Source organism: Melozone crissalis, unplaced genomic scaffold (genome assembly GCF_028551555.1).
Source record: "Melozone crissalis strain CALT ecotype California unplaced genomic scaffold, PUWL_Pcris_2 ptg000036l_1, whole genome shotgun sequence".
Taxonomy (NCBI): Eukaryota; Metazoa; Chordata; class Aves; order Passeriformes; family Passerellidae; genus Melozone; species Melozone crissalis.
The window spans coordinates 11547628-11691806 of NW_026535814.1; the positions used below are offsets into that span (position 1 = coordinate 11547628).

A 144179-nucleotide genomic window follows, 5' to 3' on the forward strand; every position below is an offset into this window, starting at 1 on the left:
CCAGTACTCATGCACTCAGTGGTGAGAGGGAAAGGAATTTGCTACAAAAATGCTGCCCATGCTGTTTGGACTGACCATGCAGGAGGCCAGAAACAGATGTGGATGTTTCAGAGTAGCAGCTTAGGCAGATGCACCCACAGGACCAGACTCTGCATGTCAGCTTGCCCACCTTCAAAGGGAACCCAGTGCTGCGCAGCTTGCAGAAATTCGCTACAAGAGGCTAAAGAGCCCTGGGATGAGATCACAAGAGATGCAATTCCTTCAGGCAAGATCAGTCACTGATAGAACAGTTTCTCAAATAAAACTGAGAAGAGATGATAAAAGGCAGTGGGGCTGACTGTGTAACTAAGTTTAAAAAGCAGACATACCCGTATGCACATACACTTAGATATATTCCCATTGTAGTTCTGTGTGTGAAGTGCCAAGTGACAGAGAACCACCAGTTTTGAAGAGCTGTGGGACATCACTGATGAATGCGACAGCTCTAAGGTATTTTAAACTTTGCTGGAATAAATCCAGTGGCAAATGGGAAACCTGTATTACCTCTAGCAGGATGTCCATGTGAGAAATGGCTACAAACTTATCCATGAGATAGAAGGCATTATCTGCAAAACTCACTGCGTTTGGGTTTGGACTGGATTTATTTCACATAACAGATCAAGATAGTGAATAGGGAAGATTCAGTTTCAGGGAGGAAAACCTGGCTCTTGTATCATCCATTTAAACAGGAGGTATAGAACACATCTGTACTATGTTAGAACAGTGCAGTGAGATTTCCATCAATACAAAAAGTAAATGAAGACAAAAATGAAAAAAAAAGGAAATAGTTTATTTGCTGCATGAGGAAACTTCTTGTAAATTACATATAAAGAAACTTGTTATGCTGTAGTATATAATTTCCAATATTCCACAAAGATAATTGTAATAAATATACAAACCAAACCAAAGTAGAAGACTAAATCCATCAAGCAACCTACAAAATGGTTCATCAAGTTTTATACTTGCAGCATTAGCATGCTTAAAATTTTGTTCTTTTTGAAGTAATGCAGCAAAATTTTTTTCACATTTCTTTGGAGCATTTTCAAAGCTGTCTAACTATAAAATACTGTTCAAAATTAAATGGCATTAGTTAAACCACTCAAGAAAAGTAACACCAAGGTCTAACTGATGCAAAGGTGGTGGTTTTCTTTTTGTTTTTAAAATCCATTTAGCTTTACCAGAGTTAGGAATTATCTGATATAAGTGCATTATGAGTTCAGTCAGCCTGAGGCACTGCTGACTCCTGTCATATTATGACTCTATATAAACTTCATAGATTATATAGCTCTGAAAGATTTCTCTATTAATAGAGACATATCCCCATAGAATAAAAAAAACCACAATATCATATTGAAGCCGCAAGCTTGTTAAAATGGTTGTACCCTCAAGTGCAGTGTGTGCTTAAAACATTTTTCCATAGTTTCATTCTATTCCACATCAGGCATTTTTATTTGACTTTAAATGTAGAAGTGCTGATAAAGGCTTTATTGATGCCCGTAGCCTCTAGAAACAACATACAGAATTTTTTGACACCTCCTGCTGTTGTCTACCTATAATTCCTAAATTTTTTTGGAACAGCAGGCTGAATTTTACATGTAACTGCTCTGGACCACACTGACAGACAGGTCTATTAATCCATACAAATTTCTTACAAACTGAAAACACTTCACTATGCTTCACTATTACTGAGTACTTGGGGGTATAAAAAGAAACTCTCTAAGACACAATTACCTAAAAATATTTGTTAATAAGCTTAATGCAAATATTATGTAGAAAAAATGGTTTCGTTACAAAAAAATTCATTAGAGGGCCAGTAAAAATATACCGCAGAGAAGATCTTTACAAAAGTGAGGTTAGGAAGTATGAGGCATTGACATTCACTGTAAACATCCTGTGTTCACTAGAATCCCTTGTCTAAAAGTTTATGACCTGGTTTTGTTCCTGAGCTTCATGGCCAACGCTTGCATAGACAGCTAAACCTATCACAAAGGGCTGTTTGTATGTGACTTCAATAAACTAATGCTTTTAACCTTTTGAAATAGTTTCATTCCATTACCAGGTAGTTAAGGAAACTATGAAGCATGGTATGGGTTTTGTGTACTCAGTGCATTGGGTGAACTGGGGCAGCCACGTTTTAGTGTGTTCATCTTAAATAACATTGCACCAGGAAGTGTAGTTGTTCGAGGTTCTGGCTCAGCATAAATATCTACTCCTGCTCGCTGCTGCAAGGTTCACTTCTGCTCTGCCAAAGGCTGCATGTGGCAAAATGTCAGCAACCTGAGTGCTGCAGCACCAAACACACTCAGTAACGAGATGCAGCTTATAATCAGTGCAGAAGACCTCACAGAGAATTTCACCTTTACCCAGGCAACACCAGTGCTTTCCTCCAGGTTAGCCTGCTGCTGGTGGAGGAAGCTGGAAAAGTACTCACAGGGTAAACACGACATGGAGTGGCCTATGTAAAAAGTATGAAGAACATACTTGCGTTTTGGGTATAAAAAGCAGGCATGTGTTTAGCTACTGAACATGGAAATGCACATGGAAGTGGTACAGACAGACAAATATATCCCCCTCACAAATAGCACAGTAACACAAAAGCAGCAAATTGCCAATTTGAAATCTTATGTTAAGGCAAATCTAGATAAAAGAACCATAACAGGGTTAATAAAAATAGGGAGTTTTCCTTGGCTTTTTTGTTTACTTTTTCTGTGATTGGCTTTTACACATTGATAAAATTTGTTTAAGCACTTTCTGGACATCTTCATCCATTTGACCCTAGACAAAGGGAGAGAGAAAAAAAGATGATTGAATGAATGCAGCTCCAGTCTTTAAGAAGATTGACAAACTATTTTTCAGGTATATTAATTAGATCAATTTCCCAAGTGGAAGCAGTGTTAAAATTGCTCTTGAACTGTCATACCTTATGGGAGGGATGTTTTCTAAGTGAAAACATGCAAAATTCTTACTAGATCTGCAGAAGAAACATTTTCAGTTAATACACTAACACTGAGTGACTGAGAACGTGCAACCGTACCTGCACAGCATAGAGAAGGTGCATCCTGTAAACTGAGACAATTTCCTGGTGTTGTTTCTTTGTTTCCTAAAAAACAGTTAAGCAGAAAGGCATACAGCATTCAGAACTATTGAACTCAGAACTCCCCAAGTAGATTCTGACTGGGGACAATTCAAGCCATAGTGTTATTAATGCATTGAAAACCAGTTCCGACAGTGTTGTGTCACCAGGCACTCAAAATTTGCTTGGAAGCATGTCCAGGAAAATGCTGTAGTTCTATCTATCCCAGTAAGAGAGCTGGTGATATCGTGAGTTTTAACAAGTACTGAGCTGTAAAGGTGTGGAATGAGTACATACTGTATTTCCAAGTTTATCAGAAACCAGAATTGAGGAAAGACAACAGCACTCTGACAAATCAATTCTGAACCGCAACTCAGCTCTTCCCTGAAAGCAGTGGCCCTGATGCCTTAGGATTTTAGCTTTTATATTTTTCAAATCCTGTACTGCTTTAGGGTATAACTCTACAAGTCCATAGCCTGTCAGCTACTGTTCTCCCATTTCATTCAGACAAAACAATTCCTCTCTAGGCTGGTAGCTAGAGAGGAATTGTTTGGATATATTACATGTATTTGGAAAGATTTGTATTTGTACATATATATATATATGTATATATGTATATATGTATATATATATATATATATATATATATATATATATATATATATGAGGACACCCTACTGCCCCAGGCCCCAGAAAGTATAAACAGAAGTGAACTGGGGGGAGAGGCAAACTGGGGGTGATTTCATTATCTGAAGTTGTAATTGGAGTATTAATGCCTGATACATAAATAGACCAAACTTAGAATTGTCTGAAAACCTTGTGACTATCTTCCATCTTGGATATAGCCCCTGTAGGGAGGCTTTGTCTACCCTTAATGTACCTGAAGGCCCTTCATTAAATATATCTGCTTTTATTCTCTTAATTCTGTCTGGCCTCTGTTTCTAGGTGAGCCTGAAAAAAGCATCAACCCCTCTGTTGTAGCTGATGCCTTCCCAGGTGAAAGGAGGTGATTACCCTGCAGGGCCCTGACCTAATGAATGCCACCCAATCCTTTTCAATAACCACAGACTGCCACAACAGAGAAGCCACCTTTCCAAAGATACATTAAGCTGTTAGGAAAGCTAACCTATAGGAAGGAAAGAGTGTTTCTGTCCTGTTTTAAATGTTGCCTGCTTTCCCAATATGCTGTATACCTTTGCACTTTTACACTACACTGCTGATCCTAATTAGTGGGAGATGAAGGGTCCTTTCACACATGGAGGACTGGAACAAGAAAGTCTGGCCCTTCACACTGACAGCATGCTCTGCCTACTATTTCTCTTGCCTGCAAGGGAGCTCTTCTGGCATACTGAGCCCTCTTTTTTTCTGCTGGGAAAGGTAGGAAGCAGACACCACTGAGCATGTCAGTCTGGGAATTCTCCTCTCAGAGGCACTCCAGAGCCCTCAACAAAGGCCTCCAGTGGACAATACCTTCATTTCATCCTCAACAGTGGATAAAGTACTCTCCTCTGGGCAGGCAAGCTCTAGGAAATATCAATTATGACTCAACCCAGCTTAGAAGACTGGACCTTTCACACACAAACAACAAAATTTAAAAAAAAAATCTCCAAGGCATTCAGAATTTCAGAGAATGAACTGTGCTCCCCATAAAAAGATGCATTTGCTTGACATGAAACCTCATATTTTCTTCCAAAAAGCTTAAAACCCCAAAACAACTTCAGCTGATGAATGTTCTTGAAAACCTTCTGCAAACTGATCATACTTTTCCACAAATTAAGGTCTGAGCAGCAAGTTTGGTCACTCCATTTTACTAAAAAAAATCTGTTTCTCAACTGGTCTGAGAAAAGTACGTGGAAAACCAACTTTCTTTAGTTATGCTCTTTCTAAAGTGCTATTCATGACTTGCAAATTCTTACAAGTTTCAGAGAAACAGAAATTACAGATTTTTTGGATGAAGATTCTTTTCCATGTACTCACTGACTGTCCTCTATTTTAAATAAGGCAGAGTGAAGAACAGTACAGGTTTCTTTGGAGAACTGGGACTAATGTTAGGTTTTCAAACTGTCACACTTACAGTCAGTTGGTTTTGCAACTGCTTCACTTGTTGCTGTAACACCTCCAGCTGCTGGCTTTGTCTTTTGGGGGCACTGGTTGAGTAGGAGAGCTGAGAAAGGCTGTTCAATGCTTCTTTTAATTTGCTAATTTCCTTGGACATTTCATTGATCTAGGGAGGCAAAACAGAGGTTTTCATTAAAAGATGCCATGCATACTGTATTCCTGTGTGTCTTATCTTTGAGTTATTTGTGACTTAAATCTAAGAAGTGGGGAAAGCCAAATGGTAAATAAACTCTATGGACAAACAGAGATGTCATGGAAGCAAAGGGTTACAATGCTCCTCGATTGCCCATCCTAGTCCAGTCTATTCAAATTGCACTCCTTGTTCTGAACATCAGCAATATTTAACAAGAAGGGCTGCATTTACCACCTTTGCAAATTCTGCTGCTGAACCAAACACAGGCCAGCTATTCACAGCTACCAAAATGCACAGCTCTGGATAAAGGAATTTGTAGTGATGGATATGGTAGCTGCAGAGGAAAATTAGTCAAATCATGCCGTGGTTGAGATAATGTAGTAACATGTAGTAACACTGAATTTTTGCTCCTTCCTGATACTTTGTTTTCTTGTCTCCTCTGGAATATCTTCCTGCCCTAAATCTCACTTTGACTTCAGCTGCCTGAATAGTGCAAACCCAACCTAAGCAGAACTTAAAAGAGGTAAATTGAAAGATTGTGTCTGTCTCTACAGGGGAGGGAAACCAACTGCAAAACCAAACATAGAGAAAACCCTTTTGCCTGCAATACCTGGATTTTCAGAGGGGGAAATGCACTCAGAAGGTACCTGAACCAACATTGTTGGGGCACTCATGCACCAGTAAACACGCTTTGCACTCTGAACTCACGCTACCTCTCCACTGTACTGAATCACTGACCTTTTTGTCTTTATCTTCTTCTAGTTTTGATGAGTTTTTCATTTCAGTAAGAGCTTCTTGAACTTGGTGGTACTTGTGCTGAAGATCAGTCACCTCCCGTTCCTTTGCTTCAAGCAGAGTATGCATACCTTCTTTTGCTTCTTTCAAGTGCAAAATTTCATTTCTCAGTTTCATGGCATCTAAGGATATATTTTCCTTCTCTCGGATTACATCCTTCAGTTTGGATGACAAAACACTAACTTCACCCTCTAGTGAGGACTGGAGCTTTTCAAATGTGGCCTTGGGTACCATGGCTTCATTAATTGCAGCTTTTTCTTCCAGTAACTCCTTTTCCAAGTTTCTTAATTCGCTTTCCTTGTTGCTAAGTAGTCGTTTCAGCTCATTTATTTCTTCCTCCATCTCCTTTATGGTATTTCTGAGTGCATTGATTACCTGACGGTGTTCAGTAATTGGCAAAGAGTTTTGCTTCTGAATGTCTAACAGTTGCTTGAGTTCTTCTGATTCATCTAATACTTTTGTGTACTGGGATTTCATTTCTGATAACTCATTTTCTGCTTTGTATCTCAAAGAATTTGTTACCTCCATCAGTTTCTCATGTTCATCTTTAGGAATGTAGTCTGAAGCTATATCATCTAGAGTTTTTTTCTTCCTATAGTCCTCAAGCTCTGTTTGTGCTTCCTTGTACAACTGAGACAATTCACTAAGTTGCCTGTTGAGATCATCTATCGTTCTGAGCATCACATCTTTCCTTTCTCCAGCTTCAGCACTAGATTCCAACTGCATCTGATTTGTCAGCTTGTCCTGTAGCCTTTTAATTTCCTCTTGCCCTTCCTTGTACCTCTCAATCAGCAATGCTTTCTCTTGATTAATGTTATCAATAACTGAACAATATGAATTCTTCATTTCCTCACACTCTTCCACAGACAATTTGCCTGCCACCTTCTGCTCTCTCTCTTCAAACTTCTTCTGTAGCTCTCTCACTTTTTCTTTTTGTCTTTCGCTTTCCTCCAATGCTTTCTTCAATTCTTGCTTAAGTGCTTCAACTTCTCCATATGTAACCTTCAACATACTCAGATCAGAACTGGTTTCTTCACTTTCAGAGGAAACAAGACCTGTCTTCTTTTGCCTTTGTGTATTCAAAATCTCTTTCACAGCTTCCTCATGCCTGTTTTGAGTTTCTTCGAACTTCAAATTAAGATCAGAACCATTTTCTGAAATGTCTGGGCTATTTAAATGATCTGCTTCTGGGACTCTATACTGGACTTGAGTTTCCACATGTTTTCTTTTGGCTTCAGAATTCTCTAATTTTCTCTGTACATCCTTTAAGTCTTCCTGGAGGTACTTTATTTTTACTTCTCTGGGGCTTGTCAACTTTTCTTGGATTTGAGTGGCATTTAATGTAGGCTTCAGCTCCTGCACCAAGAACTCATTTTGTCTCTCTGCTGTTTGCTGAAACTGTGTTTGGGATGAATAAGATTCTACAGTTGAATCCCCTTCTTTAGGTGTTCTTTCCTGTCCAAAAAAACCCACCAACAATTGCACAATGAAACCAAGTACATGATTCTAATTGTTTTAGAATAGAGTAAGCAAGGAAGTATTGCCACATCCTACAGAGACAGATGATGAAAGAGCCATGGAAGAAACTTCTAGAAAAGTTCAAAACTCAGCTGCTCCCACTTAGTCATCTACAGCGAGAGAAGGCAGTAAGTGCCAAGCTCCTCTGAAAGTCTGGGCTGAGCTCCATAAGCTAATAATCAAAGCTATGCAAATTAAAATTCTTCTAGCACAACTGTTGACAACATATTTTAGAATGTAGTTATCATAATAAACAAAGTTATTCAGTAATTTATGGGAAAAGTGAGAAGATCAAAACACTGATTTAATCCTTTGGGGCAGAGTGCTTCCATGATCTTACCAACAAGCTCATTAAAAGATCTTTACAGTACAACTCTTTAAAACAGTAAGCAGCTCTTTGTTCTGCCTAGCAGATTAAGAGAACATCAGAACAGCACAAAAATATGACACCTGTAATTTGTCTTGCAGCTCCTTATTGTGCAATGTTAAAGAGGCAATTTTTGCTTGCATCAACAAAAGTAGATCTTGTTGGTCAGCTTCAGAACTCACATCCAATAAACTATCAGCACCTTCAGAAGGAAAAAAAAAGATTCAAAAGGTTTAAAAAAGCTGAAATGCTATTTAGTTAGCTATTCCAACATTTAAACAGCTTGTTCCCATGACCCCTAAATTCAATGAGCAAGCAAACCATTCCTACAAACTCCCCAAGAGCGTGTTAGGTTAATGCAATAGAAGCAGGATGTTTGGTGGGGAGCTGCTTGTGGAATTACAAAACATCACTCTCAATACTTAGTGTGTCTCATGTTCTAAGTAGAAAGATACAGAGGTTTTCAGCATTTCGTGCCACCTGAAATACCTAATGAGATAAAGATTAATTATATACCTGTTGTGCTATCACTCAGTCTGTCTTTATTATCCTTGTGAAAGGAGCTGAATTCCTCCTGCTAAGACATCAAAAGAAAACATTTTCACAGAAAGCAGATGTAAAGCTGGACAATTCAGCAAAAAGAATTATAGACAGTATAGATTCTGCTGGATAAAGCCTGTCCAAGTGGATGTATTTTATTTCTGAGGTCTTGTTTAACTGTAGCATGTGTCCAGTATTTTAAGGTGTGCTAAAAGTTCCATTTAAGTTCCATTGCGCAATTCCCATTAAATACTAATGAAACACTTGTTAAGTATTTTATTTTATCTTGTAAATAGTTTGGAAGACTACAAACCTTGTGATAAGCAACAGCAACATACTGACATGTGCTTAAAGAAATCTTCATCAACACAAGGTAAAGATCAGATAGAACACACTCAACTTTTCCACTGACTTCTTTTGGTAAAATGGTCTCTTTTCGCACTGCCCAATTTAATGCACTTTGCTGATATTAGAAATTGAATTCTTGGAACATTAATGCCTTCATAACCATACTTCTAAACACTAACTCACCTATGACTATTTATGTGTACATATTTTTCACACATTAAAGTAATCTTTAGGCTTGTTTTATGAATTGCATTTAAATAGATTTGGATTCGCTTTTGTTCCTAAAATTCAGCTAATTAAGTCACAGGAGACTCTGCAGTCATCAAAATAGAACATCAAGCAAAACAGATCCTGTACTTTCCTTCCCATAGCTCATAAGAATGGAACACTGATACCTTGCACACTTGATCAGCAAAGAAAGCCTGTCCTTTTCCAGTCATGGGAGTTGAAGTTGATGAGAGTGGAGAGGATAAATCATTAACCTGTAAAAAATTTTATATAAATAGGTATGTATACATACATTCACCTACAGGTACCTCCCTAACATGTGCCCATATATATATATTTATCTATATATGTGTATATCTATATATATATATACACACACACATGTATACCTGTATCTCTGTATATATATATATATATATACACACACATACATACATACACATGCATTAAAGAGTACTTTTACCTGCACTAATATAAGTCACAATCCTAGATTACTTTCAGAGTACAGACCTAATTATTTAGTGCCCTTCTGAATCATTATTACATAAGAAGTATAGCTGTTACACAGGTTACATTCTGGTTTAAGACTAACCCTAGCTATTAAATAGACTTATATAGTACCAAAATGCAGTTAAGTATTTTATTTGGATATGCTTATATGCCCATAATAATATATATCCATATATATGTATAACTAAATTATAAAGAATTCATCATCTACTTATTGAAATCAGCAAAAGAACAACAACTTTATTTGGAAGAAGCAATTGTAAAGTAAAATTTGTACAGTTGTATCTTGGACCATGCTGTGTTTTAAGCAATTTTGCTTAGTTAATCTAAGCAACATCAGTTTTCATGGTGTCATCCTAATGTAAGGAAAAGCACTCATGGTAAGACAGGCACATAAAATAACAGTGACAGAGAAAATCCTGCCCACATAACTCTAATAATGTTCAAAATGCTTTATATCCCCTAAAAACATCTCAAAATTGGTCTTTTTTTTACCTGAATAGGACTGATAGGAGGAGGTGGGGCTTTGCGTTTTTTTGGAGTTCCACTTCTTTCTGAACTTAATTTAGAGCCTTGATCATGCTGAAAGTTTCACCAGCCAGAAAAGGTAGTTTTGTTAGTTTGGTTAGTAAAGTCTGAGCAAGTTGTTTAATAAAAAAAATATAAAAAATAAATCCCACATTAATATCAACTTTAGCAGCTCATGCAGTGCCTTTTTTCCCCTGGGTAAAGACCACATCTCTACTAACACAAAGATATTAAACATGCCTGACAATAAGAAGCTGCTCCCTTGTAAACCATGCTTCAGTGAAAACAAACAAGATTTAGTGAAAAAGCAGAAGCTGACAATAGGTTTAGCACCAGTGACCTTAAAACACCCATTCACACACAGCCCAGTCATGCCATTCTTCACATCTACCACCTTTCCTCTCCACCAGCTTCTGCCTGAGCCCCCCAAAAAACCCACCTCTGCACTCAGAGAAGGAATGACCAATGCATTGCACCCTTGTCTACTTCCCAGCCACCAGCAGGTCTACAAGGTCTACTTGCACTCCAAGATATGACACTGAATGAAAAATGTAAGAAACTAATTTAATGGTCTAAATCTGCTGTGATTGTCACAGGAAGGAGTCTCCAGCAAAACCAGGGATAACCTTTAATTTTATGTTTTAGAAAGAGAGAATTTCTCTCGGTCTCTTTTCTGTAATTCAAAGAGCCTGCCCTACACATGAGGAAAGCAGGAATCATCCCAGCACACATGCACATACACACTGCTCCTCCTTTCCTCCCGTCACCAAGGGTCCTGGCTGCTGTTACACAGAGAAGCCAAGTCTAAAAGTAGTGTTCCTGAAACACATTTCTTACCTAAGCAAGAAAAACCTTTTCCATTACATGGTAGTCATGGCAACCCATCTCACAATGACACTTACTAGTGCTTTTTGTTACTGTTTTTTGTTATGTTACAAGTCTAGAGAGTCAGAGGATTTTCAAAACCAAAAGGACAAATACCTGCTTCACTTTTGTTGGAGACTTTGCCTCTGTGGAGCAGAAAAGAAGTGGAATAAAGAGAAGTTATTAAAGGAAGAATTACTTTCTACTTTTGACCCACCTCTCTGCTCTGCTTCCTATACCATAGATAAATGGTTTGGTTTTTGAATTCCTGTCTGACACCTGAAAAGTACAATTTGCAAATTCCATTTCAATCACATTCTTTCTCTGCTACTGTCTGGTTTTAATTTGAGACAAAATCTGAAGAATCATGACAATTCTTATTCTGTTCTTGCACCTTCCTTATGCATGAAATTTCCTACTTCAGAAATCCATTGTAGTTTGACCATAAAATGCTCTGCCTGCTTTAGCTCCTTCTCCAACCCCTCTACTGAGGGGTTCTATGTACAAAAGAGAATCCATTCCAAATTGTATGCAAAATTTCACGATGTTGCTACATCAACTTGTCTTTCTCCAAAACACCTCTTTTTGGCCTGTTCAGGGTTTTATCCCATGCTGAATGTTACCACCAACAGCAAAGAGTTTTTGGGAAGTCTCAGCCAGATAGCCCAATAACTTTTGCAGCATTTCAGGCTACACTTTTAAGTAAATTTGCTCAGTGCTAAAGCAAGAAGTGACAAAGGGCAGGTCAGCCTCTCTCACATACCCACGTCCTGCGATATCTTTGACGACAGGAGATTCTGGATCCCTGTATTCTCAGAGAGCTTGGCGTAATGCAGAGCATTCTGTCCAAAGACATCCACTAAACTGACATCTGCACCTCTCCTAAGGAAAGCTTCCACCATGTTAAGGCTACTAGCTTCACAAGCCATCATCAAAGCAGTTCTGAACAAGAGAAGAAAAAAAACAAAACACAAACAGCAAGTGTCAAGGCACTCTCTTTAGCAGCTCATTTCTTCAGGGAAAAAAAATATTGTGACTGTTATTGTGCAATAAAGTCCAAAATTCCATCAGCATGTTTATTGGTACATAAATGTGGCTTCTCTTTCTCCTTGCCAACTCTTCCTCCTCTTCCTCATACACTCCAGCTGCAAATACAGGTCTGCAAACATTGCTAAATATGGCTTCCTGAGGCTGAGAGGAGAGTCATAGATAGAAATGGCTGCAGGGTAAAGTCAGACAAACAAACCTCATTGCTACACTCTGATTGCAGTGGTGGTACAACAAGAAAACCTTTATTTCTTTCCATGTGTTGTCTTCTCCTCCACACGTTGTGTTCGAGACAAAGCAGACAAATAGATTTCAATCAAAAAAAAAAAGTAAATATAAAAGATCTTCAGTGAGTCCAATAGATGAGTTTGACCTCAAATCCTGTGCTACTGTCAGTCTAAAAAAAAGAAAGGATTTCATGACAGCACAAACAATTCCCTTTCCTACACAGGGCAGCTGCACAGAGATAGCTTCTGGAGTAAGCATAGCACACAGAAGGAATCTTTTCCTAACATGTATCTGCTTTTCTCAATTTTTTGAAGGGGTCATAAGAGACATACAGAATAATTACAAACACACAGAAAGCCTCACCTTTCAAGCATGCTTTAATACTGCCTTCCTGCTCAGGCACAGTTCTCCTTTCTCAGCATGAAAACATGTCTAATAGGTTGGCCAAGTTTACTGCCAAATACATTCCTCAGTGCAGATACAATGCTGAAAAGTTACTACAGTGATAATATTTGCTAACTATTAAGAAAACAGTTTCACTAATGAATTAAACACACTCCCTCTAATGGGTGAGTCACTTGGAAAAGTGATGGTGTTGCAGTACTGTGCTAAAAGTAGTGGTGAGTGATAACTTGGATAACACCTCCAGAGTCACAGGGATGGTTTTAGATTACCAAAATAATTCACTTAGTCTGGACATGACAGGAATCTGGAGGTGCCGTTTTCCAAGGTTATCCCCCTCTTCTCCCAGTGAGGTTTCTCCTGTTTCAGTAAAATCTTAACTACTTCTGTGAACATGAGGGGCAGGACTAGTCACTACCCTCATTACAATTAAAGCAAGAAGTAAACCAGCACATTCCATGTTAAAACGTATGCTTCTACATACAGTGCTATCTTAAAAAAAAATACAAAAATGGGAGTCCTATCTGTGACAGAAACTCCTTCCTCCAATTAAAGCCAAAAGCCTTAACACTGTCTGCTGATTAAACACTAGGAGAGCAAGGGGAAGGCAGAGGCCCCAGAGTGTGCAGCACCTCAGGTTCAAAGCACCAATGAGGCCATGAAAACTGACAGAAAACAAAGGGGTTTTCTTCAGACACCTGGAAATTAAGAGTGCTCTAATGAACTTTGGACTGATAAAAAACAAGTTAGGGCCCAGTCTTATATTCACAGGTGCCACCAGAGAACAGAATCAGCATTGTGTCACACAGAATAATCAAAATTGCTATGAAGTGTAAGTGCCAAGTCTTGTCAGTATCCTGCCTTACCTCCACAATTTAACCAGCTGTTTATAAAACAGTCCATAATTTTCTAAGACTCTTGATCTTTGTCAGTATCATCAGAACAAGTGCATTTTTCACTACAAGGATGTTGCTTTTTAATAAGTTGTCTGATATTTGCACTATCTCTTCATGCAGAAAAATCTCAAATTGGCACCTTCTTTAAAAACAGCATCTCCACCATAGAGATTTACTGTATTATTTTTTTTCTTGCTGCTGTGGCTGCATTATGGCAGAAAAAGCAATCCTCACAGATTTTGCTCACAACTAGCAGTTTTAAGGATTTAAGTTGGAGGTATTAACTCATTCCAAGAAGACAGCAGCATTTTATCTAGGATACTTAGAAAGTGATGTGTGGGTGAGTGCTGTCAATCATATTTGTACAGGAATAATTTAAATGCTCTGGTATCCCAAGGGAACACAGGCAGATTAGTTTTATAGCCACACAGTTTCTGCTTCATCTTTTACTTCAGTCAGAATTCTGTAAGCATTCTCAGCAATCTGGATATGCTGTCTAGTACAGAAAGCATTATTTCACCTAACATCAACTATTTTGGGAAGGACTTGAGAAGAAATCTTCATTTGACAGTCAGCTTTGGTGAAGAATCAACATGTTGATGTGCTGTACCTTCCATTTTTATCCCTGGTGTTGATGTCTGCTCCATGATCAAGAAGGTATTTGCAGACTTCTGTATGACCATTTTGTACTGCAAGCAGCAGAGGTATATTCCCATCCTAGAAATGCATATAAAGAAACTATGAAGTATTCCATCCACTTATAAAAACACATTGAGATCTAAAGTCAGCTGCAAATTTTACCTTTACATAGCAAAACTGAGGTGGTAATAGCACATTTTTCATGTGTACCATAAACATAGCTGCATGTGTTATAATTCCTTTCTAGTCTGTTTGGGATGATGCAAAACACAGGGAGCAGGAACTTGCTTTGTACTCCCTTTGCTGTTTGCTCAATGCTATTACACAATTATTTTGAAACTACAAAATATCTTTCTGTAGCTCCATAACAAAAAATGGTAATTTTAACTTCAAGTTTCAGCACATTGCTCAGAGACTTGTCCCATCACATTTTAAGCATCTCCAAAGGTTAAGACACAGCTCTAAGTACAAGTTCCAGTGTTTGACCACCTTCAACGTGAGGCTATTTTTTTACTAGTAGCTAACTGGAATTTCCCAGTTAGGTCCACTACCCAAATTCTGATCATTCCTTATCATTTTGTCATGCACCTCTGAAGCTGGTCTCTCTCTTTCCTATACCTGGGCATGATGTAGCTCAGGACATTTTTAAGATACTCCTACAGCCTTAAGACTGAACAAACCTTTTATGCCTTTAAAATGCATCTGCTGAAATCTTAGATCAGATGTTCATGTCTGCGACATATTTGTTTTCGCTAGAAAGACCAGATATATACCAAAGTCAAAGCCAAAACCAAACAAGTTTGAGTACCTTTATCACTTTCTGCCTGGCCTGTGCTTTACAGATCCCTTCCTTTTGTCATTCTATCAGGCATCATTCCCAAAGCCAGACCTGGTTGGTTGTAGACATTTCACAGCAGTGTTTCTGAGCCTTTGGAACATATGAGGTATATTTGTTCCCCTCAGGTATGTCATGCTCTGACTGGGCTTTGTGAGCATTTTGCAGCCCTTGGCCACATACTGGGCCACTTCCAAAGCCTCCTGGGGACACTTTTAATTATCTTTTGAAGGTGTAAGAATTGATTGTAGCTACCTGTGCCAATGTCTCAACAATCAGCAAACCCTGCCGCTGTGGTATCAGATTGTGAAGTGCTTCCACAGCTCTGCAATGGCAAGCTGCAAAAGGAACTTCCTCCAGCAGAGAAAGCCTGAAGGTGTGGGCAGAGCATTGCTTACAACTACTGCACCCGAGATGGAGCATGGTAACATATGGCATGAGGGTGATAAAAGTTCTGAAGTGTCTGCAGTACACACAGGAGAGGAGGTACATACCAAATCTTTGATGTTAATGGGACATTTGTGCTCACACAGGAGTTGAACTGCCTGAAGACACCCACATGCAGCTAAAACAAAATGAAATTAAATTAAAAAAACAAGACAACTGTGAAAGTCCATTAAACCCCAATTTCAAAATTTGTGTCCCACACTTCCACTTGCAATACTGCAGCATTGCAGTGGGGTACAGAAAGAAATTTTGGCTGATAAGCTAGGAATATCAAGCATAACAAAACAGTACAAACTTTCATCAAAGAAGTTACCTGCATAATGTAAAGCTGTTTTCCCAGAATTGTCAGTGGTGTCGGCTGGGCATTTACTCTGCACAATAAGGAAAAGGAGAAAAAGCAATTAGAGAAATACAAAGAAAATAAAGCATATGTTTTATAGACAGAGTGTTTAACATCTTTGTAAAAATAATTATGTGCTGCTTCAGAGAAGAACACTGAAGGAAGGTACAGCTTCTCTCTCCACCAATCTGGCATTTCCTGTCGTCACACCAACTTATATTGAAGCCACAGGAAATCTTCATGGTTAAGAGAACTGTCCCTAAAAACTGTTATGGTTTCAGAATAATTTAAGTTAGTAAATAAAAAAGTAAATAAATACATAAATAAATAAAGTAATAAATAAATCAGTAAATAAAATCTCTTTTGCCTCAGATTTTTTTTCTTTTTAACATTAGAATAAATGTTAAAGCAACCATGTCCTAAGGCAATTTGTCCTGCATTTCATAGAACCATGCCGAGGTTTGGATTAGAAAAGACCTTAAAGATCATCTTGTTCTAACTCCCTGCCATGGGCAGGGACATGTTCCACTAGACCAGGTTGCTCAACACCCCATCCAACGTGGCCTTGAACACTGCCAGGGATGGGGCATCCAGAGCTTCTCTGCTCAACCTGTGCCTCACAGTAAAGAATTTCTTCCTAACACTGAATCTAAACCTACCCTCCTGTAGTTAGAGCCCTTGCCACTTGTCCTATCATGACATACCCAAGCAAAAACTCCCTCTTTGGTTTTCTTGTGTGGCCCCTTTAGATACTGAAAAGCACTCTAAGGTCTCCTGGGACCCTTCTCTTCTCCAGGCTAAACAGCATAGTCGCAGCCTTTCCTCACAGCAGATGTGCTCCATCCTTCTTGATGACTTAAGTTTTAGCTTTCATATTATCCAGATTCTGTACTGCATTAGTTCATAAGTCTGAACTCCATATAAAGCGTTAGCAAGTTCTCTTCACAGTTTAGTTAGACAAAACAATCCTATTTCAAGGATTTCCAAGATGTCCAAGGACACCATTGCAGCTTCAGGCCCAAAAAAGTACAAACAACAGCAAATTGAGGAGAGCAATCTGGGAGGATGGGACTTCATAGCCTGAAGCTGTGATGGGACAATTAATCCTAATATTGAATGGACCAAAACTTATAAAAATGAAAACTTGTGACCCATTGTCCATCTTGGGTGTAGCCTTGGCCAGGTTCTTGTGCTGCCCAAGGTGTATCCTTGAAGGCCTTTCTAATAAATACCTACTTTATTCCTTTAACACTGTCCACTCTTTGTTCTAGGTAAACTCCCAAGGCATCCCTCTGATCACCTTCATTTCTCTGCTTTGTGCTGGCTCCAGCAGGTGCCTGTCCCTGCTGTGCTGGGAGCCCAGGGCTGGATGCAGTGCTCCAGGGGGGTCTCAGCAGAGCAGAGCAGAGGGGCAGAATCCCCTCCCTGCCCTGCTGCCCACGGGGCTCTGGGTGCAGCCCAGGACACGTTTGGCTCTCCCAGGTGCAGCACCAGCACTTGGTCTTGTTTAAGTTCATGAGATTCCCATGGGCCCACTGTCAAATGCCATAAGGATCCATTAGCATTTTAAAAATAAGCACCAACAATCCAGTTATATCTTGTTGCATTACAATTATCAGATGCTACTGATCAATCTAGACTTCAAAGCAATAAATAGTAATGAAAAAAAAATTCAAATCCTTATCAAGGCTCATTTTGGTACAGAAGATTTTGTTTTAGTTACAGCAAAGAGAGAGCATTATAGAAACCTAGGTTCATTGGAAATAGCCATCATGATCATCAAATCCAGCTATCAACCCAGTACTGCCAAGTTAATCACTGAGACATGTCTCACATCTACACAGCTGTTAAATCCCTCCAGGTGAAGAAATTTTCCGATTATCCAACTTAAAGCTCCCTGGGTGCAACTTGGGGCCATTTCCTCTTTTCTCATTGTGATATGGTCTACCCTACGCCTCCTTTTCTCCAGACTAAACACCACCAGCTCCCTCAGCTGCTCCTCACAGGACTGGCTCTCTAAACCCTTCACAAGTTTCAAAGCTTTTTATTGGACAGTTGGTTGCTTTCATTTCCAGAAAACAAACATTGTAACTTTTGACTTTTACATGCAGCACTGTCTCCCACACACCTGTGATTATCTAGGAAAACAGGATCACGTAGACCATTACATTGCGTAACAAAAATGTCATGATTCCGCCTGTGTAAAATAATTATTCAGCCTGTTTTAGCTAAACACCAGTCAGACATTCCTTGCGCACACACTTTGATCCACAGAAGATAACCCTAAGAGCATGAATTACTGGAGGATATCACCAACAGGTCTGCACTTAGGAATGTATTCATAAACCTGCATATTGAAATGAAAGCAGGAAAACATCAACAAAAGCAGGTCCTTGGCGTTAAGCACGGCTGGTTCTGAGCCGCCTGCGATGCCAGCAGCCACGGCCTGATGGCGACGTGGATCGGGCTGAGGATAACCCTGGGCAGACCGCCTGCAATGGGGGGTGGAGGTGGGAATCAGTGAAACTGGACCCTGCCTTGTCAGACACTGACAGAGGTCAGTCCCGGACAGCTGGAGAGCCCTGAGGCAACCAGGGAAGAACAATCTGGAGGCTGGGATAGAGGATCTATTCTTTATCTGCACCATCGTGTTCCAGCAGGGCTGTTAATCATTATTTCATCCGTATTCTCAGTCTGTATTCATTATTTTATCTGAGATCTGATAACTCCAAACTTCAAAAAATCTGTTCTGTTTCTCTGATCACCACCATGAAAACTTACCTGTATTTCTGAAATGAAACGGAGATGGACAATGTCTTTGCTTACTAACACTCACCTTCAACACAATGAGACTTTTCTGTTCATCTTCACTTTTGTTTTTCTTATTTTCTCTCCCCATTCTTTCAACTCCCTTTCTAACCACTCACTGTCCTTTACCTCATTTCACTGAAGATTCTATTATTTCCATATGATTTTTGGATCTAAACTACTTTGTTTTCATCTCTTTTTTACTTTAAACTTGAAAATGTTTCTATGGTGAACAGACAGAACGCATTCCAGTGGAACATTATCAGAATCCCCCCAGAAGTGAAAAACCTTCTCCCCTGTAACTCTTAATCCATCCTAATTCCAAGTCGTCCAAACACACAGAAAAACACAGGAAGTTAAACTGAAGCTACAACTACTTGAAACACAACCAAGCTAAGTCAGAGCAGCTGGACAGAGAAAACTGTATTTGCAGACCACTCAGGGAAGATACACTGTTTTCTATCATCCATTCACAGTGCCTACAATGTCCTTAAACTCTTTATGTTTAAACTCTTGATGCACCTCTCTTGATGCTGAGGAGATAGAACAGTATAGAAGTGTAGTGCAGATTATTAGCACAAAATGAGTCTAATGAAAGCAAATGAAAATTTCAAAAATCAAAATTAATTTGATTTTTCTTTTACCTGAAGTAACCTCTTAACGCAATCAGGGTGGCTGTTCTTTGCTGCAAGATGTAAAGCACTGTGCCCTAAAAGAATAAAAGCAAAGCAAATTAATTATTCAATCACACCAAAGCACGGGAATAAAACCTTTCATGTCAAAGGAAAAATCTTGAATTATCTGTCTTGTTCCTATCACAACACATAAAAAGTAAGGGTAGAGAAAATAAAGTAAAAACCTAAATCAAGCAGAATGTCTTTACTACTTGTTGTTCATGAAAATAACAGAATAATCTTAAAGTCTTAATTCATATAAAGGAGTGACACAAACATTGTGTCAGACTACACCTAGGAAGAAGCAAGTCTAAAATTGTACATTATGTCTTGCTTCTTAGAAAACAATTTTCCGGTATTACACAGCCTCCCTTGCACACAGATGTCTGTCGGTGTCATGATTTTTGGTATTTGGCAATGAAAGCGTGCCCAGCATCAAGAGCAAAACGTGCCAAATTCACAACCTTCAAATATATTAAGTTTGTTTCACCCATGAAGTAGACGTAGAAGACTCAAACACAGGCCTGCTTTGGTTTGCACCTCACAGATTTCCTATTCTCTACCAAATACAGGCCTGCATTGGTTTTCATTTGGCTGAATTCATGATGATTTACTGATTATGGATTTATGATGAAACACTGACGTCTCTCCTCCAGCTTCATCTTACAGAGCATCTGAGAAATCGATGACAAGACAGCAAATGCAGAAATTATCCATGCAACTAAGAAAAGAAGGACTCAGGATTTAGTACTCAATAAAGACAAAGACACTTGTGACAGGAAGCTCTCATTGCAAATGGTGTCACTTTCACATAGAAAGATTTCACTGAAGAGTAGTGGGCTGACACTCTCAGGTGGAAGTAGGCAGGCAACCTTTTACTACCCAAATGACCAATAATTCATCAGGCACGGTGAAGCATGAATTTGGAATTACAGTCTGCATCAGGTACATATATTCCCTTATCATTACATAAAATATGAATGCTTCTTCCACTATCACAGACATTTCTTTATATATAGAGGCAAATGACTCCCACATATGACAGAGATTCCCTCAGGCTGCAGTAAGTGGCAAAACAGAACTCATGAGCCCAGCCATTCTGGAAAGACAGAATGCTGACAGGTCATCCAGGTGGCTGAGCTAGCCAGAGAAAATGCTGGGCACAGATTCTGAAGATGTGTCAACTGAAATCATTAAGAAGAGCTTGTCAGCTTCAAATTCAGCTCCCATCATTCTCCTAGCTGAGACATCATACTTAACAGCTCTCAGCTCTGTTTTGGCCTGTATCAGCTGTTTTCACTGTGTCATAATCCTAAAGAATTGTCTTACTGCAACTCCTGTAAAGTTAATGGGATTAATAGCTTGGATAAACATGAAAGTAAAACTGAAGATCTTGATGCAACCTGTAATAATATGAAGAGGTGGGGAGGATAATTATTTTCTTCTTCTCTTTTTTTTTTCACTTAAAAATAACAATTGAAAAAAATCAAGCATATATTTTATATCCAGAGCCCACTACAAACACTGAAATTTATAGCATTAGGACAAAAGTTTTTAAGGACTTTAGATTCTGAATTCTCTGTGCAGGAAAGCAAATATGCCCAAACCTGCAAGTGTTACAACTGCTTTTCCTACAGGGTGTGTGGGGAAAAGCAAAGTTGTCAAATCTGTGTTTTCACTCTGCACATTAATAACTATATAAGCAAACTGAGTGTATCATGCTACTGGTATAGAGAGACATACCTGCACCATCTTGGGCTGTCACATCTGCACCATGTGTCACCATGATCCTGAGGCACTCTGCATGCCCTTTTGTGGCTGCCAGGTGAAAACTGGAAGAGAGCATTTACATGTCTTTTATTATTACTAAAATATCTTTTCTCTTTCATTCACTAACTTCACACTGGCAAATTCTTTCCTCCCTGTCCTGAGATCTTTTGGTATCCTTCCATTTCCTCCCAGGAGGACAACAGCTCTGGAAGTGAGATGGCACATCAGAAAGACTTTGTAGTCATACTTCCATACTGCAGGTCAGACAATGCGTTCATTTTGGGACCCTCGTTATGAGAAAGATGCTGATGTGCTGGAACTTGTCCAGAGAAGGGTAACGAGGCTGGCAAAGATTTAAGAACAAGTTATATAAGGAGCAGCTGAAGGAGCTGAGGATGTTTAGTCTGGAGAAAAGGAGGCTCAAGAGGGACCTTATGACTCTCTACAGCTGCCTGACAGGAGGGTGTAGCCTGCTGGGGGTTGGTCTCTTCTCCCAGGTAACTCAGGATAAGATGAGAGGAAATGGCCTCAAGCTGCACCAGGGGAGGTTACATTGGGCATGAGGAAAAATTTCTTGACTGAAAGAGTTGTCAAGCACTGGAAAAAGCTGCCCAGGGAGTTGGTGGTGTTACCATCCCTGGAAGGCTCTGGGACATACTTAAGAGACAGGCAGATGTGACACTGGTGGGGGAACGCTGTTTAGTGGTGGATGTGGGTTGCTGGGTTAATGGTTGGACTGAATGATCTTAGAGGTCTTTTCCAACCTGAACAACCCCATGATTCTATGATTTTACATGGGCTGGTGTCTCATCAGCTCATATTATATACTTTATGTACATCTAGTCTCACAATTTCTGAACTTATGTCCCTAGTGATATAATACAACCCCAAAGAATGCCTGGGCTTGGGGAATTAATAACGAAAATAGTCATAATAACTGACTTTGTTCTAGATATTTTAGTCAGAGTAGTCAGATTTAGTTAGATTTTCCCCTTCCAGGGGACAAAATTTAGTTCCTCTAAAACATGATTCTGCATTTCCTTAATTAAACAACCTATGAAAATGAGCTTCATAAAGGACAGTGTATTTCTGCACTGTCCTTTATGAAGCTCATCTTTCCTTCATGTATGGGTGGGGGAAAACACTTTACTCTGAGTATCATCTGGAGAAATCAAAGCTACTGAATATTTGGGAGATTGTGCCAGAGATGTATTTTTCCACTTGTGGTTTTGCTGTTCACCCCAAGCACTTGCTTGCTTAAACAGTGTGAAACTGCAGACGTTACCAACCACACCATGGCAGGACGCACTTCCAAGCATCAATTACCTAAGATGCAATTACAGAACAAACCAAAGAAATTACACTGAATGCAAGCCTTTTTACAGCTGAGATTTTATGTTTGACATCCTCAGGCTGGGCACATCAACATTCACAGAAGCAGTGCTACAGAGAAGCTGCAGACTTCATTTTGCCCTGAAGCAGAAATGAAGGGAAAGCTCCTGAAAACAGAGAAGTTTATGTCCTCCTGATGCATAACATATCAGTGTTGTCAAGTTTTAAGATATGGGCAGACATCCTGCTACTCATGTTGAGTCCTACCAACATCAGTGTGATGTGCACAGAGCAGTTTTTCAGTGGGAGTAACGTAAAACAAAAATTAAAGACAAAACACTTCTAACTACTATTTCTTTGTGTGTGGAAAGTTAGAACCATCCTCAAACATGCACCAAACTGAAAAAGCCAGTATTCCTGGGATGATTTCTAATATCTTTTGAAGGAGGTAATAATTTTTAAATTATGCACCCCTGCGTAAAAGGGATTTTCCCCTGGAATGTAAAAGAAACATCATAAATCACGGAGCCACATCAACTAATATATTTAGGAGTTTATATTTTGAACAACTGCTTCCTTTAAGTGTTAAAGTTAACACCGAAAGTTCAGCCTAACCAGGGAAACTTGGAACAACAGGCAGGAATGAAATAGGTATTTCAGACACAGAGTCTCTGAACGACAACACCGTGTTTCTCTAAGCCATAGATTTCTTGAAAACTCAGCAGAGAAAGAGATCTACAGACAACATCTTGCAAAGAGAGGAGAATTAATCAAAACAGGAGAAGTCCTGGACAGAATTGCCTACCAAGTACAGCAGACACCTCACTTCCTAGGAGGAGTCCTTCCTTCTACACCAGCTGCTGCTGATTGTAAATGGCAGACAGGCAGCACTTAAGCCTGGAACCTTTCTCTGCAAATATAAAAGCATTCTGTGTGTTCATCCTGTGAATTCTACTGCCATAATCAAACTGAAGAGTTAACACGTCCAAGAGCACAAGCAGTGCTGCTGCTGTCTGTTCTCCAGTCATTCAAAATCAAACCTTCATGTACTTGGTGACCAATGCAAAGTTGTGTAAACATTCTTTGGAAGAAGTGGTTTCTCAGGCTCTGGGAAAATGACTGGGGGAGGGACACAAGAGGAGTCTGACAAATTCCAACACCTCTAATTTAGCCAACACAACATACCAGCAAAATACCAAAACATGTTCTGATACATTTGTGTAAACACAAAATACAATCAAATTCTATTATGTATTAGGAAGACTGTGAAGCATACACTTGGCTAAGTTACATTTGACAATATTCATAGTAATAATAAATACCTGAATAATAATAACTTGGCTAAATCTGGGGCACTGAGATTTTATGGATAGACTTTATAGTACGGTGCCAAATGCAACATGAACATGCAAGTGCTAAAGAAGTTTTATTTAGGTAAAATCTGACTGCAAAAAAAATCACAGAAAATTAAAAATAACTCTTTTCAGGCTATGCTCCTATGAACACATGAATCCCACCAACAAAAACAATTCCCATGGCAGTTCTCAATAAGTCATCACACGCGCAGATGTTTTATTTCACAAAGAATGGCTTGCTGTGTGTCTCCTCTCTGCATCCTTGTTCTGGTACTATCTCTAACATAAACCTGTAGTGAGATATTTTTTTCTTAACAGTCTCAAAGCAATTGGAAGGGAATGGGGGATATGGTTACTTAACTGCAGATTTAGAAAACAGAGTCCTGCTCTATAGAGAGAACAACTCCAGAATGGAACGAACCTATTACAGCCATATTTAAGCTAAACTATTAGTGTTGGACAAACCCTCCCCCTTAAGAAGCAATTCTGATTTTAAAGTTAATAGTGCCTGCTTTGGTTTGGGGTTTTTTTGGTGTGGGTTTTTTTTTTTATTTGTTTTTTTTAAGGTGTTTTGAAGTTTAAAAAAACCAAACAAACAAAATAGCAGACTCAAAACAAACAAAGAAAAACTCCAAACCCAAACACTTGAGTAGTAAATACTGAAGAATCCTATATAGCAAGGCAGGCTCTTGAAACAAAGAAGACTGTAGACAGTCATTTCAGAATAATTCCTAACAAGCTACATAATTTCCTAAAATACTTGAGGCAAAAACTGCAGGTTTCCAAGTACTGGTGTTCTCACCATCTGGATGCCTTAAGGAGTGGCGCATTTTACTTGCATCTCCTATGAATAAACTTTCCTTGATATGAAAGCAAACAACTTTTCCTCCCATTTCCTGGTTGTGCAATGACTTAAGTAAACAAAAACAAACATGTAAGACTTCATTTGGACCAAGGGCCACACTGGGGGTTGGATTCTCATTCAGCTGAAAATCCCATTACAACATAGTTCATTTTCCCTTCACAATAGGTAAGCTGTTACTGCCACTTAGAGCCACATCTTGATAGCCCAGCCTGAACTGTTTTGAGATAGATTACTTTTATTGCTGTAAATACTTTTATTGCTGTAAATTTCTGTTCTTCCTGAGGAGCAGGATGGTCTCTTTTTATTGTATCCAGACGTTTCAGTGAGCAGAGGAGCAGCTACCATTCCCAGTGATTCAAGACCCACCTCTGCGGCAGATGGAAGATCAGTAGGTTGACACTGCTTTTTCCTACTGGGAGTATACAGGTCTCATATTTACTCAGTACTTAACAAGAAAAGGTGAAAATTATGTTAGTTGTGAAGGATGCAAAGCCCAGTTGGAGTAAACAGACTTTTAGAGTGAGAGTGAACTCATTTCATGAGGTTCAGGTTCAGCTGAAGGCTATCACCTCAAAATCTTGTCAGGACCTCAAATTTCTTGACCTGAAATGTTACTCAAATAAATACCCCATGTTGACAGAGGCATTTTATGATGCTTGCTGCCTGAACAGAGGACACAGTTGTGTATGACATCCCTAAACTACTCTGTAGCAGCAGATTTTTTGCAGATATGTCACCAGGTGAAGCACTTACATCTGTCCTAAACAGCCCATGCCTTATTCAAGGCAAATGACCTTTTCCCCATTTTGGTCACAATATTAAACCAGCAAGGGAACGAAGACTTCTTTAACCAGCATCTGACAGACAAAGCACAAGAGTTCAGATAGAGCCAGTCTTTGACAAAAGACCAAGAATGAGTGTTTCCAAAAATTATTTAAATGTCAGTCTAACTCAAATGAAAAAGGACTGTAATTTTTACCACTCAGCTCACATAAAACTTTTCTTTACAAATCATTACACTGTAAGTAGAAAGAAATAATCCACATTTAGGGGTTAGACTTGTAAAACTGTAGCTGATGGCAATTGCTAAGGTGGTATTAGCTGTAAGGCATGGCTCTGCTATATTCAGGTTCTCTTAACCATTTGCAGAGCTGCTTCCTGCAAATCCTCTTACTGAATGGTATTTTGACAGCTGGCTTAAAACAACTGGGTGGTCCATATATCTAGGGGAAGTGCTGTAAAAGTAAAGAGAAACGTGATAAAATCGGAAAAAAATAAATATTAAGTCTTAATTTAAGACAATAACCTTCTAACAAAGAAATTATGATTTGCAAAAAGAAAAATGAGGGGGGAAAGCAGAATTACATCCAATCAGAAGGTTCAATCTCTGTTTGGCAAGGTCATGCTCCAGAGTTTTTTCTGGGCAGAATTAGCATTCTCTGTAACAGATTTTCTCCAAGGCCTGAAAGCACTTCAACACACTACTTACCAAAATCCAAAGCCAATAAGGAATTTGGCTGAACTGTGGATGCTAAGTGAATATTGTATTTGCTATTTCCTATTATGACAAACATGGAAACGAGTCAAACTTATATGCAAGCGTATAATACTATTGTTCTCTGCAATTTCAATCTGAGTGCTCTGAAAATATTTTAAGTGCAATAATGTTTGAAAAACACTATGAACTCATATACACTCATTGTCAAGGTTTATTTTGAGTAAAAACATCCCTCCCCAAGGCAGATCATTCTTCTTAATTTTCTAATGGATGTCAACCCTTTGTTGAATTTTAAAAAGTCTAACTTGCCTCCCAACAATTTGATGATTTATAGTTTCCCCACCAACGAACACCTTCACACAAACAAACAAGAATGATAAAGATACAAAGCTGCATAGAGACCATGTATTGCTGATTAAATAAAAGAAAAAATAGAAATTGAATACATTTAAGCTTTGCTACTACCAGATCAGACAGGCAAGCAATTCACCAGCTATCTCAGTCACAAAGTGACTTACTGATAACCTGGCTGACTTTCTGAACTAACTAGAGCTTTTATATATTTTAGAAGCAGCACCTAGCTTACAGTGCTATCCCTCAAGGCCTCGACTCCTCCTTCAGTAACAACAGCTAAAATAAACACAGTAGATGATATCCAGCTTTTGGTTGCTTTGCACCACAGGCTGAGTGGCAGAAGCAGCAAGACCTGACCTGAAGGAGAAAGGGCCATGAGTTACCACTAGAGCAGCACATTCTGTGCACGAAGAGAATAGCTGGTGTCACACAGGAGGAAGTCCAGTGTGGCCTCCTCTCACATGTAGCACCATGACTAGTCACTGTAGAAGAACATGGTTTACTGATCGGTGAAGGGCTTGAGATTTTATCAGCATTAAAACAATTTTGAAAGTAAGCCCTTTTTGACACACCCCAAACCTAATAATAGAGAAATTACCATCCTCAGATTAAGTGATTGGGAAAGCTCCATAACAGTTCTGAAGTGGGAGGTGTCTTCTGCCTTTCTCAGCAAGCCCTCTCTGGGTTGTGCTTCCTCCTTGCACCAGCACAGGCAGGCAGGTAACTGTGTGGCTGGTGAGCTGGCACAGGAAACAAAATCAGATGGAAACCAGAGCTGCCTTCCACTGCTTCATCACACAGCACAGAGGCAATCTGCCCATGAAGAATAAGGAGCAGCATGTAGAATTCACCTTAAACCTAAAATGAAAATTCCTGACTGCATAACCAAGATACTGTCACTCATCTTAGACAATATATATTGTAGGTAGAACGAGTAATTTAGTTATGGAGGAGCCATACTGATGTCTGGCAGATCAGACTGTCTTAAAAGAAAATCAGACAGGTACAGGTAATCACTATCAATACTTAGCAGTTCCTTGGGGATTTTTATTATTTTCTTTAAACAAATAAAAATTACAGCTTCACACTGCACCCATTTTACCTACTCCCAAGAGCAACTGTAAAAAAATGTGGCTTTTCAATAATGGTGGCATTCCATATCATTATCTTGTCACTTGCATCCATGCAGCCAAAAGAGTTCAAAAATTATCTTAGGAGGAAGAAAGGAAATACTTTTTGTTTTCAAATCAGAGCTGGCACCAGTACAAGCTGAGAAAATTATGTTTTCAGAGTTTTAAAACATTCAGTCAATGTGTTGCTGCAAACAACTTCTAGAGTGCGGTGCAAGATTTTAAGAAGTTGACAGAGGCAGGTATGGATTTACCAAGAGCTGTATGAGATTATTTTCCCCTCTCTCCCCTTTAGCACCAGCCACAGTAAAGTGAAGTGCTGCACAGCCTGTATCCTTCTATTTTAATATGAGATGGCATCTGCCCGGCCCCAGTACACACAGAAGCCTCTGGCAAAAATCCTGCATGCCCCTTTTGTGTTAGCATGTATTTTGGGACAGCTGTCAAAAAGCCAACAAAACCAAAAAACCAGCCACTGAAACCAAAACTATGCAGTTTTCCTATAAAGTTTCCATCTTTACATCATAGCATGAAAAGTCTTGTTTCAATCATACACACCTCAAGCTACAGGACATTAATAAAAGGCAAGCCTCTTTAATAGCTGTTTTCTTATAGAAAAGAAGCAATTGCATCATGCAACAGAGGAGCTGGCAAGCTACAGACTCCTGATTTTAGCCTTCAAACTGAGCAAAATATCCACCCAGCTGCTCTTCAGAGAGATTTCTGGGATCCCCAGCAGCTTTATGCTTTTCATTCTCAGGTTGTGCGCTAGCAGTTCCATTTTCACATACGGTTTTCTTTGGCAAACTCTATTACCACATTAACACAAACTCCCACTTCAAGTCTGAAATGCATGGACTTTCCTTCCATGTACCATTAATTGTAAACACAAGTGCTCACAATTTAGATTTACCACATAAAGTTTCTTGAACAGTGTCTATTTTAAAATTCCTCAGGAACTAATGTCAGTGAAATGCAACAGAGATTCTGCAAGCAGAAGCTTCAAGGCATTCCTAGATGTTGACAGAAAGTCTGAAATTTAGACATACTTTTTAATTTTTGCAGTAGTAAAAAGTAGTACTTTTTGAAGCAGTGGTTTTTAAAAGTAAAAAAAAAAAAAATAGAGTTGTAGGGTAGAAAAATTAGCAAAATATGACAAACAATGAAGTCTCAGAAAGCGTAAAGAGCCCAGAAATCTGTGCAGCATGGCCTGAGCCTCCAAAGCCAAGGAAGCCAGACAAGTAGGGAAGATTACTCCTGACAGTTTCTTTAAGACCACATTCCATGTATAAGGTCCAAACAGGTGCTCAGTTACCTTCTCAGTACTCATGCCCAATGGCACATAATCTTTTTAGCATAGGGTGAAATCCCTGAGGATGTGCCCAGGTAAAGATGACTTTCTTCCAGAAGCTGGGTAAAACCAGCTAGCCATCTTCAGCCCTTTCAAGGCCCAACAGAGTTCAAAGTTAAAATTAAGCCAAAAGATGAGAGCAACAATTACATCCTCCAACACAACTCACTTGGTGTTGCTGCCTGTGGGTCAGCAATTGCTGATAATCACCTTTGTATATGGAAAGTCATGAACATTAGAGTAATTTAATCCCAAACCATGTTGGCATAACAAAAGGCCAGGAAAAGGCTCAAAAGAGTAAGAGCAATTGAGTAAGGATAAATCTAAACCAAATATTTTTGTAGCATGAAAATCCAGCAAGACTTAAGAACTGCATCTAGTTCTCCAAGAACAGATGAGCAGAAATATCCTTGTGAACCTGAGGGATACTGACAAGTGATAGCTCAGGATATGTTGTCCTTGATATTTCTGTACCTTTGAGGCTCATAATACTTCCCATCTCTTCAGATTTGAAGCAACTGTTTGGATGTACTTATTTTTTTATTAAGCTGTACAACGTGAACTTCTCTTACCTCATGGGATATTTGCAAACCAAGTGCAATAACATGTACTCATTGTAATCACTCTACTTGTAACACATTCAAAGACCACTGGTCAATATGACCACTTCATAATTTTTTAGAAGAAGCTTTTTGGATTATTATGGCAATATACATTTTATTCTGTATTTCAGAATAACTATACTACTTAAGATTCCATATTTTGAAAGACAACCAGGGGCTGGGCCACAGGCATGTGCAACTTCAGAGCTCTTCTGAATTTTTCAGTTACTTTCCAGCTACCTTTCAGTAGTTTCCTAACACAGGCTCTGTAAAGAATGTAGCAGAAAACAGAGTAAAACATAAGTCCAGTAAATAAGCAGCCACCAGCACAGTCTACTGCCTGAGACCTCAGTTTGAAGTTAAAAAAAAAAACTTAAGTAAATTCCGCATTTGCACATTGCTCTGTTTCAGCTGTCTGCTCCCCTTCCTAGATTAGAGTACATTTTTAAGCCAGTAACAGCCAGTGGGTATAATTAAAATCTACACATACAGCTCATTTGGTTGCATAAGTCTTTGAAAAACATGTAAAACAACTGCAGCCCATTATGTAGATATAAATCTGAAAAACAACTGCAGCCTTAACCCTGTCCCCTCCAGCCTTGAAGAGGTTGATTCTGGCCCAACCCAGCAGAGGCACGCTTCCCTCACGGCTCTCCTGCCAGCTCAGATGGGACAAGTGCAGGGAGCAGGCACAGCATTCCCCACGGGAAACTGGGGCGCTGGGTTTTGCCTCCACGTGAGCCAAACTGCAGCTGTTTCAACCCAGGCATACAAAAACTCCCAATCACCCAGGCTCTCCTCTGATCCAAGCAACTGACAAACTTGTTGAAAGCCAGCCAGGTCTGGCAAAATCTGGGCATTTGGCAACTCTGCAAATGGAGCTGCATCAACAGGGAATTCCAGTGGCTGCCTGATGCTGCAGCACAGGTTTGGCCAATCCTGCCTGTGGGCAGGAGGCTCACAGGCTGCCCAAACACGAGTACAAGGGCCCTTCAGAAGAGGATTTGGTTCCCTCTGAGATGACAGTCCCACTAAAAGACAATGAAATACAACAGCTCTTAAGAACAGCCATCAGCTGTGTGAAAAAGCAAACTTAGAACAGAAGACACAAGCTGGCTCAAGAAATTGCAGACTGGTTGTTTTGTCTTTGAACTTTAGATATCATCTGCATGAAGCCCCATGCATGTAAGATGCAAAATCCATTGGGATTCTTAATGCTCAGAGAACTTTATATGGATTAGGGAGTTTGTTTTTTAAATACATGGAATTTGTTTGATTTATAACATAGGAAATCACTAAAGAGATAAAGTAAAAAGCTTAGGATCTTTGTAACTGAAATACAACTAAAGATGATTAATTTCTGTCTCTTCAGAAGATGGCCTCTTTTTTTTTTTCCCACTAATAACATAAAGGTACAAAAATGCCAAAATATCCTGTAAAAATTACTTTAAAAATGATAGAGCCTGGATGCTGTTGATTTCAAATTCTATCAAAAGTGTAGGCAAGAACTAAAAACTGGATCATGAAATTTTCCAACTCTAGTTGGAAGGGTCAAAACCATCAGAAATGGTCTACACAGTTTCAGTCAAGAGCCAGGAACAAACCACTGTCATGAATTCCCCTGCATGGATCTCATTTAAAAGCCTGCATGATTGTCAATGGTGTTTGTAGGCAGTGTGGATTTTTTCATGTACTGCCATGATTTGATTATGAAATCAAAGTGAAGTATTGCTCCACTGTTGTGGAGATAAAAGCATTCCCTCTCACCATACATTAACAATCAGCTCATACTGAACATAATAGAAAGTTAATTAGCCCAATTTAGTAACCTGGCAGTGGACACATTCATCCGACCATGGCCTAGCATTTCTGAGCATTTGTCTAAAGTTGAAAGCAATTTTTCAGGAAACTTAATATCAACATCTTAATTAAATTATATCCCTAGCAATGCTGCAGTGCAGGGGAGGGGACAAAAACCGAACAATCATGATTTAAACCTAAAAAGAACTACAAAAAATATTTAGAAAGACAAAAGCTTTTACACCCAGATCTCCCATGGAAATAAACTTCACAAGACATTTTGGAATAAAAACCAGATTTCAGCGGTCTGTTGGATAGAGATAAAACAAAGGTTGAGATCCCTGTGGTCTTTCTTTCTTTGTCCATGTTCAGAAACCTAGACATTATTGCGACCATCTGGACCATCAGAAATTAAATACTGTGATAAAAGTAATTTTTTTTTTTTATCAGAGATCAAATCGATGTACAGCTCTTCAGCAGCCTGATCCTTGCATTTGTGTGCATCTACATGATGCACTTTTACAGCCAATTTCTCTACCTGGGCAGCGATTTCTTGCCACATTTCAGAAACCCAGATGGTTTTCCCTCTGCACTACCAATTGCTCCTTTTCTGTCGGTCCAGACACAACCACAGAGTGTTTGCCAACATACACAAGTCAGTGCAGAGGTAGGGCACTGTTCATTTCTCTCATTCAGCAATACATAAAGCCAGCAGGCTTTATATATAAAGCTCTGCAACCGGTGCTTCAGTGCCCACCACCTCTGAGGCAGCTCGAACCCCTTCATAAACTCCCAGAATCTCCTCAGCTGGGTTGTAGCCGGCCTCAAATTCTCTGTATCCCAGACTCCAGAAGCCAAGAGGTCATCCTCGAGTCTCTCCAGGTCCCTTCTGCCCTAGGCTCAAGCACCATTCTCCCTGGCTGCAGTGTACAGCACATTCCTCACATCCTGCCCCGTTCTGACTGGCCCGAGGGTCTCTGCACAGGCAATCTCCTGCTTAACTTGTTCAAAAACTTCTTGTTGGTCAGGGCCCCATTTGAGATCATTCTTCTTCCATGTCACTTGACAGAGAGGGCTGACAGTCTGACTGTGCTCTGGAATATGCGTTCTCCAAACCCCACAGTGCCTAGGAAAGTTTGTCCCTCCTTCAATCTCGCTGGCAGGGACACAGTTGCTACTTTGCTGGCCACACCTACTGGAATCTAACAACTTCTATCCTCCCTTTTTACTCGTAAAACAGAATTTCCTGAGCAGGTGCCTTGACCTTACTTTGCTCTATGGTCTGCAGGGGAAGCTGTGTGAGCAGCTGAGACTGACACCTCATTGCAGCCACAACACGCTCACAAGTGAGAGCAAACTGGGGCCAGGCACTGATCTCTGCTCTGTGGTGACAGTGACAGGAGCTGAGGGAATGGCCTGAAGCTGTGTCAGGGGAGGTTTAGGTTGGGTATCAGCAAAAGGTTCTTCCCCAGAGGGTGGCTGGGCACTGGAACAGGCTCCCCAGGGCAGTGGTCACATCACCAGCCTGACAGAATTCAAAATGTCTGCACGATGTTCTCAGGCACATGGTCTGACTCTTGGGGTGTCTGGTGCAGGGACAGGACTCGGACTTTGATGATCTTCGTGGGTCCCATACGACTCAAATTGTTCTATCATTCCATGTATTCTTCCAATAGCTTCTTTTAAGGTAAATATTATTACATAGAAGGAAACATTCTCTCTCAAAGGTAATTAAAACATTATCTACTTTTCAAAAAGTGATGTTTTTCATGCAACTTGTCCCCACCACCTTATTCAGTAAGATACAAAAGGAATAAAACAAAAATGAATACTATGTACATAATAAATATCAAGTATTTGCAGTTGGAATATGCTCCAAAATTTATTTTTAGTTCAGCCTCCAAGGCATTAAGAGTCTCTTTCAAATGAAAATATATCTTTTCTATTAACTGCTATTGGCAGTAGTTTTGTGAAAGAGTCCTTAAAGCACAAATTTGCAGAGGTTTCTAAAGCTTTTTTGTACTATCGTTAGGGTAATTTTATTGAACAACAACTGATTCAATTGCAAATTAAAAAAATGTACAGAGATCTATTGTTTCCCTTAATAGCCAAAAGCATTTAATTCTAGTTTAGTACCTTGCAGAAACATACAAACATGGCAGTAATGGACTGGCACACTGACAAAATAACTTCAGGATAAGGAAGTGCTACCATTTATACACTGCAAATCCTTTCCAAAATCATTCCCCCACCCCCATCCCTCCACTTCCCCTCAATAATGGCAGTAGCTTCTTAAAATAACAGCCCATTTGAACACTTGATCTTGTAGAAAGTGCAGCACATGAATGAATCCAATCCTATCATCCCTGAAAGGGATCTTTTTGAAAACCCCTTTTTTGTTAGTTTAAGTGCATTTAAACGATCAAATTCCAAGCTGGAAAGCCACATATTTTTGTTTAAGGAAGCTGGACCAAAAGAAAAAACAACCAACCTATCTGGCAAAGTAAGACTACAATGACAGAGTCAGATTTCCAGATAGGTTCTATTACAACTATGCTTGGCAATAGTCTGTGCTATGTAAGTGGGAGCAACAATGGGACTGTGTCAACTTATGCCAAAGGTGGACTTGCTCCATGGTCTTAAAAGTGATTTATTGTTTATAGAAAGAACTTAGTCAAAGGCAGGGTGACGGTGTGGAAAGTCAACCAAGTCTTAAAAAACTATAAATTCATTACTCTGACAAGGTCTTTGTTAAGTACCTTTTTTAAAGAGATACTGCTGAGGAGTTAAACCTCCTAATGAAAATTTGTAAATATTGTCTCTAAGAAATATCTACCTTAATAGTAGATACCTTAAATTAATGAGGTACTTAGACCTCATTATTTTAAACACCTCCATTTTATTGCATGTCCACAAGTCACAAAATCAAGGACCTAAATGATAGTGATTAAAAAGGACACAAAGAGGAAATTTAGGAGGTAATGTCCAAAACTGAGCCAAAGCACATCATGGCAGGACTCAGTGGGATGACACATACTGTACACAACAGGACCAAAAAGAATTCCCTCAGAGCTGGTCTCTGGTTCCTCTGTCCTCTGTTCCAGAGCTGGTCTCTGTTCCTGGCCTCTGTTCCTCAGCTCAAGCATTTTATAATAGGAAGCCTCTAAGCATGAAAAATTATCCTCTCCACATTCTGTTTAAAATAATAAACTATATTACTATATCTCAAAAATCTGGACAGCATTGTAAATTTTGTTTGTAGGGTTGTTAACAAAAAGACTGAGAAAGAAAAGTCCTAAAAGAAACACATCACACCTTAAGGGTACAGACAATAATGGAGCTAACAAACCTGTATTGCAATGTGTAATTGTTTCTCCTTTTTGCTTTCAAGCACATTCCAAAGTCTTTAATCACATTATGCAGTGTGTTACATAATTGAATCCACCAGGTTCTTCTGGTTAGTCAGCTTCATCCTAACTAAGTAAACAAACTCATCAATATGTACTCACAGGGATCAATAGAACACTCATCCAAAGACCTCCCTTCCCACATGGCACTGCAGATAACTTTCTAAAACGTAACCAGCAAAACCACCTGAGCCTTGTAAGGTTCAACAAGGCCAAGTGATGGTCCTGCACCTGGGTCAGGGCAAACCCAAGCACAAACACAGGCTGGGCATGAACAGACCCAGAACAGCCCTGCCCAGAAGGACTTGGGGGCTCTGCTGGAAAAGGGGCTGGACATGTCAGCTCACAGAAATCACACCCTGCTCTGCATCCAAATAATTCTGTGGGCAGCAGGTCAAGGAAGGTGATTCTGCCTCTCTACTCTGCCCTCATGAGAGGGAGCACTGGTCCATCCCATGTCTCTCCAGGTTGTAGACAGGAGTGCTGTGCAGGACAGTGTCAAGTGCTCTGCACAAGTCCAGGCAGATGGTGTTGTTGCTCTTCCCTCATGCACCACAGCTGGGACCCCACTGCAGAAGGCCAACAAATTTGTCAGCCATTATTTGCCTTTATTGAAGCCATGGTGTCTGTCACCAAACACTGCCTTGTTTTCCACGTGCAAGGCTCATGAGAGGAAGCTTTGGGGAGACCTTGGAGCACCTAAGACAGAACCTACAATAAAGCTGGAGAGAAGGGCATAAAGAGATAGGACAAAGTGAATGGCTTCAAACTGAAAAAGGATGGATTTAAATGATGTAATAAGAAATCTTTTACTGTGAAAGAGGTGAGGCACTGTAAGAGGTTGAGCAGAGAGGTTGTGGAAGAACCATGCCTGAAGTGTTCAAGGCTAGATTGGACTGGGCTTTGAGCAACATGGCCATATGTGGGTGTCCCTGCCCATGGCAGGAGGCTTGGAATGAGATGATTAATATTTCTTCTAATCCAAACCATTCTGTGATTTTGTGAAATCTGAGCACAAGGGTGGACAGCTCCCCCAAAAAGCCCTGTGCAGATCACAATTTCCCAGCACGTGAGTTGCTGATGTTAAGGTGGGGTAGCCAACAAACCAGCCCCATGCTCTTGCAGCGCACCAACAGACCTCAGTGCTGGGCTGCAGAAGGGTCTCTAAGCAGAGCTTCTGAGGCATGGCAAAAACAGCTGTGTCAGGCATCTAGGCACATGGCAGAATGAAGCACTGGCACCATACTGCAAACACAGGAGATGCTGCAGAAATGATGGCTGAACTCCATTTTGTACACACCAGAAAAATACTCTGGAGTGATAAAAACACAAACAAGACACAGCCCAATAGCAACAAGACATGCTGGAGAACATTTCTGCACCACCTTTGGTAGCTATGTCTCTCCAGGTTAGTGTCATTGCTCCCACACCTGTCAGTCTCTATCTTTCAAAATGTAGACAGAAATAACCTGAGCAGGTCTGCTAAATTTCCCAAAGCACTGGAAGCAGAATGAGACTTGACATGCTGTACTTCTGCATCACAGCAACACTGCCTTTCTTTCTTCTCTCTCAAGCTGCCTTTTAAACCACAATACAGAAAAAATTTTAAAAGTAAATGACAGTCAAATGAGCACACAGAACAAGAAGCAGCAGAGATCTTTATAGCACTAACTCATATGTGTTCCAAGCAACCAAAAGAAGTATTTGCAACTGCATTATTAGTAACACCATCATTCATATAAATATATGCCCACCGACTTCTTAGTAGCTGCAGTCAAAGAATGAAAATGGGCATTTTTTTATTGTAACCATGCAAAGCTCAAAAACTGTTGCACCAATACCTAGCTACATTCTTAGAGTTAAGAGATACAGATAAATTCAGTCTTGGGTGGTTCCCTAGGAAAATCCATAGTATCAATTTATACATGAAACTTGCAAAGTAGGTGTTACACTGGATACAGTGTATACAGAGTGCAGTTTAAGAAGATCCTAAGAACTGAGGTCTGAAGTTATGTTGATCGCAAAAAACATGAAATGTTAATTCAGCTGTAATTCTGAAGATTCAATGGCCAAAAGAAAAACATATGTGTGCAACTTTTAAAAATTAAAAACCTATTAAAGTATGGAGGAGAAAGCCGGCTTGACGTAATTGATGACTTGGACTTCTGCAGTAAGAAATTGCAGGTTATTATGAGTCAATCCATCACTCAGTTCCCTCAGATGCAGAGCAGAAACAGAGCAGATGTAGGAAATTGAACCAGACCAAGAAAGAAGCAGAGTATGACTCAATATATATAATCCAGAGGTAATTTATCAGAACTTCGAGTTTGGTATAAACTGCTTTGTGCTGCCCTTCCAAGTCCTTCTTTTCCCCATATCTGTCCAGAATTTTATCAAGGTTTTTGTTCTGTCATGGGATACCTATTTCTCACTTATCCACCAAATCACCTTTCTGTGCCATACTGAGAAGAGTGCAAGGATAACAATCTTTTGGCTGTACTTTTAGTGAAATCTTTTATCTTTCACAATTCAGAATGTTTGTGGGAGAACAAGAAGAAGAACAGAAGATATATATGACATATATATCAAAAGGAATCTCATTTACACAAAACTCTTATTAGCACACTTCAATCAAAACAAGGAACCTTTAGCAAATCCTTAGCATCTGCAGGATTTTAAAACTCACCATAGTTTCAGTTCAGTCAAACCCATTAGCATGAAAATACATCTTAGTTTCTGTCCTATTAATGTCCATGGGAAAAAAATATCCCTGAAGATTAATGCCTTTTGGAGTGTGTAATCCACAGTGTGCCATGAAATTTGAAAATACCCTGTCTGAAAAGAATCCCACTCTACCCAGTAGTTTATTAACCTTCAAGTTATCTCAATGGGTTTATGATTTTGAAATGGTATTTTAAAGGTAGAATTAAAAATCAAGACTTGCAGAATGTATTGTTCTTTAGAAGAAAAAGAAATCTTCATTTTCAGGATAGTATCTGGTTTTTAAATCACAGAAGTGGCAAACTTCTAGGGCTGGGGTTTTCCACTAACTAAATCACAAGTTTTGGTTGGACTTACGCAGTTTTGCCCTCACTGTCTTGTTTGGTGGCACTGGCTCCCTTTTTACCCAGCAGTGAAGCCACTTTCTCAGGGTCTCCATTCTCCACTGCCTGCAGCAGCCGATCATCATTCTTATTCCACTCGTTGGTCTGAGCAAAAGGAAAAGAAAGAAGAAATATTATCAGCACCAGCTTCATCAACAGGCTCTCCTGAATGATCCTGCATGCATTTATCAGCACTTAAACAAAAGCCCAACCCAAAGAAATGGCACAGACAAAGCCGCATAAAAGTAATCTGGAAGCTGTGCAGCAGAGGTTCCCAAGGATTTGATGGCTTAAGCCAGGGCCTAAGCGATGACTGAAGATGAACTGTAACTTGGAAACTGTAGATGAGAAGTGCAGCGAAAAAAACCCCGTATTTTCTTACTGCATTTTCAAACATTCTTCTCTATTTTTCCAGTCCTGGTTTCCATTTCAGAGCTGTACCGGCCCCATTGGACCTTCACTACATACATCACATGGATAAGCAATGAGGTGCCTCATCTTATCCAGACCCCACCCTAACAACCCAAACCATCCAAAACTTTCCATATTAAAGGCTTTTCCCAGCTCACATTTTGTAGATGCTAATGGTTAATAGACTGCCCTTTGCAGACTGTAGCTAGCTTTATTGAGTTTTTTATCCTGTGTTGGTCTTTAAAATAAACAAACAAACCCCTCACACAGTGCTACTGAAAGAAAATAAAACCATCCTACTTTCAGATCTTTCCAAACCTAATCCACTAAATCTTTTTAAACACTCTCAGCAGCTGAATCAAGAACAGGACATGACTTCCCAACTTGATGACTGTCTCTCCTCCTCTGAATGGTCTGAATAGGACAATGGCCTATTTCCTCTAAAAGACTTCCAAGTAGAATCACAAGATCCTAAGAAAACAGAGGACAGTTAACCTTCTGTATTCCATGTGATCACAGCAAAATGAGCTCTGGAAATGAGTTGGAAGTTGCACACAACTGGACTAACAACAGTGTTCAGTCTCCAAGAAAAACAATCTGGTGCAGTTAAAAGCTGTGTTTGAAGCAGTGTTAGCACCCAACTACACTCAGGAGAGTTAACTTCAACAGCTGTTGCTTTCTCTTTGACATCAGTCAGCTCATCTCCAGCATGATGGCCTGTTCATGAGCACTTGATTTGTACACATCCTCTGGAATTATTGAATTCATGTTACTACCTTGAGAAATACTTAATAAAAACCAATAACAACACACACACACACCCAACACCTTGTCATGATGCTCTATACAGACATTCTTCCGTTTCTCTGTCTAGGCTTGAGAGGAAAAGTGTATGATGTGCACACTTATCTGAACTAACCCCACAGGCTGCTCACACCCTGAAAAACAGGAGGAACAGGAGGAAAATGTTCCAGGTTCAAAGTCATTGAAAAAACAAATTAAAAGAACCATGAGGGAGAGTATGGGCAGGAGAGCAGACAAGCTGGGAGAACACCACCTGGAACCAGGAGTATGAATGGCAGCTCCGACAAAGGAAGTGGCATGCAGACAGAGCAACTGCACTCTGTTATGGCACTGAATGACTGGTGGGTCAGTGCACCCAGCAGGTTATAGTCTTTATTCCTATGGCCCTGCAATAAATTTCTATAGACTCTGGAGCACTAATTACACCAGCAAAAAAAATTGTTTCTCTAAGTAATATTTAGACTCCATGACAATGAGTGGCCTGCCAAGCAGCAGGCTCCACCCAGAATGAGACTCATTGCCTATTCTGCATTTGGGGAATTTCATGCTTTAAAGGCAGCCTGTTATTAAAAGCAGATGTTTAAAAAAATGTATCTCACTTGTAAATAAAAAACTTTAAAGTTAACACTCTTTATTTGACAGTATGTCTTTTGTTTTGTAGTTTCTGAGCTTTTTTACTATTCAGTCACGTAAGGTATTTAAATACAGGCTATTTGATGAATCAACCTTCATCTACACACACATCCAATGCAATACTACCTGAAATCACCAATTTACTTTTGAAACATGAAATTGAATAAACTACAGGAAAATGTTAAGATCAAGGCCAGCTGAAAATCCTTGGCAGAACAGCTTTCAGGAGAACATTCAGCTTTAGAGCACAAAATGGCCACATCTTCAAGAAACAGTTTCATGAATACTCCTTCAATAGCCAGCTATTAAATTGAAACATTATTGACATACAATCCAATATTCAGTGTTTTGGTACAAGCAAGTAAGCATACAAATACTGACTCCTGTATTTAAGAAATAACTGAAATAAAGTGTCAATTTCCCCTTTGAGAAGCTTCTGTGGTAACTGTATTCATCTATAATTATACCATCATTAAAATCGCAGACCAAATAGGAATGAACACAGCTGTGTCCCAAATTACCCCTCAGTATTTATGTAGTGAGGAAGCTGCACCGAGGAGATACTCAGATATTGAATAGAGAACCCTGGAGTATTTTGAAAGTGATTCTGATGATGCAAAGCAATGTTCACGCTAACAGTAAACCATTTCATTACATATGGAATCACTCTTTTACAAGACCAGATTCTTTAACTCGTCTTTACTGCAGTATTCAACCATTTCCTTATCCTAAAATGAGCACTCACACACAAACACAATTAAGGAAAGACTTAATGAGGCCTCAACTAAAAACTAAAAACTGTTGCCTACTAATCTGTACAGCTAGATCTAGTATTTGGCAGTCATTTTAGATTCCTGTTTTCAATTCTATATCTAATTAGTGTTTCGTCTTTCAAGCATTGTGACTCAAGAGACGTTAAAGGAAGGAGTAATTTTAGATATTGCCACATACCTAAATCCACTTATATTTGTTATAGCAATTGCATGTTTAACATCCATTACACTACTGTACCTGAAACTTAGTTTTGCTCTGGAAAACAAAAGAATGCACACAGTTTCTCTTTATCATCGCGCAGCAGAGTTATGCTTATTTATAAACTAAAATATCTGTGTCCTACCCAAGACGTTTAAAAGCCATCACACTCTATCGCTCACACAAAGTTATTGAAGCAATAAAGATTCCACTCTAAGACATCAGTAAAGTGCCATCATTGTAATTGTAGATGAAATGTCAATTTTATGCAAGCTACAAAAAACTATTTACACATCTTGTTTTATTTTTGAAATTAAATTATACACAAATCTGTTCACAGTAAAGAAACAAGTATGCAGGCATCAACTGTTGTTCAAATATTCCTCCGATAGGATCAAACTGGATTTTTTCTTCCCCATTGTGCTCAAAGACCAGCTATGCATTTCAAAAGTTAAAGGTACAGCTAATAAAATAAATGGCATAGAATGGACTCTCAAAAACTCATTTCAATATGGAATCATAGCCCTACTGTCCATTTTTTCAGGGGTAGAAAAATCTCAAAGGACACAGAATACATAGGACACCCAGAAAGACACTGTACCCAGGATTTGGCAAGGAAGTATGAGATATTTAAGTCAGTAGTGGTCTTAAAGTGCCTCATGCAATCAAATATTGCACAGGCACTGCTGTCCATAGCAGATCAGAAAACCCAGATTTCTGAACAGAGGCAGTAACTGCTGCATTACATTACATTTCTGGAATCTCCTGTAATATTAGCCTGGTTTTGACCCCACAAGTCACACGTCATCAAGCATACACCAAAGACTTGGGAGGTAACTTCTGCTGAGATGATGCAAAACACGGGTACTCCCTGTTACTGTTCACTGCAGAAGCCACCTTGAACTGACACCCATCATGCAGCACCAGCATTTGTCTCTCCTGGAAAACAGGCACATGGGAGATGCTCTCTTCTGCCAGGAGCACAGGACGGCCAGCTTCATAAACCCACGGTGTTTCCTCCACTGCAGTCCCCAAACCTTCCCATTTCTGCTGCCCCTTCTTCAGCTGTGCACCACGTACTGCCCCCTCTATCTAAAGATTCCTCACGTGCCTTGCTTTCAGATCCCATCCAAATAGCACGGCACCAGCCACCACACAGCCCTTGGGGACTTCAGTTCTGATACACCACTCACTCAGGTAACATAAAAGAGTTTTCTTTTACATCAGAGAGGTCTCCACATTCTGAGCCAACCTACACAGACACTTCAAACTCAAGGCTAGCACAAAACAGCAGCACAGTCTTCAGGAATATATTGACTATAGCACAAGAGCAACAAAACCAATAGCTAAGCAGGTACTTTTCATCACCAATAAAGCTGGCGATTCTTTTGTTTTATTTGGAGATGGTTTTTGCTTGTTTTATGGTAAGACTGCTGTAAATACACAAGTTAGTCAACTGAGAATGTAGCATTCTAGTAAAAAAACCCCAAACCTGAGCATCTCAGCTTAAAGATAAACACATATGTGTAATGAATTTGGAAGACTCTTATCCCAGAAAAGACTCCACATGAGAGTTCTCTTCACCTCCACCCCCACCCTACACACACCCATCCCACTCCTGTAGGCCACAAGCCAAACTGTTATCAACAGCCTTCCTTCAAACAATTAACATTTTGCAATAACAATGGCTTGTGAACACATGCAAAATTGATGAAACACATATTTCAGCTTCACAGACCACAGCCATTGCTCCACTCAGTACTTCTTCAGGTTTGGGGGAGGGGGAAGAGTTAGTCTGTTGTTTGGGTTTTTTAAAATGTCTATCATGTTCAGTATAGGCAGCAATAATGAGTATTACATATGCAGAGACAAAGTAATCTGATCAAAGCTCAAGACGTGCAAGTTTTTGGATAAAATAGGTGTTTTTCCTAGTAATGTGCAGGAGATCAGATAATCTGTCATTCCTAATAAATGCTAAGATACAACACTGACAGCTGAAAGGATGGCATGCTAAAATTCAAGCATCTGGTGGCATTGAACATCCCTCTCAAGCATGTCTTTTATTCTTGATTTTCAGCTTTCAGATGGAAAGGTGTGCTGTAGGGCCTCACTCAGAAGCACCTCCCTGGTAACAGCTCAGTGTTTTTCATACTGATACGCTCATGAACCCAAGAAAGGAGCTGGCAGCACAGAGGTAGCCACGCTTAGGATGCAAAGCCATTCCTGTGTAAGGCTCTGTGTGGTCAGTGTTAATGAAGTGAGGCTGAGAGCTTGATTGACTTGATCTACACCACCAGTTTATGACCAGTGGTTAAAAAAGGCAATGCTCAAGCCAAAGCAGAGTGCTCACAGCACCTCCAGTGATCACCATCAGCATGACCTCTCAAAACCATGGCCCTATCACAAGCTTTGGCAGCAGTTACCAACAGCAACTGCACCGGCAGCTGTCGAGTCTCCTGTAAGCCCTCTCTGTGCACAATCTATTTCCAATTTTATCATTGCAAGATACTAATAAAGTACTTATCATAGCTGTGGGACTGAAACCATCCAGTAAAAATCCTTCATATTTAGGATCACACATAGCATGTTGGCAAGTTGACAGATTTTGAGTCCAAAGAGAAACCTTAATATCGAAGCCTATTTTCTTATAAAGCTTGTACTAGCTGTTTTACACATTGTTTTCTCTGTCACAAAGTGAACAATTTCCTTTCCAGAAGAGAAGCTGAGGAATCAAAACATGTCCAAAAAAGGTAGCTATTCATTTTTCATCACCACCATATCAGCATATTAAGCCTCAATTGTCTAAGATTACCAGCAATATCATGCAAGAAATAATGTATAACAAGAGGTGATAGTTCTACTTAGCACTTGTACAACATTTTCCATGAGCAAATACCTGAGCAAACATTAACTGGCAACAACTTAGTTTCTTTATCTTTGGCATGCAGCCTACAGGAGATGATTTAAGTGACCTTGCATTGTTGCAAACCTACTGGAGACAGAGTTATGTTATCTCCACTGAAATCAGAACTGCAGGGAAGCTGAGTAGCAAATTGAAATTCCTGATAATTTCAAACTCAGCAACTCAGTGTCTGAAAAGGAAAGGAATACTTAAAGACTGGCGTCACAAACAAATGCATGGCAAAGACACTGAACACCACTGCATCACAAGGTCATCCACAGAAGTCCACGTGTGCAGGACTTCCCGAGAGAGTTTTAAAAACAAGAACAATCTTATTGTACTGAATGCATTCACTAAACAAAACATCCCTTGAAGTTAAAACAACAGATGACAGTTTTTCTCGAAAGAATGGCTTATCTGTAAACTATAACCTAGGAGGCAGTGGTATGTAGGTAAGGAGCTTACACCTTTCCTGGCCTTCCCATCTGCAATTTAGAGATTGTATTTGCCAGCAGCAAGCTTGGGTGGTGGGAGTGGAAATCTCACTTGCAGAAGGGCAGGATGTTGTTGACCTTATCAGCAACAGCTTATTCCAGTCTGCAGCAGCTTCTCCCAGGACATCCAGAGCTCAGCAGATGCCTGCAGCTGCTGCCTCCCGGGCTCCTCTCAATTGCTGCCGCTCCCAAAGCCCGCCCCGGGCGAAGGCACAGCTCTGTGGCACTGCAGGCTGACCTCTACTACACCGCACCGACCAGGCAGCGCCCTGAAAGGCTGTGCCAAAAGATGCTGTGCTCATTAACTTCACCACAAGCAAGGTCTAGACCTCTAATTAAGTTGTCAGAAAAGCAAAGCGTGACAATGGCTTTCAAAGTATTTATAGTGATACTATCTAAATGTCACTAATTGCTACGACCCAGTCTTCTTAAGCTTCACTTGACCGTCCATGTTGCCTGTTGCCACCAGTCACCTGATGGCTAATGATGGCTAATAATACTAATTATATTTACATAGGAAGATGAAACATTTGCAGCTCACAAGATCACACATGCCATTCTTTAAAGGTGGAAATGGCAGCAATGAAGTAACCTGTGCACATTTTACAACCAGAATTGTCAGTTCATTGCCCTCCTCTTGCTTCTTGCTATGGCACCTAGCTGGGGTAACTGGCCATGCGAATTGCATGAGGTCTGTTTGATACTGGAGGATGTACTTGTGTCAGACCACGAATTCCATTTGAATCAGAGATAAAAACACGACAGGGAAGGCAGGAAGCAGTTGGAGTGAATGGACAAGGAATGCTAACAAAAGACTAACGGGCAGATTGTCAGTAAACCTTGATAATTACCCATTCACTGGGTAGCTTCTGCAGATAAAGAAGTGATTATTATCCAAGCAAACCATTTTTTCATGCTGAACCCCAGAATAATGCAACTGAACAGCAAGTCACTCAGCAGGGCACTTCTATCAGCCAGCGAGGCTGCCCGGAAACTTTCCTGGCAGAAGGGGACCACAGGCTGTGAAAAGAAAGGGTCTTTCACCAAGAAAGAAGGGGGAAGATGACCTGACTAAAATGGTCATCCGAGACTGCAAGTCTGGGCACGGGGAGCGTGGGGGGAGGGAAGTTGTAGAAAAAAGTTGGTGTGGTCTTTGCAATGCTCCAAGAACACTCAATGAAAGTCAAAATAAGTTTGAAATGAAAGTGGAAATAAGTTTGCTGTTTTGCTGAGATATTTGTATTTCTTGCATGCAAGTTTCTTGGGTATTTTTTGTCTGTTTTGGTGGTGGTTTGGTTGAGTTTTGTGAGTGGGCTTTTTTGTTTGCTTTGTTGTTTGTTTGGGTTATTCTAAAAAACCCCTGTGGTTAGTTTCACAGTTTCAGTCAGGCTTTGAACGCAGAGTAGCCATAAGGTCAGGAAAAGAACATGCACAGTTAAATCAGAAAAAAGCAGCCACTTTTTAACTCAACTGCAGGACTTCATTTCTGTAAGAGCATGAGAGCGAAGAGCCTGAGAGCAAAAGTCAGCAAGGGGGGCCAAGGAAGCGTGACACAGTTCACTCAGACCAAGGAATACAGCTGGCCCACACCAGCGAGTTTAGAGGCACACGGTGGAATTTTGTGTGGGTTGGGAGACACACAGCTCACACATGCTGCTTTTTTCACTTCATACTAAAGGCCACAATGGTTTTTTCCGTCCAGATACTACTTTTCAGCCATTTTTAAAGAGATAAATCAATCTTTGCATTTGAGGAACAGTGGCATTTCCTACTAACACTACCTCTAGGTACATCAGGTATTCTCTTTTCTTTTAAACAATTACTGATGTTTTCAAGTAAGCCATTTCATACCACTGAGTATAAAGGAAAAGTGATGAGCAAAACGCTCATAACATGCAAGGCATTGGAACAAAACAAGAAAAAGTACATCTAAATCATTAGTAACATACAGCCAGAGCACTGGCAGTAAGTCCAGCTACTGTCCATTGTTTATCATCTCACACATCATCAGTACAGCAACTGAAGATTTATCTTTATTTTCAGATAGCAAAGGACATAGCAGTAAGCACACCACATGCAAACAATCACTCTCAGTAAGACAGAAGAAAGTAAAGCCAAGAATTAATTGTGTATATTTGTATAAATGAAACAATGTTTATCTTAGCACAGGAAAAAACACAGGGGACTTTCTAAAAATAAAGACGTTAAATCTATTCTGTTTGAAGTGACCATCTCCCATTGTTCTGTCTTTTCTCAAAGTTCTAAAGATCTCAGCTACAGAGGGTTCAGATGACTGTTCCCATCTTGAAATTACTGAATAACTGTACTAAAACTAAAATACATCTAACAAACTGCTGATTACTGCTGGACACATGGGAGCTCTTCCTTTCAAAAAAATCCATGGGGTGTCAAAACACAGTCTTAAAAATGACCACACTTCTCAAATGGTTATCCAGAGATCCTCAAGTTTTCCTTACCCTTAAATATAAAACTATATACAAACAAGAAACTGATAATCAGCATGACACATATGAAAAAGACCACTTCTAAAGATGTTTTAAGACTGAAAAACTACTTAATCAACAGACTTTAGTTACTTAAAAAGGTCAAATAGCAATTCACATAAAGCCTTTCTTGTTTTAGGACTTCTGCTGCACAACTGTCTCACGGTCACTTGGGAAAAAGGGGAAATCAAGAGGTTCAAAGTAAAATTGCCTGGATAATCTAACATGACCTTTTATCTGGTAAGTATGTTTCAGTGGTAAGTAGGCTGTAAAATACAGAGGGAATGCTAACTCTGCAAGCAAAGTTTGTTTATTCAGCTATTGTGTTGATCTTGACGATCCTCTACACTGTGTTAGACACAGTTGTCTGTGAAGCCCAGAGCTCAAGGACCAAGGTACACATCTGAACTCCTTGGTTCTAGGTAGGGATAGGTACAGCCCCTTAGATTTCAACATTTAAAGCCACAGACATACGACTTCCTTAGCGGAAGGTTTGTAAATTCTGCACATTAAGCCATCAGTGAGCATCCAAAGGAGGTGAAGGGTCTGGAGGAGAAGCTGTGTGAGGAGTGGCTGAGGTCTCTTGGTCTGTACAGTCAGGACAAGAGGAGACTGAGGGGAGACCTCACTGCAGCTACAACTCCCACATGAGGGAAGAGGAGGGGCAGGCGCTGATCTCTGCCCTGGGGTGACAGTGACAGGACCCGAGGGGAATGGCCTGAAGTTGTGCCAGGGGAGGTTTAGAATATCAGGAAAATTTTCCTCATCCAGATGGTGGCTGGGCACTGGAACAGGGTCCTCAGGGCAGTGCTCACAGCACCAGCCTGACAGAGTTCAAAAAGCCTTTGGACAATGCTCTCAGGCCCATGGTGTGACTCTTGGGGTGTCCTGGACTCAACGATCCTGATGGGTCCATTCCAAATCAGCACATTCCATGATTCTACAACTTGGTTTGGGTATCTGAACTGACTATGTCTATCTAGCTTTTTAGTAGCATGCTCCAGTTTCTGTTGACTAGTGAACTTAGAGAATACAGGTACTTGATGAATCCTTTATATTTCTGATGGCCAAATGGACACCCATCATGTACTGGCACTTTAGACCTATGGCGCCATATTTCCCCCCGTCTGTTGCTAAACTTCTCAAAATACTGCTTATCTTGCCACTTCTGCCCAGTAAGCTGATTTTCATGGTATTTAGAGCTGCTACCTGTTTTTCCTCCTCATTATTCTGTAAAGGGGAATACAGACACAAAGGCTGCAGATAAGAAAAAAAAATTAAAATTAAACACCAAACAGAACTGCACATTGTTCTGAACTGATGTAAGATGTACTGTGCTAAGCTGTGTTCATAAGGTACAAGCCACCCTGTAGCCAAGCCACTTTGTGTTTGTATTACAAATGCCTACATGAAATTTCAGCTCATAATGAAAGTTGCTACCTTTTTCCCTCTATTAGCAAGACAAAGTTCATTGCTTGACTAAACTTCACCATCTTAATGTTCTTCATAAGTGCCAGAAGAGATCTTGGATGTTTTTAAAAACATTTAGAAATATTTTTATACCTACTAGAATGCCATTGTAGGAAGCAATACAATTTCCAAATTCATAACAAAATATGTATTAACATTTCAAAACTATTCGGAGTAGAAAAACAGTCTATTTATAGTTGAATTCATCATTCTTGTAAAGGACAAAACCACTGTTAGGGGATTATAGCCTTCTATTCTGAAACCCATGACAAAGCCAAACAAAACACAGGGCAAGCATAGAGACAAATCCCTATTCCAAGAAATTATTTTGTTTGGAGTCTTCAAGGACTCAACTCAATCTCCAAAAGTACTTCATGACTACATAAGAAGGCAAAAAAGTTTCACTATGTGTCTGATCTTCCTGAGGCCACAAACAGATGTTAGTGCTGTGAATTGACCTCTAGACCTAATACTAGTCAGTTTCCAAAATCAAATATTAAAGAAGCAAGCTAAGCTTAGCTGCTTTTACTTCCATGACTGCAATGAGGGATAAATCCAAGAGTCGTGAGGAAAAGAAAGCAATTGTTTTGCATGAAAATAAAATCCACTTCAGCTGCCAGTGAAGAACATGTGAGATTTTACACCACCACATCTTCCCACGTTGTTTATCCTCCACATCACATGCACTGAGAATCAGACAAGTCTTTTATGCGTCAGACTCTGTATGCAGAGCATCAACTGCCCACACATGCCAGGCCTGAAGCAAAAGGAGGGAGAGAACAAGCAGGCACTCACCCTGGTTCTGTCCTTAGGCCTTATCTGAAGAAGGAGCTCCATTTCTCTACAGGCACGAATAATGACATGCACAAGTCTTCTGTTCAGCAGGCATGGATGGCCTTGCCTTTCATCTGATCGGAGCCACAGCTTGCGCACCTTCCTCCAGGCAGCTCCTGGAAACTCAGTTTTGGCAGCCCCAAGCCAGTGCTGGGGGTTTAACTCTTGCCAATTTGATCAGTGATTGAACTAAAAACCTGGCACAACCACCACGGCTCCGCATTGACGGACAGATCTGCACATCAATAACCTGTCCTCATTTGTATATTCTTATCAACAATATGTGATTTACTGGAACACTCAGTCCTTTCACCACAGTGCTTTTGCTATTTCAATACCCTGCAACTCACCAAAAGCCCTAGAATGGCTCACACAAGACAAGAGCTACAAACAACCCTCTGCTCTTTTGTTTTAATTAAAGATTCACTTGGCTCCTACTAATTAGTCCTAGACTGGACTATATTTGCATGTCACAATCATCAAGATACTCTCTTGTTATCAAGATAAGTGCTGCCAGTGGTTTGTCTGTCCTTCCCCTCTAAGGAATACTGTTGCTGCTGTATCAAGGCACCCTACTGCAGGTTGTCTAGTTCATATTCTGATTTCTTCACAAGACCTGCCCATGTTTGCTGTAACAGAGCTCAGAAGCTCAACAACATATAGATTTTCAGCTTCCCCAGTACAAAGCTACTGAAAATTAAAAACCTATAATAAAATGGTGACCAAAGCACAAAATGCTGAAGAGCAGTCCACTCCCCAGAGTCCTTCTGTAGAAAGAGCACACAACTCCAGGAAAAGTGAGTGGGCTGACTGTGCTACCAGCCCGTTTTCCATCATCAAAAACATCCCTGCTACAGCTATAACCATTTCATCACAGTTCTTGCAGGGGCTGACACGAGAGAGAAATATCCCTAGTAGCATCATAAATCTTATAAAACATTTTCCCCTTGATGCTTACAAGCAAGACTGACCCGACCAATATCCCTAGCCATGCTCCCCATCAGGATCAGTTTACTCTAAACACATTTCAAAGCCTGAGACTGCACACCAGGGCTATGCTGGATTCCGTGGAGTGCATCTAACAGAACAAGTTTGAGTAACTGCCGAATTCAGACATGTTCCCAGGAGCAAATGGCCAGTCAGTGGCAAAGTAATTCTCATCTTTTTTCAAAACATGCTTTTCAATAATTCACGTGAAAGGGTGGAGGAGCAGAGGGAGAGCAAGGATTTGTAACAGGTTTTAAGTCTTCATGGAAGGAGAGATAACACCTAAGAGTTTTATGAGTCATGAAAAAATGCAAAGAATGCGCATTTGTTGATTTTTTGGTTTCTTTTAAGAATCCACATCACACATCTTAGGGGTTCCCCTTCCATCTCATGAGGTAGAAAACCCAGAATAAAATACAAACATCCTTTTTTCATCCCATAACAGCATCTTTAACAGATTCAGTTAATAACTACAAAGGATTACATAAATAAGCTGAAAATTAGTTAGTTTTCATTGCCAGAGACAGCACAAAGTTTCCAAATTTTATGGGTTAAAAAGGACAATAAATTTAACAGTCTTTTGAAGATGCTAGTATAATCCTTCCAAAACTGAAGAGAACAGATGACTCAACCATATGGCTAAGTTCCACCAAAATTCTGTCTTGTAATCATAAAATATGATGTAATGCATCTTGGTCCCAGGAGAAGGAAAGGCATTAGACATATGTGACATGCACAAGCGTTGCCTGGATCCATCTGGCTAGCTGTTTTAAAAGGTACTATACAAATGAGCAGGGGTTTCTAGAAGACTCCAAGATAAATATTCTTAAGCCTTCTCCTGGAAAAGAAATGGATATTGCTCTTAAAAGCTACATTAATGCACCAGCCATTTTCGTTACAAACTAAATAGGTATAATGAACAAGTTGTTACACCTTTCTGCAGCCATGCAGCTTTAAAAAATTTACCTTTATAAACTTTGAAAGCAACCTGTGGTTAATACTATTTCGCACTTAATAGCATGAATCTTCTTGGAAAAAAGAATTTGAAGGACTATTTGGAAACCAAGAGATTACCTTTTAAAATATCTGGGAAAGAGAAAAGAATGCACTGAATGAATTCAGAATACATCTCAGTAAGTGGCAAAGGATATAATTTTCTACATTATGTAAACGCTGAATGAAAAAAAGGTGCTGGAAATCAGAGTAATCAACTGTAAGACATAAAGTACTCTTCAGTTCACTACTGAAATACGTGCAACAGAAGCCATCAATATCTCAGTTACTCAAATATTTAATATAGTCCCTTGGAATTAATGGCAACCATTCAGCACATTATCACTTTGATCCTCGTTGTATTCAGGGTGCCATTTAAGAAGGTATGCAGAGATGCCTTAATTAAGCATGTAATGTCTAAGTGTCATATAAAAAAAAATCCTTCCACTTTATATTGTAAGTGGTTCAAGCCTGGCTCCCAGAAAAATAAACTGATTCTTGCATGAAAACTAAAGAAAAATGACAAGCAGGAATAGTTTTGCTTTTCATCGTGACAGAATCAGCAAGGAACAATTACTGGGGACTGACTGGGGTGTAACTATTCCAAAGTCTTTCTAAAAAGCACTGTGTTACCATAACCCCCACAGTATATAATACACAGACCGGAGCCTGTCAGCCCGGGCACACACCGAGTATCCTTCCCCTCTAATAGTGTGTACACTTAACCACAACAACAAAGAAGTTTAGAAAGAAACTTCGTTTCAGCAGAAACTAAGAAGCCAAGAGACCACACAAGGGAACAAGGAAATGTATCCATGCTTCCCAAGTCCCGGTCCAATTCATATGAAATCAAAGTGTTGGGACCCATCAGGTAAGGCATAAAGAGGGAAACAGAACAATTATGGACTGTATTCACCAACGTGCAGTATTGGGCTCTTTCTTTAAAACTGCATTAGAGCTGCGTTAGAAAGGTTTCAGAAGGGCAAAGATGATCCAAAACAACACTTGTAGGGAGATCAAACGGGCTAAGGTACTTCAGCGTACTTAAACTAAGGGGGACACAAAGGTGAGAAAAACCACTGAAATGGGGGAGGCACACAGGGTTCAACTGTTACAGCACAGATGAGGGACCATCACATGAAGGTGAAACCAGGTCAAAGTAAAGCAACAAACAATACTGGACTTGTGGAAGTCCTTTCCAAGGATGTTCCAGACAATAGGTTTATGTGGGTTCAGGGAGGGACTGATCAAACATTAGGCAGAAAGGTACACTACAAGTTTGGAAAAGTGTTTCCGCATGTGCAGGAAACTGCTTGAGCTGAAACTACTAAGGAAAGTATTAAGGAGAAGTGTCATACACACTTGCTCAGTCCTTTTTCTTCCCTAGGTATACCCCAGCAGGCACTGCTGGAAAAAAAAGACTAGGGATCCTCAAACTGAGTGTTCTGTTCATAAACAGAACAGAAGTTTGTTCAGCTCCATTGGGTTTTTTTCTGTGCCACAGCTCCTATTCCCCTTCCTGCTCTGCAGAAGGAAAACCAACCACATATTGGTGTTTGTACAGCCTGATAGGCACCAGGACCAAGTCAGGCTACAAACAATGCCCTAAACCAGCGGCTAACCACATGTGACAATATTGCTTTCCTTCAGTAGTGACAGGTAGAAAATAGAAACAAAAAAATGCAGAACTGCTACCCCTCATGTGTGCTTCACCTCACCAACAAGCACAGTCCTAAGCAAGGAACCCCTGTGCTGAAGGAACCTCCACAAAATAGGGCTGTATGGATCCCTCCACTCTTTCTTGAGTAGCCCAGGACAATGAAGGAAAACGAGGCAGCAATCTTGAATTCAACACGTCAGCTCTGCATCACGAGACCAACATTTTTTAAAAGACAGCAGAGCACAAATGGTTTAAAGCCACCAGATTTGGCCATGCTGCCTTAACCACACAGGCAAAAAGCTGGAATACTTTTGATTGTATGGTCTTCTCAGGCCCCAGCCACCAATTTCTATAATCTTCTGGCAGGAGATTTTAATGGCAACTTGCGTCAAGGGATGAAGTCTAAACCAAGGAGAGGCTACAGCCACACTGTAATTCATGGCTTGAACAAAAAACCTCAGCATGGATAAAAAAGGTCATTCTGACATGGGCTGAGGACACATCTTTACTATGGAAGGATACAATTTCAGTAGACTACCATCTCTTATGTTAAATATGTTTTATGCTATGCACATCCCATTATTGAATTATTTGTTGAACCAGCCATTTTGAAAGCTAAATAGCTTATTTATTTACCTAAATATGGATTTGAAAAGGAAGCTGTCAAGAACCCTCATATTAGTAAAAGAATATTGTTTGCAACTGTTGAATTATCAGTCACCACTTTTCAGTTTTGTTTAATCCTTCTAAAAATCTTCACTGCACTACAGGAAAAGAAATGAAAAAATCAAGGACTTCTATTTGGAAAGCTCTGCATAGTATTTCACAACAGCCCTGCAATTACTTCTGAGAAATCAAATTTTAAAGATTTTGGCCTGCTATGTTATTTGAATGGGAAGAGGCTGACAAAGCTAAGAAAATGGAATCAACCTCCAGTTACTCCTCCAGGAGTCGCAGTGAAGATACTGCTATTAGCAAAATCTGGGAGTAATATTACCATAGTGACTACAGAAATTACAGTAAAGTGTGAACAGACAATTCATCCATAATCTCACCACAGAACATTGCTATCTGCTTGAGAAGAAAAGGCTCAAAATGCTCTTCAGCATCTCTAAAGATCTCTACAAGACTGAATGATTATGCGCTGGAAAGTGTTTCCTTAGGAATGAGGAAAGTTTTGGCACGCACTCTGCAACGTCACTATAAATTAAACCTCTGTGCTGCAGCTGTCCAAGGCTTTGTACTCGGTCCCTGACACAACACGTTGCCTCAGGCTGCTTGCTGAATGCCTGCCCAGCCACTGAACTGGTTCCATTGTGCTCCCCCTTGTAAAACCGGGCTCGCTACAGCCTGGCCATCTCCAATGCCACTTTCTTTTAGGCAAATGCTCCTGATTGAACAAGACATCAAACCTCAGGCCAAAGCTCTGTGGCTGCTTGATGGTTACCTGCAGCTTCCTTGGCATATTAAAAACAGCTTTTACGCAAGAGCTTTTCACACTTAAATTAAAAGAATCAACATCAGGTATAAATGAAGGAAGGAGGATTCCACCATTCCAAATGTAGTTTTGTTTTGGTATATTGTTTTGGCGTGTTTTTTTTTTTTGTAAAGTTATTTTGGGGGTCTTTTTTTTGTTGATCTTTTGCTTTTTTTTTTTTAATGAAGGCAGCAAACGTTCTGGCAAATGAGAAACATTCTGAGAATATCACATTATTTGGAAATAGAGGTTTTAGATTAATATTCAGCTTCATGGGTAGCTAGCCACTTCCTTAGCTTTGTTTTATTTTAGAATGCGTCATTCTTTTATTTCTATGCCTATGCAAAAAGTTTTCCAAACATTTAATGTCAGACAGGAAAACTGAAGTGGAAAGTGGATGACAGCCAGTCTAACTGAGCTTTATCAACACAGTCCATACATCCTGACACACTATACATGCTCTAAGTTACCTCAAGCACTATAGCCAGTCATGCCACTGCTATTTGAAGAGACGTCACAATTTTGCAAACAGAAACAACGGAATTTCAGTGTAAAGCCCAAAATAATATACCATGTTGTTCATGATCCATATGCTGTTTCATGAGACTGGAAAACAGAATAAAAAAGGCAATAAAAATAATCCTTGTATGTAAGTAGAACTAGAAAAGTTAGGTGCTGCAGTGCACCATTTTTATTACTTTTAAGCCATCAAAAATGATTATGTTTAAGAAATACATTATTAGCCTGCAAAACCCCAGTCTTCATTATGTATTCCTCTGTCTGCACATGCACCTCCCACCAAAGCAAGCCGACACTGCTTTTCAGTTGGCTGAAGGAGCAATCGCTGTGGAGACAAGCACCGAAAATATTTATTCTCAACCAAGAAGTTCACCACGTTTCAAGACATGGTCTCTTCTGACCTTGGCAGCTTGGGAGTGAATTCTGAACACTTTCAGAGATGTGGCAGAGCCTGTCTCACATGTATGATATCTACAGAAAACACTGGACCAAAAACTGAGAGCTAATTACTTGGGCTCAGTAAAAACCTATGTTTCTTGCTACTGCACCAACGCAGCCACTACCAACTCTTATTTTAGATACAGCTACTGAGTTATGTCGGGAAAAGCCTGGTTACCTTGGAGATCACTCCCAGTCAGCTCTGGAAGAATTCGCAGGATGTATTTTACCAAAATTTTTTATTCTTTTGTATACAGTCAGTCAATTTCTATGTACTCGAGCAAAACACAAGGACACCAAACAAAAGAAACATCAAATTAGTGCATACTTCAACTTCTCTCCCAGCATAGATAGAATTTCAACATGAAGTAAAAGAGAAAACAATTGTGTCCAGAACCTACTCTGTAGGTGTGATAGAAGGCTTCTGTATGCACAGAAGGTTTTGTTTGTTAGTTTGCTTTTGTTAGGGATTGTACAGATAACAAGTAGGTAGGATACCAAAATTATTCATTTAAGTATGCTTTCTTCCCACCAAATGTAGAAAATATACCAATGATTTCATTGCTTTAATATAATCTCTGGGATGGAGGATTCGTATTTTGGGACACGTGCTGGAACAGATACTCATGTCTACTTTTAAAATAACAGAACAACAGACTCAACTTGAAATTTCCCCTTCTAAACTGAGCCTAAAATCATTTGTATCTGGGAAATAAACTGTGGAACCCTGCAATAAACACAGTCACACACAGGAGAACTGGAAGGATCTATGAAAACAAGAGCTCAACACATCTGTGATGATGCACAGTATTCAAGAACACTTTTGTTCTTCTTTTGTTTCTGAAGACAGCATAAAAGGGCATATCTTGCACCAACAGCTGAAAAAAAAAAAAAAACAAACCAGGGCAAAGAATCCATTCAAATGCTACAATTGTATCTGATTTGCATGGTTAAGCATTCCAGTTTCCTTAACTGTTTAGGTGGGAGGATGGGGAGCATTATCCAGCAACCTTTTCCACAGTAAGGCAGACTGAGCTGTAGTGCTCTGTATTTACCTGTGTTCCACACAGCTGGGTTAGCTGGTATTCAACATGGCAAAAAGATTAACTCTTTGCAAACTATTCACTTCACAGTCAGTCTGTGAACACAAATCGGAGGGAAAGGGAAAATTTATAACCATTAAATAAAAAAGAAAAAAGCACACATTTCCACATATGTATTTTGAAATTGCCACAGGGAATTTGAGCCCAATTTTCCGCCATTATTAAGGCACATGTACATCTCAGGGATAATTAATAAGCCAGAGTAACAAGGTCAACAAAAGCTACAGGCTGGTTGGTCACAACAAGGAAAATATCATATGTTTAGAATTCATAGCATTGATTTTACAATTTCCTCCTATTTTAGCATTTCTTCAGAACAGACATACGTACCCATATTTAAGTTTCTGACTTTTCTTACTGCATCTGTGCAGCTCACCTACTTACATCAAAATATATGTGATGCTTGCACTTTTAAATTTTTTTTAAAAGGCATGTTTATCACCAAATTGTCAGAAGTGAATTCCTGCATAAATCAGGCTCTAGGAAAACAGACAGTTCCACTGTCTCACTTTAGTTCTGCACACAGTGTTGTCAAGCAGGACTTCTAGATCCTTTCAGCAGAGACATGTTCTCTATTATGTTAGCACTTGTAACACCCTCCTGCTCCCTAAGACTGCCTGAGGAGCTACGGGTGATCCAGGCTGTCTCTGCTGCCCTGGTGACACAAAGCATTCAGGCAGTGGATATGTTTTTGCAAAAAAACTGAGTGGACATTCCTCTTCTTTTGGGAAGTCAAGCAGTTATTTCCAGAACTGTACGAAAGTCAATCCATCACCACAGCTTAAGCCCTTTAGTTACTTGGTCCCAGTTTCATTCTTCAACTCTCAACCCCTGTGTTTTACCAGAAGTACAGCAGAATTGATACCTTACTTAATTCTGCAGCTACCTCTCATGTTGCTTAGTCCCTGAGCTACAAAAATCTGCAACCACATCATACCAAAAAAAAGTTATCTTCCACTAGAGAAATGCTTCTCTTCTGCCAGAGAAGAGCCAGGGGAGCAGTGAGCAACAGATACTTCAGGAGCCAAAGTTAACCAACACAACTTGCAGACAACACGCTTTACAAGGTGTGAAGAATGTCAAGTGTTTACAAAGGAGAACACTGCCTGCAGAAGGTTTCCCTTCCCATAGGCCCAACTATGAAGGCTGAGCAAGACTAAGGCTAAGTTACCTTTGCATATTATGCATAATTACAGAACAATTTCTAAACTTGAAAGGTGTATTTTCCCCCCACCATCTAAACTGTGTACAACTGTGAAGTCATACACAAAAACAAGATGGCTTTTTATTCTTGACTCACATTCCAAACCTCAAACAGGCATCATGTTCTTCTCAAGATAAAAATCGTTTTAAAATTCTTTCTGGTTTTAATTTCTTCTGGTGAGAATGCTCTAAAGAACAGAGGGTTGGGAATGGAACATATTTCTGTTCATATTTTCTGAGTTAGCCTTCCCCCCACACCCTGAACTTTCACCTCCTTGCAGACATTCATGCCTGTTGAAAATTAAAATGTCTGCATTGCAGGATGGGCCATTATAATTCAACACATGCTGTTTTGGAGTAGAAAAAGCACGGTTTTGAAATAGCTCTGTTACAGGTCAGGAATGTAAAGCAGAGTTCATATTTCAGATGACAATGGGAACCAGAGCTTTTTCTTACAAACCCAACCCAGCTTACAAGCAATGAAGGAAAAAGAAATCTGTGCGGTCAGGTCTTTGCAGGCTGCTTGTGTTTTACAAAGGGCAGCACTGCAAAGCCCCTCTTTTACCATGGAATACAAGTTTTCAAGATTTGCCTTCTGAACATACTTTCCTGCTGCAGTCTTTGCACTGCCACAGATGATTCAATGGGCAATCACTTGCTCTATATCCTTCCAGAGAGCATCCCAGGCTCACAAAACAACTGCACTACTGAAACACCCCAAGCAGAAACAGCACAGCTCAAATGAGATGGTATCAGAGCTATGTATTATACTCCTCACAGCTATGAAGACTGTGGTTTGATGCATTTTGCTACAAGTCCCAACAATGTCCCACAGAAGAGGGCAAAATCTCATTGTCTTGATAAACTAAGCCCACTGTTTTGGTTCATCTACTCCAAACAATCCTTTTTTGCACTTAGATTCACTTGTGTGCTTAAGAAAGATTATGAAAGTCATCAGATCTGTGTGATATCAATACCCTACAGTGGGGCTTGCTGGTCTCAGAAGAAAGAGGGGATGCCAAGCAAAGTCAAATAAGACCACAAAGACCTCATTCTCACAGAAAGAGCATCTGTGGAGCAGCCTCCAAGCTCCACAGAACCTGTGCTGCAGGATTTGTCCAACCCTCACTTGCATTTTGTCTGAGATACAAGAACCTGTCAGACAGATTTGCTATGACAGTAACACATTTTCACTGTTCACTAGGCTACAGCACCCTGCCCAGGTAACAGGCTCATGGCAAGAGCTCCTGAGAAAGCTGTATGTATCTCCCATACAGAAAATGCAGATTTTGCGTGGAAATTATTTAATGACTGCCAGTTTTTAGGCACCATCTCCTGAAACAAGGCATCACAGTAGCCTCCTCCCCTAAAACCTCTGCTACCCTGACAGGATGGAGGAGGCAGCAACATGGACAGAGCAGGCACCAGGCAGACAGCATTCCTGCATATGCATTCTCAGACATGTGAGACTCAATAACCTCTGAAAGTGAAGCTAGAAAATTTGTATCGTACAACAAAACACAATTATGATAAAGACAAAATACCTTATTCTCTATAATTTCTTGTCCGAATAAACAGTATAAAAGTAGCAAGAAACAGGACGCAAGTTCTATCACTGACATTCTCAAAACAGTGAGAGCGACAAAGTATGACTCTTCTTTGACAAGAGGTTACACCTATCAGCATAACATACATGACATCAGGTATGAAAAAATTATTGTAATGTTGCAAAAGGCAGAGGTCTACTTCTTTTATTAGAAACAGCGCAGGCAGATGAGTGTCAGAGTTCAGTTTATCCTAACATTTCCGTCAGGGTTGAAAGTGCCATTGCACAAGGCACTAGAGAAAAAAACCTCTAAACTTAATTATTCTCAAATTGCAAGGACAGCCAGATGCTTGACAAAAGAAAGACAGTCTCCAGAACAGTCACATTAGGTAGCTTTAATTAAAAAAAAATTCAGTGCAACATTACTTTCATAATTCCAACTATTTTACAGAGTCGAATCTGATCTCCTAACAAGTTTATTTAGCACAGGAAGAAATCACATCCCTGTACTTGAATATAAATTGTCAGCTTTAGAAACAGGTCCCAGCTGGTAGCTTTCTGTTAGCACTACTTTATGACCAAAAGAAATATTCATCCTTTGATAAAGCTGGTTTTAGCAAACTCAGCAATACAGGTTTGAGGGTCCTATTCTTGTTCCAGAATTGCTCCTCTAGAAATAAAATTTAATTTGGTACCATTTCCTCCCCCTCCCCAGCCCCCTAAAGATTTATGCAATCATTCTATACCAGTATACCTACTCCAAGATTACCAAAAGCTAGAAAGCAGTCTCCAAGATAAATATTCATGCAAGTTTCATGAAAAACTGATTATATTGACAAGAATAATACTGTGCTTCCACTGAAGGCTGTAGCATGAACTTAGCTGTTGTGTTTGACCTGTGAAAAGCCAAAGAGCTACCTGCACTACCTGCTTCAGTAACGTGGAACAGCCCCAGCAGACACTGTGTGATGCCTGGCAGGGACATGGGGGACCCAGGAGAGAATGATGGGAGAGAGCTGCCTCTGCACAGAGGTCAGAAAAAGAGCAGAAAAGGCAGACACTGAAGACCAGAGTGAAAAAACACAGGTACTGTGATCATGTGGAGAACTACAAAACAACCACACAGGGAAGCCACACTTCACTAGTTCTGCTTCTCACAAAGGACCTTGTGAAATCTAAGGTATCTAAGACTGATTCGGCCCAATCCCAAGAAAAACTGCAAATGCTCCTAAGATGCCTTTACTTTCTTACAACTTCTGCAGGGAACCCGGTCATATTTGCAACATCAATCAGGGAGACTTGCTTTGCTCAGAAAGGAAGTTTAAATTAGGGGATCAAGAAGGAAGGTGAGAGAGATGACAAATAGAATGTGTTTGGTACTTTTTAACACCAATGGCAGTAACTCCAACCCTTACTTTGCACACAAAAGAAATTAGTTGATTAACTCCCTTAAAAGCACTCTCTATACTGAGCCATTGAGGAGGGAAAATAGCATGAACACAACACTGCTTTCTACTACTGGAAATGAGATTCTCTGTCATTCTCATCAGCTGAAGTTACATTCTTCCCAAAAAATTGCTGTGCATGGCAGCCCTGACAAGCTTACATGCTAAAAGACTGATTAAGTAAGAGAACACAAATTAACGTCAACTGCTGATTTTCCCCACCACTGCTTTCTTGTAACAAAGACTAAAGGCATTGTAATTAACTTTCCTCATGAAATGCTATGTTCTAAAGTTGGGCCTAATTAGATGCAATATAATTCTTGCCAGAAACAGATAATGTGTGTCTTTCATCGACTTGGGTGATTGGAATTTATTAATGTTCGCCATGTCTGCGTAGCACAAATCACATTTTACCCGCTGCTCCACAAACAAGCACAGTGTCTCTTTTAAGGTATGATCATCTGCATTTGGTACTTTATAAGTGGGAAATGCTTCTTTCATTTTAGAACAAAACCTCATAAAAGAAGAACCCCTCAAACTGGAAAGGCAAGAAGGGAAGATAAAAATAACAGCACTAAGCATAGCAAGATCCTGGCCCAGTACGAGGTTTCTGTGGTACAGACACACACACACACAATAAGCTTGCAGGGAAGAGCAAAGGGATATGGAAAGAGGGAAGAAGGCACAGCTTAGCAGCAATGCTTTTCATTATAGCAGCAACAACAACTAAGATCTGTTGGTAAGCACAATGCCTCAAGGGCAGTGTGAAAAACCCACATGAAGAAACGCCAAAAAGATCCTCAAAGCTGCAGGAGGACAATGGAGGCCCAGGCCGATGGTAATGCAATCCAAAGTTGGTGTCTTCTGAAGTTAGTTTAGCTTGAAATACTTTTGAACCCCACCCACTATCAGCTGAAGAGAAAACAAGGAACAGAACATGGATGATGATGATTCATGTCAGTGCAAGCTTCTATTTTTCTATTTCAAATAAAAGTCAGACTCCATGCCCATAGACATAGTCTCTTTTCCTTTAGTTTTTCTGTTTGTTTTGCTTCCAACCAAGAACTTTTCTCCAGGGCTCAGCAACGGCAGGCAATCTCAAATGCCTTGACCCTTTTCCCAAAAAGAGAGACCAAAGTGACCTCTCCACTCATGCAGGAAGCAAGTAATGGTAAAGATCCAGCAAAGGTCTCAAGGGAACTTTGCCAGAGTACTCCTGAAGTAGAAAGAAAAATTACCATTTGCAGTCCTCTCTGTTGGTGTCTTCCCCTACCAAAAGAGCCCAAGAACAAACAGAAAACTGACCAGAAATGCAGGGTGAGCAAGGGATGTAACACTGGAAGATCTATAATTTTGAGTCTTGCCTTACAAACCCAAGGTGCAACAAATCACACATTTGATAAGGATTAATTGCAGGGAAAAACTAACCAAGTCTAGAATTACAAATGTCAGAAAGACTACAGAAGACCCTCTAATTACATTTTAAGGTCTTGTCCCCATGTTTAATAAGCTACAGTATTCAACAACCATGGTTTTGATCTCGCGCAGCAGGCACTCAGTCCCAGTTGTAGATTCTTGGCATACTACTTGCCTTCTACACAACCATTAGTGTTAATTATTGTTATGGGTGATGGATTTTATAACCACAACTCCTAGTCCTTTTTAATAATTACTGTTGTGCAAATATTTCTGACTTCTGTAAACACTGTTACAAGAGATCACCGAATCCTGGTGGTGAGCAAAGCTGCTGAACCCTGGGAAGCCAAATCACAGTGTCCAGAAGCTACAACTGCATATTCCTAATAGGACAGGAGCTGGAGATTAGTACGTTTAAACTCCTGGTCATGTACCAACACTATTGGTCAGCTTATCTAGTTTTGTCATACTTTAGACATCCAGGGTTGATATCCAAGCTTGAAAAAGCCCGGGATAATGTCTAATGTGACTATTTAAGGACATTTTAAGATCAGCAGTAGGTTAGTTTTGAAACTTACACTTAATGTGCATGTGTTTGAAATGACTTGTGAAGAGTCAAGACTATAAAAAATCCACATCACACACATTCTGTGAAGGAATTTCGAACATTTCTGGTCCAGTCGTGCATGTTCATTGTGGCAGCATTCTGGTAAACATCGTGAATGTTTTCAAGCTTTGCCCTATTAACCAACCACTAAATGCACTCCTAGAATCAAACAGGTCAGGTATGAAAACATCTGTGAGCTTTCAGATCAGAAAACAGGTGTTAGGAGAGCCTTCACTGCTTCTGTTCAAAGCCTCAGAAAGCAGTGACTTACTCTAGAGCAAGTAACCTTCCCCACAGAGGAAGGGACTTGCCTCACCTATGAACAGCAGGAAGCCCAAGCTCATGCTGTGTGCAGATCACCCCACAAAACAAGCTACATCCCTCACAGCTCTTTGAAACACCTACTTCCAAAATTTATTTTCTACAAGGTGTTCCTTCATGTTACTTAACTGGATATTCTAGGTGACAAGCAAAACCAGCGAAGAGACAAATGGTCTTTAAATATTTCAGTTAGTGTATGATACAGAAACACTTAAATCTGGATTTGGGTTTTTTATGTGTTTTTTTTTTTTTTTTTTGCTTTGGTTTGGGTTTTGGGTTTTTTGGGCACAGGTTGTTGATAGTTTGTAAGAGCATGGATTTGGCAATATGGAAGCTTCTTTCAAATTTCTAAACTCAGACTTGATGACAAAAAGAAAAGGCTGCTTTGAAGAAAACCTATCTAGAAACAGAAGAATAAGAATTCAAGAAATAAAGTCAATAAATGGGGATCGTACTGCATAAATTCATATGCAAATTCCTGAGGACAGCAGTAATAATTGGAAATTGTGATGAATATTCTTTTAACATTAACAGTGTCAATAAGACAGCACACCTACCATTTCTAACAGATCAGAAATGCACAAAGCAAGATCTCTGTTTCACCACATTTAGTCTGTATAGTTGTATTTAGAATCCAGACAGTTTTCTTCTTTAAAATGCAGGCAAAGGAACTTGGGTGATGTAACTTAAGAGCACACTGAAACCTGCCCCTATACTCAACCCAGAAAAGCTCACAGCAGCTGAAGCATGCAATGTGAAATAAAGCTGGTTAAGAAAAAACAAGGGAATTGGTTAGGGAATAGGGGCTTCTTGGCATTCCTTTAAACCATTTCCTGTTCACCCTTGAGGAGTGTAATATAACCCTAAGAAAATATATCTGACCTCACTCCTTTCAGCTGCATTAAAAAGGTTTTAAAAGCAATTTAAATATCAGATTGCACATTCATAAACAACAGAAAAGAAAGAGGTTATACATATTATTGCCTTCATCTTCTACTAAGACAAGTTGGGGGAGTTTTTCTTGGTTTTGTTATTTTTTTTTTTTAATTTAATGAGAACTTTTGATTTTCCCTGGGAGACGAGGTCAACAGACTAGGGCACTTCCTGTCTGCAGCAATGTCGTGTGCTTATGCAGACATGAGTCTTCTGACAAACAACTGATTTATTGCAAAGAGGGGTCATTACAATCGTGGCATATAGCGAGATCACATTCTTTCCTACTTGTTTCGCTTAATCACTATGGATTACTCAAACATACTTGAAAAGAAGATGCATTTCAGCTGTGTGTGAAAACTGACAATTCATCCAAAATCACACACACACTGAAGGCAGGAGGGAACATGGTCTAAGTCAGAGCATGATCATGCATTGACAAAACTGTGAGTAATCATACAACTGAACTACTAAAATGTAAAAGATGTGATCCTACTGAGTCCTCAGCACCTTGTCACCATAAACACAGGTCTCAGCTTCTCAGAAAGAGGAGACTATCATCGGGGACTATTAAAGGAGACTATCATCAAGGACATTTACAGCTTCTATATTTAAAGTCACCCCTCTGAATCTTACTGATGGAACCCTCATGCAGTCCTATTACACACATTTGGGACAAACTCAAGTGCCCTGCAAAGCAGGTCTGATCTCCAGCAGTGTGCAACACTAAATACCAACAGATTTTAAACAGGAGGCAGAGTTTAGTTTTTCTTGGTCATGATAGCTAGCTGACATACCAAAGTCAGAAGAGTCTGATGAGACCCAAGCTATGCAGAGCTCTGAAAGTTGTTCGTCTGGGTGTGGTAGAAGCTGCTTGTCTCTCCTTAAAGGGAATTTACACAGTCCAAATGTTTCCACAGTATTTGAGCACTGCGGAACTACTATTCTATCCACAACAATTACACCATTGAAATATTTTTCCACAGCTCTCCCTTATTTTTAAGGTGTGAAAGTGGCATAATAAGCTCCTGCACAAGGCTGCAAAAAATTGCATTGAAAGATGAGGGGTTGAGCCTTTTTTCCAGTCTCCTGACCTTTCCGTCCTTTACTGCACTGCATTGGCAGTTTTCATGATTTTCAACTAGCAGCTTAAATAAATTCCAATGGCAAGATTTACAATGTCCATTCCCCCCATCCCCATGAGATTACACTAAGTTTGTTTACAGACACCTTCAGTACATGTACCACGTACAAGGTTGTTTTTCTTATGTCACAGGATGAAATTTTCTAATTGTGTTTGCCTTGTGTACAGAGCTGAAACAATCCTACTTTCAAAAAACTGAAGATGCTGAGCGCTGCTAAAGTAATTTACAGGCCAGTGGAGAGTGGGAGGAAGTGAACCAAATATCAGAAAAACAAACAATGTCAAAAACAGAAACATAAGTTTAAGAAAATTAAAATTCTGCCCCAGCCACAGTTATTAAACCTATGGGAGTTACCCAGGAGACAGGAGAGGAAAATGAGTGGAAGAATTGCTATTGCCAGAGAGCAGGAAGATATTTGTCATTAAGTAGTATTTAGGCACACTTTCTAGATAGCAGGCTTTTTTCTTGTGAGCTTAAAGGACATAATCACAGTCACCACTGCAGCAAACAGGTAACTTAGCATTTCAAGAATAAATCATAAAGTGACTTGATCTTCATCTAAAAGTATCATGATACTTTGGGATTGGAAGTGGGAGGAAGCAGATTATAAATCTAAATTCCAGGCATGGAAACTCCCTTGTATGGAGTTCCAGGGCATAATAATTACATTCCTATGCTAGCAGAAGAAACACACTGAAAATGACAAGTACATTTCAGCTAGAAGTTAATTTGCTAAACTTGCCTTCCTGGTCTCTGAAGAACCCTTACTTCATGTTCTTCCATTTTGCATCAGAAATTCTCAAATTGGACTGGGTCCCCTCCCTTCAACACTGCATGGCTAAATGACACAGATACTGTGTGTTTTACAGGGTGAAACAGCACTCATAGCTGCTCATTTGCCCAAAACTATGCAAAGACACAGTGAATGAGAAGAGTCTGGACACAAGCTTCTATGGCTAGAGGAGTGTCCCTGCTCCCCCAGCTAGCCTAAATTAAAAGAAGAAAAGAATAAAGAAACTTTGGTATTTACCACCTCATGTGTAATGACTGAGCAAGCATCACACATAAAAATGAGAAAAAAACATACCATGTATTATTATTATGTATTATGCCAAAATCCCAAGCATTTCAACAGAAACCAGTGGCCACCCTTCAACAGAAGAAACTTAGCTATAGCCATTTTCCCCACACACTGCTCATGCTTGTCCCATCCCATTCACTATATCACAGTTTAAAAAACAATATAAATTAACATAAATTACATTTCTTTCCTTAAATGACCCTCTAAGGAAAGCAAAATTACTCACAAACATAAAAAACCAACAGCCTACATCTGATCTTATGCATCTTACCATCATCTGAGCAAACAGAGATAGCTGCAGTGCATCACCGCTGGAAACTCTCAAGACCTTTTTGCTGTGACATACATTAATCTGAGCTAATGCTCCTCACAAACACATGGAAACACAACCTTCCTCTCGAGTGCACAACATGGTAAATAACCAGCATAGCAATCCAGCTGAAGCGAGACCTGGCTTGCACACAAGGAACCTACACTACAAGAAACAAAACCAAAACACACTGAGCAGCTCCAAGTTTACAAGCAAACAACATATGCATTAAGAAGTGGTATTCACTACTGGAAAAAAAAAACCTGCTGCCCAACACGAAGCCTAGGGCAGCTTCTTGCTGTGCAGCACTTCACATGCACAGCCCTATTTGCAACACCAGGGCTGCAGGGATGCACACCTGCTGCCTGCTGCATTTATCGCACTTTGACGCAGGACTGGAGACAGCTGTGAGACAAATCCAGCAAAATTAGACAGCAACAGGCTGTTTGTACCAAGTGGGACAGGAATACAACTGGGTGGTCAAAACAAAATCCACAAGAATTCCATCCTTAAGTATGCTGTTACTGCGCCAGTAACACACTCCAAGACAGTTTGAACTTGTAGTCTTTCTCAACAATGTAAGGCATAAGCCCACAGTATACTACTCAGGTTCCCTTAGCCACAGTGAAGGAAGTAAAGAAAAGGGTCCTGCTTCTTCCCCTGATAAGCACACAGAAATAATCAATAATTATTTGGTTATTATATACATAAATATTTATACAATGTATAAATATTGTAATTGCACATGGCCTCTCCCGAAGTCCTGCTCGCTCAGCTGGATACATATGGACTGTCTGGTGGACAATGAACTGGCTGGATGGCCACATCCAGGAAGCAGTCACCAATGTCTGAATGTCCAGATGGGGATCAGTGATGAGTGGTGTCCCTCAGAGGTCTATGCTGGGCCTAGTACTGCTCAGTGTCTCCATTTGTGACACAGCCAGTGCGATCCAGTGCACTCTCAGCAAACTTACAGATAACACCATGCCAAGAGATGTGTTTGACTGATGCCATCCAGAGGGTCCTAGACAAGCTCAAGAAGCAGGTCTGTGGGAACTTCATGAGGTTAAGAAGGAAAAGTGCTGGTGTTCCACCAGGGTCAGGACAGCCCCTGGTACCAGCCCAGGCTGGGCATGAGCAGCCCCAGAGCAGCCGTGCCCAGAAGGGCGTGGGGGTGCTGTGGGTGAGAGGCTGCACATGGCCCAGCCATGGCACTCCCAGCCCAGAGAGCCAAACGTGTCCTGGGCTGCACCCAGAGCCCCGTGGGCAGCAGGGCAGGGAGGGGATTCTGCCCCTCTGCTCTGCTCTGCTGAGACCCCCCTGGAGCACTGCATCCAGCCCTGGGCTCCCAGCACAGCAGGGACAGGCACCTGCTGGAGATCAAAGGGGACCCACCTCTCCTTTGAGGACAAGGTAAGGGAGATGGGGTTGCTGAGCCTGGAGAAGAGAAGGCTCCAAAATAGTTTACTGTGGCCTTTTCATACTTTAAGGCAGCTAGTAAATAATGGAGAGGAATTTTTCCTCCAGACTTGGGGCAATAAGATAAAGGATAATGGTTTTAAACTAAAAGAGGGTAGATTGAAACTAGATGTAGTGGGTTGCCATTGCTCCTGTCAAACAGAATTGCATCATGCCATAAGCAACCATCCCCCAAAGAAAAAAAAAAAAGCTGGAGGAAAAGAACAGAAACTCAACCTCCTCTAGACCCCAGAAAGAAGCCACTGTTGGATAACAAGCCCATCTCAGCACTTTCAACACCCTAATGTATTTCAATGCTTCACTGAGGGGAAATCCATCCCTCACTGGAGCTGGCCATGAGCGTCCATGGAACCAGCACTTTGGTTTTCATTCTTGATTCAATGCTCTTTCAAGCAGACTGAAGTCTTTCTTCTGACTTCAAAGGGCCCTATTTCAGGCTCTGGATAACCAGACAGGTTACCCAAGCTGGCAAGATTCCTAAGAAGTTTCCACCACACACAGCAAAGAAGCAAAGATGAAAGAGGAGAGGTATGCACCCATGAACTGAGCCACACAGGTATGTCAGGCACATACATACACATCGGCAACCACATCATTTGCAAAGTTATTAAAATACCTTTGCTTCTATCATTACAATCAAGTCAATGCAAGTGTTCTGGACAGTTAGCTGTGTATTTCATCTGAGACAATCACATTCAGCATATCTAGGGAATGAGAGTCCTCAGACAGCTATAGAAGAGTAAAAATAGCCAGTTTCACATTATGTTTTGCTAATAATACTATGCCCCCTCTCAAAATCCAGACAGTAGAAAGTAGCACTGGTGTCATGTGAAATAAGAGCACTACTTAGAGAGTTTTCTACCTCAAAATACTTCAAGGTAAATATGGAGTCCACATAGCAGCCCAAATACTGGAAAAGATAGTACCTGCAGTAACAATAAACGTGAATATGAACTGTGAGTCTAAGAAATTAAGACATCCTGAAGCTGTAGTTAAAAGATTCATTCCACTGTGATGGCTTTTGTCAGCTCAATGTTAACAGGACTTTTAAAAGCTTTAGGCTGCAGCTTTGCCCAGATCATTCAGGTCTTGAAATAGGCAAAATGGCTCATTAAACAGGTTTTCAGATATCAGAACAACTACACATGTCCAGACTTCCCATTTCCAGGGAAGAATGGCCACTGACACAGTGATTGTACTCTATGCTTTAGCTTCACAGATATTCAGAGCATGTATGAGATGTATATTCAGCACACCTCAATGTGACAATGTGCAAGGAAGCAAAAAAGGGCTTGACATGTCCCTAATCCTGGATATTTTCCTGGACTACACACAATCAGAACAGCTTTTTGAGGAATAGCATTAGAATGCATTGCTGGAATAAGATATTTAATACACCTCTTTCAGTCTGACTCACTCCTTAACATTTGTTGTCTGCTTGTACCATTCACAGTCTACCAAAATATAAGCACAGAATGAAAAGGCTCAAATCTCCACTAAAATAAAGTGTACGGGTGTTATATTCACTAGATGATATTACAGCAGATATTCACAGCAAACTGTCTTCACTAACAACAAAAGACAAGGCAAAAGCCTTCAAACACAAAGACTGGGCCATTCCTTGAAATCCTCTCCTCCACAGACAACTTCATATCAGATCAGGCACGAGCAGTGCCAAAAAGGAAGAGGGGATATAGTGTACCACAGTAAGGACACACAGATTGCTCATTTATAATTATCAAATTTATTTTACTTTACATTTAAATCTTACTAAAGATAAACAAATAAATGAAAAAATTACAAATGCTTTTTTCCCAACTCTTCCAAAGTTGGAAGGCCTTTGAACTTTTGTGCTCTCTTTAAAGAGACACAAAAGAAATATTTCTACACAAAAAGATTCCTTTCTTGTTACCGATAGATTCAAAAATACTAGTTTTCTCCAGTCTGTATATGCCAATTTGCCTTTCTTCTTCCTACTCACTCCCATTTCATAATCCTGTTTAAGGAAATAACCACGTGTTTATTCAAAGTAAACTAAGATTTGTCTACTGTAATTCCAAACACCATAGCACAGTTCTCATTTAACCAATTCCCTCCCCTTTCTGTCTTAAACATTTGGAGATGCTGCAGGTGGTTTACAGAATATCTGCAAGTTATTTAGCCTTAAACACTCCTCATACTTTCCCATCCAGAGACAGATGATCAACAGGCAACCCACAGCAGCCCAGTTGCTGCTTCTCCCAGAACAGTTACCAAAATAGTAACTCTGACCCTTCAACGATCCCTCCTTTCTTCTCCCTTTCAGACTTTCTTGCTTCCCTTCTGTTTTCCCACACCCTTATTTGTCAGTCTTTGCTTGTCTTCTCCATTACATTTTCTTTTCCCCATTAAAAGAGATGCTGCATAACTTCTGGGCTGATATTGGCCCCCTCACAGAGGGCTCCTGCATGCCAGAATTACAGTTCACCTGAATAAAATAATTTTATATGTACTCTGAGGACATTCCTATTGTGAATAATAAACAAAATACATGTTTTACCAACCTCTGATAGCAAGAGGTTCGCCCTGAACTGACTGGAACCAGCAGTTCTTACTCTAATATACTCAGAACAGGTTTAATTTCTTTCCTGGATACAGCAGAGCAAGCTGAGTAGAGCAGAGTGTATGCTCAGAACTGGAGGTATGAAGCCAAATAGCAGAATATGGGGTGGAAGGTAAAACTCTTGACTCCTAACAGGGGGGAGGGACAATCAGGAACCACCGCACTCATTTCAAGAGGGAAAGGAGGTTCAATTTTCCATTCCCATGAAGAACTGGTTGAGGGCAATCTGTGTGTTCCAGAGATCAACCCTCCATCACATGCTGTATAGTGGAATTGAAGATTACCACTGAAGAACAGTAAACCGAGCAAAAGCTATAGTCATGATGATGTGTTTCAGCCTGATTCAATCCAACACACAACAAAAGCAGGATACTGAAGTAAAAGCAAGCTTCAGTAGTTCATTTTCTAAATAATTGTAGACAATGGTCAAGCAACACGGCCGTTTCACTTTTTTTGCCAGAGATAACATGGTATGTGGTGATTTTTTGTCATAATTACCCTGAAAGTACCTATGCACAAAGCAGATACTGCAAATTTGAATCCCATGCTCCCTTTTGGGTTAATTGTAGCTTTCAGTGGACAGAGCAATTTAATAGCTGTTTGCAGGAGATCCTGCTTTATTACTTTTCAAGTTGCCCCACCCAAGTTTTGTTCTCCCACACATTCAGCCCAGAACACACAAGAACACAGATTTTAATTGAATGTAACCCAGCAGTCTTTCCATTCCAAACACCCAAGCAGGTTAGCTTTTTATACTTTTAAAATTGCTAAATGTAAACTCACTACTTCAAACATTTGGCATTAAAAAGAAATGCCAAGATTTAATTAGCATAGTGTTAAGACTAAGATTTTACACTACAACATACCTAACTTCATCATTTTGAGATTTATGGAACAATGACTACAGTAAAGGCCAAAAAGCAGAAATTTTCATTAGAACTACAAACTTCTCAACACCCATGTAATAAATAGTACAACATACAGGCATTTCCAGAAATACCAGAAGTTAAAGCTGCTAATTAGCATTGGGGAATCCCAGCCTGTCTCGGATCTGCTTCTGACATTAACTACATTTCTGGAGAACTGCACAGTCAATTTTCAATGTTAAAGAACACTCTACAATTTTAATTATTATTATTGAGGGTATTTGGAAACAAATCTTCTTGTCCATTCAACAAGATAGCTTTTTAGAAGAAAACTGATTTCTGTCAAATTGCAGTATGTGTTTTTCAGATGATCTTCAATACTCACAGAAAAGGGTCCTAAAGCTTTTCAGCTTTTGCCCACACACTTAAGACAGTGAAAACAATCCAAACCATCAGAGCCTTCACACAATATGCCTTTTCTAGAGTAACCACGAACATGGTTAAAAGCCAGTCTACCTGAATAAACCACTTATGTACTTACATCATCCTAGTATCAAGAGCTAGATACTTAAATATGTGTAGGTGCCTGAAAATGTTGATGAGCACCTTGTCATATTTAAGAAACAGGCAAAACATGTTTAGACAGGCTAAATCTTCACACATATGAAAATCCACTTTTCCACTGTTTAAGGTTCTAGACACTTTTGAAGTCAGGCCACAAACTGACTAGTTACTACAGAAAACACTACAATCTCCAATATTAGAGGCCTAAGAAGACATCAGTAATATTTTAATAGTAATTTTTCAAAATTTGTTTTTCTAAGCAGAAACTATGAAGAACTTCTCTCTTATCGGGCAGAGACATTCATTCTCCACTGTGTGAATAAACTATGGACTCTGTATAAACAAATTCAGGTCTGAAGTGATAGCTCCTGCTATTACTATGGCAACCTTTTCAAGCGTTACATGTGATAGCCTCCAGCAACAATTAAAATGGCCATCCCTTTAGCTTTTATGTGTTTAATGGTAGGTTTTGAGTTTGATAATGAGAAGCAAGAGATGAGGAGAGTAGAGAAAATACAGCTTCTCAGACAGAAGAGACTTGCTGCTTTGTCAAGACATAATTGTGGTTTCTGTTGTCTACACATTCTTTAAGCGTGCACAATCACTGCTTAGCTTCCAGTCTTGGCATTTGCTCCCACCCAGGCACCCTGTTCACAGATTCCCAGTCTACAAGCATCCTCCTGTGACTACACATCATGCTTTGACAATAGTCATTTGTGACAGAGCGATAAATCTCATTCCTTCTCTCCAAACACACGTGTTCACATGGCAACAGTCACCCCCAGGAAGGATTTCACAGCGATTAAGTGTGTCAAGGACAAAGGATTCTCCAGTTAATGGGGCTGGATTCACAAACAGTAAATCAGGTGAAATACAGGGATACAGCAAAAGCATGAAGTGAGGAGTCTCCCTTCATCTATGAGTCATACTGTCATCTCTCAGCTGTGGACTATATCAATCCTGCTAAATATTTAAATTAGCAGCCTTATTTACTTGTGTATTCCTGCAACTCCTCTGCTGGCATGCCCACCCTTGTGCTTTCTGCGCCAGTATTCTCAGGGTGTGACCTGACAATGGAACTAAACCAAGCAACAATTGGAGAAAGGGATGTCCTGCAGTTCCTCCTACTTCCACAATTTCTCCCAAGGCTGATCCTACAGTAACACAGAGCACAGAGTTACTCATCTGACACTCACCCCATAAAGTATTTTCCCATCACTTCTTGTCCTTGACCTAGCTCAATGCAGGGTCAGATACCCTCAAAATGAGAAGAGCAGACATGGAAAAAGAGGGAGCAGGGTCATTTCTTTCACAAGCATCAAGACTGGCATCATTTGAGCACCAAAGCAATGCCTTCTGGCAGGGATACCAAGAAATATACTTGAATATCAGCAGTTATACTCATTTTTAATTCAACCACTGCAGGAAAGACTAGAGAGCTTCAATACATCAGCAAAATTTCCTTTGTGGTCTTCATTCCAGTAGAGAGTTTTATGTTGTCAGCCCTACTGCTGGAGAAGTGTTTGCAATTCCTGTTTCTCATGCACATCTTGAAGACTTACCTCCTACTCATCCCACTCCCTATTTTTTAATGCTAACAATGATATTAAGACAAGGGTACTCTTCCTTACCCTAAGATATCTTCAGTTCTAAAACACAATACATTAAAGATTTCTTTTAGAGAGCAATGAGAAAACTCACTCCCACCCTTCTAACTTTACCCTCATCCCCAATCCAAGAGAAATTACCATATCTTATAAACTGAGACAAAATACAACCAACTACTTCCCATTAAAAAGACATCCTTTTTCTCCCCCTCAAAAACTGTAACTAAGAGCAGCTTCTGGAAACTGAAGAGAATTTTCCTTGCTTATCTTGCACAAAATATAGGACAGCTCCTGTTGGTTGCCTTGAATTATGCCCTTAAGGCTTGGCTTCAAAACAGAGGAAACCAGATTGTCATGGATTTAGACTGTTGTGTTCTTAGAGATGCATATCTAAATTTTAGGTATCTGAAAAATCCTTTGCGGTCAACCTTGTCTCCAGCCAGTAGACAGCAGTAGTATCAAAACAGCAATTACATTCAGACTGCCCTTGATTTTGGGGAGAGGCATACACCAGTTATCAGGGCTAGATAAGTGAGGAATAAGTGAACCAGCGCAATTTATGACAGTGGCTGAACTCCTACAGCAAGGTCTGGTTTCATCACACGTGTCACTTAGCCTTTGCTCTAGAGCAGCAGCCCAGCCAAGCAGCGTTAAAGTGTGGATGAAGTCATCCTAACACATGGGCACACCTAACTTCCAAGTGTGTTCATGTATTAGCCAGCAGACCGCTCTCATGACCCAAGCAGATGCCTATTAAAAGTTTTAGTGGTGTGGGTGAACTCAACACAGCAATTGCTGCTGCTCATTGGAACAGGAGCAAAAAAGTCTGACCACAGAACTCTAGCAGTTCTAAACTGAAAGGCAAGTTCAGTGAGATGGGACACCAGAGATTTGTGATATTATTTTCATTTGTTGTGAAGTGGCACAAGACACTGTGCCACTGGCTGATTCAATCTGGTGACCAGCAAAATCAAATACTGCTTAAGTAGTGAAAAGTGCTTCCCTCTGCACCCAAAATTAAAATATTTCTGGAATATTCTAGATATTCTAGACAGCAAAGGTTCATTTTTGCTTATAGAGGCAGTCTTTTAAGAAATGCCTCTTGCTAAACTGAAGGAGCAAACCATCCACCAGTGCTGCTTAAGGACACCAATTCAGCAGCTGCACCAAATGCTAATCCACAGCCCAAAATTCTTTCTGAGCAGTAGCCAGCACGTCTGCAGGTCGCACCATAACAGCAACTCTACCTTCTTCTGCTACTGATGTGCAATACAGGCTGGCTGAAGACACATTACTCTAATGGTGTGCTGTAAGACCATCTTTACCTCAAAACACACGCTGAGTGCACTGTGTAACTTTACTCAGGAGCACCAAAGCTTCTTAAGACACTCCATTTTCACATGTAAGCATCTTCATCCAACACGGCTGCCCCAGGACCCCAGGCAAATCCAGCAATGACAAACAATACATCACCTCTTTCAAAAGGGCACAAGAAAATTAAGATGAAGAATGAAACACTACATTCTCCACGGATCATGAATATCTGTTACAAATTCCACACGACATCTGGAAAGTCGGTTAAATAAACTCACCTATTTCACAGACTTCTTACTAGTGACACAAAAACCTAGGATGAGTAGTAGGACAAGAACAGGACTAGACTGTCTAGTTCCACTGCTCCAAGGGAAGTATTGCTTACTATATATGTCAAAGTTTGGGTATCCACCAATACTTCTACAACATGCAAGATTTTGTGCAGCCTAATGTCTCTCTAAATGCTGTTCTGGAGATTCTTCTGAGAAAGTCCACATTTATGTCTTCCTTCCCCACTGCTCAAGCCTCACATCCACCCCTCCTGTCGTACTAGAACTGATAAACCACAGCTGCCCTAATTGCTGAGCTGGTTCCTGTATTCTTGCTGAGAAAGAAACCCTGCCAAAGACTGGGGAGACATTAGTTAAGCACTCAAATGTTGATAAGAACTGTATTAGGTTTAAACAGAAATATGATTGGGTAGTAAAGTCCTTATGAGGCTTAGCCCTAAAACTAGAACAAAGTTCCAATCTGGGCACTAGCACAATCTAACAGAAGTGCTGCAGACCCCACAGACGTGTATGATTCAGCTATGGGGACCAAAGTGGTAAAACTGTTAATTTGCATAACAGATAATGGCTCTACAAATAGAAACAGCCTACTGCATACTGTACTCAGCTGTTGCCTTTGTGCTTTCTTCTCTGTAATTCATTAACCTACAAGCTTATCAAGGTGGGAGTGAAGAACTTGTTTCCAGCATGAAAACCAGCAGTCAAACATAGCAGAAGTACTTACGTCACTCTTCCTGAACTTTGCTTTTAAGCTCTTCATGCTGATCACATTCAACCTTCCAAACCTTTGAGGAGCTTTCTATTCTTCTTCAATATCTGAACAAAAAAGAAAGAAAGAAAGATTCCAACTTGATACCATTCAGTTCACTGGCAGGCAAGTCACAATTGAATTTGCATACCCCTATCAGTCTTTGAGGATTTAGCCCTCAAGCTCTAAAAAAGATTAACAGTCACTTAAGGGAACCTTTCTAACTGTATCTCTAAACTTAGAAATAAGCCTAAATCTGACCGCTGAACAACAGAACAAATGTTCATCAAAACCTAAGCTGTATATCATGTTATATTAACTACACCTCCACATAATGAGATCAGCAACAGGTTCATACATGAACAGATTCATCTGACCACTGCCCATTATCACCAGGACAGCCATTTGTAATAATGGATTATGCAAAATCATAATTAAGCATGCAAAGTCATTCATTAAAACGCTGCCATCCTACCACCATGGGTCTGCACTGGGTAGCAGAAGTATCACCATTATTCTATGCACAAGTACAACCACTAACCAAACTCTAAATTGTACTTCTACCTTGCTGGACACATACTAGGACAGCTTGACACAACACAGCAGACAGAATCATCTGAACAAGACAGAGGTTATTGCTGGAAGAATTGTTTTGGATTCTTCCCCGTAAGGGGGGAACTGTATGTGGGTTTTTAAGAGCCATAGCTGCTTGAAACTTGGCAGTGCATTATCACAGTCGTGTTCCCCCTTCCTCCCTTCCACATGAAGGAAAGCAGCAGTTGAACAAACATACAAAACTAACCTAACGGACAAGCTGCAAACTTCACAGAGGAAAGTGGGTGTCTAGAGCAAAGTTTCCTACAGAAAACTTCAATGATGCCACACGTTGTCAAGCCAACATAATGGTGAAAGCACATTAAAGCAGCATGGCAATGTGCTTTTTCGTAGAGCACAGCAGAAAATCATAATGAGAGAGCAACATCTGGATTGGCAAATGCATCTAGATAAAAATTTTCCACATTTCTAGTTTTACAGTACAGTTACTGAAATAGTTGCTTTCATCTACAAGTTTTAGCTGCTATACAAATTCTTTCTGAAGGAACAGTTTAAAGTTAAGGATGTTCAGCTGTATAAACTTCCTCTCTCCACCCTAGGAAAAAAAAAGTAGAAAAAGTTTTACAAGTCTAGTCAGATAAATAAATAAATAACTGAAATAGGGACTGAAGCACAAAATCAAATAGGTTATGCAGGGTCAGTATGTTTCACATCACTCTTCAGAAAGAGTAGATTACAGTTTGATAACCAAAGTGAGATTCAGCTATTTCATAAAAGTACATCTCATTATTAAAGGCAAGTTGCTATGCTCTACATGATAACTCTACCATGAGTTTTAAAAATCCAACTACACAGCACACTGTTAGTGGAATATATATGCATATGAATGCTTCCACAAAATACAACCCTAACTACCATTCAGGAATTGCAATCAGTGCTAAGTAAACATGTTATTTAGTTCAACCCCATACTTATCTGAGAGTGATTTTAGACAAACTCAAAACTCAAGTACATTTCTTAAAAAAAAAAGCCCAAACAAACAAACAAAAATCCCATATATTAAATACATACAAACACATTTCCCACAGGCTACACCTTTTCAGTAGGTAGCAGTAGGTAATCTGAATGGGCTAATTCTGCAAGTTGTTAAAAAATCATTAAATTGAATTAAATTACTCTAATTATGCAGTCATTTTCAAGTCATGTCAGATCCCTGACTGCATCCAGGTATATGAATAAGGGGTTTCATTCAAAATTCTTGCATTTAATCACAAGGAGAATGGGTTTGTGGTATTTTGTTTAATTCTGTAGTAGGCAAAAAGAAAAAAGGAAAATAGATTTTGCAGAACCTTTTCACTGCCTGACCTAGGTGAAAATTTCTTAGCTTTTTCCTGGATGGAAAGGAGTATTTGTAAAATAGTAAAAAAAAATTTAAAATATAATAACTGAAGAATCAAATAAAAAGGAATTATTTCAGATTGCTTTGAGAGAAGCATACCACTTTGTTTCTGCTACACCTACCCAAACTTTTGAGAAAGTTTTTAAATTACAGCTGTCATAACCCGCACTGGAAAGCAGCCTGAACCTCAGCAAGAGCCCAATAATCATCTAAATTATCCTCCAGTAACATCAAGGATGATGAGAACTGCAAATGTCAGGGTACAGACAAGACAAATTCCATTACTCACCTGGCTTTCTTTACATACCACACCAGCAAAAAAAAAAAACAAAAAAACCCAACAAATCAAACCAAACCAAACAACCCTCAAATTTTATGAAAAAAAAAAAAAAAAAGAACAATGTAAAGGAACTTTAAAGGCATGAAACATTATACAATTTCCCTGAAAACGCAAAACTTAACAGGACTTCATATTTTATAACTTAAATATACTTTGACTAAAAAAAGTAAACTGCTTAATTGGACTGGTTAATGAAGTATATATAAATCCCGTGCACAGGGAATTGAAAACAAGAAATCTTTCCTCACATACAGATTGCCAAAGAGTTGTCTGCTGTAGGCTGTCTTACCCCTTCCCACCCTCTCAGCATTTTTGGCTCCTATGGACAGAAGATTTATTATAGCTCCCAAGGAAGACAAAGTGCTCAACTACAAGGCTGTGGGAGAGATGAAAACTCCTTGTAGGTACACGGAGCAGCTGCAAAGCTGGACCCTCTCCTCTGAGGAACCTGTAGGAGAGTCTAATTAACAAGTTTTGCAAGCACTCCTAATACATTACTCTTCCTCTTGTGAGAAAGGAAAAAGCACATTTTATACACTGAATGTCAAACTCAAATCCTCAGCATAATTAAAAAAGCATGCTCAAGAACACTAAAACAGCATTCCCAAGCTTAGTGTGCTTTTCACATCTGTATTTTTTCCATATGATATAGTTAAACACAAACATTCAGATTACAGTTTGTGCATCATAATGCCCATAATCCTTCCACTGTAGAGATAAAAATGCATGAAGTGGTGAGGGCTGCCTTTTCTTGTCACTGTTTAAAGGAGGAAGACCCCTCTCAAAGGGTGTAATTATTGGAATTGATGGAAAAGGAGGTCAGCATCCTGATTCGGTGGAGCTTTATGACAACTGTTCACTTGCCCGAGGGGGGATAAAGGAAGCGCCACTAAAATTACTCTCCTGTTTTACAAGATAGGAAGTGACTACTAGAAATTCACCAGGGAGCATCAAGACACTTCAAAACAATATTTCTGCAATGAATCACAGGTATTTACAAGAAGCAATCTCTACTAATAGTGGCATTTCTCTGCTTTCAGAATGAATGTGGTAATAAATACTGAGTGCTGTCATTTTATAGCTGCAGCAAGTTAGCAGCAGATAAGTGCTTAACTCCAGGGATTCTCAACAGCTAATGCTGATCACGTGCTTTTAACCATTATCTCCAAAATTAAATATCTGGTCCTCTATCTTCCTTTAGCTTAATGTCAAGAAACAGCCCTGAGGAATACAAGCCACAAAAAACATCTTTAGGTAGGTGGTAAACCTATCTAGCTAGAACAAGAGACATTGAAGTGGTGGCAATCTTTGGCCTCAATAATTTCATTGCAATTGTGCTTTAATACACAATGCAATATTTAGGTTTAAATGTAGGAAACAGATTAGGATAATCTTCCCCGCTGATTTATAGTGAGATTTGTGCAATCCACAGTGAACAACAACACTGACATTTTTTTCCATTTCAATAAATTGCATTAAAATCAGAGCAAGGCCTTTCAAACAATGTTACAATTAACTCCTTGAGGGGGCCAAAATCCAGTGATGCAACAAGGAAAAGACTTAGTTTCCCTAAGCAGGACTTAAAGTTTACAGTAAAACCTTATATTACACACAGTGTTCATACTAATGAGTCACTCCTCACTGATAAATGCTGAATTCAATTAATTTAGGTCTCAAAAATCTTACACCTCTTTCAGAACACCCTGAGAAGCCTCCATCTCACACAGAGGTCTTTCACAGTAAAGCATGACTAATGTTTCAACTAATTTCCCCTTCCCCTCCCAAAAACACTCCAAAAACACTTTTTCAACCTTGAAAGGTTACAGTAAAGATTTACAGACTCTAGGCAAGATCTGGCAACACACGTGGAGGTGTGGGGGAAACGAAAAAAGAGTCTGGAGTGTGGAAGAGTTCTCCTGCTGCTACACACTTACATCCTCCTTTGTGCGACTACACCTACTCTCACAGGGAAAATAAGGGGCCCCAGAAGCATCTTCCCCCAAAGCGCACCATCATTTACCCTCTGGATGATCACTTTCTAAACCACAAGCCCAGCTCTGACCCAGAAGCACAGCCTAGCAGCAGCCAGCACTGCAAAGCTGCCAGAGGCATCCACGCTAACGCATCCCTTCTGCTGATCACCTTCAGCATCCAACTTCACAAATGCTTCACATCCCTGAGCTTCCCTGACCTACACAACACCAAGAATGTGCTCCAACCCAAGCTGCTCCTTAGCGTGGCCAAAGACACAGTCCCGCCTGGAGGCATTAGCCATTGCTCAGCCTCTCTGGCTGCTCCCACATAAATACAGCAAGCCCACTCTGTCCTAAAAAACAATAATCCACCCAACACTCCACCTCCTCTGACTACTTCCTATTTCCATCCAGCTGAGCATATTCTTCCATTTCTCAGGCCAAATCAGAGAAGTATGTATGATGCGACCAAAAGCTACAGGAACATTTCCCTGCTCTTTATCAGCACAACTCAGTTTTTCCATCTTGAGTAACCCACCCTGCTATCATAGGAAAAGACAAATGGAACAGAATTTTATAAACTCAGTGTTACCTATAAAGACAAATAATTCTTGGCTTGGTTAATCTACTATTACTTACTAATGAAAACACACTGAAAAATGCACTGAGAAGCCCAAGCACTACACAAGAGTGGGAGTGATTTATATACAGTTAATCCCACTCTAAACAGAATCCGACATCAGAGATAGCAAGGGCATTGGGTAACCTAGTGCATTCCCTCTATCTGCTCACAAATCACTGGCAAGGATGTGCTGAACCGTACAAATTTAAGCATCTGAGTCCAGAAGTTAGAGCGCCATAGCTGATACAACACTAACAAATCTACAGCTATCGCTCCTCTCTCCAGGACACTTTGTACCAACTCTTTACTCTTACTTCCTTTGATATTCAGAATTTGCAAATGTTGAATTTTCTTTTAATGGATTCAGCTGAAGCAGTACCAGCCTCTGAGGATGCCATACACACAATATAAACCCAGGCAAGATGGTCAGTCTGGGGATACAAGCAGTTTGTTTACACAGTGTATTCAAATGCAGCTCTAGACAGCCAGAAGAAAACTAGCACCAACAAGGCCTTTACACACAATGAACAGGAGCAGGTTGTAGAAAATTCAAAATGTGACATTGCCTTGGTTTGTTTACTTGGCATACTACACAGTACTCTGGGCAAAACTCTAACTTAAATTAAGTCCAGGTAAATTTGTTGTTCACTCCTTACACATGATTTTATTCCAGTCCCACTCTCATTCTTTTGTCTGGAAGTGTCTATCAACATCCAGGCACAACAAAAAAGACAAGACTTCTTCCATGAACTGGGACATTCTGATGCTCCTTCTCTGCCTTCAATTTTCCTGTCGCTAAAACAAAAGCACACACACACCCTTGCACGGCCCTTTATTTCGAGACTATCTTCTTTAGTTTGATTATAAATAAGATATGGTGCAGTCCTGAAGACTTTTCTGTGTTCATTATTCAGCTCAACTGAATGAGATTGGAAATAAAGAATCTAGCTGCAATTAGCAATAGAGAAAAAAGCCTTGGAGTCCCACTTCTGAAATGTCAGTTCTTAAATGAGAAACCTACACGGCTAACAACAGCTAGTACTTGTTTATACTTCCTTCCTAGTATTTTGTTATCACCCATTCAACTTGATGTTCTTCAGAATCATCAAACACAACAAACTGTACAGTTGCAACATTGAATCTATGAAGAGATACATCCATGACTTTATGGATTAAAATTCTGAAACAGCCTAAGGCAGAGCAGTCACCTATTAGGGGTGAAATTAGAAAGACAGGGATATCAAAGCAATTTACCTAAGACGCTTGACAAGCCCCATTCCCATAAACACCTTGGAAGGGCGTCCTACTAGAATCTGCTTTAATCTAGAAATACCTTCAGAGACTGTGCTGGTAACACAGCTCCCCTTCTCAGCTACCAAGTCCTTGGGTAAATACTTCAGCTGATGAAAACTGAGCATCATTTTTAACATTCAAAAATTGAGAGTTTAATATGGTTTCAATCTTCAATAAAAAGGACTAAAAATTCAGATCTTTTCTATTTTAGAAGACTCTCAGTGCTACAAACTAGCAGGACCTCAGCAAGATTAACACCCACATTTGGTAAATGATATTTGTGGAATGGTATCTATGCTGCCATTCAATGACATCTGGGCAGCCTAGAAAGCTGGGCAGACAGGAACCTCATGAAGTTAACAAAGGCAAGTGTGGGGTGCTGCAGCTCAGGGACCAGCACAGGTTAGGGGTGAGCCTGCTGAAATCCAGCTCTGTCCACAAGGACCTGGAGTCCTGGTGCACAAGTTAAATGTGAGCCAGCAGTATGTCCTTATGGCCAAGAATTCCAATGGTATTTTGGGGTGCTTTGGGAATAGTGTGGACACCACACTGAAGGAGGTTCTTCTGCTCTGCTCTGGAGTGCTGTGTCCAATTCCAGGCTCCCTAGCTCAAGGAAGGCAAGGAACTTCTGCAGAGGGTCCAGTGGAGGGACACAGAGGGTTAGGGAACTGGAGCTTCTCTCTCACGAGGATAGGCTGACAAAGATCAGTTTGTCCGGCCTGGAGAACAGATGATTTAGAGGGGATCTTATCAATGCTTACAAATATTTTAAAGATGTGTGTCAGGAGGATGGGGTCAGACAAATTTCAGGCATACTTGGTGAGAGAACAAGGGGCAACAACAGAAGCATAAACAGAAAAATGTGAAATTTCACCTGAATATGAGGAAGAACTTTACTTTGAGGGTGACAGCACTGGGACAGGCTGCCCTGAGAGGCTATGGAATCTCCTTTTCTGGAAATATTCAAAACCTTCCTGATCACGATCTTGTGCAACCTGCTCTAGCTGAACCTGCTTTGGCAGAGGGGTTGGATTAGATGATCACCAGAAGCTCCTTCAAACCTCAGCCATTCTGTGATCTTAATGATAATTAAGTGATTTTTTTTTATTATATTCAGGTTTTTGAACATCATACTCAATAGCAGCAGCACTAGGTGCTGTATCAATATTGAAGAAGATACAGTGTTTAAGATATTTCTCCCAGCCTTCATAGACTTAGGAATCTTCACATATCGCTTAGAGTTAACATGCTGGTGTCTCAGGCAAGTAGTTGTAAACAAGGTCCTCAGAAGCACTCAAGAGTGAAAACTCTGAAGAGATAATTCAGGGTGTTCCAAAGTGCCTTTGGGAAGTCAGACATCTGCAAGAACTAACAGTAGCTCCCTGCCTCTCAAAAGTTATGAGAAAAGAAATGGAACATGCTCAACTCCTTGAAGTTACAGAGGCACAGGCAGATCAGCACACAAATTCTTTTCGTGTTGTCATGACTGAACAAATTTGGCTTTCTCTCTCCTCTACCAACAGATTCATGTGGGAGGGGGAAAAAATAAGACTCATCTTGTTTTACAGTATTTTCAGCACTGGCAATGGCTTCTAGGCAGAAAACCAAAAGAAGACTATGACAGCTTTAGAAAATGTACATAAGTTACTACAGCATTCATCTAAAATGCAAGTTCTGCCTGCAGAGGAAGGACTTATCAAGACCTAAAACTCCCCAGGAAAATGCACTAACCATGAGGCTCTCCCTAAGATGTGACCATCTCAAGTTCAGCGCACAGGCCACAACCATCACCTCTGGGTGTTTCTGCCCACCTTGTTCAGGACCTCAACACAAGGGAAGGATGCATTCCTTCATTGCTGTGTGCTTCCACTCCTGTAGTCCTTGGCAAGTACCTGGACTGTCAGCTAGTCCAAAGTGCCAGGGAGAGCTCCAGCTGCTCCCAGAGTTCAGCAGACTGGCATGTCTCTGGCAGCTGGACAGTGACAAGCTCTGATCTAACATATTACCAATTATATTATACCTGTTTGCATTACTTCCTGTGAACCTGAAACATGAACATGATCAGATGACTCTAAATATAAGGAGCAGTCAGGATTGACAACTCTGAAAGCAAAGCCCAAACTACCTCAATCACCTGTATGCATCCACAGGCACTTAGCAGCTCCAAAAAGTGCCGGCAAGCGGGCAGGCTTCTCAGACATGCAAGAGGGTACACACACAGCAGGAGCCAGCTGCTCAGATCTATAACTCCAGAAGATGCTATGGATTGCTGTGCTTCTACCCCGGAATTTTTAATTCTCTACTATGCCTGCCATTAAGCAAGGCACTAAAGCTTTGAATCTTTCTAGTTTCCCTTGGGTTTTTTCCCCTATATTTATTTCAAGCACTATCCCTGTGCAAAAAGAACTAGATCACAATCAACTCCCAAAAGGAAGGTGATTAGGGTATTGTTGCAGCAGGATTTAGAAATTACCAACATCTTACACAAGAACCAGCTTTCATGCTTCTCCAATCACTGCTTCTCCCGCAAAAAGGCATGAAGTCATCAGAGATGGGGAGAAGGAAAACTGAATATATAAAAAGAAACACAAAAGGAAGATATGAGGCAAGCAAGTGATGAAATGCTTACATCACTTCATGAGATGAGCAGCCTCCCATCTAGTCTCTTCTTCACTTGATGTTATCCATCTATCTCTTGTTTCAGGGAAATAGAGGGGAGGAGGTAGCATTTTATTGCTTTGCTAGCAGATGCACTTTTGGAAAGGGAAAAGAATAGCAGAGGGCCAATATTTTAGAGGAAGGATGGGTGTCTGCTACTGCTCAGTGACTTATTGGCACTGAGCTTGGCTTCAAATCAAGAGAACCCTGAGCTCATACGATGTGTTGTTCTACTCAAAATGCTCTTTCACTCTGGTTCATATGGCTGTTATGCAATTCTTCTATTAGTAAATAAAATCTCATTGACAGCTCTCCATGAGTGTCCCAAGACAAGAGCCAAGCAGGTCATTGAGAGATATTTACAAATTCAGTTATTCCTAGTTAATCCTGGACACCAGAAAGCCTTTGTAACATGATGTATGTGTAATTTTTGGCATTTGATCTGTTTATTTTTTTTTAATGACACAGCTAATCTACAACCTGCTAGGGTAGAGGAGAAGAAAAGAAAAAGGCAAAAAGAGACTTCAGCTTCTACGAAAGTAGCAGCAGACTAAGTGTTTTATATCAGTGCTGTAGCAAGCACATTCATACTTATTATAGAAGCAAACGGGAGAATTCATTAGAGATTCTGCAACGCTGTTAAAGCGTACTCTTTTCACAAGGGGAAAGTTAAGAATGTCACAAGTGGCAACAGCAGACTGCAGAAGGCTTGTGCTGCCAAACGCTGTGCAAGAGGAAGATAAATCTTCCACATGCCCTGTTAGAAGTTAGAAGCACAGGTTCCCGATTAAATTCGATGCTATTCCTAAAGCAGACTACTTAATCTTTTTTTTTAACAGCAAAAGAAATTCTGGATCTTTTAAGCCTGCGCTGCCATAGGAAGGCGCAGCCCCCTGCGCGCCCGCGGGGTACGCGGATCCGCGGCCGGCAGCGGGGACCGGCGGAGCCCGGCGGGACCGTGCCCTCCACGGGCTCCAAACGCGCGGGGAGAGCCCCGGGACAGCCAGGACCACCCTCCTGCTCGGAGTGAGGACTCCGAGGGTTCCTCCGGGGAGGACTTCATCCCCATCACGGTGCCCCAGGACCGACACAGTCGCTGCCGGGGCTTGGCCGGACGCGCCCTACCAGGGACCCCCGACCCCGGGACGGCTCCGCTCGGCCGAGGACCGCGGAGCCCCCTCTGCGGGCGGGCAGGGCGCGGGGCAGCGAACCGGCCGCGCCGTCCCTCACCCCTGCGGGCAGCTGTCACTGCCCGCCACGCATCTTGAGAGGAAAACAAAACAAAACTCAGCAAACGAAACATAAACCATAGACTAAATGAAAATAAACAGTCAAGCGGCAGCGACTCACGGGCTGCGTCCCCCCGCTGCTCCCCGCTCCCCCACACCGGGCAAACGGGGCGCTCCGGCAGCGCCCGGCGATGAGAAGGGAGAAGTTCCCTCCCGCTGCGCCCCTCAGAGGTTTCCCCGCCCAGGCTCCGCCGGGGCAGCGCCCGGAGCCCCCCGCGCCGGGCGGCGGAGGCGGGAGCAGGTGGGCGCCGCACACAAAGCCCCATTCACGGCGCCCGCCGCCGCCGCCGAGCGCGCGCGGAGCCGCGCCCGCCGCCCGCGCCGCGCCCTCACCTCATGGAGCGCCCGCGTCCCGCTACGCCGGCGCGGCTGTGCCGGGAGCCGCGCACCGAGCGATCCGCGGCGCTGCCGAAGGGCGGAGCGGCGGCGCCGAGCGCCCCGGGACACTCGGGGGCGGGATGGGGCGGGAGGGCGGCGTGACACGGCGGCCACGTGACGGCGGGGGCTGAGGGCGCGGGGAGGGGGCGCGGCCCCGCCCCCGCGCGGGAGCGGCTGTGAGGGGAAGGGCGGGCGGCGGTGAGTGGAGACCACCCGGCAGGCTCGTGTGCCTCTGAAGGGGTGCGGGGACCCGCGGAGTCACTGAGTATGCCGAAAGGGCCCCACAAGGATGGATCATCAGAGTCCAGCTCGTGGTCCTGCGCCGGACAACGCAAGAGTCACAGCATGTCTGAGAGCATTGTCCAAGCACTTCTTGAGCTCTGTCAGGCTTGGAGCTGTGAGCACTGCCTTGGGGAGCCTGTTCCAGTGCCCAGCCGTCCTCTGGGAAAGAACGTTTTTCTGATATCAGACCCAAACCTTCCCTGACACAACTTCAAGCCTTTCCCTCGGACCCTGCCGCTGTCACCCCAGAGCAGAGATCAGTGTCTGCTGCTCCTCTTCCCCTCCCGAGGAAGTTGTAACTGCAATGGGGCGTCCCCTCAGTCTCCCCCAGGCTGAAGGTGGGTGCCAGGCCACTGCCATCTTTGGACGCTTTAGGATCTCCTCAGGATAAAGATGGGGGCAGGGACCAAACCTATGTCAAGTTCTTAAGGAAACAAGAGTTCTTCAGCATATGAGGGAAGTCCTGCGTTTCGGTTCTCCCCAAAGCTTCCCTTTGTCAGACCTCTAGGTAGAAAGGATTGCTTGAGAAGAAAGAGAAGTGGGCTTCTCTTCAGAATTCAGGATCCAAATTAATGACTGGTGTAGTGTTTGGCTACATAGGAGCTTACAGTGGGAATCACAAGTGGGCTTTATGGCAGTACCAAGGTTCAGGATGTGCTCCAGGAGTCTGTTTCCCATGTAGGTCAAACCCTTCTGCTCAAACTTGAACCTCTGGACCACCCTTTTTTAGAGTCTTCCGTCAAGCCAATGGCAAACCAACAAAACCACCAAATACTTGGTGATATCTCACTAAAAACACCACCTGTGCAAGATCTTGCACACTTTGTCTATGAGTTAACCTGTTAAGTGACCATTGACTCCCATCCCACCATAAGAGTCCTGCCAGAGCTGCTTCCCATAATGTCCTGCCAGAGCTGCTCTCCACCTACTGGTCCCACTGACCACAGCTGGGCTCCCTGACTAAGAAGTTCTCCTTTAATCTCTGTGATCGCTCTTATCTTCTCTGTTCTCAAAAGTATCCACATCTCCTGAAGTGGCAAACAGTACAGGGAGGAAATGAGCACTTCAAAACTTTAGGTGATTATTGTAATAGTGGCAAGTATTGTTATTAAACAAATACACTTGATTATCACCAGAAGTATACTTTGCTCTGCTAATCTGCAGCCCTTACCTTGGTCAATTTGTTCTGCATGTGTTTTATGTCTGAGAACAGCCATCATTGTGCCAGCACTGTTTCTTTTTTTTTTTTTTTATTAAAAAGACACACCCCAAAATGTTAATCTAATATAGTTAATGATAAGAACTTAATTTGCAGAAAACCAATAAAAACAGGAAAATCAAACTTTCCCTGCAATGCTAGCTCATCAGATACAAAATATGTTCCATTTACTATTGAGTTATCTTTAATTCCTGTTATTTTTTAAAGCCAACTACATGTGTACAGCATTGTTAGAAAGTCTCTTGTCGACATACAGCAACACCAGTAAAGGTCTGCCTAGTCACGTGTGACTAACCTAAAAATGTTAGTTAGTCATTATCTCTTGCATTTGCATAGTTTGACCAAATATGATTTTTATTACTGTTCTCAATGCCGCTATATAATAAAGATGGAGTTTGGGTATGTTTGCATGGCATGTTCACGTATAAAATGACACATGAATAACTGATAGTACCCTCTGTCTATAGCACCATGAAACTTTCAGTTCTTGAGAAGTGGAAAGTACCATGTTTACTACTTACCAGGGAAGTATTGTTAAATCATATAAGCTGTGGACCAAGATAAAGGCTTTGGGGTGTGTTGTGGGAGCAAGCTTGAATGCATTAAACCAAACTGATCTGTGTCTCAGAATGTACCTGCCCTCTGGGTTAGTGTCCTTGCATGGAAAGCTGTCCTTTCATCTCTTCTTTCCTGAGCCCCCCTTTGGGTCCCCTTCCAAGGGTTGGTCATTGCTTTTTATTCAGAGCACTCCTATGTAATTTTGTGGCTGGAGTCTTTGCAGGCAGAGGACAAAGCTGGGAGCCGGATGAGCTCAGCTCTATTCCAAATTTTGTCCTCGTTGTGCTATGGTGCTCTGCCATAGTCATGTTTTTCCACCTGTGCTTCTACTCTGGGGCAAACGCAACTCTTTGAGAGTTTCATTAAATGCTCACCATAAGCTGACATAAATTGTTAGCTAGTTGGAGACGACTAAATTTGTGAGGTAAAGTACATCCTACACAAGCAGCTTCTCTCAAAATCTAAATATTAACTTGTTGGCTGCGTGACACCCTTACCATGCCACTCCAGTCCTTTGTGCAGCAGGCAAGTTGTGAGGATGGGGGAGCAAGATATCTTCCTCTGCTCAGTCTCCTGGAAAATGTGAGAGGGTGCAGTCGGTTTTGACTTGGAATTGGCTGCCCACAGCGAGGGTGTAATGAAACCACCTCTGCATTCCTAGCCACTTCTCCAGAAGGGAGAGGCCTGGAAGTGGCTTAAAGATGTCTTTAATCACATCTTATCACTCTATCTTGATAGCATCTGCTAATTAGCTTACCTTGTCATAGTTAATTTTTTTAACGCTGCTCCTGGCTAGTTAATTTTCCCCCCCCCCCCCCGCTTCTGGCTACTGCCTTTATTAGAACAAAAAGCACTGGCCACATCTCCACCTAGAAGTCATTTGCAAAGGAAATCACACTCCTGAGCTGCCTGATTACTTCCTGCTATCCTTTCAAGCAGCCTAAACCTGTTCTATAAGCTCTAAGTGCTGCATTTTCAGTTCCCTTGTTGGACTGGTTCTGGTTTGACTATTTTGAATTGGAATATAGTTCGATTTACTAATCCTGGCTGTTATTTTTCACTGAAATGCAATTTAAAGAAAGTTTAGCTTTAGATTTTAAGACATTATTTTGTTTCCAGACTGTTCTTTGCCTACAGTAAAGTACTTTTCATCATTCTTTGCAGCAGATGTCCCACATAAATGCAAGAATCACTGTGGTAACAAGTGAGACGTTAAAAAGTGTCATTTTTATCTGCTTCCACCAGAGCAATTTCTTTTTTTAATAACTTGTTAGCACAGAAAGGAGGTGATTGATGCCTCTTCACAATATGGTATGTTTAGAAAACTTGGTTGGGAATTTTTTGCCTTTACTGTTTCCATGCTCTTCATATAGCAACAGCAATGAGCCTGAAAGGGCCAACAACAGAGGACAACACTAAAAGTGGAACTGGAAAAAGATCACAACTGGATCTGCTCAAACTAGGCTCTTAAATGAGACAGAATCTTCAGAGAGAGGAAAGCATACCCAGGGACTTCTTTTACTTTGAACTGAACTTTCAAAGAGTGAAGGAAAAATCCAGGAATGGTTGCAGGGAATTATCTAGATTATTTCAACTTTCAAGATGGATTTCCTCTGCCTCCAACAGCCATTCCTCTTTCTCATGGTTTTCACACCTGCACTCACCTTTGCACATCTTTCTGCAAGGAGCCCCTGTTTATTACTTGGCCTCTTCACAGTCCCAGGTGACATATGTTGGAAAGCTCCAGTGAAGTTTTGCCTTTGTGATTCTTCCTGCACCACAGGGTCCTGCTTTGCCGTGGCCTCAAGTGGCACTGTGAGGCTGGGCTGCCCTTTAAATCTGAATATTCCTCCTCTGCCATGGGAGCAGGAATCAGGAGCCGAGGGAGGAGGCCAGGCTGTCTGTGTTACTGCTGCTAAACCCTTCAGTGGTTTTGCAGCAGAGAGAGGTGAACCCTGGAGAGCCAGCCCTAAAGCAGCCTTACCTGAGTGGGACTGAATAGGTGTTCCACTTAGGAGAGAGCAGAAATGTAGTTTACTGTTCTTTCCCTGCGAGAGAAAGGACATTATCTGCCTGTGGTTATACTTTGCATCTTAGTTTGTAGCTACTGGAATATACAAAAGGAATTAATTCAATCCTTCTTAAGTACAAAGAGCAAAGATTGCCTTCTTTTTTTTTTCTCTTTCTCACATTATTATGGAAATCTGTGCTTGCATGTTAGTGTCTTTGATATGAAAGTGATTTATGTAGGTTTAACTAGGAGAAAAAAATTTTGGCCTTTTCACCAACATCCAATGTAAAATAAGTTTATTTTGTATATCTTCCCTGTGGGGACAAGCTCAGCTTTGCTTTGCATGAAGTGGTCCTGATGATTTAATGCAGATTTCCCACAAAGCCTCAGAATTACTCCATATCATATTTAATTCTGAAGATATTTTAAAAGTATAAGCCCAAGTGTTTGTTTTTGGAAACAATAAAAGAAAATTACACACTCCTTACACAAACAGACTGTGCCTGAAATGGCAGAGCATCTATGCTTTTTTAAATTTAAAAAGGAAAAAGTGTTTTGTTTCTTCCCATAGAAAAGCTCATCAAGCAGAAACATAACTGACCAAACAGACATCAAGAGCTCTGGAGGTAAAGAACACAGCTTTGTTGAAAGGCTATCCCAGAATCAACAGGTTGTATTTCAGGTCTCAGTACCATAATTCCTGTTTACGTGAAGCATCTACTGCTTTGTCCTTGAGTTAGGACTGCTTCAACCTCTCTTGCAGAGGGCCATGGGAATTCTGTGCATATGGGCGTGCTCATATTTTCTCCATTCTTCTGAAAGTAAGAGGAAGATTTTCCTCTCTGCTTGGCCCCACAGATACAGATGGGAACCAGGATCACTTAGAGAAAATCCTCTACCCAGACCCTGCATCTAGAGGTTTCCCTGAAAGCTTGAGGGCTGAGATTTCTCAAAAGCCAGATGGGAACACCTGTGTGAAGCCACCAGACTACCACAGACAGGGAGAGCACACCTTGAGCAGAGCTGACTTCCACCCCTCCACAAATATAAAGGGCCCTTTGAAGGCACACCACTGAAGTCCTGAAAAGCCAGTTGCCCAAGACCAGCCATGAAGAAGATTATAGTAATCTGAGGATCACTAAAGAGCAAAATTCCTAGTATTTAATTACACTGTTGAGCACCTTGATTATGTTGTAATAGCACAAAAGTCAAAGCAGGTCCCACAGAAAGAGGCAGCTACATGCCGCATACACTCCACACAGGAGTGCAGAGAGTTGCTTTGTCTTTAGTCTTGGTCTAAGGTTCCTATTCCAGTCAGAATTTGTAAATCAATTTCCTCTTCCCATTCAAACCTGAAAAAACCACATTCCTGCATATTTTATATGACTATTTGCATTACTGAGAAGCCAAGCACCTTGCAAATGGCATTTCAAACTGCCTATTTTTTGTCTTTGCTCTTCACAGGATTTCTTAATGCACTTGGCATCAGCAAGCTGAAACTCCTGTTCTGTCCCATGCTGTATTCCTATGACAAAATTTCTGCTGCTGATTTTGTTGTGGAGATTCAAAATCCCATATGCATTATATCTTCATTGACATTCTTCCAGGTTTTGGAAAAGAAGTTTCCTTACGTTTCCAGAGAAACTGAGTCTCACTTTGTCAGTCATCTGTTTTGTTTTCTAAAATGCTTCTCTGATGCAGAGGGTTTCAAACCATATTAAAACTTGTATAAAAAGAAAAAGAGAAAAGAAAATCCAAGGATTCTTTCTACTGTATCATGAAAACCAAGCTTTGGGTCGCATTCATATTTGCATTTAAAGGCCCCTGCCTCTGCTGGGATTGGTGTAAATGAGTGTCAGACATTCCTTTTTATTTCTTAGACATGGCTACAGCATTTATCCTGGATCACAAGAGAAAATATCAAAGGGCTGGAAAGTGGGATGGGATCCAAGTTTAAGACTGTGATTTAGTGTGGAGACATTGGAGATTTCTGCACTTTGCACAAGGACAGATATAAATCTTAGGTAATCCTGCTCCAGCAGAGAGGCTTTTCTTAAGGACTTCTACAAATGAAGCATCTAATTACCACCAAATAAATAGCAAACAAAGGAGTGAGAGTAAGTCTTTAATATGGTGTAGCAGTCCTTAAAGATTGTGGCAAATCAGAACATCACAGAGGAATACAATTGTACTTAGAAGTTTATAAATATGGACCTGAGGTCAGAATTTCATGAAGTGATGAGGTCTGGCTTTGGCGTCATCAAATTTTAAAAATGCCAAAGCCACATTATCCAGAGTATAAGTTCACTCTACTCAATAGAAGTCATTCAATAATTTCTGGAAGTTATTTCTTTAAAGTGATTTTTCTGTCCGGTGGAATTTTTGTTCCATGCAATATCATGTATCTCTACAATGCATTGCTGAAATGTCCTCTATTCTCACAGTTTTACACTGTGTGCTTAATCTTTTGCTTGAATAGTCAGTCTCCGGCACTTCACTGCCTAATGCCAAAGTAACTTCATCTATTTAGCAGGCTCCTCTGGCCCTGAGTGAAGAAATAACTTGCCGGCCATGGAATGATGCACAGGATCCTCTGTGAGGGTTGTGTCCAGTGGTCAGTGGTCACCAGCCAGCTGATTACCCCTTCTCCTTCCCACACACTCGCCCATCCTTCACAACCAGTTGGAAATTCAAGGGTCTGTGACTGAGTCTAGGCCAAATATTACCCTTCTCTCCCAGTCAGAGAAACACAAACCCATCTGCTGCTTTCCAGTTAAACCAAACATACCACAAGCCTTTATTTTCCAGGAACCACTAGGTCCCTTGTGCACGGTATTGTAAACACCATGTGGTGGATGTGTTGATCTGATGCCCGGTTAGATGTGCTCAGATTTAACACAGATCCTGTTTGTGCTGAGAGATGTAGGCATAGGCTACACCCAAATCCACCAATAATTACCTTGAAACCATGGGCTATTATAACTGATGGTGTGCAGAGTTCCCAGAAGTTAAGGCTCTTGTCTTCAACTCCTAACTGGGATCAGCAAAATCTTCCAGTGTCTTACTGTTGTATTATATTGTTGTCTTTCAATAAAGAGAACGTACACATTTCAATTTGCTCCTACCAGTTCTTTGTGAGGAAAGAACATTTATCTTAGTTTGAACTGCTGCCCAAGAAATGAGGAAAAAAAAGCTTCTTTTTTTCCTTTTTCGAGAGCGCCACTTGCGCAGAGGGATCTGATTTTACAAAAGGTTCTGGTGGTACTGACCTCTGTGGAAATACAGAGCCTGACTCTGGAACCTGTTAGCTTTTGCCCTGGGCACCAAAGTCTGTTCTTGCTGGTTGTGACAGTGAGAGCCCAGCTGACAATCTGGTGCTGCTTTCAATTCCTTTCAATTCCTTCAATTTCAGGATTAATAAGAATCATTAAATACAGCCATTTGGAACATTTGTTTCTAATCAACTGCCCTACTTCTGATGCTCTGAAAGTAAGAATACGATTACCAAGAGATATGGGTACAGTTTATGGATCACTTTTTAAGTACATTAAAAAAAAAAAAGACAAGAAACCATAGCCTCAGGTTGAAATTATTACTGGAAGGAATGGAGCCACTTACAATAAAATGTAACAATAAAGCACAAAAATAATTAAGAAAGAATTGCTTGCTTGGTTACTTGCTTGTCGTTTTATTTTACTCTGCAATTTGAAAACAGATCTTTGCAGATAAACAGTGCATACATATTAGCAGTAAGGATGTTGTCAATTGCATTTTAAGTAACTGAGTAACAAAATTATAGCTGCAATACGATGCAGAAGAGTAGAGACAGATGGGTACAGCACACTTTTGTTTCTATGAACATTAGATGATGGTTGTTGGAATGAAATAAAAACTGAGTACATTAAAGTAATTTTATTGCCTTTTCTCAGTATTTGCTTCTGCAATCATATGCAAAACCAAGAGTTTTTTCTTTAGAAAATTCAAAGAAAGGAAGAGTTTTGAGAATATTTGTGCACATGAAAGCTTACAAAATGGTTCTTAAACCATCATTTTCTGTCATTTTATTTTAAAAGAAGTGTAGGTCACCTTCCCCCTTTTATCAAATAAGCCTCTCAAACTCCACAACTTAATTTTTCCAGGCAACTATTCCTGAGGAACCATATTTAAACCAGATCACTAAATTATATACTAAAGTTATTACTTGCAAATATTTTAAATGAAGATGCTAAAATATCTGTCTTCGGATATATTTGTATTTTCTGTCATTAGTTTGGCCCATACTTGATCTCTTTCCAGAAATGATTTCCTGCTGAGCTTAGCCTCTGCTATTCTTCCTTTTGGATCAAGTTTCATAAACTTCTCCTTCTCTCATTAGATATCCAACAAGTTCCAATTCAGGTCAAAACATCACAATTACATTGAATCACTCTTAAATTCAGCCTTGCTGTTTATTCCAGAATCCTGCATCTGATGTTCTAACTCCAGTTTGTATATGAAGTAGTATGCAGAATGAAATTGGAATCACATTCACTATTATTATATCAGGATGATGCATTGTTCAAAGGCTGCAGTGACATAGTATCTGGTTGGAATGAGAGACAAACTGGTGAAGATTCAGTCTCTGGTACCAACTTCATCCTTCAACACAACCAGTGCTTTGAGAGATTTGCTTGAAGTACTGTATTTTCTGGAGAAAGCAAATAGATCCCTTTGCCCTGAGAGTTTTTATTAATCTAATTAATGGAATGAGAAATACCCTTTGGAATGGCAGTTTTGCCTTTGAATTTCATGTTCACTTTTATTTCTGCCAGAGCTTTCATGCAGCTTTTGAACTTCCCTTCACCTTTCTCTCTCACCACCACACCTTCCCAAGACAGCTCTCAGTTTCAGGAACCTGAGTGTCCCGCATGCTGTCCTTCAAAATATGTCAAATCAGACCTCTTCTCCATCAATGAGGAATGGATGCGATACAACAAATAGCAGGGCTCAGCGAGATACCCCTCCCCAGCTGGGACAATCACTGCCAATGCCAAGACATTTGAGGCTTAGGCCCCCATAGTTTCACTACACCAGTTGAGAGTTTTTCCTTCTGACAGCATTTGGCCTTGTTCCCTGAGCAAACTGTCCCCAGCGCAGGTGGTTCAAAGACATCTAAAGAGCAAATTGCTGATTTAGACCCCTATAGTCTCCTCCTTCCATGCCTCCAAGGAGCTGGAATGTTTAATAGGTATTTGGGATAGAGCTTCTTCTGAATCTAATTGATCTCTTCTCTGTGGTGACCAGTGACAGGGAGTAAGGAAGGGCCTGAAGTTGTGTCGGGGGGGGTTTAGGTTGGATATTAAGAAAAGGTTCTTCACCTAGAGGGTGGCTGGGCACTGGAACAGCTCCCCAGGGCAGTGGTCACAGCACCAGCCTGACTGAGGTCAGGGGGTGTTTGAATGCACTCAGGCACAGGGTGTGACTTTTGGGGCGTCCTGTGCAGGGTCAGGAGTTGGATCTGATGATCCTTGAGGGTCCCTTCCAATTCAGCTGATTCTGTGATTCATGTGCACCAAAGCTGCTCTTCAAGTCGAACTAAAATGATGGGAGATTAACTCTGTAGCCACACCAAACCACAGTGTTTATGCAGGCACATACAAGCTGCCTGACTTATTCTAAGTGTGATTACTCTAACCCAGTTTAGGAACCAAGTAGGGCATTCTCATTACCTTGTACACTACAGCAAATACCTGAACAAGTCCTCTCTTTGCACATGAGGAGGGAGGATTGCATGGTACACATGCATGAGAGCTGTATCAAATTAAATTGAATCCTTGCCATGCAAGTAGGCATTTAGGTCTCAGTTTAGTTCATGGTGGAGTGAGATTGCCATCAGTATTTAGCAGAATTTAATCCACAAAGCAGCACAAAATTCCGTATATTCCTGCTCTCCAAAGAAGCTTTTATGCATCAGGAATGGTTTTGTGCTTCACTAGTCCAGCAGGTTAGTGAACAATGTGGTGTGCCTCATGAATGGTGAAATTGAACTAAGAAAATTTGTATTTAAAAAACTCCTTAATTATGTTGCAATTTTTACCTGACCTCAGTAAGAAATATGATACAATTTAAAACTGTTTATGCTTTTGTTTGCTTTGAGATTTTTTTTGTGGTTTTGGTTTGGTTTGTGTTTGTGTGTTGTATTTTGATTTGGGTTTTTTCCCACTTTTTTCTTTCCTGGATAGTCAGAGAACAGTCTCTTCCCTTCAGCTTACTGTCCATTTGTGATCAGTCTCAGGGTAAGGAGATTAACACAGAGTTCTGCTTTGTGGACTTCTTGCTGTGTATGGAATTGCATCAACACTTTTGTTCTCTGAGGATATTTATTCATCAATAATTTCGTGAAAAAATTACAAAAAATTACAAAATCTGAATTTAGTGCCTTTTAATCTAACACAATTGATTATCTTCTCATTACAGCCATGATTTGTATTATCTACTGCTTTTTATATTCCTTCAAAGTGGATCCAATTACATTTTCACTGCTTTTCCTGTCTTGGTGTAAATAAGAACCTACCCATATGCTCCATTCTTTCCTTTAGCTAATATTTCATAGGTCTCTGGTTGAGGACCCAGCTCTGTTTCCCTTTAAATGGTTACAGCTCCCAGGAACAGTAAAGGCTGGATCCTTAGGTATTATCTCATTATTAAAACTAATTATGGCAGGGCTAACAAAAGCTGAGTAAGCACTGAATCCTAAGTTCCTGACTGTATCCTTCACCAGCATTCCAGCCATACCAGTATAGATGGCAGATTTGAAAGCTTCTTTTCATTGGTTGTGGGTTTTTAATTCTCTTTACTTGCCAGCTTGGAATCTGTGGTCTTCAAAACAAAATAAATTAAGTGGAAACCCTAATAATCCACAATCTTGACGTACCATTAACACGGAGCTACTTATCTGATTATGTGCTTGTTCTTTGGGTTAGGTTGCATCACCAAAGACCAGCTCAAAACTGGCTAAGTACAGAGCTAAGCCAGCCACATCTTTGCACAGAAATGTTATAATACATTTTAGGTAAAGCAAATTATCCTTATAAATTATACTGTCAGTAAGAATTCTTTTTACTGCATATCCCATCAACTAATAATTGTTAGAGTATTTAGTCTGGAACTGCAGAAGAGGCTCATTGTTACTTTCTGTTTCTTGAAATTCTCAAAGGACAGACATTCATTTACAGAGTTAGAATGAAAAAAACAAATGGCCAGAACTGAAATTGATACTAAAATCAGTTAAGGACCAGTCCTGCAAACATTTACTTGGGTAGCTTCTTCTCAAAAAAACAGTTATACTAAAATAGAACTGATTATAAATATAACAATGTGATGCATAAATGACTGAAAAATACCTAAAACCTGTGGTGGTGTGTGTATTATGTCTAGTCAGAAGCACTCCAACACATAGTCACACTCTACAATCTTTTTATTTCATATAAATGCATTTTTCTAAGGTTTTCCTCACCCTGCTGCAGAAGTACTCTGAAGATGTGCTTAAGAGACTGAGTGCTTCTCATCATATCTCCAAGCCGTGGCATGTTGAGACTCTATAGATAGATTATCAATAGGACCAATTTATTTTTAATTTAAATTTTCATCCACAGGAACATATCCTATGATTCTGTTGCTCTGAGTTTAAATCCATAACAAAAGAATATAAAAAGAACATTCAGTGTTTCTGTTGGATATATAGGCTGTGTATGTTAAACTGGAATTTTGGTGTGTAAGATTCTTTCATAGTCTATTTCCTCAGGGCTGTAAATCAGGAATGCAGGATATCCTTACTTGTGTCAAGACCAGCCATTAAACATCATTTATGCTGGCAGTTCTCTTCAGTGATCAGAGTATGATTTGGGTTTCATAGCTATGCATCTAAATAAATAAATTACATGTGTAAATTTTTAAGAGGACCTTGCATTCACCAGGGTTTTAAAAAAAGACTTCTATAGTGACAATAATGGATTCAATAAGTTACTCTAGTTCCTCCTCGCCACCACCCTCCCCCACACCTTTTGTTTTTCAATCTGCAGCCCATTTGCTGTTTGTCTGAATTTTTTTCTTTACACCCCCTCCTTCATCCCTTTGCCCTCTTCCATGACCTGTGTTTTCTTTACCCTGTGGAGTTTGTTCTCTTCTGTTCGCCTCTGTTTCTCCCACTCTTGTTTTGATATTGCCTCTCTCTCGTCCTCCCTTCTCTCTCCTTCCATCCATTGTTTCTTCCCAGGAACTGTGGCAGAGAGGGCAGCTTTCACAATGAGATTCAGATTTTCTAAGCTGCACATCATGAACTGACCTTTTTGAAGACTATGTTTTAATTAATACATCTAGAGTTATACCCAAATATGAATACCCCAACAACAAGAAGCCTTATATTGTAGAGCTGACAATCAGAAAAAAAGAAAGCTCATGTCTTTCTGACTAATTTTCCACACTATCACTCCTCAAAATATACTCCCTTCCCAGAGCATACCACCTTTCTGGAGCACAGACCTCCTCACTTCCCCCATTAATTACCTTGGAAAGCAGAAGGGCACTTGAGCAAGCCCTGAAGGTAAGAAGAAAGTGGACAAAATATCAAAACTGAGGATAAATTCCCATTTTCTGGTAGGCCAAAGTCGGCACAGTTTTCGCAATAGAACAGAGCACAGTTTCCCCACTAGCACTATAGCTGTCCTTATGTATACATGGAATTTTAGTTACTTATGCATTTGAGACTCAGTTGCATTCATATTAAACCTTATTTACAAGGTTCTACCAATGAAAGGAGACCTCTAAATTTCTGTAAATTACAATATCTCAGACTGATTTGATGTGGCATTAGAGGAAAGTAGTTGCTGTCCCCTAGGACCCAGCACAAATCCAAAAAGGAATTTTCAAGGCATATGGATATCCTTCTAGGACATGAGTGTGAGTTTCTTGCAAGTTATTTGACTGGGTAAAACGTTAACTGAGTAAGATTGTGAAATACAGGCTACACCTGTGATGAGATTGAATGTTCACAGTGGTCACTCGTAACTATAAAAATACACCCATCTCTTTTTTTCCCCCTGTAGATCTTTATCTTTTTGTTTATTTATTTGCAAACAGCTGTAGAAGTTCTAGCATCTTTTGCAATAGTAGGAGAATAAAAATATAGTAACTTTCTTTGCTTGGTTTGCTTCTTACCTTTGAACAGAATTTACTTGGAAAATTTAACAAACTTTTTAATAGGAGGAAAAGTTGTGTAAGAGAATTTCAATCTGATCATGACAGACTTGTCTTCTACTTATAAACTCTGATGTTTCCAAAGAAAAAATTTAATAGAAACCTCATGTTTATCCTGGTTGCTGATAAAAAGCATTGCGATTTGGGTGCTCTGATTAACTTAGATCTGTAAGGCACAACTCCTGGTCTTTCCATAGGCTGAGATCTGCTTCCATCAGTCCATCTTCTGCCTCTGAGGAGTAACAGTCTGGGAGAGACAAACACTTGATGACTGTGGTTAGGTTCAAGTGTTTCTATAAATGTTTTTAAAAGCAATAATAAAAATGTGCAAGTGATACAGATGACACTGGATGGACCTCTCTAATTGCTCTAAAGACATCACTCAAATGTAGTTTCTTTTTCAAAGTCAACAAAAAAAGAAGTTGCTTAGGAATTTAGGTCTAGACTGGGATTTCCTATAGTTTTCATCCCCGGTACATAAGCAGAATGGGTATGATAGTAGCTAGAGACTGCTTCAGAAAATTCTTTTGCACAGCCTCAGTAAAAGATCCCTCTGTGGCTGTTACAAGTTTTTGCAGACTGCTGGTAGCCTGGGAGGAGGAGAAGGGGTTGGGAGAGCATGTTTGGAAAATCTTAAGCTAATGATAAACCTGATCTGGATCAGCTATAAAAACACAAAAGTCATTTTCCAGCAAAACTTCCACGCTGAAATGAAAAACTGTTCTGACTTTGAAAAGCAGGAAGGATTTTACCTAGATGACTTTCAGATATAATTAGGTATTTGCTAGATAATTAGGTATTTTCCCATACTTTCCAATACTTTTCTATAATTTCCAATACTGCAAAAATGTGTAGAGTATGGCCTCCCAAGCAGCTGGGAAAGCTGTGAGCTCACAACCCAGCAGAGAGTACATTAGGGACTCTTTATGCTGGCCTTGCCACCAGGAAAGTAGGAAAGAACTGTAACTCTGCCCTAAAAATTCAGCTGTGTGTGCATTTTTGAGCTGGGGGTATATTCGGTTTAGGTAGACAACACCATCAACCTGATCTTGAAGTGAAGACTCCCTTAGCCTGGCAGGAGTACAGAGGGATAGCCTGAGCAGCCAGGATTGGGTTAGGAAAACCAAAGCCCTGACAGAATTAAGTCTGGCTGGGGTTATCGAGTGCAACAAGAGAAGCCTCTACAGGAACATCAGTGATGAAGACTAGGGAAAAAGTGAGGCCTCTCCATGAGAAAACGGGAGACCTGGTTATCCAAGATATGGAGAAGGCTGAGGTACTCAATGACTTTTTTTGCCTCAATTTTCACCAGCAAGTGCTCCAGCCACACTGAGTCACAGAAGGCAAAAGCAGGGATTGGGAGAATGAAGAGGCATCTGCTGTAGCACAAGATGAGGTTCTTAAGCACATCTAAGGAATGTGAAGTTGCACAAGTCCATGGGGCCTGCTAAGATGCATCTGTTGGTCCTGAGGGAATTGTCAGATGAAGTGACTAAGTCACTGTCCATTATTTTTGGGAAGTTATGACAATGCTGTGAAATTCTCACTGCCTGGAAAAGGGGAAAGATAACCCACATTTTTTAAAATGGGAAATTAGGAAGAACCAGGGAACTAAACATTGGATAGTCTCATTTTGGTGCTTGGCAAGATGATGCAGCAGATCATCCTGGAAATTTTGCTAAGTCACATGGAAAATAAGGAGGTGATTGGCAACGGCCAACATGATTCATTAAGGGCAGATGTAGGAAGAAGGACTTGGGGCTGTCGGCTGACAAGGAGCTCAACATGACACAGCACCATGTACACTCCCAGCCCAGAAAACCAGTTTCATCCTGGGCTGCACCCAGAGCCCCGTGGGCAGCAGGGCAGGGAGGGGATTCTGCCCCTCTGCTCTGCTCTGCTGAGACCCACCTGGAGCACTGCATCCAGCACAGGAACAACCCAGAGTGAATCCTGAGAAGTGCCACAAAGGTGATCAGAGGGCTGGAGCATCTCTCCTGTGAAGATGGTCTAAGATGGGGCTGTTTAGCCTTGAGAAGAGGAGTCTCTGGGCAGGCCTTTTAGCACCTTTCAGTACCTATAAGGAGCCTGCAAGAAATCTGGACAGGGACTTTTCACAAGTCTTCTCAACCTGGTCTAGTGAAAGGCATCCCTGCCCATGGCAGTGGGGTTGGAACGAGATGATCTTTAACGTCCCTTCCAACCCAAACCATTATGAGATTCTATGACAATATATGTCCAGAGCTGACAAATGGAAAGGATAAAACATATTTTAAAGATTAAATGAAATAAGCATCTCTATTGAACCTAGTGGCAGAAAAGGAGAAATTATCATGACACAAAAGAAGAAAAATAAGGAAAAGTTATCCTGGGTTTTGTGGGTGTCAATGCACATCTCTGTCACCAGCCCTCAAGCAGTTCTCATAGGCTGGCTTTAGGAGCTCATCTATGAGTGCTTTGCAAAAGACTGAAGATAAGTTGGTAGTATATCCTCATTGTGCCTATTAGTTTTTCAATTCCTTTCTTGATATTCTGGAAAAGTGATTTAGCAAAGCCTCTCTGTCTGTTGAATGCAATCAGAGTCGGCATAGAGAGAAAGTCCTGATGCATTGAAATCAATCTGCCTGGGATGCTCTTCTAGCACATCAGGGCAATAAATCCCTGTCTGGTTCCAGAGAACTGCTGTGAAGGCCTGCTGTTAGAGTCCTTACAAGCTCTGGTGTCCTCTTATTTTGAGACACATAAAGGGCAATGACACCAGGAGTCTGCACCTCCTACCCAGCCAGTGGGGAGATGGGTGAAAAGGGTGTTCCCAGTCTGCAGTTTCTACAAAAATCAGGTATTTGTATGTCTAATTAGAGGAGGGAACAGCTGACCTCCAGCAGAAGACCTTGGCCTTTGTCAGTCCCTTTGTCCTTTTCCTACAGTCCCCGAGGCTGTGAATCGTGTTACGCCTGCCCAGATGGTGATCAATAATGTATTGGCCTTGCATTGATTTGGCTCAGCCTCCACACGGAGAGCAGCAGCATCGACAGAGGAGGAGGCTGCTTTGGGAGCAGAATCACTGTTTTCAGCCCATCACCCTCAGCAGGGAAACACACATGTTTTTTGAGTTATGAAAGCCTAGGCTCTGCTGCTAGTGGGTATTTGAGAGCTGTGTATCTTGATACTTGGGAGGAAAACCAGAAAGAAGCCAGATGACACATCACATCTTTTACTTAAAATTGAGAGTGCTTGATTTGTGAAAATTGTACAATTTCTGCACCACCTTTATTTTGGACAGACAGGCAAATGCAACCCATAAACAGTGTGCTAGTAAACTCCCAAATTCTGAAGTCAATGGACAAGTTAGCCTTGAGCAATATCAGATTAATCCATCTGAATAAAATAGAATTTAAAGGCACAAATCTTGACAGCATTTTCAAAGGGAATTGTAGCTGCCAGCCATCTAATTATGTTTACATGTTTCCCTGCCCAAAATGCAAGTCATGGTACACTGGTAAAACAGGAAACTTACACATTCCACAGGGCCCAGACATCACAAAAACAACCGAGAGAAGTTCACACGGCAGGTCAGCTGGTCCTGCATTGCTCCAGCCAGGCACGATGGGTTGGTAGGTGGGAGCCCCGCTGAGAGTGCAGCCCTGCAGGACTGCTGACGAGCCAGAAAGGATGCCTGCACACTGCTTGGGGCTGTGTGGTGCGCTAGGGAGCAGCTATTGAAAACCACTCGCTGTCTGGCATGAATGTACTCGCTGTTAACCAGGACTATTGCAGTTAGACAATCCTGCTCAAGCTGATTTTCATTTGTCATATCTCCTTTATTAGATATCCAGCACAATTCTTGGCTCCTCCTAATTCCTTGACACGATAGTGCTTTAAGATGATACAAGTCAGCCTAAATTCCTAGCATGATGAATATATTCTTTCCAGTTAAAAACAAAACAATACCCCCAACAAACCAACTTGTTTTCCAGGAATGTCCACAAGCCCATTTAGCCTTCATCCTTCATTATTCTGAGTAAATTCATCAAATAGGGTGTTTAAATTGAGAGGAGTCAGAATTAGAAACCTAGATCCTCACCAACATTCTGACATTGGGCATGTTTCAAATATGGTCTAAGCTGGGCCACTCTCTCTAAAGAAAAAAAAAGACCAGACCTAAATGCCTAATCTGGACATACTGAAAATGGAAAGGGATTCAGTTTCAGATTGAACATCAGAGCTAGATTTTGCAAAGCTCTAACACCAATTTGTCACTACAAAATTATGGCATCAGGTAACTCCTTTTTGGGGCACTGGATATGAGATAAAATTGAGATCTGATTTTTTTAATGTGAGTGCTCAAAATATTTTGAACATTCAGATATTTTAGAAAGGTTTACACCTGAGGTCACTTATCCTGTTTAAATATTTCTTCCTCCATAGAACTGTTCAATGGCAGCCAAGACCTACTCAAAAGTATTTGTTTGACAGATAACTAATGGATTTAATAACATATATTAACTCATCTGGCACACTTCAAAGTATTTGGAAGTGTGATTCAATGTGTACAATTCTATGCTTCTGCTTTAGTCCTGTGCCAGCAACACAATCCATATAATCCATATAATCACTCAGAGAGACCCACTGAGGTTTCACACTTCAATATGTACTAAGTAAATCCTGTAAATAAGCATGTAACTTTGCCTGCACTTTGGCACCACAAGTAGATATATCCTGAGCCTCCAGATTGCAATCCAGAGGGCATCCTGACAAAAACAAGCCACCTACCATTTTGTGTAAAATGTTTCTTTAACCTGCAAGAGCATCTGGAAAACAGGCTGAGGTGAAGGTAAATGTCCCTCTGCAGAGCTTGCTGGTCTAAGGGTGTCATGACAACAAAGCATGGGCAAATGCAAAATTTGATTACAAGGAAATTATGCTGGTGTAAATGGCAACAAAACTCAAGCCCAATGTGAAGTCCATCCTAAACTAGTTTCAGCACATTTAGTATTGATAATGTCATCCATTGCATTTCAAATTAACATCTTGTCCATACAAGTCTTTCAGCACAGCAGTCTATACTTGCATCCAGCTGTCCTTAAAATAGCGCTACGCCAAGGCTTTTGCTGAAGCACACTTGCTATTTACTGGCCTCTCTCTGCTAATGGCTGTGCTTTTTATATGAACCCAAAACACACGTTTTTCATTTCCTTAGAATAGTAAGAAATCTTTTTACAGAAACTGCTGCCTAAGCAAATTACAACTCTATAATATTTCCATTAAGAATCTTATTTTCCCAATGTCTTGTGCTTTTGGTGGTGTGTTATGCAGTCCAGAAACATGGAGTGAAAATTGTTCTTGCAACCACAGAACCATTTTAGATTTTCCTGGTGGGGCCCAGGTCCAGGTCATTTAAACTTAGGCTCGATTTATGCTTCCTTTTTCCTTTTGTAAGTTATAGGGATTTAGAAGAGAGACAGATTTCTTTATGAAGATTGTCATCTGAATGAGAACAGAGTAACTTTCACAAGACTTATGTTACACTTTGCCTTACTGGGGAGAAATGGGCAGAATCTGGACGGTAGCTGCATCAGCAGGACACAAATATCTCAGCCTAGGGGTCCTTGGTGGCCAGCATGGGTTAAAGCCATCGATGGCTCTGAGGACCTGGTGGGGTAGAAGACAGCATAAGCAGAGAGAGTCACAAACCCTTACTTGCTGAAGTGATTCATCTCCCTTTTGCTCCACACAAATCTGCTTCTCTTGGGAACAAAATGACTCTGTTGCGTCCAACCTAGTGGAGCACAGTGCCCAAAGCTGAAAGCCATCTACAGTAAAACCTGTATTACAGACTCAAATACATGGCCTGAGAGCCTGGTTTACACATACATGTGGGAGGTTGTTGGCTTTTTTACACATGGCGTTGTGGATCTAGGCCAAACTGAACCTCACATTTACTAGTCAGGTTTTCAGCCACTTCAGGTGTAGTTTCACATTACATCACGTTATATTACACAATCCTGTAATCACAAAACAGCTTTTGCAGGTGCTGCAGCTGTGTGCCTGTGTCCTAGCAACTTTGCAGACTGCCTGGTCGTGTGCCCACAGGCTGATAAGAACCAGCTTCCAACGTATATGGCCTCTGACAGAGTGTGTCTGTGCATACAATGTCTTGCTTTTCTTTAACTTCTTTTCCATGTTGTCTGCTTCCCATTTCATTCGGCCTGAAGGAGACAAGGGTGGGTCCTAGTATTTTATGAAGCTAAACAGATGTCACAGTGCAAACACCCAAGATGGGGAGGGTACACAGCACTTTATTTACATTAGTTATCGGAAACAAAAACAAAAAAGAAAGAAAAGCCACCGAGTCCCACTTGGACTCCTTCCAGCTGCAGAGGAATGTAAGGATAAAGACAGAGGAAGAGTTTACTCAGGAAGAAACAGGATCTGGCTTTGCATTACAAGGCTGGAAACAAAGTTACAATAAGTAAACAATACAGAATATCTCCTTTACTGCTCACTGCCCAGTCCCTACCTGTAACTCCTCTCTGTACTGCAGATGCTGGGACACGATTGCCTGGCATCCCCTGCCTCAGCAACCCGATGACCCAGACTCCTTCTGTCCCTTCAGCTACACTGGCACTTTCATACCCATGAAAAACCAGCACAATTTAATCAGACTTTGATGTTCAGCTCCTGTAGTGGTCCTGATTGCCATCTTGCCTGTCCCTCCATTAGAAAGGCCACTGTCTTAAATTTTTCTCAAACTTATCCTTCTTCGGGCAATATGACATACATGGGAAAATCCTTCTCAGCTCAGCTGTGTTCATACCATGCTATGTGCTTTCTGCAAAATGCTTATATATTGTTTAGTGGTTTTGGTTTTTTGCTGGAAATCTCACACCCTTAAGGCAGGTCAGGCCACTGGGCACCTCTGCCCCAGCTTGCTGTGAGCTGCAGGACCTCCCTACGTCATAGGTGAGGAGGTCACTGCTAAGAACTTGGGTTCAAGCTGGTTGACTTCATAACACAGCTAGCACTGGGTCTGGCAGAAAAAAACAGGAAAAGACTACGTCAGAAGACGTGTGAATAAGCTGGGGGGGGGAAGGCATCCAGACTAAGGTCTGAATGGGATAATAAATAAAGGTGTAATGACAGACTGGGAAATTCAGGTTCTCAGACCTTGATTCAATTTGACCCTAGTTGTGACAGGAAGGGGGAGGTCTGATGGAGCTGATTAGACTGGGGTGGGACAATTCCAAAGGACTGCAAAGGCTTGGGGCTGATGCTGCTGGGAACTGGCAAGGTGGCTGTGTGCTGACACTGCAGCAAGGCAGGGATTCATCTCAGGGGCACTCAGAGACAGCGTTTCGGTTGTCAGGAGCTGATGAATTGGGATGTGGTTCAGAGGTGGTGCTGAGCCAGGGGAAGCAAGGAATTCAGCCGTGTTTCTGCCTGACTCTGCACACACGGTCTGTGAATCCATTCCTGTAACCTTCTCGCTTGCCAGGAGTCAGAAGGGAGCTGGTCAGGCAGGCTTCCTATATCGCTTGGTCTCCTGACTGGATGTGATTGCCTCTTTATCCACCACCACCTCTCACAAGTCAGAGGAAAAGATGGCATTTGGAGGAGAAAGGTGAAAGTGGAAATGCTGTGTGTGCAAGGAACAGGAACTTTAACTGAATCATCCACAAAGATTTTAAATCAGTGTCTTCTTTAGCAGTGCATTCACTCAAGAAAGTTAGACACAACTGCTTGATGTATTCTGTAATCATCTGTGTCCTCCAGCAATGGTTCTTGAAAATGCCTGAATCATGCTGTGACAGCAAACAACCTTTCATTTGGTAGGCTGTAACAGTGATACACAAATCAATCACTTCTGCCTCAGAAACAACTGAAACAACAGAAACTTCTGCCTCATTTTAGGTTTACCTCTTCCAGAACTGTCTGATATGCCATCTATCTGTCTTTTCCTCCACTCCACTCCACTCAGCAACCTCTCTCCTCAAAATGCTGTTTTCCCTCAGTTTCACTGCTCCATCCTCTCCTGGTGCTTCTCAGACCTCCCTGATTTTCCACTCCTGACTCTGTCCTTGTCCACCCTTCCATGTTCAGCTGATCTTCACATTATTACACTTTTCCCTGACTCACTCACAGATTAACCCCTCCATTTCAGAGCCAAACTCTGTGGATGTTTTACCCGGCAGCCACACCTGCCCAACCAGTTTGTACCCACGCTCCTGGCTATGTCAGCCTCACGCCTCCCTGTTACTCATGTTTACGGTGCCACATCTGATACTGCGTGCTGGAGCGGGTCACTACACCAACAGTCTGTGTGGAGAAGGAGGAAAAGGCAGTGCCCATTTGCAATTCGCTTCAGAGCTCCCCTGGCTGCAGCATGGGAATAACATGGGGGTGGCAATGGGACAGGAGAGAGTGCTGGGAACGCTTGAAAACCACAGGCTTAGCTTGGCTTCCTTCAGACAAGCCTGCTCCTCCGGGCATCTGCCTGTGTGGTGCGTGGTGAGCAGGGCAGCCTTGCCCTGCCTGTGCCTGAGGCTGCCTGCGAGCCCTGGGACTGGGTTTGTGTGGCCCAGAGTCCAAACTAAGGAGCTCCATTAAAGACAGGTTATGCTGAACCTCAAACCACCCTCCCCTGTGCTTCATCTGTCCTTCTCACTGACAGAGACAGAAGCAAATTCCTCTCTCCTGGCTTTCTTCCTTGCACAGCACACAGCACTACAGGGGCTCCAAATCAACTGTGTCCAGCACATTTTTTCCTTGATTTTGTGCACATTCCTCAGATGTCAGCCTCATGGCCTTAATGCAGTTTGCACATGCTGATGCCCACAGTGGTACTACCTAGCACATCCAGCTGCATTGCTTCTTGTTCTATGGAAAATCTTTAGCATGTCATAAGGATGAAAATAATGCTATTATATGGGAACAGAGTTGGAAATGTCTGAGATGTACCTAACAAATGAAAATTCAATACTGAGGGAGATCCTTCCAGGTGAACTTTTAGCCTCACCTAAGGAATTTCATAGAAAATTCTATCCATATTATAAAATGTTATACACTGGTTTAAATATTTTGTCTGAAGGCATTAACCTTCTGTGAAATTTATTTGGCCTTTCCATAAGGTTTCGCAGCTGCATACATTTAATATTCTCATTTTAATGGACGTCATTTTCTAGACTACACTTTTTATCCAATGGTCTAATGGCAAAATTAAATAGAAGTCTTAAAAACATCAACCGATTTGCATATTGGTGAGAAAAGATTCAGAGCCGAAGACTAAAAAGTTGCTTTGCTCCAAGGTCTGAAATTCTTTGGCATGCCAACAAAGTTGCCAGCTGGCTGTAAAAGAATAAAAATGAGCAGAGCATCTGCAAGATATTTACAGTAAGGGTAGAGGGAGGAGGGGAGCAGCCCTCAGAGTTTATCAGTGGTATGCAGAGGTCAAAACGTTTATCAAACCAATTTGATGTGAAAAGCCCTGATGAGAAAGGGCCTGAGCAAATCCCAGGATGATGAGTTGCATCTTCCTAAGCTCACTTTGGTTCCCTCAGGAACCGGATGGAGGGGAAGAGCAGGGATCAGGGGGAGGAAGAGGGAGGAGGCTGCAGGAAGCCGAGGCCTGTGGGTGACGGTGTGTGGAATGACGTGGGACTGCTGGGCTCTGCCAGTGCACAGCCAAGGTCTCGACTTGGGCTGTCTGGGACGCCTAACCCGCCATCCCCACTCTGCCTGCCCTGAATGGATTTCATTATGCCTGTCTGGAATGCAGAGGACATTTCTTCCAGACAGTAATACACATATATAAACAAAACGAAAATGCAGAGGAAGCAGATGCTGGTCCCGCTCAGTCTCAGATGGCCTCTGGTAACTTCTGTCCCACAGAGGATGCTGGGGGAGGATAGGAAAATCCCCTCAGCCACCTTCATTCTCCTGGATTATTCCCTGAGGGAAAAGTCCAGGCTCTTTTCCACCACGCTCTCCCACTGTCCTATGCTGCCCCACGGCTCCCAGTGCTGCTGCTTTGCAGTGTGTCCCTGTGACTGTAGTGCCCTGTGCAGATCCTGTCTGGCCCTCCAGGCTGGTTGGGCTTTCCTGGAGTGCAACACTGATCATTTCTAGCTTCTCTCTTCAGCCTGGAGCTGCTGGAATTGCAGGGGATTTCCAGGAACAGATTGGTTTCCCAGGTTTTGCTGTCACTGCTGGAGCACAAGGGGCTTTCCGACACAGAGACTCTTCTTTCTGACACTGACTCAGAAAGAGGGCCAAAGGGAGTGGGTGTTTTAGTCTGACTCTACCCCAAGAGGTGAAATGTGAGCCTTAAATCCCCTGGTTTGGATGAATTCAGGTCTTCAGCTTTTAAGAGTATGAAAGTGAGTATGAAGCAAGTTTTGACTTCCCATCTTTCTCTTTCTCTTTCTCTATCTGTGAAAGTTCTCAAGCACTCCCCATCAGTGCAAGTGTGCAGCACCTGATAGCCACTTCTTCCCCAGTACAGGGATAGCAAGGGTTGTCCTGGAGAAGAAACTTTGAATTTCATCACCAGGAGAACTCAGTGCACCCCTTTTCTTGTTGCCTGTCTGGTCACTCTTAGTCCAGCATCTCAGTCTGGGATAACCAGTTCAGCCAGAGGTGAAGTGCTTGGGCTGGCAGGGGTGGGTGGGGAGGATCAGCGTGAGAAGTGAAATAAATAGGGCAGGAGATCTTTCTCTTTTTTAGTGCCTTTATTAAAATTCAGGTTGGGTGGGAAGAACTGACAGGTCATGCTCACGCCGCTGCTGCTTCCAGGAGTGGCAGAGAGGAGGAAGAAGAGTGCAGCTGTGTCCGCTGGTCTGCAGGCAGAGCCGGGGGTTCCATTCTCACCAGAACATCAGGACATTCCCTCTTTTTGCTTTTGACATTTGGGATCCTCTTTCTAGCCAGTATCTCTAGGTTAGGGTGAAAGGTAAAAAGGGTCTTAGCAGACACTGGATTCTGTTCCTCATGTCTAGACATCACTTCGATCCCTCAATTCCATGTTGGCTCATTGTTTTTAGGGGTTTTTGCTAGGTTTGGTGAGGGGCTTCTTCATTTGCATGCCAGTCCCGATGTCATTCGCATGCCAAACCCAATGTCCCCTCCTCTTCACCATCCCGGGTGCCATCCTCCAGGCAGCAGCAGGGGGTTACTTGATGAAAAGGGGAATTCCCACCCATCAAAAAAATTCAGTTACCAAAAAACTATTAACAACAGGTGATTACAACAACAAACAGTTATAACTCCACCCTGGCAGCAACTAGCCCAACCTGTGAACTCTGCAACCTTTTAAAAAATTGGGCAACTTTTCTACTCATAACAAGAAGCAGCGATGTTCCCACAGTTACTGGGCAACACGAGGAGGTGTGCTCACCGTGGAGCTCCTCGGAGGTATGCTCACTGTGGAGCTCCGAGGCAGGGTGCTCACTGTGGAGCTCCGAGGCAGTGTGCTCACTGTGGAGCTCCAAGGAAGGGTGCTCACTGCGGAGCTCAGTGTGCTCACTCTGGAGCTCCTGGGAGCCGCGTTCACCCACCACCATCGGGGGCGAGCTGAGCTGTGAGGCAGCAGCGTTGTGCAGCAGCCATCTCCCACCCGCAGCCATTCCTCGGGGATTAGTCACTGACTTCCCAGAAAACGGGATCCAGTCCTGGGGGTCTGAAACTTTGTTCTCTGGTTTGTGCAACGTGGTTGGGGTGACTGCTCTGAAGCAAACGCAAGCACAGGACTGGTTTAAGCAAGAGCCTTTGGCTTTTTTCCTCCACACCCGCCCGAGGATGTTTCTCAGCCGCTGCTGGGGGTTGCTAGAGGCAGATGAGTGAAAGCACAGTCTAGACGTGAGCCGTGAGCAATGGCAAATGGTTTCAGGTGTGTGGCTGTGGGCACTGCCTTGTTCCACAGGCTGCGCCTACGCTGCTTGCAGCTGCAGTGTACGTTTGGAGCTGCTTTCTGGCTGCTCTCGGTGAAGTTATTTAATCCTAAGAGACTAAAACCACAGCACTGCTAGACTGTATACAATCTGGTTTTCTCCTCACCCCAGCCCTCTTTCCCCTGACAAGCTGCCCTGCTCTGAGATCTGACCTGGTCCCCTGCCTTCAGCTGCTGGAAAACATCAATATAAAAACCTGTAGTAAAGTGCTTGAGTTAAGATTGTCGAAACTGGTGCCTGACCTCCTGTAAAAATTACATGAGCTTATTTATAGCATTCTGCTGGTAATTTCAGTGTTGTAAAACTGGAACCAAATAGAAATTGTGAGGCGGATGTTTTAATTAAAAATCTACCAGCTGCTCTCTGAGTGGCAAGGCTGATTGAGTGACGGATGGAGGAGAGCAGAACAAGATCCTTTGCTGCTCCTCAAATACTCCACACTAAGCTTTCTTGGCACATACGAGTCACTGCTGCCCACCCCGTCCCCCGAGATAATCTGTTTTGAGACAGGAGTGACTATGGAGAGTTTTGGAGAAGACAACGTGGTTTGTCTGTGCAAGGCATTGTGAAGCCTTGAGGACTGGTGTGCAGGATGTTTGCAGCCCTTTTTCTCCATCTCTGGTGGAGAGCTTGATGGGGAATTTAGTCTGAAAAGACAGTGACAAATGACCAGTCTGTGGAGAAGGGATTAGGAAGAAGGGGAAAGGAGAGAAAAGAGAAGATAATACCCAAGGAATGTTGTTTTTGGAAGCACATTCTAAAGAGGAAGCAGATCATGTAACAGCCATGGGCAATACCACTTGCATCTTTCATAAAAACAGGGGAAACCAGCACTATGATTCACCTCATAGCATGATACCACCAGTCTTTGGACAAAGAGTCAGCAAGGGTCAGGGCTGGCTGTGCATCTGTGTCTCTTGGACAGTCACAAGCCTTCTGCTCCCCCTGTCATATGATTTACCTGATGAAATATCCCTGTGGCTATCACTCACAGCACAGTTTACCACATAAGATGGCTTTTTCCCTATGTCTCTCTTGAAAACAGGGCACAAACCCCCTCTGAGGCTCCATAGCACACAGGCAGCCCTGTTCTGCTCCAGCCCTTCCCGGGGAAGAGGAGTGAGTGCTGCCAGCCCATGGAGCAGAGGCCAGGCGTGGCTGCAATGAGGCAATGCAGAAAACAGCTGTGTCAGGCCATAATGCCACAGCAGGGTGCATAAAGCTGGTATCAGCATCACTCTGATATTGCTGGATTTCATTGCATTTGGAATCACAATTACTGCCCCATTATGTGTTCTTCCTGCAGCTGGGACTCCTTCCCGTGCTCGCTACTTGAGCGCCCCTGTTTCAATTTGAGAGAAGCCAAACCTCCCCCAAAAGCACTGAGCCCTTCAGCGCCTTCATTCCATGTCTATTTTCAAACCTATCACTGTATTGCCTTGAACTTTGCATGCCCATTAAAAGGAGTGTCAGCTCTGGTCTGCAGCAGGCACAGAGGAGTCATGCAAACCTTTCCGCTTCCTCCAAGGTCAGTGCCTCCTGCTCTGTAACATGGTTCCTTGGGGCACAAAGTGTTGATTCAAAACACAAATTCCATCTGGAAGGGATCTGATAGCTCATTGTCTGGCAGAAGTCATTTCCTTTAGGTGAAATGCCTTTTTTTTTTTTTACACTTGGCATGTTTGACTGTTTCCAAAACAGCTCTGCATGGAAGTGCTAGCCCAGAGTGTTTTTCTGCTGCTGTGCCTCTGGACTCTCAGTAGGAGACATTCAAGGAGACTGTTCAGATGGGAACATCTCAGCAGAAAGCATGTTCTTCTCTGAGCAGCCCCCTGGCTCTGCCAGGCCCCTCTTTGCCTCCATGCAGAAAAGCAAAGTCTGTGCCCCTTGTGCTCACGGTGTGAGAAAAACACTGTCAAAGGTAAATAGGAAGGCACACCCAGCAGTGCTGGAAAGGGAGTTCCAAGAGCTATTAACTCATTCATTTCATAATTCTGCTGTTCCTTTGATAGGTCCTGTATTCCTGCTCCGTGGGGTTTTTCAGAGAGTGATTTTCTTGGCAAGCCACGTACTCCAGGGACAGGAAGGTACATATAGAACAACCTGGGGAGGACAAGCCCATCCCCTTCAGATGTGGGCTGCAGGGGGACATTGCATCCCAGTGCAGCTGCAAGAGGAGCTGTAAGGCCATTGCCAAACCATCAAGAAGCCTGGGGCAGGAGGTGGCCCACAGCAGCCTCACCACACTGGTCTCCCCCCACACCACAAAGGGTGGCCTGAATCTCTCCCAGATGTCCACATACCACAGCCTGCTTTTCCTTCCAGGCAACCACAGAAAGATTTATTTGTCTAAAGAAAGGGGAAGCAAGGATTTTAACTCCTCACTACTGCAACTGGCCAGTGGATTGCTCCCTTATGTAGCAATCTACCAGGTGGTCTGAGTCTACAAGTCAGGTAGCCCTGGGATCCTGGGATGCTGTAATTTAACTCTTCTTTAACGTGGGAGTGATGGAGACCTCCCTCATTACAAGAGGTAACACTGTAAATTGCTTCAAGCGTTCTAGAAGTGGTTGGTCCCAAGTAACTGTGAGGGATTTCAGCTGAACTGTCTCCCCAGTTGCAATACAGCTGTGCTGAAATATATTTGCTTTGGTTTGTGTCCCAGACACTCCCAAGCAGCAGCTCACCCTTGTTTCTTGAGGTCTTAGTCTATACCCACACAGTGTCCCTTGCAGCATGAGTCACAGGCCTTTTGTTTATGCTGGGGTGTTTCAATCTCCATCACAAGTTCCAAAGAAACTGCCACTGTCCATGGGCTTTATTCCTCTGCAGCTCTGCCACCTTGGCATATGTCGTGTGGAAAATGCAACCAAAGCAAATGCTGACACTGCAGGAAATGCGCTTGGCAGTACAAAGGCATCGCTCTGCTCTCTACCAGGAGCTCTGCTCTCCATCTCCATCCCACTGCCCCAGTCTTTTCTGGGCTCGGATATTTCACCCTCATAACCATCCTGCTCAATACGTTATCCAGCAAAACCGACTTTGCTTGTTTTCAGCAGCTTTTCCCTAAGCAATGCCACAGGCCATTATTTATTATTCTGTAAAACATGCTGAAACTTTGAGCAGCTACATGGCTATATTTCTACTCTGTTGTGGAAATCTTGCACCTTCTCTCTGTCAGGAGAAAAGAGATTTCTTAACACGTACACAGAGGAGTAGAGACTGCAGATTTTACACAAAATGCCTGCAGTAAAAGGCTGAGTTTGGGCATCTTGTAATTTTCTAGCAGTATTCTGTTTATTCCTTGCTCAGTGTCTGTAGAAAGTGTCCCATGGTGTGTTTGTTTAACTGCAAGAGCAAGTGGTGCTGGGGGACCACAAATGCATTTTACTAATAATACACAGTTCCCATTCTGTTAAGTCATTATGGAGCACACATAACTTAGACTGGATATTCTTCATGTTCTGCTGCCTAGAGCCCTATTCATCCTCTTCTGGAATTTGTGCTATTGTGCTGAGCTCTGAGACCTCTCTTTGGGCTACATTTCTCTAAATACACAAGAACACTTGATACCATATTATCAGCAGTGAAAGATGGAAAAACTTCTCTCAAAAAAATTCATTGGGCCAGGAAATCTACAGACCCCTGTGATTACAGAGTGGGATACCACACATTTAATTTTAGCCATCTAAAAGTCATGGCATCTCACCTAAGCTATTTGGCTGGTCTCTCTCTATAATCAGTGAAAGGAGATAAGCCTGTCTGGTCATGACTCATTCCATCTATTTTAGGGTGGGGTGAATCACCCCTTTGCAGCTGCCTTGCTCTATCTGTTGCCTACAGAAGGAATAAAAACAAATCCCTTAGACCAGAGATACTTAATCTGAAGTAGCCAGATTTACAGCTGAAATCTCCCACTCTTGGTAATATTGAAAAGCACAGTCAAGGAACCCTTTCTGCTGCCTGGATGAGGGGAAAGGATTGAATGATACCAAATATAAAATGATGCATCTTCATCTCATGTTGCTGTGCAGGACTCCACTGCTCCTTTTAGCCTATTCCACTTTCACCTTCCTTGGATGCTGGGGCAGTTTTTCAGCAGTTAAACGAGTTGTTTGAATGCAGCAGTGCCAGCTGTCCTAGCCCATGTCCTGTGTTCTCCCAGAGCAATGGAGAGGTCTCCACGAGCCACACCGGGGACAGGTGGAAGAGCTAAAGGCCATTTCCTCAGGAACTTCCAGCTCTGGATTGCTGGCTGGCTGCAGAGGCAGGAAGAACACCATGTATGATATAATGTATGGAGTAACTATAAATGCAGCTAAGCATCACAGCCCCTTTCCTATGACTTTGACCTAGAGCTGCCTGCGCTCTCTATTCCCTCTTGAGCATGATAGCTCACTTTGATCTCTCTCTCCCCAGCTGCACACCAGTCTATTCACAAGGTAAATACCAGCCCAAGTGAGATGTGAATCTGGCCCAGCTCCTCACTGTGCTTCTGCTGCTCTCTTGCTCAGTAAGACCAGCCAGAGGGCGAGACACCTTCCCTAGCCCAGTGGCCCAGATTTGGCTCTGGCAGGCTGCAGCTCCAGACAGGAAGGCCTGTAAAGGGGCAATGGATGTGTTTTGGGCATGGGCTTGGGCTGGCCCTGTGAGAATGTCATATGAAGTTGGAGTGGGGTGCGGCAAAGGGAAAAAAATTCAAGAAAAGCAGTTTGGAGGTAGGGAAAAGCAAGTGGTTGTTTTTTAAACACCAGGTAACATAACTTGATAATTACTGTCTTTATGTCTTAGTAGGTGTTTGGGTGGTCTTATTACTCTTGTGCTTCTGTTACTGCCTAAATTTTTTTGAGCAGTGTGTAAATTACAATTAAAGAGTATCCATGCTAGTTTGTCCCAGGGGCTGATTTTGTTACTCAGAAGGCCCTGGTTCCAGGCCAAGGTCTTTTCCTCAGGATGCCAATGTGCTACGTGGCAACAGCTTCTGTTTCAGAATTTTCCATCCGGGCTTTTGAATCCTAGGCAATTGCCAAGCCGCCTGCCAAGCTGGTTAAAAGCTTGCTCAGGGTAGCAGACCAGAGACTGTTTAGCTAACATTTTCCTACAGTTACATAAGGAGGGTGTAGAATACCACTTAGGGAGGAAAATTTAAGCTTGTCTCTAAATGGCAAAGCGAGTTTCCCCCACCTCACCTGTTGTATCTAAGCAGCTCACTGTCACTCGATAGCTGTTTCCATCCTCTGTCCTAGTGCTGTTGCAGAAGCCCCTTGTAAAAGCACGTTCCCTGGCCAAAAATATTTGCTTATTGAGTATATCATTATCAGTCCTGGCTGATTTGGGATCCCTTGGTTTGCAGCTCCTCCTTTTCAGTATGTCCAAACTGGCAGCATCTTCTGCACTGGTTCTGCGCCGTGCTCAGCTCCTCCTCAGGGCCAGGCTGCAGCTGCCCCGTCCCATCTCAGCCAGGCATTGCAAATCCAGACTCTCACCAGCCACTTGTTCTAACACTGCTTTTTAAAGAGCAATGATGTGAACTCTGGGATACCTGGGCAAATTCCAGATGGATGATCTTACTTGGAAGAACTTCCTTCAGTAGTGACTGCAGGAAATGTTGTTCTTCCCTCTCCATCCTACCAAAACTGGGTGCAATCCCTCTGTTGTCATCCCATCCTTGGCTGAATTTCAATAGGAGGATGTGAATAGGATAAAAATGGCATGACAACAGACTTATTTTAATGTCTCCTCAAATAATTAATACGAGGATCAGTCTAGGGAAAACTGTTAATAACAATTCACATGTAGGTGTTAAGTGTCAACTCCCAAAATCCGCTTTCATGAGTCACCTTAGAGTATCCCAGTGCCTTGATACAAAGAAAAATCTATCTGCAAAAGAGTTGTCATGGAAACATAAAAATAGCTCTGGAAGGGATGTTGAAGGGCCAGCTAGTCTCTTCCCCTCCTACAAGATAAGATCTAATATAATTTAACCATTTCCGACAGATGTTCTCTAACCTATTCTTAGAAACTCCCTCAGCTTCCCAAGGCAACTTGCTCCATTAGTTCAATTTTCTGGAAAAGTTTCTAGACAGCTAATCACTCTTCTTGGCACCCTTACCTCCTCTTGGGTCTACATTTCCAAAGGACATTTGCCCGAGACAGACTCAGGTTCAGACTCCAGTAGTGGCAATTTGAGGCGAATTATTACTTTCTGCATCTTATTTGTAATTTATTAATGTAATTTACATTGATATGTAATAAATACATTTTTGCATCAGTATGACACTGCTGGCACATGGCAGGACTGTGGCTGACAGAGCTCCCAGAGCACACGTTCCTTCTTCAAAAGAGAGTGAATGGAGTGTGAATACATTGCTCAGTTCTAACAGCATATTACCAAGAGGGCCTTCCCTTCCCACAGCTTGGGAAACCTTTCACAGCAGACTGATATTGACAGCAGGAACGATGGTGAAATCTAGGTTTGGGCTGCAGTGTTTGTGGCCAGGACAAACACCACATCCTTACGTGTGGGTTCAGAGTTCAGTGCCTGAAGCCCCAGTTGTGCGTGGAGCAGCGGCGTTCCCATGCACTCCGAGGGGACACCTTCCCTCTGGGAAATCAGTGTTTGTGTCCCGTGTTTGCCTCTGAGCAGGGCTGCTGGCGGCGCTTGCATGTGAGATTATTGATTAGGCTGTGCTGGGAAAGTTGAGCCACCCAGAGCCCACAGGCTGTTTTGTTTCCTGATGGAATGTGCCTGCTGGGGGCGGCGCGTCTTCTCACGCTGTCCTAACTGGATTTTCCTCTTGGTATTATTTGAAACAAAATTATTTTATAAAATTTGTTAGACTGGTTTATTTAAACTGTCTTACCACTGAAAAATATGTGTTTTCGCTTCATGTGCTTTGTGGGGGGAAAAAAGGTGTTTCTTAAAATTTCTCTTTAATTCATACACTGAAATAATCTAGTTCGGACATTGCATTTGACTTTTCAGGGTCAAATGGTGCAATCTTGTTTCTTTATACCTCTGAACTTTTCTGTACTCTGGCTTCTCAGCTGATCTACATCTCCTGTGATATGATTCCTGCAGTATAACTGTCATCTTTATCATGATGGATGGTGATGATATTTACAGTTTGATAAACCTTTATTTAGGACTCCTCTGAATTCAAACTTCAAGGAAGGTATTTCAAGGTTCACCCTCTGTGACAGTGAAAAGCTATCTTTTTTTCCTCCACGGAAAATTAAATTACAATATTCTGATGAAAATGAAGTTTGTGCCCTGAGCAGCTCTGGGTCTGACTGTGAACTTGAGAGGTTTCCATTTGCAGCAGGGATGCCCTGCTGCGATGACACCTGTCCTTAATCAAGGAAACCCTCTTAAAGGTGCTGCTTGAAGATCTCCTCTGGCCCCCTCACCTCCTCACCCAGGGGCACAGTCCCTTCACAGCAGCACCAGCCTGCTCCCCTTCCCCTCTGCAGCTGCATTCTCCTGCAGGTGCCTGCTGGGCTCACAGCTGAGCTGGGATCAATTGGCACTGCTGCCCATCAAGTTCAGAGGGCTGCAGCAATCTCAAGTGGCACAGGGGCAAGAGGCAAGCTTGCTGCCAGCTTTTGGCAGCCACCAGTGAAACAACAGATCTCCTTGGCCATCATATGGCCATGTAACCAGCAATTTCAGCCTGCTTGCCTACAGGTAAATGAAACACTGCAAGGTCATTTTGTTTTGCTGCTTGGACAGGAGTTTGATGCCTGGTGAGGGGTGGATGAGTAATCATCATCATACCCATTCTGAATAGGTAATAATTTCAGAAATCAACTCCCTTTTATTTCCTATTTTATGTTTTTGCTAGAAGCCTAGTGTCACTCACAATTCTTGACAGGATGGATTTAATTGTGGGGAAAACTGATGGTGGTATGACCGTTTATCTTCTCTAATTTACCTCAAATTGTTCAACATTATTAGCTTTAAAATATATGTGGCATATATATTTTAAAGATAAATGAAATTTTTGTCAAAACCTATCCTACTGTTTAGCTTCCAACAACCACAGGGAGGATCATCCACCAGGAGTAAGCTAGGGTTTTTGGATGTCCAGTCCACAAAAGATTTTAGTTTTTCTGATAAGGTGATCAGGTAGTCCTGATAAGGTGGAAACATAGATATTGTTTAAGGAAAGGTGTGCCTTGCCAGGAAGAGGAGACCTACAGCAAGGGCAGCTTGCAGTGACCCCAGAGGAGCACCCATTCTCCCCAGGGGTGCATTCTCCCCACGCAGCCCCCAGGGCATTTGTTGCTCACCTTAAGGCAGGAGAGGACTGCATGCAGGGGGGACTGTGCATCCAGGACACATCTGCCTGTGCCAGCTGCAAGGGCCTGGGCAGAGCCTCACCTCCCCCTGCTGTTAGATCATGAGTGTGTCTCACACTCTCAAGAACACCAGCAAGGCCAGTGGGTAATGTGAACCAGGGACAGTTTTTGCTAGGCCAAGAAAATGGGCCGTAACTGAACACACTTTTGCCCCCAGGACACCAACATTCCCTCCCTGAAGGAAATGAGGAACAATTGGGACTCAAAAGATGCAGCAGCCAGCATCTGAGCTGCAACAGGCCACAGAGCCACTGGAGGTGTCTGAAGGACACATGCCACGTCCTCTCCTGCAGCATCTCGCCAGGTGTGCTTTGGAAAAGAACTGGCTCAGCTACGGCCACAGACTGTTGTGTGTCCCCTTGGGCAGATGGATGTGTGTCCATCACACCCAGGCTGAGTCACAGGACTGAATGTCAAGTCAGCAACATGACAGGCAATTGCAGGAGAAGGGCCTTGTGACCACATGGAAAGATGGTGAAAGGGCTGGAAAGGTGATCTCTGAGAGGCCAGGGGTTACTCTTGCTGCTTGTGTCAGCATCTGCTCCCCTGTGTCTCCCCAGGGCTGCTGGGTCCTGGCCTGTCTTAGCACCAGTTCTCCATGCTGGCCCTTTTCCATCATATCCCATCTAGTTTCTGCTGGGGAAAAACACAGCAGCAATAATGGTTTCCCCATTTTAAAACAAATAACAGTAATGAGGATAAATGTTATTTCTCTTCCATTCATAGTAAGTACTAACTTTCACATAATTAAGTTACAAATGCCCAGAGAAAGGGGGACAGTATAGTGTGCTCTAGATTAGAAGAAAGATTTCTTAACTAAGCCATATGACTAAATTCCTTGAATACCTACATTTCTACATATAATATAATATAATATAATATAATATAATATAATATAATATAATATAATATATATTATATATAATATATATTTATATATATATATATATAATATAAAAGAAAAATGGGATATCACCTTCGTTCCTGCAGCTGGTACAGCCAAGACTTTTGAGACTGTCTGCCTGAAGTTATGTCCCCAAGCACACTGTTCAGCCATCTGGATAAGCTGTCTGATTTTCAGACATTCTGAGCCTTTTACAATTCCCATGTGATTCTGCAAACAGAAAATCTTGGCCTCTGAGCTATGCTGTTAAATTAAGCAGCACCAGGTCTGGCTGTGATTACTAGAGCTAGAAAATCCTCCATTTGTGTTCCACTGCATGCCAGGCAGAGCTGGCCGGGCTCCCGAGCAGACCTGTGCTAGGTTGCCTTTTCAAGAAAATTTGCACAGCTGTACTCAAAGCAACCCCCAAAAATGTGGCCCCACGTGTAAAAATACTGTGGTAGGACTCTTGTAACTCCAGTATCAATGCAAAGCAGCTCTGAAACTGGTGTAGGTACAAGCACTGGAAGTGGTGAAGCAAGCAGGGGTGGAAAATTCTGCCAGGATATAGAAATCTGAGGAATGTGACATACTCTGGGAAGTGCAATTGAATTTGCTGATGTTTCAGCTCATGCGATGGAAGAAAAAGTCTTGCTTCAACACATGTTTCTAGTTTGTATACTAAACTGCTTTCACTTTGATGTACTTTAATATAAAAACATTTTTCAATTCTGCATTACAACCCAAAATACAAACACTCCCATTTTGTCAAAATGAAATCACAGGCTTGAGACAAGGTTTCTCTTCACAAAATAAATTCAGAAGGTTTGTTCCAGCTTCAAATGAATCGACCAGGAAAATCTTTAAATCTTTCATGGAGCAGATCTTTCTTCCTCCAGACATACGTGAGCAGCTGCTGCAGCTGGTGTGTCTGCCCGGATCAAAGGGATCAGGAAGGGCTGGTGAGATGGTGTAGCATTCATCCAGCATGTGATAGTGAGAGCAAGGGTTGGTGCCCGGAATCATGATGTCATCATATAAATTGTGGAAAATCATCACAGTCAAGGGAGACCTTTGTGTCTGTTTCCTGGTTTGGAGAATATTTATTTTACAAATTGGTTGTGGAAATATGTGAGCACAGGTTGCAGACAGTAAAACCTTTACATTTCAATGGGTGCTTTGAATTAATCAGGAATAAAGAGTTTAAAAGTTAGACTGATATTTCTGCAGATCTGCTCTACTTGCATACAGAGATTTGAATATTTGAATCACTGAATGGGGTACTTGGCACGATGGCTTTTATGATACTTTTCTTCTTGTTCTCTGTTTTTTCAAGGAACATTACGGTGCCAAGGTTAATTCAAAGTCGTGAAGAATTTGCCACCTCCCAGGTTGCTCAGCTCAAACAGGGCCAGTGAGTTCATGTGACTTTGAACTCAGGCTGCTCTCTCCTTCAGCTTTAGCTCTTTAGTGGTGTCTTCTTGTTGATTCATTGCCTGCGAGTGCAGGGATAATCTTTCCTCTTCCTTGTGGCTCAAATCCTTGGTGAGCACAATATAGCCTGTATGACTCAGCTGTCTGAATACCAGAGCTCCCTGAATCTGGAAGTGAAGCATCCCATGCCCGTCAAGCTCCAGATAATCAATGGGAGAAGCAGGTAAGAAATTACAAGTTGCAGTCCTGTGGCTTGAAAGAGAACTGAGATGGGTTCTGGTTTACCTTAGCATGATGTGTTACAGCTGATGGCAGCCTGGGAGCGTCTGAGACACTCAGCCATGCCTGGAGCTTGGCAGGGAACCTCCAAAAGAGGGAGGGATAGAGAGAAGGGCGGGAGGCCAGGTCAGCTCTCCCATCGTGAGCCCTTTGGTGAGTCACAGCCCTCACTCCCGGCAGTCATTAAGGCCTGGAATGACAAACACAGCTCCTCACCACCCAGAAATCCGATCCAAAGTTGGATTTTCCAGCTGTTTTCCCCAAATTTATCTTGCAAATCTCTTCATTACAACACACAGATTAGTCCTGAATAGTTTCTTGTGTACAGAAATAGAATTTTAGGTAGAAAAAACCCAACAGAGCAGCCACAAATCAAGGAAAATCCATAGAAAGCAAGTCCAAACTTTCCTCCAAATGATACAAAAATGTAAATCTGCAGATCACAGTTTTGATTTAAATCCCTCCAAGTTTTGCTTCTCATATATTTTAAGGAATTTTAGAGGGAAAAAGGGAGCTCTGAGGTGTTCAGAGATGGGTTTGGTGGTAATTAAATTCCATTTCCTGCTGGAATAGCTGGAAAAAAAGAAGGTTGTAGAAGTGGGAAAAGCTCATCCATGGGAATTCTGATTTTAAAAAAAAAAAATCTCATTTTCCCAAGGTTTGAACCCTTTGGAAGCAGCTGTTCCCTTCTTGAGATCCCATTTTTCTAAGCAGCTGTGGATTCCCAGCACTCCCAAGGTTCTCCTGAGCACCAAGAAACCCGAGTTGTCCAGAAGGAGCCGAAGCGCCACAAACCCAGATTGTCTCTGCTGGTGGGTGTGAGCCGCCAGCCCTGCAAACCACCTGCATCATCATCACTGAAGGGATGAAGGCTCCTTCTCTGCCACATCCCAGCCACTCCAAACACCATCACCATCCTCAGTCTGATGGACCTGACGTGCCCTGAGCCTGCACCTCCTCCTGACAGCATCCTGGGGCTGGGGGCCAAGGCAGCCCCATGGAAAGCTCCATAAACCAGGTGGAGCAGAGAGGCAAGCAAGGTAGTGAGCCACCGGGGCAGCCACGGGCACTGAAGATTGGGAAGCAAGAGAAAAAGCTTTGCTTCAGGACACCTATCTCGGCTGGGTTTGTGTGTGTACCTGCCCAATTCTTTGCAAAAAATATCACTTTTGTTAGAAAAATATCACTTTGGAACATAATGCAGTAATTTCTGGTGGCATAACTCTAGGTGTAATACTGGGAGTGGGTTCTTTGGAAGGTGGAGGGAATGTTATCACTGTCTAGAACTATCTCAAGGCAGGGTGGGGCTGATCAGGCAAGTGCAAGTCACCTGAAGTGATCAGTTCACTGGTTGCAGAACAAGAAGTACAGACACAACCTGGAGCACTAAAATGAGCCAAAAACTTTTCACTTTTTCATCACGTGTGTAAAGAAATCTTGAAGAATGCCTCGGAGACCCAGGGAATCTCCACACACTGAGATTTTCAATACTCAGCCAGGAAAGTGCCTGAGCAACCTGGTCTCACCTATTTGGAACAGGATGTTGGACCTCACAAACTCCACTTGGGTGTCCATTCCCAAATTATTATTTTAACCATACTACAAATGTGACTTGATGAAGCCCGCATATGTTCCTCAAAAACAAACAAACAAACAAACAAAATAAAATCCCTAACAAGAAAAGTAGCAGCAGTCCTGCCCTGCTTTGCATCTCTGCTCCTAGACGTGTGCTGCCTGCTCCACCAGGTTTATGGAGCTTTCCATGGGGCTGCCTTGGCCCCCAGCCCCAGGATGCTGTCAGGAGGAGGTGCAGGCTCAGGGCACGTCAGGTCTGTCACACCGAGGATGTTCACAGTGTTTGGAGTGGCCGGACGTGGCAGAGAAGGAGCCTTCATCCTTTCAGCGATGATGATCTGTTCGATTTTAGCTCGGGACATGCAGCCAGCCTGCGCCCCGCCGTGCGGGGCACTCACACCGCAAAGAGCTCAGTCCTCGCAGGCACAGCAGCATCGGCCATGCAGCGCTGCAGCTCCTCCTTGGCGGGGCGATGGCGCCTGAAGAGCTCCCAGCAGATATTGGGAGGGCTACACACCTGTGTGCCCACGGTACAGGCGCTGGAAGAGGTTTCGCTCTTTCCCGCGCCGCTGATCCAGCATAGCTGTGCAGGGACCGGCTCCATCCCAGAGCGGTCGCTGCCATCCAGCGGGCTCTGCTGGAAGTGCCGTGTCCTGTGCCCCTCCCTGCCTTTGGCGGCTCCTGTCCTGCCTGTGTCCCTGCTGTGCTCTTCCCAGAGCGAGTGCAGCTGCCAGGCCCCTGCCCGGCAGAGCCAGGCCCTGTGACAGCAGGTGACCGATGTGTCCTGTCATCGGCAGCGACCAAAGACACTGCATTTATCCCCTGTTACACGAGGCTGCTAAGAGAAAGCAGACTTAGAGGTTTTTTTTTTCTCCTCAAGGAGAGTAATCCAGGGCATTTTCTGAGCAGGATGTGTCATTTAACCCCAGCCATCAACTTGGCCACCCAGCCTCCCCCACCATCAGTGGGATGGGGGAGAGAATTGTGAAAGTGAGAAAGCTCCTCCTGGGCTGAGGTAAAGACAATTCAACAGACAAAGCAAAAGCTGTGCACAGAAGCAAAGCAAACTAGGAATTCATGCACCACTCCCCAAGGGCAGGCAGGTGTTTGGCCATCCCCAGCAAAGCCAGGTCCAATCACACACAGTGGTGACTTGGGAAACAAACACAACCAGCCCCAGTGTGCCCGCTGCTTCCTTCTTCTCCCTCTGCTTTATACACTGAGCATGGTGCCATATGGTATGGCACGTCCCTTTGGTCATTTGGGGACAGCTCTCCTGTCTGTGTCCCTTCCCAGCTCCCTGGTACCCACAGTCCCCTTGCTGGTGGGTTGGGGTGAGGAGCAGAAAAGGCCTTGGCTCTGTGCAAGTGCTGCTGAGCAGTAACAAAATCATCCCTGTGCTATCAGCACTGCTTCCAGCACGAGTCCAAACCACATCTTCATACCTGCTACTGTGGAGAAAATTAACTCTTCCCCAGCCAAAGCCAGCACACGGGATGGCTACAGCGAGGAGACTGAATACACCCTCACAGGGCAAAAGACCACTTGGTGAGCTCCTGCTCTCCCAGTTTGCAGGCTGCTGATGTGGATGATTTTCTCCAGACACACAGAGCACCATCTGGCAGCAGCAGGCTGGTGTGAGCTCTAAGAAGGCTTCCGCCAGACTGGGAAGCAGCTTTTCCATAGGAGTAGAGCTCGCAGTAATGAATAATTCAGACCCTGAACCAGAGCTCTGTCCCACAGGCAGGGATGGGACTTGGGACTCTGTCCCGCTGGTCAGGGAGCGGACTTGGGCTTCCCGTGCTCTGGAGGGGACAAACACCGTGTGAGCCCGGGCTCGGGGCTGCCTCCCGGCTCGCCGGCATCACTAGAGGGAGACGGAGCACTGTCTCCTGGCACTGCCCGCAGGGAGCTCCTCCAGCACCATTTTCCATACCTTTTCTTTCTGCTTGCGGTTATTGGTGGCAAATACGACATGGCGGAGCGCTCCGGGCTCACCGGGCTCACCGGGCTCACCGGGCACCTGGCATCGTGCGCTGGGCCCGCGCTGGGCTCGCCTGGCACCGGGGGCACCGGGGGCACCGAGCCGGCCCCAGCCCGGGCACACCCTGGGCACGGGAGCGGCTCCGCTCGGGGCTGTGCCCAGCGTGCCAGGGCACGCCAGGAACGGGAGCGGGCTGGGAAGGGCGTGCGAGGCTCAAGGGAGAAGCAGAAAGAGGCGCCACCAAGCAGAAGTGACAGTGACAGTGGCGGGGATGTGAAGAACTGAGCATGGCTGAATTGCGGGAAGAAAACAGGGTTTGAAGACAAAAATCTGCTCTTGCTGAGGAGTGCTCGGGGATGCAGGCCCTGCAGCGGGTGGGTGGGAGCTGGGGGAGCCGAGGGAGGGCAGCAGGCGGTGGCAGCCACCCCTGCCCGGTCACATCGGTCGGGAGGGACCGTGGGACACAGCCGGGGCTGCCTCTCAGAGCTCTGTCTGCAGGCGAGGCTGCTGGAAGCTGTCTCATCTCCCAGTACAAACAGCAGAGAAAGACACCCAAAAAGGCAGCTGGCTCGTGTCTCTTGTGGCGGTGTCGGACACAGATGGTGTGATTCATTCCCTCGTTTGCTGTCTGTATCGGCTGCAGAAGCAGCCTGCACTCCTCACCGACAAGAGCTGCCTTGTTGCTGGTTCGTGCTGGACAGACTGAGCAGAGCTCCTAACTGGAGCTGCTGTGCATCTTTGCCCGCTCCACACCAACCTGCTTCTCCTCCATCAAGCATAAACAAGCACATTTTCCAGCCAGGCACACCAAAGACTGGGCAGCACACTGTTTGCACAGATTTCTTAGTTCCTGATTTCAATTCACCTGGTGTAGGTTCTGGTAACAAGTCCTCACAAGTATGTTTCTCCATTAGTGTTTCCTCCACATGAGTTTGTTTAATCCCTGTATTCAAATGTACTCTCAATTTACATTTTGAAAGCACTTTGAATATATTCAGTCCTCTTACAATCCCTAGGTCTTTCGAGATCCTTGAAGACAGTACGGAACAGCCTGCCTGGCTCCAGAGCTGGACTCACAGCATCACTCCCAGGCTCGGGATTACCTCGCTGATCGCACGTGCTTTTCCCTTGGGTGCAAATTCAGTTTTATCACATCACGCAGGGAGCTTTTGCTGACCTGCTGAACCACCGTGACTGTTGTGTTGTTTTACTGCTGTGGCTCCCTGCATATGAGACTTCACAGCATATGTCTCATATTTTTGTTTACAGCTTTGTAAGTTTACTTTTGTTATGTTAGAAATACATTTTTATGTGACACTCCTAAGAGAAATGCTGTAGTTTTGCCCCAGATTTTTTTCTATTTCATGAAATAAGGACTTTTGACAAAGTTTAATTTTGTGTCTTGTTAAACTTCCTATGTCTCCTTTATGTCTGCATTTTATTTGCTTCTCTTCTGCATTTTATTTGCCTCTTCTTTTTTTTAAGAACAGATGTGCAGATAGAAATTAATCTGCATATCTCAACCATTTGTTTCCTAGTCTTTGTCATGCAGATTCTATTCCCAATTCAAAGCTTAAGCAAGTTGGAGTGTTTGCATTTTGAAGTATGTATGGCACATTGCACAAGAAGGTTATTAGCAAACAGCATGTGATCCAGCTATCATGCTGTTCTCAGCAGTTATTCCTCTCTGGCATATTTTTAAATTTATGCAACTGCTGGTGTAATTCGGTCTTATGTATAAAAATTGCTACAAATTCTATTTGAGAGATTCTGGTGTTTTCTTCAGACTCTGTACTGGAGATAGTAAGAACATGTCAGTCCCAGGACTGGAAGCAGGAAATGCCTGGGAACTGGGGGATTTTATGTGGCTCTATTTTAGCAGCCAGCAAATCAATTTTCCTTCTTCTATTTGATTTACCCACTTGTCAAATACTGGCAACTGCAGTGCCATACTGCCACAACTTGTAAAATTATTTGAGATCTGTAGACAGGGTGTGCATTTATCAGCAGGGACTTATGATTAGATTGCAGTGTATCAGTTGTGGATGTGCATAAGAAGGCAAGGGCAGCCCCTGTGCTCTTTACAATCTGTCCCTTCTGCCCCTGTGGTACCACCAAATTTCTCACAGCCTGCCCCTTTGTGGCTTGTCTGCCCACCCTGCCTGGCTGTGCCTGCTCTCTGCCACTCCTTTCTGCTCTCAAACCAAACTTCCCATCCCTGCAAATCATTGCTCAGGGACCTGAAAAACCACTCTGCAGCTTTCTCACACACAGACCATGCAAAAGGTTGATGTACTAATTTCTCTCTTATTCCAGCTCCTGGCTTTATCTTTATTCCAGGCAAGCCTGGCCAAAGGGAGGCCCTGTCCCTCCCTGCTGAGTGGGCGTGCTGCACCAGTGCCAGAGTCTCCCAGAGCCCTCTCCCAGGCAGCTGGTGCTGCTCCGTGAGCTGTCCCCAGCCTCAAGCAAATGATCAGCTGTGGAATTGACAGCATGGGTCACTAGGCAGCGAGGGGAAGGAAAGGAAAAAGGAAGACTAAAAAAGTAACATGAAAAACAAAGGAATAAGAGAAAAAAAGAGAAAAAGAAAATAAAATAGAAAAAAACAGCATAGAAATTTTTTAAAAAAGGGAAATATCTCATTTTTTTGTGATCTATGCATTACAGAAAGCAGCAGCCAGTTTATGTCTGTCTCAGTGTCTGGAAGTATCTGCAGGGCCTGGAGGTGACCTCTGCTCAGGCTGAAATCAACATGGAGGGACCTTGACTGCAGGTCATTGCACTTCTTTCCAAACCTCTTTGGCAACACCTGGCTGGGCAAATTCCAGTACTTGCAGGGGATGTGGAGCATTGGTGGGCGTGTTGCCATCACATCAGGGACCTGCAGCAGGTTTTCCTCAGGCCATCCCAGCTGAGGCTCCTCTCCTGATGTCGTCTCTGGAGCAGGACCCATCCCACAGTGGGCACTGCCCAGGCTCCTCAGCTGAGCTCCATGTGAGCTGCCTCCCTGTTGCACTTTGAGCAATGACTCATCCACACGGCTCCTTCTGATTCCCAGTGCTCTCCAAAAGCCCTGGGATGTCTCTTCCACCCCTGCTGACACCCGCACTTCTCCCAGCCAGGATGAACACCAGCCCTTTGGTCTGCCTGACCCTTTTTCTGCTCTGTGGTGTCTCCTCCCTCCCTTGCCCCACCACACTGTGTTTCAGGTGCTTTCATGGACCACAGCAGCTTCTGCTTATTTCTCCCAGAAGAAATCCAAGCCATGCCCAGTGTAGCAGCCCTCATGGCCTGCCCACCCAGATTAACCCATGGGTTAACAATGAATAAAACAAGACAGTGACGTGCACTGAGGATAAATTGTGCCTATGAAAGTGAAATCTGTAGCAGTTAATTTGGACACCATGCAGGACAGCATGTGTCCCATACTTGTGTGGATTTACTTCTATTATTTCCAATACACATGTAAATACCCTCTCTCGTCTCCATAGCTTCTAATTAGGGAGGCTGTAGGATTCACAGTCATTACATTTAGTAACGACTGTGAATAAACTTTTAAAATATCAAGATTCCAGGGCACAAAAGCTCTTTCATGGCCTTCGTTCAGAATTGGACTTCTGCTGCATTCTTGCCATTTTAAAAAGACCCTGATCTTGAGCACTGCATCTTGTGATGCACAAATTGGCTACAGGAAAAGGTTGCTAAACCAACATAACTCATTATTGATAATACAATAGTTGTATTTTATCTACAGATCTCTGATTTAGGAAGTCATTATTTTTCAGAGCCTTTGCCATAGCAAGGGAGAAACACTGCACAGCATTGTTCAACATTATTGTGTAAGAACAGCATATCATTTTACAGTATTTTCATAACCTAGTTCTGTTCCAAGTACCAACTGGATCATGCAGGAGTGCTTTTAAACACTAGCTACAAATTCCCCATTGGTACCTGCTTCAAAGCAGTGAAACCTCCCCACTCCTCATACACGATTCTCATCTCATCTGAAATGCACATATTTACACAGAGCCTCCCATTACTACAAGGAATCTGCTCAGATTTATCAAGTGTGTGTCCCAAATTCATAAATTATCTGTATACTCATCTAGACTATGGACTCCTCTGGTACATGAACCCTTTTGACACAGCTCCTTCCCCTCTCCCCCTCTCCAGCCTCACCTCCTGCCTCCCTCTCACTCTCCTGCACATTGGCATTCCTGGCTGTGTGTCTCCACATTCCCACATGACCTTTTGGGAACGGGAGGCCACGATGTCTGCTGAGCCACCCACCCCTTGTTGAGTGAGCCTGTGGTGCTGGAGGAGGACATCTTCAATTCACAAAGAAAAGCCTGTTTATTTCTCTAGCTCTTTATGGCACAGGGGCAGTGATGCTGAGGACAGTCAAATTCCTGCTGTATCTGCAAAGCAGCTCCTTTAATTTAAGCAGGAAAAAATGTGTCAGTTGTTTTCATAACAGATCTAGAATACTTGTAAAAATTATACTTCATTTTATACTACACTAATTACTTAACTGATACTAAGCTGATACAGCACCATGTGAAGCGCTGACTAAACTAGTCCCATAACCTGTTCCCCAGAAGTTCGCCCTTCACATGCAAACCTACTCTCAGCTTTTGTCTCCTTCCCTAGAAACCTTTCAAAGCACACAGGTCAGCCACATGAAGTTGTTTTTCTGGTTCAATTTATGCTGCAGAAGTGAATCCCAGTGTGGCAGGGATTCAGTGAGGGTGGGCCCTGGTGTCACTCTCGGCCAAAGCCATGGCATTAGCAACATGGAGCATCCCTGTGGTTTTCCCAGACTGGGGGTTGAGGGAGGTGAGGAAAGATCCCTGTCCTTCAACAAAATCAGATACAGCAGCAGGGCCCCCTCCACACATTGCAGAGATGAAAATGCATACAGGAGAAACACTCAAAATTATTAATTAGAAATTACAATGGTCACTGTTGTGCAGGATCACTGCCCCACTGTGCTCCTGCCTCCAGGTGGGTGCATCTCTGGCAAAGTCAGTCTGTGTCAGATACACCCCAGAGCAACCAGGGCAGCCCTATAAAGAGAGGACATCTATTCTTGCTTACATTGAAGTCCTGCACATCTAGTCTTGCTTACATTGGACTCCTGTTTTCCATCTTCTCTTCACAGCTGTGAGGGGCTCTTTTCCCAAAACAGGAGGTCAGAGATGAGCCTGGAAGGACTAACTTTATCTAAAGTGTTTGTCCATGCAGATGTAGAGGACAGACATGGATGCTGTTCTCAGCCAGCTTAATCAACAGGAATCCCACTCCCTGTCTGTATTTTAGATACAGATAAGTTAGCACCAAAGTCTTCTGTGCAGTACTTTGGTTTTTGGCTCTAGCACTGAGAAGTTTACCACTCTCACATTGCTGTCCCATGGGCTTGTAGCTCCTCCCTAGAGTTTGTGTTTGACAGCTGGTGCAAGTGCGTGTTGCAGGGTTCTGAAGGTCAGCCTGAGCTAGCAGGAGAGGTGCAACCACAGTGGTTCCTGGCAGTGCCCAGACTGCTGCAGGGAGAGACATGTATTTTCCACCAGTCACATCTCCAGGCTATTCAAACCTCTCAAGCCAATTTCATAAAATCCCTTTGATACTGACTTTCTGCTGTGACTGCATGTGAAAGCTGCAGTGGGAGCGCCTCTGTATCATCACAGGCACATGCAAGAGGAAGGACAGTTCTGAGAACCAACCTTCCCCCCAGGAGGATGATTGAGGGTCTGTTGTAGCCTAAAATGGATGCCAACACAAAGCACCAAAAATACAGCTGAAATGAACTTGCTGTCAGCTCCTCTCTCAGACACATTCTGTTCTCAGTTCCTTCCTGCACTGCTTCAGGCACAGCAGTGCCATCAAGTTGAGTATTATTCCTTTCTGTTTGTTTGAATGAAGGCCTTAGACTTTGGTATCAGACTGTGGATCTCATCACACCAGGACATTGAACATACATGTAAGAAACAAATATCAAGGTTTGGACAATACAAAAATCAATTGGACATAAACTCAATAATTTTTTTTTCCTCTTAGGAATGTGTTTTTGCGGCTTTGTAGAATCATTTCCATTTTCAGGACATAGAGAATATGTTAGCCCTGGGCAAAGTGCATGCCTCCAAGTTTAGGTACTGAAAAGGACATGGATGCCCACGGACTGGCATGGCAGGTATCTCTCCAACAGGAGCCATTCTAGCTATTTTCAGAGACAGAGGTGCTCCAGAGAATGTGCTGAGATTTCAGTGTCTGGGAGGACAGTTGCAGCTGTTCCTCCAGCTGGCCAGAGGAACAATGCTGGCTCAGGATAACCCACAGCTGGGGTTGGTCTCTGTGGGCTCCTTGAGGCCAGGCTATGGTTTTCCTTGCTGGCAGCTGTACTGATGTGGAGGTGAGCAGCACTGGGTGCCTGCAGAGCAAGGGATGTTGGCTCATGCAATAGAGAAAGAGACTTGGAAACATGCAGACAGTGCTGGTAAGTGCCCTGGCAGCTACAAGCAATCAAACAACTAGCTAACGCTATTTCTTTCTTCCTTTCCTTTCCTTTCCTTTCCTTTCCTTTCCTTTCCTTTCCTTTCCTTTCCTTTCCTTTCCTTTCCTTTCCTTTCCTTTCCTTTCCTTTCCTTTCCTTTCCTTTCCTTCCCTTCCCTTCCCTTCCCTTCCCTTCCAGGGTTATCTTGAGGCACAGATTTCTTCTGTGGGACCCAACCAACATTTTCCACAGGGCTGGGGAAAGTGGAAGGGAAATGGTGGAGTGGGGCTGGCATGAGCACCACCATCCCAGCTGCAAAGAGAGCCCAGGAAAGAAACCACAGGGGCCAGATTGGAAACCTCTCTTGGACCACTCCTCCTCTCCCCTGGGGCTGGTCCCTGAGCTGTGCTGGGCTTGCCAGAAAGCCCTGGCTGTGTTGAAGCAGAGTGGAGTTTCTGAAGCCAACATTCAGGTTTCTGTGTAAAGACTGAAACAAGGACAAGTCCACACTTCATTAAAATAATGTGTTTATTTGGGCTTGTGCAAGTATCATGTGGTGATCAAGGCCCAAAGCTGAAGGTGCCTGTGTGACAAGGGTGTTGCACTCAGATTTTAGTGAAATTCTACCTCCTGTACACACAATACTCCCTGGGCATCTTCACAAGTGTATGCTCCCAGAATTGCTCTCCCCAACAGTGATGTGATCTCTGATTTATTCTGTGAATAAAATCCAATCTTGACGAATTTTCTGGTCAGAAATCATTCTGGTTTTAACACTATTCTCTTGTGTCCAGGACTCCAACATGAAGCTTCCTGAACTTTTCCCCTGCCTGGTGCCCTTTTCTGTGGGTCAGTCTCCCTTGCATTTGCTTTCTGGAAATGTTCTCTGCCATGACAGAGCATCTTCAGCTGTCTCTCCCATGCTGTGGAGCTGAGATCCCACCACTGGAGGTGGGAATATTTGTTTTAAACTTCTTTTTCCTTCCTCTGAGACATTCCCTTTATTTTCTCATAACATAAAAGCCAGAGCAGGCAAAAGTCAAGCACTGATGTATAAATTTACTTTCTGCAGTTTCCCAGACCTCGCAGGAGACGCAGCAGTGTTCCTACATAAAGCACTTTTCACTGGAGGGCAGTGATATCCTAACTTTGCATTTACTGCTTCTTTCTCCAGCAGCAGGTGCTTCCCTGATCTAGATGTGGGTGCATAACGAGAGTGTTAACCAGCTGTGGCTGTGCCCTGCGTGGCTGTGAAAGGCACCCACCTCCCACTTCCTGTGCTAGTCTGTGCTCATCAGGTGGCAAGGATGTCTGGAATGGTATTGCCAGTTCCAGGCAGCCCTCACAGGGTCTGTCTGCACAGGAAAGAACCCTCAAACAATTTTGATGAGTATTTTTCCATCAAAGCCTGCAATGTTATTGAAGGTGAAAACTTCTGTGAAACAGCCTTGATTTTGGACCAAAATGTCAACATGAAAAGTGCAAATAAGTAACTTAATGTAGTTCTGAAAAGCAGGTAACAAAAAAATAATGTTGAATTTGTGTGCTTTAGTTTACTCTCTTTCTGCCTTTTTAAATCTTCCCTTATCCCCCATTTTTAATATTGTCACACTTTTACAGTGGGATGACAAAAGGAAAGAACCATTCCAAAATAGTTGGAAGAAAGTCATCCTTTTTTTTTTTTCTTTAATTTCTCTTCACATTTTAAAACTTCAAGTGAAAACTGAGACTTGATGTGAAACAAATGTCAGTTTTATTCTGATATTTTATGTAAGGAAACCAAACACTTGAGTGTGGGGAATGAGGAGAGGGTTAGAGGAAGTCACATTTTCCATCAGGCACCCTTAAGGTATCTCGACCGTAACACCGATATCCAATTTTCCAAACATAACTTTGAAGTAAAGGAGAACAGCAGCTGCCATCTCCTCTGACTCTTTCAGCACCCTCCTTCAGTTGCTCAGAACAGTGAAATTTGTTTTCCTCACCTCATATTCAAAATTCAGACAAAGGAAACATTTGGCCCTCGTCCTGCACGAAGCGATGGGCAGGGACTGCAGTGGGGAGCAGGTGTGCAGCTCCTGGTAGCTCTGCTCTGCTCCGGGATGGATGCTGGAGGTCCTGTGGCAATGCATGCCACCAAGCACTGTGCCCTGAGGAGCACAGCACTGACGCAAGACTTCTGCCCTGAGTGTCCTCCTGGGTGCTGTGCTGCTGCAGACACATGGATTGCAATGACTTGGGTTACTCCAGCGCCTGCAAAAAGCACATTCCGTGCTGTGCAAGCAACAATCAGCCCTGGAGATCATAATTGCCAAATGCTTTTCTGAACAACTTAGACTGTAAGACACTCTTTACAGCAGATTAGTTGAAATAAAACATGCCCTCTCCCGTGTCTGGTCTGTGAGCAAAGCAGAGTTCGCCCAGCTTGCCTTGGCTCCAGCCCTCTGCAATGCGGGCACTCCCCAGAGCAAGCTCTCGCCAAGGGAGCAGCAAAACCTCCACAAACAGCAGCATTCCTCCCAAAAGCCATGGACAAGGATCCCCACCTCTAAGAGTGAGCTGCAGGGCGATGAACAGCAGGAGCCCAACAGGCCAGGAGATCCCTGCTCGCATTCCATGGTTTGCCCACGTCTGCTCCACAGCCCAGACACTCCTTCACATATTGGCTCACGCTGCTCTGAGGGAAACAGAGAGGAATTTTCCACCATTGCTATCAGGGGTTAGCCACAGCAATGTGAGAGCCTGCCTGCCAGACAGCTTCCAGCTGCAAGCAGGGCTCTCAGCACAGTGTCATCCAGCCCTCCTGGGAGCAAGGGGCAGGAAAGCAGCCCAGAGAAATGCAGCTCCCCAACCAACCAGACAGCGATGGATGGTGCTGCTTGGACAAGAGGCATCCTGAGGAATAGACTCAACCTGATGTTTAGGGATCAGAATAAGCCTTGAATGTATTTTCCATTCTCAGTGGTTATAACTTCTTGTAGGGTCATTCCTACACTGAAAGGCTGCTGGAGAAATGTGGAATCAGCACTGCTTTTACCAGGTTTTTAAAAAAGCCTCACAGATAGGGCATTGTTCCCATAAAATGAAAAAGCAGTTGTGATTCAGCCCTATGTGTCCAATGGATCAGGTTAAATTATTCCAGTCTAAGCCCACCTTGAAAATAAACATTTTCCTCCTCATTTAATTTCTCTGGCATATGGTTCGTTTCTCCTAATCATCTTCTGAGAAGGAAAAAAAACTCCTGTGATTGACAGCACAGACAGCAACAGATGGTGCTGCCTTTGTTCAAGCAAGACGAGAGAAATAACCCCATTCAATAGCATTGCTTTATCTCCTTAGTCACTTTTTTTGGTAATGAGCTATGTCATTACCTTTTGAGTCAACTATTCAGTTACACACCAATTTTAAATTAAAAAAAAAACAAACAGAATAATCCATACTTCTAGTTTTGTATTCTTTTCCAACACCTCTCACAAGTGTAAAAGTAGATGGTTTCTCACACAAGCATCTGTAAGTGTGCCGTAGTACCCTGCAAGACATTCGTGGTGCAAAATTCCCCAGTGATTGCTCAAGGATGATGGCACTACTCACTACACTGTACCATGCAGTGCTTATGGGAGGTAAAAAACCCAAGTTTCACAAGTGCAAAGTAAGTTAGTTGTGTAAGTGTGTATCCAGAGTAATAATAGACACTGTTTTGAAATGGATTAGCATAAGAGGATAATTTAGATTAAAAGTATTCAGCAAGTCTCTGCCTTGATTTCTCAAAGAATGGATTTTCTACACACAGTTTTTTCTGTGCAGTCAAAATATAGCAGGGCTGGCAGGCAAAGCCCCAGTAATCCTGACACACAGGAAATATTCTGTGTAAAGGCAAATTTCATGTTAATCTATGGTTTTGGTCATCGAAACTAGTGATCTCTCTGTATTTTCTGATCTTGCTCTTGCAGAAGCTTATCAAACCCACATGGCTGCTCAGACACATCCTCCTCCTGTGGGCTGGAGGAAGGTTCTGAATGACCCTCACAAGCCTCCACAAGCAGCTCTGAGATACAGCCTAGTACTGAATTCCCAAATTCTCCCTGGTCCTTGGGGCCAGCAGCTCCTTCTGGAGCCCCTCCAGCATCCTACCTGCTGAGCACAGAGTGCAGCTCCTGAAGGAGCCCCAGACCAGAAAACAAACAACCTCTAGGCTGAGCAGAGGAGGATGAAAACACAGGTTTGAGGACTTCCCTCAGGTGGGACTGGAACTGGAAGTTTGGTGCTGTGCTGGAGGAAACAGGCTCCATGCCCACCCATGCCCAGCCCTGTGCCCATCGCAGAGCTGGCACAGGGAGAGCAGCCCCTGGCAGTGCCTGCCAGCAGCAGCTCCAGCTGCCCAGGCTCCCTGGCAACATCCTCCCGCAGACCTCATGCCATGGCTCACACCAGGCTCAGCTCCAGCTTTTCCTCAATTAAAAGGGATGTGTGGCACCGGGCAGGATCTGTCTCCCTCATCACCAAGCTGCAGGCACACAATGCACTCGGGGCATGGAGACAAACGGGGCTGCCTCCTCCCTCTGGTGATGAGGCTTGTATCAAATAATCATATTTTAGATAGCTGGGTCTGGCCTCAGCTGAAATGCTCTTCTCCCCATTTTCACCCTCTTTGCCTTCCCTCTGCCCAGTGTTTCAGTCCAGGGCAGGGATCTATACTGGATTCCTGGGAGCTCCTGTGGCAGCTCCTGCTGCTCTGCTCACTGCACACAGAGCATCCTAGCTGCTGTGATAGTAATGTCAGACCATTAGAAATTCTGGTCGTTTTAGGGTTTCCCTTCCCCAAAAGCAAATATTTCCTCTCTGCAGCGCCCATCATAGACAGATCCCGTGTCACATAGCAAATTCCTTCAAGGTATGAACCTGTTTGGATGCAGAAATTAATTTACAGCAGAACCTGCAACTAAGCCAAGCAGAAGAGTGTATTTTAAAAGAAATTTGCATGTGTGCTGGGCAGTGTCTGGCTCATACTGAGGACTCAGTTCAGGCTTGCTGCTAGGGAGGAGGCAGATGAGGTCCCTCTGCCCTGTGGATGCCTTGCAGAAGGGGGCTGGCACAGACGTGTCTGACAGAAGCTGTGAGTCTAGCAAAGTGTTTGGGGCCAGCTATAATTTCAACTTTAGCAGATCACTTCTGGTTTTCCCAGGTCCAGTTACATTCAATGCTGTGGGATGGTAAATCTGTGTTCCTGACTTGCTGGGTTGGGTGAACTCCTTTAGCCTCAGTCTTTGATGCTCCTCTTTGCTCTGCCTGCACAACCTCCTGGCATCCTTCTGCCGAAGGGAATTGATTTTTTCAAGTCTTCAGGAAAACTCATGCTTTGCTGTTTCCTAGGACACAGGTAATCTGTGCCACGTGGTATGTTTCAGGAGGCAGGGGGAAATGGGAATGAGAATCCCATCAGCTGCAGCACATGGTAATGATATCACTTTTAGAAATTACCTGAAAGGATTGAGTCTCATCTTTCAGAGGCACCCTGACAAAGGCAGATTTTGTCTGAAAGGAAAAATAATTACTTAAAGCAGGGATCCGTGGCTGGTCTCCTGCATCAATTTTGTCAGTAGACAAGTGACACTGGGTCTTCAGAGGAGCTAAACACTGCTGCCCTGGGGAGAGGGGGTACAATTTGCCCCAGCCCAAATTTGCCCAGCTGGTGGGGATGATCCTTGTCACTGCCATCCAAGTTCCCTAGTGGGGTTGTGTTCCACTAGCTTTTGGCAGGCAGGCTCTGCAGCTGCAACAGCAGATCCATGTCCAAAGGTGCAGAGTTTGTCTCCCTTGCTCACCCTGCTGGTGCTGGAACTCTCTGGGAGTTGCCTGCTTCACCCGTGCCTGCAGCTGGGCACACGGAGCAGCAGAATGAGCTGATGGCAGCGACAGCTCTGCTTTTCCTGCCCCCACCCACCCTCCTAACCCAGCCTGAGTGGAGGTGGAGGCGGAGGTGGAGGTGGAGGAGGAGGAGGAGGTGGAGGTGGAGGTGGAGGTGGAGGTGGAGGAGAGGCTGGGCTGGGCTGGCTGCCTCGTGCTTCGGGAGTGTCTCTTCTCAGAGATTTGCTAACAATCCTGTGGCTGAGCCTTTCATAAAAATAATCAGGTTTCTTTCCCACCAGAAACTGAATTTGACATTACTGAAGAAGTTAATAGAAGTTACAGATGTGCAGTGATACTTGCTGAGCCAAAAGTGTCCCACTGCAGATGAACTCTTGGCCATGATTCAACATCCCATCTGTTTTTCTTATGAACTAATGAGCTACATTAAAATCAGATCATTCATTTAATGTCTACTTTAGCAGCTTCTGTGTCCTGAGGTTTTTTGAGGCTTTTCTAGAAATGTGCTAGAGAAATCAGCTCTCTTTATTCCTCTCCAAGGCCTGTGTTGCCTGAATGAATCTGAAACAATGATACCTCTTATGAACACATCCAGACTTCCACTCTTGGAATCACGGAATGGGTTGGACTGGAAGTGGCCCATAAAGGTCACCTGCTCCAATCTCCTGCAATTCAGCCTTGAATGTTTCCAGGGATGGAGTATCCACCACCCCTCTGGGCAACCTGTCCTAGTGTTTCACCACCCTCACTAAAAATATGTCTTTATAGCTAATTTAAATCACTTCTTTATTTTAAGGACTCTTTTCCTATCACAGCAGACCCTGCTAAAAAGTGTACCTCCATTGTTTTTATAAGCCTCCTTTATGTATTGAAAAGCCACAGGAAGGTTTCAGCAGCCTTCTCTTCTCTGGAATGAACAATCTCATCTCTCAGCCTGTCTTCACTAGAGAAGTGCTCCAGCCCTCTGACCATTTTCAGCCTCACCAGGCAAGAAACTCCACCTTGTTGTCTTTAAATTGCCAAATATGCCAAGATGATTGACTTCTCAAAAAAAAAAAAAAAACCCACTTTTTTTTCCCTAAAAATAGCAACAGTAGTAATTTAACAAAACACTAAATTAATTCATACACCTCAGCAGCAATTGATGTGGAACAAAAGACTTATCTGAGCGAGCTTTTACCTGGTAAGGCTTGTAGAAAGAAATGGTTTATTTCCATAAGGTATTATTAAAAATTAAAAGCTGCATGTCTTCCCATAGCATGCTCCTAACAAAGTAAATTGACGCAGTCCTGCTGAGGGTGGCCATTACATTGCATTGCATTATCCTGGGGAGGTGATTGTGAAACTGAACATTCTGGCAGGGGATGGCAGCAAAGGCTACCAGAGTCCACCCATTTCTTAAATGAATTTAATACCTTTACGTTATTATTTGGAGTAAAACCTCAGGATGTGTGCTCAAACCTGCACTTTGCAGGGATCATTTTCACCTGGAACTGGTGATGAGGTAGCTGATGAGGCAGGGCCTCACTGTCCAGTCTCTGTGTTTGGACTTACACTTTACTGGAGACAATTAATTGCTTATACAAGGTCCTCAGCTTCTCACATGAATTTTAGTTTTTTGTTACTGAAAGAGAAGCTTTTTGGCTGCCCTGTTTGTTGACAAAACCACAGCATGGGAGGAGCAAAGCAGAGGCTCCTGCTGGCCTCAGCAACAGGGTAATTGTGCCAGGAGGGGTGGCATCACCCACCATGTGGATCCTGGCACTACAAGCTTGAGAAACATCTAACCCTTCCTAAAAGCAACAGGGAGGTAAAAAGGAATGAAAGCAAAGCATAACAAATCACTCAGTTCAAGAAAGTTCACAGATTTCCCCACCTATGGAAGCACAGGGAGAACAATAAATCCTCTGCGAAGGATTTATTGACAATCCTACAACCCCATGGCTATTTCTGATGGAAACACCACTCTCTGAGGCTGGGCCACCACCAAAAAGGCTATTCTAACCCACTTTGGGTTATGCAGGGCATTTGTCTCACCATGAAGGTGAAAAGATGACTCCCAGTGTTGCTAGCAGAAAGAATTTGGGAAAATCCTTCAGCATTTGAAGGCCTAAAGGGCAAATACCTTAGGCACCGTTGTTTTCACCATTAATTTTTACACTGTCTGCTGAACTGTAGTCCTTTTTATTTACTCCATGACAGAGCATTTTATTCATCTTCTGAGGCTGTGCTCACGGAAATGGATTCACATGATGCATCTTCCCCAAGGGCAGGCACCATGGGCTGGAGACACTGCCTCACTGTGATGCCTTGGGATTTTGGCTTTCATAGTTCTCAAACCCTGTACTGCTTTAGGGTATAGCTCTAAAACTCCATAGCCTGTCAGCCACTGTTCTCCTGTTTTACTCAGACAAAACAATTCCTCTCTAGGCTGGTAGCTCAAGGACACCCTACAGCCCCAGGCCCCAGAAGGTACAAACAGAAGTGAATTGGGGAGAGAGGAAAACTGTGGGTGTATGACTTCATTACCTGAAGCTGTAATTGGAGTATTAATCCCTAATATGCAAATAGACCAAACTTATAATTGTCTGAAAAACCCATGACCATCCTCCACCTTGATGTAGCCCCTCTTGGAGGCTTTTGACCAAGGTGTATCTGCTGAAGGCCTTTAATAAACACCGACTTTCATTCTCTTAATCCTGCCTATCCTCTGTCCTAGGTAGCCACTCCAAGGCATCAGCAGTGCCTGGGAGCAGGAGAAGGATCTTCTCCAGGACTGAGGGACACTGTCTCCATCACCTGACCAGTGCTGAAATGGCATCACTGCTCTCAGAGGCCCCCTGGCTCTGTGCAGCACCTCTTCCCACCACCCCTCTGTCCCAAAGAGGCTGTCCTGGTGGATCTGGCAGGGTAAAACATCATTCCCTTGATACACAGCCATAAATAGCTTTCTCACAATCCTTAACTGGCAGCAAGGATGTGGCAGACTGCTCTTGTGTCTTTGACAAAGGGAAAACTCCGGATGACACAGACCCTTGAAGCAGCAGCAGAAGTAGCTGTGCCTATGGCACTGCTAGGGCACAATCCAGCCAAACACTTTAGGTCTAGCTTGCTTTTATTGCCATTTCATTCCCTCCAAATTAGTCCAGGGGCTGTCATAAGGGCATGAACATTTGGTAACAAATGTGGCAGAAAAAAGCTGGAGAACTCCAGAAAGTCTTGCAGGAGCTGTCCCCTCAGCCAGCGTCATTGCTGACAGTCTCAAGACCAAAGGCTGGATGTGGTTGGTAACAGGTCTAGAAATGGTCTGCAAATGTCTGAACCATTGTATCTACCCTCTCCTATGGATGAATAAGGGATTCCTCAAGTGTATAAAACCATTGTATAAAAGTGTAATATGAACCCCCCACTAGGGTGATATAACATATATAACATCCTTTTCAAAATACCTTTTTTTTTCCTTCACCCTATGAAGAATATTTAGAACCCAAATTAGGGAGACAAGCTTAGCTTTTCCTTGTAGGAAACTCATTCTTCTCTGTTATAAATGGTGCTAGTTGGCTGGGCTTTAACCCAGCAAGGGCTGCCAGCCCTCTAAGACAGTTTTACTTGTCTTCAGTCCATGTGGCTCTTTCCCAGTTCTTCTTACAGCATAAATTTTAAAAAATATTTTTAGTTCAAGCAGGCAAGCAATGAATGAAAGTGAATGTGCCAGATGTCCTCTCAATTCTGTCCAGTCTCCCCATTTTCTCCCTCTTCTAGGGTAAACAGATGGTTGTGGACAGGGTATTTATCACAAACCTTTTACAAGGAGAATAAACAGAACAAAAAGCTAGGCCTTAGCAGCACATTGAGCTGCTGGCTTTATTTCCCAAACTTTTTCCCAGCCTTCCTAAGGCTGGCTTCTCAGGTCCTCTCTCAAGCTGGCCATTTGGGGTCTGTATTGTTGGTAGGTGGTGATGGACATGCCTCCTCCTACCACAGTCTGATTTCTTTTATCCCTTTCACGACCTAGGCATGGTGACACAGGTTTTTATTATTTTGACTGCAGCCTGGACATAGTGTGTTCAAAACAAGGGCTTGGACCTTTTGCCTAATGATCTCAGCAGAGCTCACCAGGAAGCTGAAATCCAAACCCAGAGTGCTGCCACTTTCCTGACAGCCCCACCCTTGAACGATGGTGTCCCATGTCCCAACATATTAATAAAACAAAGACTTGAATAATCAGATATAACCACAACAGTCAACAACTATCCCAGTAACAAGATCTTACCATGTTAATGGATTATGGATCTGCCACAGTGCATTTTCCTCCTGGGCCCAAGCAGGAGAGGGAAAGCTGGGAGAGTTTGACCATTAATATAAACTCTGTTTTTCACTTGATAGTCTGCTTTCTTGAAGACGCATTGTTTTTCATAGACCTTTGGAATCTGAGAAACTCTGTTAGGAATTATTTGTGTGACTCTGGGTCATGCAAACTCTGGAATTCTGCTTACAGTCCCCAGACAAATATTTTACAGTTTATTCTGAGTATGAGAGCACACTGAGAACCTTTTGTCTTTGTGCCTTTCATTGTGCAGGTCAGAAAAAAAAAATCTGCAGACCTGAAACTGCTTCTCAGCTTCCCTCCCAAAACCAGCACAGCTCACCTGAACTGAGCACCCCTCCTGCATGTGCAGAGGTTGAGTTGAGGGTGCAGTCAGAACAGAGGCTCTCACAAGACGTTCATTACTGCTTGTTGGGTGGTTAAAATAATGTGCAATTGTTCCTGTGGTATTTTAGCTGTGTACAGCTTTGGTTCTGGCCGGGGCAATGGAATTGCAGAGAATAGCATATTTCAAGTAATAAATTTAAACATTTTGAAACTTGAGGGGAAAAAAAAGGTGAACTAAGAGGAAGCCAAAGATTAGGGTTAGATCTTGTTCAATCCAAACTAGGATATCTATCCCTGACAAAAGTGTTGACCACGGCCATTCTCTTGGCACCGTGTCTGTTCCCTCCCCACCCTGCTTTCTTGGAAGTCACTGTGCTCTGGCTCTCCAGTTAGAGACGGATAACTGATGCATTGCACACTGGAAAAAGCTTATCACGCTGCATTATTTGTTCCATCTCTGAGCCCTACCACCTCTGTGAAATCTATTTCTTCAAGTTTGAAAGGGACTTGGATAAACCACCTGGCCATCCCATCAACTGTCTGCTCCAGGCAGTTTGTCACAGACAGTGAAAAGGGCATTGATGGAGTGAATGTGTCTCTGGTACATATTTTGGAGCAAGGGTTTGTGCAGATGAGCTGGCAGAGGCTGAGCTGTGTTTTGGAGCATCATCCGGACTGCAGCTCTCCTGTAGCTGGGAGCTCAGGCCTGCTTTCTGCCCTTTTAGAGGATCACTCAGTTTAGGTGCATGGACGGGGTGAGAAAAATGTTTTCAGGCTGTGAAAATGGAGGGATGGGGTAGCAGTGGTAATCCCAGGCTGCTGGAGCATGTCACCTCAGGGTACTGCCCCGGGGAATCCAAGGGGTGCTGGACAGTGCTGCAGACACAGGACCTCTGCCCCAGGTCTCATTTCATATTGGAAAGGAAATTCCAATGTCAAGCAAGGCAAGAGGACTTCCTGACTGATGGAAAAGTCAGAGTTAGGAAGAACCCGCATCTTTTTGAAATGTCATCTGCACTGGGTGAGGGCAGAAGCCATGTAATGGAGCTGGATTTGCCCTCATTCTCCACAGCTGGTGGGATGGCTTCCTTTTGTAAGTTTGGGAAACACCTATAAAGCACACTTCTCTGCTGTGTACCTCAGGGAGCTGGTGTGACTGCAAACCACACACAGCTTTTGGCACCACAGGCCAAACTGCACAAAGCCCTCACTGCCCCACCACTGCCTGCAGAGCGCAGTGGCTGCAGGTTACCAGAGAACAAAATGTTTAACCAT

The 144179-nt window shown here is 42.3% G+C and overlaps 1 protein-coding gene across 1 annotated transcript; it reads right to left on the bottom strand.

Annotated features, from left to right (window-relative positions):
* Positions 1–808: 808 nt before the first annotated feature.
* Positions 809–86174, bottom strand: RAI14 (retinoic acid induced 14). Its single transcript, XM_054283380.1, has 18 exons — positions 86086–86174; positions 75600–75691; positions 37920–38050; positions 21121–21209; positions 19348–19412; positions 15869–15926; positions 15603–15673; positions 14245–14351; positions 11825–12003; positions 11179–11207; positions 10165–10251; positions 9327–9413; positions 8560–8620; positions 8127–8245; positions 6102–7613; positions 5187–5336; positions 3074–3139; positions 809–2814 (listed from the first exon to the last, which is right to left on the bottom strand). The coding sequence occupies exons 2-18, from the start codon at positions 75633–75635 to the stop codon at positions 2737–2739; spliced, it is 2925 nt and encodes a 974-aa protein (XP_054139355.1). The 5' UTR covers positions 75636–75691; positions 86086–86174; the 3' UTR covers positions 809–2736.
* Between the last annotated feature and the right edge of the window lie 58005 nt (positions 86175–144179).

Bases quoted from the DNA above. Each gene is read 5' to 3' on its own strand.
- RAI14 (XM_054283380.1), bottom strand. From the start codon at position 75,635: ATGAAGAGCTTAAAAGCAAAGTTCAGGAAGAGTGAC. The intron at 21,210-37,919 runs GTAAGTCCAACC...GCTCTCTTCCAG, and splicing joins GACAGTGAGGGCAAAACTGC to TTTTCACCTGGCAGCCACAA. The intron at 2,815-3,073 runs GTACGGTTGCAC...CCCTTTGTCTAG, and splicing joins ACCTTCTCTATGCTGTGCAG to GGTCAAATGGATGAAGATGT.